Here is a 126,681-nt window from a genome sequence, read left to right on the forward strand (position 1 = left end):
CATGCATATGTGCAGTTAAGCAGGGAACTCGTATTGATCCAAACCATATTGTCCCATTCCTCCACTCGCTGCATTATATCGTTATCTTAGCGAAACTCGGTATTGCAACACTTAGAACAGAAGGTCATAGCACTATTTACGTAAAAAACGTATAAAGTGAATTGTGGAAAATTCTAGTGCAGAAAAGCACTGCACAGGAACAGGCTATTCAGTCCACAATGTCCGTGCCGAACACAATGCCAAAATAAACTCATTTCATTTGCCTGCACATGATCCATATCTCTCCATATCTATATATCAATGTACAAGCCTCATAAATGCCGCTATCGTTTCTGACTCCACTACCACCCCTGGCAGCATGTTCCCAGCATAAACCATCCTCTGTGCTCCAAACATTTCCTTTAAATTTTCCCCCTCTCGCCTTTAAGCTAAGCCCTCTAATATTTGACATTTCCACCCTGGGAATAACTATTGCTGAAGATGGCTTGCAACTTTTAGCGAGGTAAGAATGCAAGTAAAGAGCAGTAACCATGCAACTCGACAATAATAGAACATCCATACCAAAGATTGGCATGCTAAGGTTTGATAAAATAATGTTGTTGGACAATGGAATAAACAGGAATGGCATTTAATATTTTGCCCAACATTGCAGTAGGAATTTACAAGTCTTCCAAATTGCCCTCAATACAAACACAACCGTGCAAAGAAGGGTTACGACCCGAAACTTCGCCCATTCCTTATCTCCAGAAATGTTGCCTGTCCCACCGAGCTACTCCAGCTTTCTGTGTCTATCTTTAGTTTAAACCAGCATCTGCAGTTCCTTCTTACACATTGATTTAACTGACCGGCCATAAAAGTGGTATTGAGAGATGATAGGGATTATGCTTCTGATGGAAACATTAAGGGGGGGGGGGGGGGGGGGGTCAATGGGTATTATAAGATACAAAGTGCTGGAGTAATTCAGCAGGTCTAAAGAAGTCTGAAAAAGGTTCGCAACCCCAAACATCACCTATCCATGTTCTCTAGGGACGCTGCCTGATCTGCTGAGTTACTCCAGCATTTTGTGTCTTTTTTTGTAAACCAGCATGTGCAATTCCTTGTTTCTATATCAATGGATATTATGGTGGTTCCTTGGTCTTTTATTGCTGATTATTGCTGGAATCTTTCCTTGAGACATCCCCTCTTTTTTGAAAGCAAGTTTCAATAGGGTTTACTCAATGGAAAGTAAATAAAGGATCAGATCAGAAACTTTAAATATTTTAACAGAAAACATGTAAATCTAACATTTTTTTAAAAACTGGCAAGTGTTTGCATTTGCACTCATTGAATCTCTTTGTGTTTCCTGTTAAGCGTACAGTTTGTTCTTTTTCTGCAACTTTGCCTGCCTAGTTTTTTCCCTTTCTCCTCTTATCTGTGACTTTCATTTCCCTCCCTCTCCTGTTTGCTTTCATTCAATACATTAACATACAGTGAGGACCCTCCCAAACAAGCAAGTATTGCCCACCCAATGTTATTCACTGTATGCAACTGAAGTTCTGGATTGGGGAATCATTAAAGCAAGCTTACAACAACTTTGCTCAAAGATTTGTGGATATTTTGCAGCAAATTTGACAAATTATCCATTCTACTCACCATTTTTTAAAAGCTGGATAATAACTTCGATCATGTTTATCACAGGCCTCCTTGAGAGTTTTGTGAAAATGAACTGCATCATCTTTATTTAGATACGTAGGTGTCAGGTCTGTCCCACCACCAAACCACCATGTCTTTTGACCTTGCAGACAAGAATTTGCAAACTTAATGGGTAGCCTAACAGCAACATTTACTTCGCACTTCGAGGAACATTCAATTTAAAGAATAGTCATTGTTTCTTTAAATAGCTCTTCATGCCTCACGAGTGAAAACTGAAGAGACTAAATCCTTCTCTACATGCCGTAGCAAGCAGACATTAAAGATTGATCACAAACACCAGGTTAATGTGACATCAACAGTCCTTCTCTGCTGTTATGTGTGTCTTGATAACATAAATTAGATATAACGTGATTAGTAAATTAGGGAACAATTTCTACCATGGCTATTTTAACCAGTATCTAGAAAATTACTCGAAAGCTACTATAGGAATTGACAAACAGAAAAAAAGCTGTAATGAGAAAAAAAGTTTCAGGAAAAAAGATGTTTCCATGTAACCTCCTCCCGATAATCAGATACCATTGTCTCTTAAGAACATTGCTTTCACTGGCCAACTGCTGTGAAATTGACAATCAATTCTTTTGACACCTGCGCAACAAAATTCTATTAAACGATGTAACATTCAGCCTTTAGTATTTTTAACTTTCAGTAACAAAAATAAACTTATAGCTGCTAAAAGTAACCCAAGGTAAAATATTAATAGACACAATATTACTGCACACACTGAGTAATAGAACTATACAGAACAGAAACAGGATCTTCAGCCCAACTTGTCCATGCCAACCAAGGTGCTTAACCGAGCTAGTTACACTTGCTTGCACCTGGCCCGTATCCCGCCAATCCGTACCTATCCATGTACCCGTCTAAGTGCCTTATCTTACCTATCTATGTACCCATTTAAGTGCCTTTATGCTCTAAACCCCTTAAGAAATCGCAATCATTTTGGTGAGGCACAATTTTTTATGCACAAACCATGCTGACTACCCCTTTCCAAATGCAATAAATTAGCAATCTACCATTAAACACATACAATATTTGAAAGTAGTTACCATCTCCTTCTTCAATTTCAAAATATCGATAGTTGAAATGAATGGTTGGAATGTGAGGATTCTTGGGATGGATCACAGAACTCACTCCCATGGCACAAAATGGCAACTTCCCTGCAAACCAAAGCAATACATGCCAAAAGGTGAACAAGCTATATTCACTGTTTATTAAACGTTTACTTTTACACATTTATATCCTGAACCAAACCCAGAACTTTGAAGCTTATAAAGAATACCCTTTGTTACAGATCCTCCTCAAATTAATCCAACCAACAGTACGGGTGTTGATGAGAAAGTGAGATGACATAAAGCTGGCGTGAAAGGGTGGTCGATAGTCAGCATGGACGCAGTGGGCTGAAGGGCTGTATCTCTAATCTAAACTAAAATCAAAATTTGGTAAAAAGGGATCACATGCAGGTCAATGCTACAAACCAAAATTCATGTTGTTGTATTCTACAGATAATACAAGTGAACGTGACCATAAAGTGACACCGAGTCATTAATCCTGCAATGATTTTGGTGCATCTGATAAGCTCATTGCTAAAATTGAAAAATTACATAAAACTACTTTTGACAACAGCAAAATGCAGAAACAGAATAGATCAGGCAGCATCTGTCAAAAATGTAACAAAGTTTTTGTCTTGGGTCAATCATCAGAATTGGATGCAAGAAATGAAACTGCATTAATGTGCAGAGAAAGTGTCCCTTTCCACCCATATCCCCCCCTGGTTTTATATTTCACTCCTCTTCTTCCTTTATCCGACACACTTTTGTCTCATTTTCATCTCCAGCTTTTCTCACTTACCCCCTCCCTCTCCTCACCTGTATCCACCTATCACTTATCAGGCATAGCCCCAACCCCACCTCCCTTTTCCAGCTTTCACCCCCCCCCCCATCCTCCAACACCCCCCTCCCCGTCCTATGCCATCAGTCTGAAGGGTCCCAATCCAAAAAGGCATCTGTCAGGAACCTAGGAGTATATTTGGAAAATTAGGGATGGAAGTAGCAAAGACAAAGACAGCAAAGAAACTGTTGTACTACCCATAGAGCTTTTGAGGTACAATCACAATTTCATACCCCAGGATTCCTCCTTTACCATCTTTTGACTTCAATGTTTTCCCTCTGCTCCTCATCTGTTTTGCCGCTTCTTCGGAAAGATTTCCAAATACCACAGAAACATTGACCCCAGCTTTCTCGAAGACTTTCCCATCTTGAAGCACGCAGCTAATACCACCACCACCTGCAATTATAAACAAGTCCCAAAGTAATACTTCGAAAGAAAATTCATTCAATCTCCATAGTAATGTTACATAAAATACTTGCATTGGGCATTCACTTAAACCAACTTTATTAGGAAATGCATTAGATTCACATTTTTATTTGCTTTAAGTTGTGGATTGTGGAAAGCAACATACAGGTGACTCCTTCTATAATTATGCTTCACCATAATTGAGATTAAGAGCTGATTTTTGCCTTTATTACGAGGGAATTATAATATAAAGGAGAGGAATATGTCAAACGATGTCAAACACCAAACCAGGCTCCGTCTAGAATATAGTGGAGAGTTTTGAGCACTACATTCTTAGAAGGGATACATTATATATTCCAAGAAGCGCAATATTGAAAGGATATGCTATATTGCAAGAAGTGCAATATCAAATTTCCCATAAGAGCTTAAAAATATGAAATTCAGATTTAAGACAAATGGTTATAGGGTTCCTTCATTCTGTTGTGTAGCACCAAAATTATGTTTATCAAAGCAGTAAAGTGCTGGAAATACTCAGCGTCAGGTTGAGCCAGAGGGTAAAAGGAAATGAATGCTGCTCAGCTTGAAGATTTGTTGTCAGCAATGAGTTACTAAACAACAAAACCAGGCTGCAACAGATGGAGTTAATAAATTCACCCACAAAGCTCTGCTGTCCTGCTACATGGACTCGTGAATGATGATGGACAATTAAACAGCTAATGCGAGGAGACTGTTACATGAACATCCTTAGCCTCAGCAGTCATGGGATACCAACACAAACGCTAAACACAGGACGTGCATTTACAGTTATGACCAGTCAGAAGTGTTATCCATCTTGGATTTATTCTGAGATCGTCACCATTTCTGAAGCTAGCCTTCAGCCATAAACACCTGACAAGTACCATTGAAATTTTATAGCTTTTGTGAAATCTCGAAACTTTCTTCCAAACTCCTGTGACAATCAGACTAAATAACTCAATCTAGCCTCCCCATAAAATGAGTCCAGTAAATATTTGTTGCACTCTCCACAGCATGCACATCAGAAAAGGAGACCAAAAATGCACGCAAAATGCCAGAGATCAATGTTGTGTATAGCCGCTGCAAAATATTCCTGTTCCTATACTAGTGCCACCTTGCAACGAAAGCCACATTCGGCAAAATAATAATTCAAGAGTAGTTCAGTTACCCGACTATACTTTGGTATAAAGTAACCTGACGATTGCCTCTTCCACAATCCAAGTTGAATGCAAAAATGAACCAAACTATTCAAAATATCTGTTCTTGATAAAACACTGTGAGGGTACGTCAGCCTCAGGACAAGGTCTGTATGCTTCATCCAGTGTTCTGACAGTATCAATGACACTGGTACCCCTACAACTTCCTCTATTGTACTCGACATACATGGATATCAGCACGTAGACTTGTGTTGGGAAATACCTTCTTCGCGTTGCCATCGGTCTACTATGAATAGACCGGTCTGACTGCCTTCGACCTCAGCCAAGGCTTTGCAAACATCAGCCTGGACTTCCATGATCAACAATTCCATCTTAGTCCTCATGTCATCCTTATTTTCTAGCAGTTTGTTGATATCGGTCACCGGATCCGACATGAAGTGATTGCATTTCTGTAAGATTTCATTCAACGCGTGCTGCTGTTCTCGGTCAGACGGGCTCTTGGAAACCATCAGTGCTCGGTTACGACTGAAGCCAAAGCCGGCAACCGTCACTCCAACCAGTGCGGCGGTGCCCACCAGGAACCCCTTGTGAAAACCGCCGGCCCGTGCTGTCTTGCCCGAGAAACAACGACGGAAAACGGCGTTGCTTCGTGGGGTGGAGACGGAGAGAGCGACGCCGGACTGCGGGGCTCTGAGAGCCTGAGCAGTGGCCGGGTTGCTGGGGCCCAGCACGGAGCGGCGCAGCGCGGTCATAACCAGGAGCCGCGACATGGCTGCAGAGCGGAGCGCGAGCTCCTGTCCCGCCTTCCGATCGGGGATGTCAACCTGGACAATGTGCGCGCGCGGGTTGACCCTGCAGCCCCGCGAGGAGGCGGGGAACGGCCCGATGGACAGCCGCGGCGGTTGGTGGACCGAAGCAAAGATACTAGAGGAACAAGATAGACCACTCGACCCTAAAAACCGTAGTACGTCATGACGCCATTTTAGTAGGCAGAAACTAGCAGAAACATTTAAAAAGAAAAATAACAAAAATCTGTGAATTGATAGATGAGATATATTCTGCATTTTAATGGTATCATCACACATACCGTTCCCCCACAACACTGATTACACTGCGAGAGGCAAAGCGAAAGGCGGGGTTTGCCTACTAAAATGGCGGACGTTCCGCTCCTTTGCGTATAGGCGACTTCAGTATAGGCGATTTCAACGGAGTGGTTCATCTTGATCCTCCAGTATCTTTGGCCACAAGCAACTAATCTGAAGAAGGTTCTGGTTGATTACTGCGCAAACACCTCATAAGTGCTTATCTCCCGCAGGTCGGAGTGAGTAGAGTAGTGATTACATTTTGAAGTGGGCCTTTTTGACCATGTCGAGGAGATCTAGTTGCTCAATCTCCTTTTTAAATGACTTAACATCGGGAGCAGCACGTGTGTTGGGTGGTAACATATTCCATTCCCTTATCGTCCTTGGGTAAAGGGAATATTGGTAGCAAACTTTATTGAAAAAGCACCCGAAACGTCACCCATTCCTTCTCCCCAGAGATGCTGAAGTGCTTTCTGGGAGTTGTAGTCGTACCCAGGGAAGCAGCCGCAAGCAACTGATCGACCGAAGCGCTTTCTGGGATTTGTAGTCTTATGTCTCGCAGCCAGAAGGAGCTTGGCCCAGAAAGTCACTGAAAATAAAATAATACGACATTGGTTGGAAATACGAAACAGAAACATAGAATACTAGAAACCCTCAGCAAGTCTGTGGAAGGAGAAACAGAGTTAATGTTCCAGGTGAAGGTATTTTATCAGAAGGCCTACAGAGTTGAGATGATATGGGTCCTCGCTTTGTGCTGCATTTGGTCGAAGACACGCAGCATTGAATCATGCAATTTAGTCTCTCCTGCCGCTTCAGAATCATGCAATTTAGTCTCTCCTGCCGCTGCGGATGATACGAGGTGATATTCATTTTGCTCTCACTTGGTCTGATGCCTTGAAGCTTCATGGGATCTGGAGTAAATGTTGAGGGCTCCCACGATTAATGTAACCCTTGATGTTCACTTGAGGACCAACTTTATTGTATAGCACCCGGAGGAAATCCACGTGGTCACAGAGAGAACCAACACAGACAGCACCCGAGGTCAGGATCGGACGTGGGTGTGTGGCGCTGGCTGTGAGGATTTGATTATTTTCGAAGGATTTGTTTGGCGAGGACAAACGAAAGCAGTCAGAATTTGCTTTTTGGACTTCTGTCGGAAAGCAGAGACTCTCTTTGTTGAAAGAGTCCTCTAATTGGGGAGGATTTGTTCGTGTTTTCTGAAAGTCGTAGGAGCGGCAGTGGCTGGCGGAAGGCCAAGTTGCACTTGAACTGGTGGGAACTGAGTCTGGAGCGGTGTTTGTGGTCTGTAGCATCGGAAAGCTCCCTCCCACACCAACTTTGCCCGGTCCAGGTGTGCCGGGTAAGTACGGCAACAGTGCATTGGATTTTCGTTGAAGCCGGGAGGGCGACCGAGACCTGGGGAAGAAGCCTCCGGAAGCTCCATTTTCTACGACGGGAGGATTGGCACGGACTTTTCCCTATCTTATCAGGAGGAGACTGCTTTCTGTTGCTTTGCCAGGAAAGCCTTCACGACTTTAAACTGCTGCAAATGCGTGGAGGTGCAGCAATAGCAGAAAGACTGCTTTGACTTATAAAAAACGGAGACGTTTTGTTTTGCTCCACGCCCTAAAGATGGCGGCCCCCAAGAATTATGCAGCTGCCGTACAGTCGGCAGTCTCCGTGACTAAGGGCCATGAGTTGTTGGGGCGTATACACGGGGTGAAAGTGACCTTGCAGGGCAACATTACCTTCAAGGCTGTGCTAACCGCGCTGGGGGAGACTGTTGGCAAGAAGGCCATAATCGCAGGCGCGGTGGTCAGTGGGAAGGCTGTTGTCATCATATCATATCATATCATATCAATACAGCCGGAAACAGGCCTTTTCGGCCCTCCAAGTCCGTGCCGCCCAGTGATCCCCGTACATTAACACTATCCTACACCCACTAGGGACAATTTTTACATTTACCCAGCCAATTAACCTACATACCTGTACGTCTTTGGAGTGTGGGAGGAAACCGAAGATCTCGGAGTAAACCCACGCAGGTCACGGGGAGAACGTACAAACTCCTTACAGTGCAGCACCCGTAGTCAGGATCGAACCTGAGTCTCCGGCGCTGCATTCGCTGTAAAGCAGCAACTCTACCGCTGCGCTACCGTGCCGCCCTAAAGACTGAGCAGTCGGTGGCTACCGCATTGGAAAGGGGGATCACGGTGGCTGAGATTTACATGGCGGTGGACCCATGGGGACGGCCCGTGCTGCCGGTCATGCTGTCCAACGTTCCCCCTTATGTTCCGGACGCGCTCCTGCTCCCACATGTAACTAAGCTGGGGGAGGTGCGGTCTGGGCCCACCAAACTGTTGCATAGGTTGGATGATCCCGAAATGCAGCATGTATTAACGTTCAATCGCCGTGTGTACATACAGCTGGCACAGGGGATTGATATGGAGGGGAGTTTTGAGGTTGAATGGGAAGGATTCTGCTATCGCGTGTTTTGGAACACGGGCCAAGCACGCTGCCATGCATGCAAAGAGGTGGGGCATTTCCGCAGGAATTGTCCCAAGCACCAGGCTGCCAGCTCCACCAAGGTGGCCCAGAAAGGCAGTGCTGGCCCATCTGGGGCTGCTGGTTCTACCACGGTGGCCCGTGATGACTTTGTTCCCTTGCCCCCAACCTCCATTCCCCCACCACCCCCATGTCCCGTACCTGTGGCGGGGGATGCCGGTGCAGGGTGGGGGGTGGATGAGGGGCACTGGGAGAGACAGAAGAGTAAAAAAGCTAAATGGAAGAAGAAGAACGTTCAAGCGGGACGCCAGGCAGAAGGTCACCTTAATGAGGGTCCCCCGGCAGTAGATATTATCGAGCTCGCCTCTGAGCCTGAGGGTCTGAGGGCTGGAGAGGATGAGCAGGTAGATGGCGGGGCGGAGGAACAGGCTTCAGCAATGGAGCTGACTGTACAACCGCACGCTAGTGGTTATAAGAGGAGGAGGCACGGGTCCTCTGACACGGAGAACGGCCCTGAAGGTCAGGGGCGACCTGAAGGGAGGTGTTTCTCCTCTGTTGAGGCAGAGTACCCAGTACACGCTTCCTCTGGGCAGCAGGATGCCTCTGTAGTGCAGGGACCACCTGAGAGTGGTGACACACTACCCGAGGGGGCTGTTCCCCCAGGGATTGCGTCCGCTGGCTTAGAGGGTGACCAGGGGAAGATTGATGGGGGGGCCTTGAGTGTGGGGGTGGGTCCCCAGCCCATGCTCCCCACTGAGGCTACGAGTCCTATTGAGGGATGTGCTGCCCCATCGGCTGAGGGAGCAGGGGAGACTCCGGGAACATCGCCCCCTGAGGGCCAGAGCGAGGTGGTTCCCCTGGTGGTGGGGGACGGGGACTCTCTGGGTGACGGTGCTGGGCCGGGTGCCCTGGGTGCGAAGGAGGACATGGTCGTTTCGGATCGTGTCCTTCGGTCGGACTCCAGACGTACCCTCTCACTGCCCGCCCCGGAGACTTCCTCCGACATCACTGCCCCCAATCCGGTTACAGAGGGCGGTGGGGGTGTGCAGGAGCCTGGCCATTTACCAGGCAGCTTGCCACAGTTAGAGGTACCGGTACCTGCCCCCGTCACTGATCCTGGGGGTGGGATGGTGACGGAGGAGGGACCGGGTGATGTGGCCGACCCGCCCACCTCACAGGGAGGGGTGAGCGAGGCGGCTGGGAGTCAGAACTATCCAGACTCGGGCTCAGACATTGAGTGGGAGGAGGAGGGGGACGTGGAGTCCAGCGACAGTGAGTTGATGGACTGTCCCACCCGCAGCCCCGTGTCTCGGCTTGTTGATATCTGGGAACTCCGGAAGTTTCTGAAGGACAGCAGAGGGAAGAGGAATAAGGCAGATCTGGCTGTCGACCTCTGGTCAGACCTGACGGTACCCTTGCAGTCCATTTATGCCATCCTTCAGGAGGAGGGGAACTTGGCAGGTGTATTGAAAAATGAGCGGCGCCAGCTCCAAGAACTTTTTAAGTCCCTAAAGAAAGGGCAGAGGACTCGGGGAGGCTCCATTCCGTCACGGGGGGCTGGTAAAAGTTCTTGTGCGCTTTCAAAATGAAACTCACTATAGCCAGCCTGAATATTAATGGGGCCAGGGAGTCTCTCCTTAGGTTCACCATCTCTCGGTGCTGAGGGACGGGAGGTACGCGGTGAGCTTCCTGCAGGAAACACACACTGTGGCTAGTGACGAGCCCACCTGGCTCCTGGAGTGGGAAGGGGGGGTCTACATGAGCCATCTCACCTCCATTTCGAGTGGAGTGGCCTTCCTGTTGGCCCCATCTTTCCAGCCGGAGATTGTCAAGGTGCAGGACATTGTACCAGGCCGGTTGTTGTATCTGGCCGTGCGCCTGGATGGCGTGCCATTACATTTTATTAATGTGTACGCCCCCAAGAGCAGTGCTATGCAGACGCGGTTAACACAAGAAGTGACCGCGCTGTTGAATACCATCGATCGGGGGGAGTGTGTTTTCCTGGGGGGTGATTTTAATTGTACCCTTGAGGCGAGAGATCGCTCTGGCATTCAGCGCGATCCGGCAGCGGTCAAGACATTAAGGGAGTTGGTGGATTCTTTTGAGCTAGTAGATGCTTGGAGGAATTTCCATCCCAACTCCGGCGCCTTCTCATACAGGTTTAAGAGGGGTGGTTCCCGTATTGACCGTGTATATGTGTCTAAGGCTTATGTGTCCTGTGTCTCGGCAGCCTCCATGCGGTTGGAGCCGTGCTCGGACCACTGCCTGGTGCGAGTGGACTTTATCCCGACGCGCACACGGGCAGGGTCCGCGTACTGGCACTTTAACAACCGGCTGCTGGAGGAGCGCCGGTTCCGGGACTCATTCAAGCAGTTCTGGGCGGAGTGGAGGGAAAGGCGGGGGCGTTTCCCTTCCCTAAGGCAGTGGTGAGATGTAGGGAAGGCTTACGTCCGTCTGTTTTGCCAGGACTACACGAGGGGGTCGACCAAGGGGCGAGACTCCGAGATCGGACGGCTTGAGAGAGAGTTGCTCGACTCGGAGTCTCGCCTGGGTCAGACGGAGGGGGAATCGTGTGAGTGGGAGGAGTACCAGGAGAAGAAAGGGGCACTGAGGGACTTGCAGCTGAGGAGGTCCCGGGGCGCGTATGTGAGGTCGCGAGTCCAGATGTTGCACGATCTGGACCGCGCCTCCCCCTTTTTCTTCTCCCTGGAAAAGTGCCGAGGTGCCCGCAGGCAGTTTGTCGAGTTGCTTGCGGACGATGGCTCCTCCATCACGGATCCGGAGAGGATCGGTGCCTCAGTTTGGTCGTTCTATGACACTCTGTTCTCCGAGGAAACATCTAGTGGGGAGGCACAAGGGGTGCTGTGGGAGGGCTTACCCGTAGTGTGCAGGAAGGTGGCTGAGCGCCTCGATGATCCCCTAACTCTGGAGGAGTTGACTGGTGCCCTGCACCAGCTCAGTAGGGGCAAGTCTCCGGGGCTGGATGGGCTGACTGTGGAGTTTCTTCGAGCCTTCTGGGGTGTCCTGGGGGGCGACTATGTGAAGGTGTTGGGGGAGAGCCTGGCGACCGGGGAGATGCCCTTCTCGTGGCGCAGGGCAGTCGTCGTCCTGCTGCCCAAGAAGGGCGATCTCCGCCTCTTGAAGAACTGGCGCCCGGTCTCTCTTCTCAGTACGGGTTACAAAGTCTTTGCACGGGCATTGGCCAATCGCCTGGGGCCCATGCTGTCCCATGTGATCCACCCTGACCAGTCCTACACAGTCCCGGGCCGGTCCATCCAGGACAATATCCATCTGGTCCGGGACCTGATCCATCTGTGCCAGAGGGCTGGTCAGTCCGTTGCCTTTCTCTCCCTTGACCAGGAGAAAGCGTTTGACCGGGTGGGACACGACTACCTTCTCGGGACTCTGCGGGCGTTTGGATTCGGACCCCATTTTGTGGCCCGGGTCCGGCTCCTATACGCTGCCGCAGAGTGCCTGGTCAAGGTCAATGGCTCTTTGTTGGCTCCCATTCACTTTGGGAGGGGGGTTCGACAGGGATGCCCCATGTCCGGCCAGCTTTATTCCCTCTGTGTGGAGCCATTCCTGTGCCTCCTACGGAGGCGGCTGGCAGGTTTGGATTTGCCGGGGCCGGGGGTGGAGGTGGTTCTCTCGGCCTACGCCGACGATGTGTTACTAATGTTCACCGACCCGGTTGACCTGCGGAGGATGCGTGAGTGCCAGCGGGTGTTCTCAGCCGCATCCTCCGCCAGGATCAACTGGGGGAAGTGTGCTGGGCTCTTGGTGGGTCAGTGGCAGGTAGACTCCCTGCCGGAGGAGATGGCAGTTTTTGCGTGGAGCACCACGCACCTCCTCTATCTGGGGATCTACCTGAGTCCCACTGAGGGGGCTTGGCAGGCGAATTGGCAGGAGCTGGAGGCGAAGGTGGTCGCCCGTGTGGGGCGCTGGTCAGGCCTCCTTGGTGTGTTATCATATCGGGGTAGGGCTTTGGTCATAAACCAGCTGGTGGCCTCTCTGCTGTGGTACCGGCTGGCCACTCTGGTCCCGTCCTCTCGTTTCATCGCCATGATACAGAGGAGGTTAGTTAACTTCTTCTGGGGTGAGAGGAACCACTGGGTCTCTGCTGGGATTCTGAGTCTCCCGTTGGAGGAGGGCGGTCAGGCGCTGGTCTGCGTCCGCACTCAGGTGGCAGCCCTCCGACTCAGGACCTTGCGGAGGTACGTGTACTCCGAGTGCCCTCCCAGATGGCACTCGCTGGCCACGTACTTTTTCTGCCAGGGGCGCTGCCTCCAGGAGGGATCACGGCTCCCGGTAGCGGGCATGAGTCAGCGCGCTAGGCGGGAGTTGCCTGGTTTTTACCGTGATCTCCTGAGAGCCAGGAATTTGGTCACCTTCAGCCAGGGCGCTGCTCCTCAGGGGGAGGGGGGTGCTGTGGTTGTGAGGGGGGCCGGTCCTCACCCTGTCACGGTGGGTGTCGAGGAGAGGCGTGTGCGTGGAGCGATTCCGACTGGGCTTACCCCCGCTCCGTCGGAATTGCTCATTGGGCCCACGGCCCGGGTCCCTTCCCGAGAGCCGGCCCCACGCAATATGAGCCGCCTTTCCCAGATGCCCAGCGTGCCATTCCGTGACGCGGAGAGGCGCGTTTTGTACAGGCTGCTCCTGCACACTCTCCACTTCCTCGCTCTCGTCTTCCGTCCGGACACGCCCTGGCGGTCCGTGTTACCACCTGACGGCGGGAGCGGTCCCCAGTGGAGGTCTCTCTATAAGGGGGTCCTCCCGCTTTACATCGGGGACCTGGGGTGGAGAGTGTTGCATAAGGCTATAGCCTGTAACAGGTACTTGAGCCGGTTCACGGTCTCGTCTGCCGCCTGTCGCTTCTGCGGTGAGGAGGAGACCGTGTACCATTTGTATACAGAGTGCGTGAGGTTACAGCCCCTGTTCCAGTATCTGAAGGGGCTGCTCCTCAAGTTCTGGCTCCATTTTAGCCCAACGCTTTTAATTTTTGGGCACCCGGTACAGAGGGGGGAGGGTCAGGAGGGAGGAGAGGGTCTCCCTGTCGGTCTGCTCCTGGGCCTGGCCAAGATGGCCATCCGCGGGTCCAGGCAGCGGGCAGTTGACGGCCTCACAGAAGTCGGCTGCCTACCCCTGTTCCGGGCTTACGTCCGTGCCCGCGTGTCCCTGGAGAGGGAACACGCGGTGTCCACGGGGACTCTGGAGGCCTTCCGGGAACGCTGGTCGCCGCGGGGGGTTGAATGTATTGTTGACAGAGATGGCGGGATTTTAATGTGATAATTGTTTAATTTGTAAACTGCCGATACAGGCGGCTTTTGTTTGATCACATTTTGCTTAGTATGTTTGTATGTTTTTCTTTGGAATAAAACTTTTATATATTTTAAAAAAAAAAAAAAAAAAAAAGAGGTCAGGATTGAACCTGGGTCTCTGGAGTTGATGAGGCAGCAGCTCTGCCGATTGTGCCGCCTATTGAGATAAATTCAATTGAAACTTAAGGAATTACAATTTTTGAACATCACACATTAATCTTCTTACGAGATTGGTACATGACTGTTGATATATACAAAAAAGAGGAACAAGACACAAAAAGCTGGAGTAACTCAATCGGTCAGGCAGCATCTCTGGGGGAAAAGGAATAGGTGGCTGAAACGTCTGAGTTACTCCAACTTTTTGTGTCTTGTTTCTCTTTTTTGTATATATCAACGGTCATGTACCAATCTCGTAAGAAGATAAATGTGTGACGTTCAAAAATTGTAATTCCTTGAGTTTCAATTGAATTTATCTCAATAGGCGGCACAATCGGCAGAGCTGTTGCCTCATCAGCTCCAGAGACAAAAAGCTGGAGTAACAACCGGTCAGGCAGCATCTCTGCGGAAAAGGAATAGATGGCTGAAACGTCTGAGTTACTCCAACGTTTTGTGTCTGTCTTCGGTTTAAACCAGCATCTGCAGTTCCTCTCTGCACAAAAAGAGGAACAATATCTATGCAGAATAGTTTTTAAAAAGTCGATGGCGAAGCTGCAATATCGTATTGTACCACAAGTGGGCGTGCGTGGCAGTCCCATGCATTTTTACCTAACATTAGTAATGCAGTAAAAACATATTTATTTGAAATTACTTTATACCATTCAACACCCGGAAAACCACGAATTGCTGTCTCCGCCTTTAGCACAAATTTGAGATTTTAAGTGTTTGGGGTGCAAATTAGGACTACCCTGTTTTGACACCTTTATCTGGAAAGCTAAATTGCACCGAAACTTTTTTTTAAAAAGCAACATCAAGTGCCCAGGGTTTCTGGAGACGGGCACTGTGCACTTAAAACCCCAACTGGGTCAAGAATGCTTGAGTTTCTTGGTAAAACAACAATAGACGTCACAGGTGCGTACGTTTGCTTGCGGACACTGAATTATTTCGAGTAGGGCGGATTCTCACCTTTCTTGGGCTCTATATTTTCAAGTATCTCCCAGTCCTATTTCCTTGTACCGTGAGCTGTAACATATGTTTAAATGCATTCTCCCGTTCTCTTTGCTACGCTTCTGAATGTGAGTACTTAGATTACGTGGTTCGCCAGAGACCGGCAAAGCCGCAGCCTCCATTAATGCAAGGTTGGTGGAAGAAATAGGATTACAATCGGTTCCACCCACAGCTGCTGACGCTCTGGTGTTGTCAACCCATCCACCAAAACAGTCGCAGTAGGGTTTTGTTTTAATCCGAAAATTCTAAAGTCATCCAACCCTTTGGTGGAAGCGGTAACGAGAGTGTGACATGAAGGCGAAACACCTGGAATGGGAAAGATTTTGCTCTCTCTGTTGCGCAATGATTTAATGCTTCTTCGTTAGAGTTGGAAGAAAAAAACCAACCGTGAGCTATCAGGAGCAACAGGATTAGCGGCACACCTCTGAAGGAGGTAGAGGCGAAGGGCAGTGGTGGAGTTACAGGGACTGGAAGCAGTGTTGGAGTTGTACAAGAGTTGGAAGCAGTGGGCGGGAATATTTATTTCCATCTGCCTGTGAAACTGACAAGGAGTAAAACGACATCAATTCACGTCCCTGGAGAACGGGAATCCTGCAGAAATTACGGGGGCGACAAGTGATGGGAAAACCAGTGCCACAGGCAAATATTCCTCAAATTGGGAATGAAAGCAACCCTAACATTTTCTAAATCCAGACTGCACCATAGCGACTTAACTAAATCGAAAGAATCAAATCGTTTTTTGAGCAACATTAGTTCGAGGCAGGGAATGCCTGGATTGCGCAACGCCATGATTATTTTTTAAACAAAATCGAGCGTGACACGTTTTAAAGGACTCGTCCTTGGCAAATTGCAATAAAAATAATAGGGGTTGTGGATAATGTAGACCAATAAGTCAGACTAAGTGTTACCGCTCCGCATTCAGCAAGAAACGGGGAGCAATGTGTGGGAATTGAACATCTGAAAGTTACAATTTCCTCCCAACTGTTCTCAAACTGGGGACCAAACAATTTAGAAGGAAACTAAGAACCACACCCCCAAAAGGCACACGCAAGTAAACTGCGATCAACAGCTATTGTAGCCAACAGCGGAAAGATGCGGGATGAAAACAATTCAAGTTTGTATTTTTTGGATATGTTTTGTCAAAGAACTTTGCAGCAGGTGGGGCGAGAAGCCACGTAGGATATAACGCAGCATAAAATAACACTTGGACGTTCTGATGAAGAGATTGTAATTGCAGTAAAAACTTTCAGGCAGAACTGGACGAAAAGCGAAAATCGGTAGCTCTGACTCGTAATGTGATTTGGACTCGCCCGCTCTCGGGAATCTGTATGTGTACCAGTCGGGTAGTAAGATCCTGCTGTCCTTGTGCCTTAGGGGTAGTGTTCTCCTTCCCGCGTGCGCCCAAGGGTGGGGTTCCATCCCATCCCGCGAGCTAAGGGCGGGGTTCCATCCCACCCCGCGTGTTCCCCGGGGGAGCGTTCTACTTCTTCCCGAGTGCTCCCCGGGGTAGTGTTCTATTCCATCCCGCGTGCTCGTCCGGGGTAGTGTTCTATTCCATCTCGCGTGCTCGTCCGGGGTAGTGTTCTATTCCATCTCGCGTGCTCGTCCGGAGTAGTGTTCTATTCCATCCTGCGTGCTCCCAGTAGTAGTTGCCATCCTTTCCCACGCGTTCCCGAGTGTAGGTCCTATCGCGTGCTCCCAGGGGCGGGGTTCTATACTTTCCCTCGCGCCTACCAGAAGTGGTTTGTGTTCTATCTGCACGCTCAAGGGGCGAGTGAGGCGATTCTTCCACACTTGCACCCCGGGGTGGGTGGTCCTTGTCTGCGCACCCCTCGACTGGGTTGGGTTGCATTATCGCACACGATCCTCGGGCGGGCGCCTTGTCGATTTTGTGCCAATGCCTAATTAAGAGGCGCTGGTTGTGGACTCTGGATCTCCTGGAAGGGAGGTGACTGTGGATAGCATCCTCTCCTTTCCTGGCGTAGCATTCCCGGGACGTGTGCTGGACCTCTGAGACGTTGCTGGTCCTCGGAGACCAACGTCACTTGGAAATGGGCGTGCAAAGACCGATTTGAAACGATGTGAACTTCTCATCGCACTTGCACGATGACCCTGTTCGATGGAAGTCCTGGGAGACAGACACCAACGCTTGCCATCCTGATCTATCTTCTTGTCCTCATCCGGACCAAAGAGATAAACGCATCGGCCATCTTTTCAGGTAAGAGAGAATTTAACAAGTTTGCACAGAAACTGAGGTGTAATTGACAATATATCGAAGCAAATCAAAAACATGTAGCAATTCAGTATCTGTTGTAATACTTATTTCATCTTGGTGCCTTTTAATTTCAAGCTTATTGTTTGTTACTATCCCAGAGGAATGTGATATACAAACACAATGTTCTGTACCCAGACACCATATTTGACACATTTTCTGTACAATTACGCGAATGAGAATTAACTTTCCATTTGATTGCTACTTGTCAAAGATCTTTATTTAAATGATGCTGTCGTTTTGGTTTGCCGCGATCCCGCCTCTCCATGTACACAATCTTAAACCCCTTTTTTGGGTTACTTGCACTTAGGGGGTAGTGTCAACATTGTAAACCTTTGTATGCTGTAAAATGAAACATGCCAGGGTAATGTGGATGATGCATCCATATGACAGTTAATCCTCAACCCATGTGTAAACTCAGGTTTAAAAAAATATTATCTGTTTGAGCTCTTTTATAATTCCCTCTTAATTTTCCCTTCTGCCACATGTAACAAGTGGATCGTTGGCCAATTAGCTCCCAACCTTTCATCTTTCCCACTTAATGATTTAGACAAAGGGATTAAAAGTACCATTAGCAAATTTGCAGATGATACTAAGTTGGGGGGTAGTGTGAATTGTGAGGAAGATGCAATAAGGCTGCAGGGTGACTTGGACAGGTTGTGTGAGTGGGCGGATACATGGCAGATGCAGTTTAATGTAGATAAGTGTGAGGTTATTCACTTTGGAAGTAAGAATAGAAAGGCAGATTATTATCTGAATGGTGTCAAGTTAGGAGGAGGGGGAGTTCAACGAGATCTGGGTGTCCTAGTGCATCAGTCAATGAAAGGCAGCATGCAGGTACAGCAGGCAGTGAAGAAAGCCAATGGAATGTTGGCCTTCGTAACAAGAGGAGTTGAGTATAGGAGCAAAGAGGTCCTTCTACAGTTGTACCGGGCCCTGGTGAGACCGCACCTGGAGTACTGTGTGCAGTTTTGGTCTCCAAATTTGAGGAAGGATATTCTTGCTATGGAGGGCGTGCAGCGTAGGTTCACTAGGTTAATTCCCGGAATGGCGGGACTGTCGTATGTTGAAAGGCTGGAGCGATTGGGCTTGTATACACTGGAATTTAGAAGGATGAGGGGGGATCTTATTGAAACATATAAGATAATTAGGGGATTGGACACATTAGAGGCAGATAACATGTTCCCAGTGTTGGGGGAGTCCAGAACAAGGGGCCACAGTTTGAGAATAAGGGGTAGGCCATTTAGAACGGAGATGAGGAAGAACTTTTTCAGTCAGAGGGTGGTGAAGGTGTGGAATTCTCTGCCTCAGAAGGCAGTGGAGGCCAGTTCGTTGGATGCGTTCAAGAGAGAGCTGGATAGAGCGCTTAAGGATAGCGGAGTGAGGGGGTATGGGGAGAAGGCAGGAACGGGGTACTGATTGAGAGTGATCAGCCATGATCGCATTGAATGGCAGTGCTGGCTCGAAGGGCTGAATGGCCTACTCCTGCACCTATTGTCTATTGTCTATTGTATATTGTTAAGGCACCTGTTTTGTGACCGGGTTACTTCCACATTAATGTAAAGCACTTGTGTTTGAACATCAGTATAAGATAACTGAAGAATGTAACTCCACTGAACACGGAGCGTTTAATACCATACTTTAAATTGATTTCCTGTCCTACTTGAAAATCATATTTGGTGCAGTATAGTGCAGCCATTGTTAAAGTTCTTTGGTGGCTTTCTGCTTTTCAAATGTTTATACTTGCTGTTAAATATTACAAAAAAATAACATGGTGAGGTGGAATGTGCACATTGTGTGGACGGTGATTGGTACAATTGCAGTGTCCACTAAAATGAAGTACTGTAGTATGCAATATTTTCATGGTTTGAATATTTCACAGAGCTGTAGCCATTGAACAACACCTGATAGAAGCAGATATGATTATGTGAGTCATAGAAAAGGTAGACAACATTTCATTTCCATGGTAGGGGATATAAAAAAAACAAAAGGGTATAAAGAAAGGATCTTCAAAGGGGATCTGAGGGAAATAGTTTTACACAGAGTGTGGTTGGCATCTAGAACTCGCTGCCAGAGCAGGTGATGGAATCGGATACAATCACTACATTTATGACACATTTAAAAAGGCACTTGATATAGACAAGGCCTAAAAGGACACAGTCCTAATGCAGGCAAATGTGATTCAGTGTAATGGGCCAAAACGTTTAGCATGGACATGATGGACCGAAGGTCCAGTTTCTGTGCTGTACAACTCTATGACACTGACTCATGGCCTCCTCTTCAGACAGAATATAAACATAGCAGCAAATTTGATGAGCCAAAATGTAGTTTGACTTCAATAAGTGGATTGACAATTAAGGAGCGGCAGATGAAATTGAGTTACCTACAGTTGATGAAAATATTTTTGTGGGCCCAAGAGGACCATGGCATGGATATTTATGTTGAGTTTTGGAGTGAATCGCAGTGGTATCTCTGAAGAGGGTTTATCGAAAATGCATTTATGTTTGAAGTAGATAACTCGAATAAATATTGCTTTTGATTATGTCGTTGTAAAGTCCTCCTCAAAATTCCGATCTCTCCCAGTGTTACAATTTTGCAGCCCGGCAGACCTGATCCAATGTGCATGTCGAAATACATAGCAGCAGGGCTCAAGGAAGAGTACAACTTATTACAAGGGCATTCACATGGTCTAAATCTCACATCAGCTCGCTGCAGTAAAATAGAATTACAGAAGCTGAAAGGTATGTGAGGATACCCTTTAGTCAATTGCTTTTTTCTGCCAGGAAGTCTTTGGCCTCCACTCCTAGCTGAGGACATGGCCTAGACAGGATACACTGTCATGGAACAAAGCTGAACATATAGTCCTCACTCTGTTTTAATCTATGCTGCTATTCCAACATGCTGCATCATGCAATCCTTGTGCCTGTTCTATAACTTCCATCAGTATTCTTTTTACTCATAAAACAGTTAAAAACATCAGATAAACTGAGAGATTTGTCATCAAATTCCGAGAGTTGTGTTGAAAGTTGTTAAAAATTCTAATTGTCAAGTCAAGTCAAGTCAATTTTATTTGTATAGCACATTTAAAAACAACCCACGTTGACCAAAGTGCTGCACATCTGATTAGGAAAAAAAAAAAGAAACATACAGTGGCTGTGCTGGTAATAGCAAAAAACCCGCCGTTGGAGGTTTGTCTAATTAAAATGCATCACTAACACCCATTAGTGTCACTTGTAAGGACTGAAGTAATAAGTTTGCAAATGTTTAAACTTAATATCTTTCACTTTAAGACGAGCTGTGGGTTTCTGTACAAATTCAAGAGTCAAGAGAGTTTTATAATTTAAATGTGCCCTCATGTACATTTTCTGAGTGAAGTAAAAATTCAATTCTGGGCTACAATACAATACAATATATCTTTATTGTCATTGTACAGGGGTACAACGAGATTGGGAATGCACCTTCCATACGATGCAATAAATTAATTAGCTAATCAGTATAAATTTATTCAACCCAGTGAAACAAAATTAGAAACAGTTTTAAAACAGAATAAAGTTCAAGTAGATCTGTGCCGGTTCACTGTGCGATGTGACCATCCGGCTCAGCAGGACCGGTTCATAGCAGCTATGGCCCTGGGGATGAAGCTGTTCCCAAGTCTGGAGGTGCGGGCGTAGAAGGCCTTGTAGCGTCTGCCCGATGGTAGAATTTTGAACAGACTATTGCAGGGGTGTGAGGAGTCTTTGTGAATGCTGGCGGCTTTTCTGAGGCATCGTGTGTTGTAGATGCCCTCCAAGGCTGGTAGCTGTGTTCCGATAGTCTTCTGAGCTCTATGGACTACCCGCTGAAGAGCTCTCCTCTCTGCCTCTGTGCAGCTGAGATATCACACAGGGATGCCATGCATTAGGATGCTCTCTATGGTGCAGCGGTGGAAGGTCGTCAGCAGCTGTTGGGGCAGACCAGACTTTTTCAGTGTTCTCAGGTAGAACAATCATTGCTGCGCCTTCTTGACCAGCACAGCGGTGTTAGTGGACCATGTGAGGTCCTCCGAAATGTGAGTGCCCAGAAACTTGAAGCTGGACACGCTCTCCACACTGTCCCCATTGATAAAGATCGGAGCGTATTCCTCGTTGTGTGATTTACGGAAGTTGATGATCAGCTCCTTGGTCTTGGAGGTGTTTAGGGACAGGTTGTTATCAGAGCACCAGTCCGCCAGGTTCTGCCCCTCCGCTCTGTATTTTGTTTCATCACCGTTGGTGATCAGCCCGATCACCGTTGTGTTGTCTGCAAACTTGACAATGGTGTTGGTGTCGAATGCAGGAACACAGTCGTGTGTGAATAGGGAGTAGAGCATGGGGCTCAAAACACAGCTCTGTGGTGTGCCGGTACTCAGGGTGATAGTGGAGGACAGGTGCAGGCCCATTCTCACTGCCTGCGGTCGCTCCATCAAGAAGTCCAGAATCCAGTCGCATAACGACGAGCTGAGGCCTAGCTGGTGGAGTTTGGTGATGAGCTTGGCTGGGATGACCATGTTGAAGGCAGAGCTGTAGTCAATGAATAGCATTCTCACGTACGTGCCCTGTCCAGGTGAGTCAGGACAGTGTGAAGAGCCAGAGAGATGGCATCCTCTGTGGATCTGTTTGCCCTGTATGCAAATTGATGCGAGTCCAGTGAGGCAGGGATGCTGGATTTGATGTGTGAGAGAACCAGCCTTTCAAAGGTTCAAATTGTTCAAAAAACAATTGTGCTGTTAATTTATTGAGTAAAACTTATTGCTGTGTATCTATCTCATAGCTATCTAATTTATACAGTTATATACAATGAAAGTTCATGATATTATAGCTATTATTTAACATGGTGAATGAAGAGAAGGATTAGCTACTGAATACTGATTACTGGATTTTTAGGCAAAATGCAGATGGATTAAAAAAAGAATGGGGTGGGGGTGAGTTACTGATGTTTTATATTGGTTGAAGAAAAATAATCTTGTTGTGATATCCAAGAATGATGCAAGAAATAAGGAAAAACGATAGGTCTAACCACCAACTGTTTAAGAGAAGGTAGAAAAACAAATAAGCAGGCTATTTTTGTTCAGGAGACAAAAAAAAAGGGCAGTAAGTCTAAACTGCAACTATTCTAACAAAAGCAGTATAAAAATATGAGTTTACAGAAATTGCATTCAAGAGAACGTTTAAAAAAAAAAATCTATACATTGCCAACGAACAAGAGAAGGGACAGTCTTGAACATGGATTCATGAAATAAAGCTGGGAGGTTGGTACTGGTGGCACCAATAACACTACTGGTGGCAGTGGCGAATATAATGTCTTTGTAATGGAAAAGGACTAAAAATAAACCAGTAGTAATAGTTCTAGTTGGAATGAAGCCAATCTTCTGAGATGCAGAAATTATTTGGCAAAAATGGATAGCAAGCAGTTAATGTAGACTTGCGTCAGAGCAGTGGGAGGTGTTAAAGGATGAAACAGAGTTCAGAACATGTACATTCTAACAAATAAAATTCTGTCCCCTCCCAAGATGTCAAGGCAAAAAAATGAAGCCAGTGTCCTGAGAAATCAACTTTGCTGTAAGTCAGAACACAGGAAATGTAATTTTTTTAAAAATGCGTTTCGTTTAGTTTAATTTAGAGATACATCATGAAAACAGGCCCTTCAGCTCCCCAAGTCCACGCTGTCCATTAATCACCTATTCATACTAGTTCTACATTGATCCACTTTCTCATCCAGTCCCAACACCATAGGGGCAATTTACAGAGACTAATTAACCTGCCGGTCTTTGGGATGTGGGAGGAAACCAGAACATCAGGAGGTCGCATGGAGAACGGGTGAACTCCACACTGACAGTACCCGACGTCAGGATCGAACCTGGATCTCTAGCACTGTGAGGCACTAACTATCAGCTGTGCCATTGAGCCACCCTTATAAGGGCAGCATTGTGTGATTGAGAAATATAGTGGCAAGTAAAATCAAGATAAACCTAGATTTTTTAAAATGTAGGTTTCTCAGAAGCAGTGTCAGTAAAGTCCGATCAAAGAAAGTCCGAGGGTCACAAATGAGGTATATAGTAGTTCAGGACTGCTCTCTCGTTGTGGTAAGATTGTTCAGTTGCCTGATAACAGCTAGGATAAAACTGTTCCTAAATCTGGAGGTATGCGTTTTCACACTTCTATACATTTTGCCCGATGGGAGAGGGGAGAAGAGGAAATGGTCAGGGTGCGACTCGTCCTTGATTATGCTGCTGGCCTTGCCATGGCAGCATGAGGTATAAATGGAGTCAGTGGAAGGGAGGTTGGTTTGTGTGATGGTCTGCTTCCACACTGTGATTTTATGACTCTATGAAATATAGACAATAGACAATAGACAATAGGTGCAGGAGTAGGCCATTCAGCCCTTCGAGCCAGCACCGCCATTCAATGCGATCATGGCTGATCACTATCAATCAGTACCCCGTTCCTGCCTTCTCCCCATACCCGCTCACTCCGCTATCCTTAAGAGCTCTATCCAGCTCTCTCTTGAAAGCATCCAACGAACTGGCCTCCACTGCCTTCTGAGGCAGAGAATTCCACACCTTCACCACCCTCTGACTGAAAAAGTTCTTCCTCATCTCCGTTCTAAATGGCCTACCCCTTATTCTCAAACTGTGGCCCCTTGTTCTGGACTCCCCCAACATTGGGAACATGTTATTCCAGTGTATACAAGCCCAATCGCTCCAGCCTTTCAACATACGACAGTCCCGCCATTCCGGGAATTAATCTAGTGAACCTACGCTGCACGCCCTCCATAGCAAGAATATCCTTCCTCAAATTTGGAGACCAAAACTGCACACAGTACTCCAGGTGCGGTCTCACCAGGGCCCAGTACAACTGTAGAAGGACCTCTTTGCTCCTATACTCAACTCCTCTTGTTACGAAGGCCAACATTCCATTGGCTTTCTTCACTGCCTGCTGAACCTGCATGCTTCCTTTCATTGACTGATGCACTAGGACACCCAGATCTCGTTGAACTCCCCCTCCTCCTAACTTGACACCATTCAGATAATAATCTGCCTTTCTATTCTTACTTCCAAAGTGAATAACCTCACACTTATCTACATTAAACTGCATCTGCCATGTATCCGCCCACTCACACAACCTGTCCAGGTCACCCTGCAGCCTTATTGCATCTTCCTCACAATTCACACTACCCCCCAACTTAGTATCATCTGCAAATTTGCTAATGGTACTTTTAATCCCTTCGTCTAAGTCATTAACAGAGGGGAGTGGGGGAGAGGACGGGAGGGGGGAGTGGAGGAGGGGAGGGTGCTGCACCAATGCAGGAGAGGTTTGGGCCCAACGGGTCCACTTGGTCTAGTTACTAATAATTCTTTGGTGTTTGCAATGGCTCTCCTGGCATCTTACGTGATTCTGTGCAATTCCAATGACATCCTACGGTTCTGCAAATTTTCCCTCAAGTTGCATACAAAGGGGTAAACAGTAAGTCATGTTGGAACAAAAATCACCTTCATGTAAAGAGGAAGCACCAAGGCATTATGAAGCATCTGTCAGTTGTTGCTGTAAGGTAGTGGAGGCATGTGGCAGCTATGGTTCTTTCCTCATCCATCAGCCTTTCAGATTCAGTGGCCGCAGCAACAGTTACATGTGCAGTTATAAGGTCACAATAGGAGTAAAATTAGGCCATTCGGCCCACCGTCTACTCCAAAGATACTAGAGGAACAAGATGGACCACTCCGTTGAAATCGCATATACTGAAGTGTGGTATGCAAAGGAGCCATTTTAGTAGGCAAAACCTGCCATTCGCTATGCCTCTCGCAGTGTAATCAGTGTTTTGGGGGAACAGTATGTGTGATGATACCATTAAAATGCAGAATATATCTCATCTATCAATTCACAGATTTTTGTTATTTTTCTTTTTAAATGTTTCTGCAAGTTTCTGCCTACTAAAATGGCGCCATCACGTACTTATGGTTTTTAGGGTTGAGTGGTCTATCTTGTTCCTCTAGTATCTTTGGTCTACTCCGCTATTTAATCATGGCTGAGCTATCTCTCCCCCTTAACCCCATTCTCCTGCATTGTCGCCATAACCTCTGACATCTGGACTAATCAAGAATCTATTTATCTCTGCCTTAAAAATATCCACTGACTTGACCTCTCCAGCCTTTAGTGGGGGAGGTCTTTAGTACTTGGAATTCCACAGATTCACCGCCCTCTGACTAAAGCAATTTTTCCTCATCTCCTTCCTAAATGAATGTCCTTTAATTCTGAGGCTATGACCTCTTGTTCTAGACTCTCCCACTTTTGTTTTGAGAGACAAACCACTCAATTTTGAGAGATAGAGGAACTGTTTGGCGGGACATAAGTCCTTCAGTGTCCTTCATATGTGTCTGGCAAACATCACCTAGCAACCCAAAATACGCTGAGTTAAAAATTTATCAAGTTGAGAGAATTGTTCCAAATTGTGGTAGGTATTTTGGGGTTTTGCAAAGAATTTACATGCCTTGACGATTATTGAACCTATTCAATCTTTATATCATTCCCTAACTTGGTGGTTTTTGTACCATGTTTTGAATAAACAAATCCTTATACATATGAATTATTTAATGCACCTCCAGGAAAACTGGAGTAAATTATAGCAAGTCTAATGAGCTGATAAAATGAGCATTAGTCATGTGAATTCTACAGAATGGAAATATGCCCATTTTGAAAATGTCCCAGCATTGCTGTAACCATGGCTATGGCTGTGTAACGTTTAGCTGTGTAACATTTAAGACCTTCTTTCTGTTTATCTGTTGGTTTTCTTTGCCGTCTTTCAATGGGGATAATTTACTCTGGATGTCACTCCTACTTAAATTGTGAATAATTGTAAGGTGGATTGCCAAGCCATTAATAGGAATACCAACAGGCAATGCAAAAAGAAAAAAAAATAGTATGCATTGCAAGCAGGTTTTGACTTGTCTGTTTATCCTGAAATGATTATTTCTCAAAGCTACATGATATCCCCTATAATGTCAAAATTGTAAACAAGGAATTCATGTAGAAATATTTCACAAAGTTATTAGACATTCAGAATAAATGAAAGATGGTTGAGGTAATGAAAACCTGTGCATTCCTTTTTGTCTCTGCAAAATGTGAAGAAATAGAAGTCAAATAATGGCCAAACCCTAATAAAGGTCCATCACCTCCAAACAGTAAGAGTGAATGGCTTCCAATTAAACCATGTCAATGACCTGCTATCTTCTTGGTAGCAGTATAACAAAGCATTTTCCACATGGTTAAAGTGAGCCGCCAAAGTTTTTGGTTGCATATTAAAACAGAACTCGGCAAAATCGGGTTGAGGATTGAGGGGGATGGTGGTGGTGGATGGAGATTGATGGTGAATGGCACGAGTGTGTATAGTTTACAGAGCAATTAAACTCCTATCTTCCTTTTACTTGTGAGAGATCTGTATCCTTTACTGTCATCTTATTGATAAAATGGCAATAAAGGGCACAATCATCTTTCTTAGCTGCCAGCTCCATTGCCTTCCATACAACATAATGGGAATTACATAGTCTGATATTCTACAGCTTGCAGCCATGTGGAAACCATGCTAACGCAAAGGCAAATGTCCTGGATCGCTACCACAAAACACACTGACAACAATTGGAAGACTAAAACTGATCTGTGTATTGGATTTGAACTGCTACCAGGAGTGAATCAAGAGGTGCAGAGTCTGCATTGAGCGATAGAATCACGTATCACAGAACCAGGCTCTTTGATCCATCACGTCCATGCCAACCTTTTTGCCGATCTACACTTGTCTCATTTGCCTACATTAGGTTCATATACTATGCCTCGCCTATTTACTGCTTGTCTCAATGTCTCTTGAATGTAATGATTGATTGTATTTGATTCCACCTAGTTTAGGTGCAACCCATCCTCCTTGTACAGATTCCACCTGCCTCCATTGCAATTGCAATTGCAACGATCCAAGTACTAAAGACCTCCCCCACAACCTCCTGCCCCCCGCACCAGCTCTTTACCCATGCAATCATCTGTTCTGTCCTCTTATCCCTACCCTTGTATAGCACATGGCATTGAGAATAATCCTGCGACAAAGTTCCAAGATGTCCTGTTCTTCAACCTTTTGCCTCACTCCCTAAATTTACTTTGGGAGGGAACAAACCTTTGTGGCGACTCTTTTGTGTACTTTGTATGCAAAAAAAAGAATTTCACTGTACCTAGGTACAAGTGACAATAGAGTATCATCATCATCATCAAATTCTAGTATTAGCAGCAGTCATATTTGATCAAAGTTGACCATCTTGTTACAAAATTTCTAACTCTATCAAGAGTTTTGTAAAACAGAAATTACAACCGGAAAGAATTAAACCCATTTTATTATGGTGGCACGGTGAATCATATTACTCCTTATCTGTTATTTTATCTTTGACATAATTGTAATTTAATTAATGGCATATATATTTCTGTTATACATATTGAAAATAAATTACTCTCTGGCCAACTTTTTATCCAATTATCTAAGCATTTCCCCCCACAAAATCACATAATCTCAAAGGACAATGTTTATTTATATTTATGGTATTGAATTTGGCTCATTCTATATTAGATCAAGTTCTTGAAAGGTTTCATTAGTGTTCTTCATCAGCACTCCAGTGACTTATGGTTATGTAAAATACATTTATAACACTGTTAGTTGAGGTCAGTGAAAGTCCACTGCATTCAAATTATTTATAGACCTTTGCTATTGTTCTAATTCAGCTGATGATTAACTATTATTTTTGTACTGCACAGCCGAAGAACAAAATGTGCTGTACCTTATTTGGGATTTTAACTTCCTCTACCATGATGCTACTTTTGCAAAGTTTGTTCTAATAAAACTGCATACACAACATGTTAAACCTATGAAATGATTACTCTCTCTTCCTGTCAATCCACAAATCCAATTTATATTTGTTGGCGAGGAGAGGTTAGTTGTTTCAAGGGTTAAGCTGCTTTTCTGATATCTTGGCAAAGTAAAATCTTGATTTTAATTGAGGGCACTCATGCCTTCCACCAGGATTGTTGGACACAGTATTTTGCCACCATTGTGCTTGCTGCAAACATTGTTTAGTTTCCTATTTTTAGAAGGAAATATGTTTGCATGCCTTGAAATCTCCAATAATTAACTAAAGTTTTCAGAGCTTTGAACTTTCACTGATCTGTCAAAGAAAATTCCATAATCATTAGTCGTAGGTACTAAGATATTATGGGCTCCAGTGCTTTTGTTTGGCTGCAGGGATCATGGAAGTTGTAGTTCCCTCGACACCGGAAAATTGGGGCACATGTGGTGCCGATTGAGAGAGGTGTGTCAGGCACCATTTCATAAGACCATTATTTCACACTTTTCCGAAAACATGATTTTCCAGGAGAACTATATGTCCTTGTGATACTGCAGCAGTTCATGTGATCTTTCATCCCTTACTGGAGCTTATTGTTAGAGGCCTCGGGCACACAGGTTCACAGGTTCAGCCAAATATAAAATATATATGTGCAATGTCTCAATATTCCTGCCATTTTGATCCATGTTACTTAACATTCACAGCTGGGTAATGTTAGTCTCATTACCTGTCTGTTTTTGCACCAGTTCTATTTCGACTTGACATTACTGGACACTCACCAGGCTTTGTCCTGGCCCCACCTCTTTCCAGCTTACTCTCCCCTGCTACAATCAGCCTGACGAAGGGTCCCGACCTGAAACGTAACCTATCTCCAGGGATATTGCCTGACTCCAACAATTTGTGTTCTACTGCATTCTGTACCATCCTCTCACACAGTGGTTTATAAAGAAACCATCTTATTTTGGCTCTGTCTCTTTTTTGCTGGCCATGGTTTGTTCCAGTTTCTCTGGAACAAAATGAATTGCCAGAGTTATTCAGGCTGAATTTAGGAACCGTGTTATTTATGCCTATAATTTGTCTCAGCAAAAATGATGAACGATTGGGAAAGATGAGAAAAAAAAATATGTCAATGCTCCTAATTTGAAATTAAAAAAGAACAAAATGCTAGTAATATAAAAATCAAATTGCTCAGGAAATTAATTCATATCCAATTAAAAAGATGTCCATATAGATTGATGCTTCCCCAAATAGTTAAATATGGACCTGATGTTGAGATGCTACTCAGATCATTAAACATTCTTACCTTTTACCTAGTCCTGGTTTCTGAAATTTCAGTCTTGTGACCTTCATTACTGATTTCGACGAAATAAAAGGCACATTAAATCCATGAGGACTCATCGCTTCTGTGATTTTATTATAGTGGTATTATGTATAGAACGATTTGTATCTTGTGGTTTCACGTTATTTTGCCAATTTTCCACAATATAAGCCACAAATATGTAGCAAATTTATATATGGCAAGGATGCATTTCTTTAGATAATATGGGAATTAGTGTCTCTGGTGACCAAGCTGTAACACTGATTTATCCTGCAACAAGCTGAGAACATCATTTTGGTAAAGAAATGTGCAGTAGGAATGGTACTATTGAGTGATCATTGAGATTGATTAATTAGAGGCAGCAGATAATTTAATTATCAATGAAACTGCACAGTAGCGTGGTAGAAAGCAGTTCAATTAATAACCCCTCGGAGCAGCAATTTTCATTTTAAAAGGACTTTTGTGATTAATAAGGTAACTTTGTTCAACGTTGTATCACTTCTTTACCAACCCTCCACCAGCTTTCCCCCAAAACTTGCTAAAAAGAGTGAATGCCATGGTACTCCACCACAATAGATATCTTAGAAATGTTGCTAAAGAAAGGAAATGTTTAATGTTGATCCCATGAGGGAAAATGGGAAGACTAAATGAGGTAACGATTATCAGCAGTAGAAAGAAACAAAAGGTTCTGAAGATTGGAGAAACATGAAAATACAGATATTGGTTGACAAAAAAGGACACAAAGTGCTGGAGTAACTCAGCATGTCAGACAGCATCTCTGGAGAACGTGAATAGGTGACTTTTGGGGTTGGGACCCTTGTTTAGACTGATTGTAGGGAGGAGGGAAAAGAAAGCTGGGCGAGACAAGAGGGAGGTCAAAGCAAGGCAGGTGATAGGTAGACACAGATAAGGTGGGGGAAGGTAGTTGGTAGGCAGATGGTTGAAACAAATGCCAGAGATTAAAACTAAAGGTGTGAGACAAAAGCATTAAAGAGTTGCGAATTGTGAAACCGTGATTGGGATGGTCAAGAGGGTTTTGGTTGTGGTTGATGACCCCAGTTGTCCAAGGACCAAGACTCCTATATGAACCGAATCTGACAACAGCACATAAACTGGTTGAACTTTACAAAGTAGGCTGCCTAAGAGATTTCTGGCCTTGTAGAAAGAGTATTCTGTGCCTGCAATACAGCCAACACTGCATTATCTAATGCAACTAGGATCTCAGTACCAGTTTCCCAGTATGCAGTACTGGAACTTTCCAGGCTGTCACAGGTTATATGAGAGAACACAACTCTCTACTCTTTGTGATCTGAGAAATTCCAATGTATCATTTCATATCGGCAGAGAAGAACTGAGACAGAGATCTTTAAGCATCCAGGATCCCAATCTCGTGGCTCACTCATCCACGTAAATCTCCACATCTAGCCTCGGACCTGGGCAGCAAAGATGCAGTTCACTTTGCAGTGGGGAGCACACAACTGAAAGGATATTTGGAGGTCCCGTGCAATGACCACCTAGTGTTCACATTAGTATGCACGAGAACATTTGGGTACCTATCATCTTAGTACATTCAATAGGGCTGGTTGGAAGAAAATAAGTCATCTCCCTCATTCTCCAATCCCCTCTGATGTGTGTTATACGGCACATTCCATTACTCAAGTTAAATTGAGTACACGGAGACCTGTCTATATAAAATTGATTTTAATTTGCACCCAAGTGCTCAAATCGTAATATATTTTATAATTATAATAAATTTTAGCATTTAGAAATTTCAGCACTTTGAGACATAGTTAAATCATAACTTTCACTAATTAACTTGAAAAGCACAAGCTGAAATCAAAACTTATACATTTAGTACAAAAGAATTGAGAGTTGACCATGAAGTGATTAAAACATTTTTTTAAAATTCATCCATGCAGTCAAGGATATTTGCTGAATAAAATCTATCTGGTCAGGGTTAGAAAAGTCTGTCATGGTCAAATGATGAGGAAGAGATACTGGAAAGAAAATTCCTGTTACAGATTGCTATCCAGTTCATGTGTGGTCTAAAAGATGATAGGACCCAGTTGAAGGTTTTTGGTTCATAAAGTATTATGTTTGGTATGGTGTGCAAGAAGATCATGACTATCTTGGAGATGGTAGCGAAGAATGAAATTCTGTCCTGTGTTAGCAGTAAATGTAGTAATAACCTACAGTGAAAGCATAACTCTCAGAGCTTTAGTCACGGAGAAATGAGAGCATTGTGTGACTGACCACAAGTGCTACAAGTCACTGTTCTAGATATACCGACAGTCATTGCTCATGTGAAAGGCTCTCTGCTGCTTATGTCAGAAGTGGAGCTTGTACTGGAGCCTACCAGGGAGAAGGCAATTCTGGATTTAGTGTTGTGTAATGATCCTGATCTGATAAGGAGACTAGAGGTAAAAGAGCCATTAGGAGGCAGTGATCACAACATGATAAGTTTTACTCTGCAAATGGAAAGGCAGAAGGGAAAATCGGAAGTGTCGGTATTACAGTATAGCAAAGGGGATTACAGAGGCATGGGGCAGGAGCTGGCCAAAATTGACTGGAAGGAGGCCCTAGCAGGGAAGACGGTAGAACAGCAATGGCAGGTATTCCTGGGAATAATGCAGAGGTTGCAGGATCAATTTATCCCAAAGAGGCGGAAAGACTCTAAGGGGAGTAAGAGACACCTGTGGCTGACGAGGGAAGTCAAGGACAGCATAAAAATTAAGGAGAGGAAGTATAACATAGCAAAGAAGAGTGGGAAGACAGAGGATTGGGACTCTTTTAAAGAGCAACAAAAGTTAACTAAAAAGGCAATACGGGGAGAAAAGATGAGGTACGAGGGTAAAATAGCCAATAATATAAAGGAGGATAGCAAAAGTTTTTTTAGGTACGTGAAGAGGAAAAAAATAGTCAAGGCAAATGTGGGTCCCTTGAAGACAGAAGCAGGGGAATTTATTATGGGGAACAAAGAAATGGCAGACGAGTTAAACCGTTATTTTGGATCTGTGTTTACTGAGGAGGATACACACAATCTCCCAAATGTTCTAGGGGCCGGAGAACCTAGGGTGATGGGGGAACTGAAGGAAATCCACATTAGGCAGGAAATGGTTTTGGGTAGACTGATGGGACTGAAGGCTGATAAATCCCCAGGGCCTGATGGTCTGCATCCCAGGGTACTTAAGGAGGTGGCTCGAGAAATAGTGGAAGCATTGGAGATCATTTTTCAATGTTCTATAGATTCAGGATCAGTTCCTGTGGATTGGAGGATAGCAAATGTTATCCCACTTTTTAAGAAAGGAGGGAGAGAGAAAACGGGTAATTATAGACCAGTTAGTCTGACATCAGTGGTGGGGAAGATGCTGGAGTCAATTATAAAAGACGAAATTGCTGAGCATTTGGATAGCAGTAACAGGATCATTCCGAGTCAGCATGGATTTACGAAGGGGAAATCATGCTTGACAAATCTACTGGAATTTTTTGAGGATGTAACTAGGAAAATTGACAGGGGAGAGTCGGTGGATGTGGTGTACCTCGACTTTCAGAAAGCATTCGACAAGGTCCCACATAGGAGATTAGTGGGCAAAATTAGAGCACATGGTATTGGGGGTAGGGGCTGACATGGATAGAAAATTGGTTGACAGACAGAAAGCAAAGAGTGAGGATAAATGGGTCCCTTTCGGAATGGCAGGCAGTGACCAGTGGGGTACCGCAAGGTTCGGTGCTGGGACCCCAGCTATTTACGATATACATTAATGACTTAGATGAAGGGATTAAAAGTACCATTAGCAAATTTGCAGATGATACTAAGTTGGGGGGTAGTGTGAATTGTGAGGAAGATGCAATAAGGCTGCAGGGTGACTTGGACAGGTTGTGTGAGTGGGCGGATACATGGCAGATGCAGTTTAATGTAGATAAGTGTGAGGTTATTCACTTTGGAAGTAAGAATAGAAAGGCAGATTATTATCTGAATGGTGTCAAGTTAGGAAGAGGGGATGTTCAACGAGATCTGGGTGTCCTAGTGCATCAGTCACTGAAAGGAAGCATGCAGGTACAGCAGGCAGTGAAGAAAGCCAATGGAATGTTGGCCTTCGTAACAAGAGGAGTTGAGTATAAGAGCAAAGAGGTCCTTCTACAGTTGTACCGGGCCCTGGTGAGACCGCACCTGGAGTACTGTGTGCAGTTTTGGTCTCCAAATTTGAGGAAGGATATTCTTGCTATTGAGGGCATGCAGTGTAGGTTCACTAGGTTGATTCCCGGAATGGCGGGACTGTCGTATATTGAAAGGCTGGAGCAATTAGGCTTGTATACACTGGAATTTAGAAGGATGAGGGGGGATCTTATTGAAACATATAAGATAATTAGGGGATTGGACACATTAGAGGCAGGAAACATGTTCCCAATGTTGGGGGAGTCCAGAACAAGGGGCCACAGTTTAAGAATAAGGGGTAGGCCATTTAGAACGGAGATAAGGAAGAACTTTTTTAGTCAGAGAGTGGTGAAGGTGTGGAATTCTCTGCCTCAGAAGGCAGTGGAGGCCAGTTCGTTGGATGCTTTCAAGAGAGAGCTGGATAGAGCTCTTAAGGATAGTGGAGTGAGGGGGTATGGGGAGAAGGCAGGAACGGGGTACTGATTGAGAGTGATCAGCCATGATCGCATTGAATGGCGGTGCTGGCTCGAAGGGCTGAATGACCTACTCCTGCACCTATTGTCTATTGTCTAAGTGACAAGTAACATTACCTTGTCAAGCAAAACACAAGACAACAGGAGATTTTCTTTCCTGTATTCATTTTAAGGATCTGGACATCACTGGCAAGGCCAGCATTTATATCCTATCCCTAATTGGTCCTGAGAAAGTGGTTGTGAGATGCTTTCTTCAACCGCTACAGTACTTTTAGTCAAGGTAATCCCACATATGCTGTTGTTTAGGGAATGCTAGGATTTTTCCTTAGTGATGATGATAGACCTGTACCTGTAATATTTTTCCAAGTTAGAATGGTGTGTAATTGGAGGATAATCTGCAGTTCGTGACTTCCCATGTATGTGAACATATTGTCCTCCTTGTTGGTAGATCCAACCGAGGGTTTGGAGGTATTGTTGGAAAAGCCAAGGTGAGGAACTGTAGTGCATTGCCAGAGATGTGATTGTTTTCGGGATTGTATCTCGGGTCGCTCTGCGACGTAACAATTTGGAGCTGGCAACCTTGCTTTGAGACTGACTTTGAACCCCACTGCAGGGCCATGCACATTGAAACCTGCGATCCCTTGCCTGGGATCGACGCTCCAACCGCGGCCTGCGGATTTCACCATCGAGGAGCTCGCAGTCTCGAGTAGAGACTGGTGTCGGGAAGCTCAAGTCGCAGAAGGTTCGACTAGCCCCAACCCAGGGTCCGATTGCCCGTCGCGGGGAGCTGAGATCCCCCGATGCGGGAGCTTGATGGCCCAGATGCGGAGGGCCTGACCACTGGCTACGGGAGCCACGATCATCCCATCAACAGAAGTTTTGAGGCCCCCGACTGCCGGAGAACAAAGAAGGGAAGAGATTTTACTTTTTTTCGCCTTCCATCACAGTGAGGAATGTGGAGGAGTCACTGTGGTGGATGTTTATGTTAAAATGTATTTTGTGTGTTTTGTTGCTTTTTATTGGTATGACTGTATGGCAAATCAAATCCCTTGTATATTGCAAAACATACTTGGCTAATAAAGTATGATTATGATTATAATTACTGCATAAACGGTGTAGTGTGTGAATCTTTAGGGTGGGGTCCAGTTAAGTGGGCTGCTTTCATGCTACTTGAAAGTTGACTGAACTACACTGATCCAAGCAAGGGCAGAGTATTCCATACTCTTGATTTGAGCTTTGTAGATATGCCTTGGACTGTCAGGAAATGAGTCACTCATTGTAGGATACCTACCTATTTATGCCACAATATTTATGCACATGGTCCACTTAAGTTTCCGGTCAATGATAACCCCACACATGTTGATGGTGGGGAGTAGACAAGAAAAATGAAAGTCAAAAATAGGCGACTGGACTTTCTCTATGTAAATACTTTACCAATGTTTCATTGCTAAAAATCCATCTCTCATCTCTTTAAATACATTGTTACAGGAGTATGGATAGGAAAGTTTAGAGGGATGTGGGCCAAATGGAACTCACTCAGGAAGATACCTTGGTAGGCAAGGACAAGTTGGGCCGAAGAGTCTGTTTGAATCTCCATATCTCTGACTTCATGATGGAGATGGTCATTGCCTTCACACAAGACAAACTGCCGTGGATGGAATCTAGAACAAAAATCAAACTGCAGGAGGAACAGAGTGATCATTGCTTGATACTTTATTGATGTGTATGTTATTTGTCATATCAGTCATTTGTCATATAAGAACGAACTGCAGATGCTGATTTCAACCGAAGATAGACACAAAAAGCTGGAGTAATTTAGCGGGACAGGCAGCATCTCTGGAGAGAAGGAATGGGTGACGTTTCGGGTCGAGACCCTTCTTCAAACTGAATGTTGTCTAGGTCTTTCATCCTGTAGGTATGGATAGGCTTGTTTGCTGACGTGTGAATTGAAATGAACTTCTTGCAATCATAAACAAACAAAATGTGTGATGGAAGATAGATAAATGATAAGCTGCTGAAGGTGGTTGGGCCTAGGATACTGCCCTGAGATCTGCAGTGTCCGTGCTGGAACTCCCAACAGCCACATCTATGTCCTCTTGTGGGCGTATGACTCTATCCATTGAAGTGATGGACACCAGTGGACACATTATATATGTATAATGATGAATCTGTTTCTGATATCAATACAGAGTCCATCTTTGTTCCAGAGTCTCAGAATAGAGTGAGTCAAGTCAACAAATAGTAAGGAATGAAATCAATATCACTCAGAGAAATGTAAAATTGTTCTCTGATTCATATCAACCTACTGCTTTCTGCTCACATTTGGCTATAAAGGCTTACCTCTAATAATTTCAACAGAGACAAAGAGTTGGAACTCGGTTGTCAGGTACCTCAGCATAAATTGGTTTTTAATTCATCATCTTGATTACATTTTTGTCACAATTTAGTTCAGATCTATTGCAGAGTGTGAATCACAATTGAATGATTTTGATTCAGCCTTAAAGACTTTTTGATTTGCACTCAACAATATCAATATAACATGACTAAATCTTCCATTTTCTCACCTGTATCTTATTTATGTCACGGTAATTTCACAAAAAGAGCACTAAAGTTGAGGTTGCAGATCAAAGAATGAAATGCAAGAATGAATTGCTTCAAGGTGGCTTTCACACGCCTTCCTCTGAGTGGTATCGTAAAGGCTTTGGAGCCCAAGGCTAGGGATGATTTAAAACATAACAGGAGAAATTAGTGATATTTTCAAAAGGAAAGCAGCTTTAGGGGTGAAACATTAGGTTCGTGCCTGATACCTATTATTTAATTGAACATCAAATCATATAGATTACGATCATGTGCCTTTGCTGAGTTTTGTTTTCTGATGCTAATTTTAGATGTTCTGTAAAGATCAAACATTTGTAAAGTGTCTTGTTGGATGAAAAATCTAAACTGGTATATGAAATCTGACAGTGGCCTTGTGTTGCATGTAAAAATCAAATAGTTCAAGATGTATTTTTATAAGATAATTTAATTTTCCATGGAAAATGAGACCATTTGTATAATAAAGGGCAAAGAATAAATAAACTAGGGATATGGAGGTGTAATTCAATCTTCATTCCATTTGTTTTAGACATAGGCTGACAACTTGCAAATAAACATTTAAATAGTTGTTGCACAGTGGCACAGCTGGTAGAGGTGCTACCTCACAGCCCCAGAGATGCAGGTTTGATCCTGACCTTGGGTGCTGTCTCTGTGGAGTTTGCATGTTCTCCCTGTGACCGCCTGGGTTTCCTCCGGTGCTCCAGTTTTCTCCCACATCCCAATGATGTGTTGGTTTGTAGGTTAATTGGCTTCCATAATTTGCTCCCACTGTGTAATGAGTGGATTTGAAAGTGGGATAACATAGGAATAGTATGAAAGAATGACTGGTGGTCAGTGTGGACTTGGTGGGTTGAAGGGCTTATTTCCATGTTGTGTCTCTAAACTAAATTAAAAGTAGATCTATGAAGAATTTGCTCCAGGAAACTACGAGGAGCACATGCCTTGAGGCCAAGTGTGCCACTAATGTAGTCATGCATTAGGAAAGTAATTTCCATTACACTGTCTGCACTGGCAACTAATGGAAATGGCAATGGTTCTTGGAGAGAAAACCCAAACCATGTGTCAAACTGGACTGAGGTCTGGGACAGGATACATTGGTGGACTCCAATCATTCAAGTTAAAGTGGCTACCATACCTTGGAAAAGGGAAACTGAGAAAAGAGTTGGCTGCTGGGATCTGTGGGGCAGCTGTGATTTATTAAAACTTGTTTTTGTTTACTTTTTTTCCATGTGTGATGAAAGGGTTTTCTCCTGAAAAATGAATTCCATTCTGTGCTCAGACTGTTTCATCCGCTGAGTGATTGCAGCATTTTCTGTTTATGTTTTAGATTTTTAGCAGAGTATTTTGCTTTGGTTTTACTGAATTTTAAGTTACTTACTGCCTATTGCTAACACAAAATTGCATTTATCCATTTACAACTGAACCTGAGCAGAAGCAGTCATTTACTCAGGAAATGTGGAAGACGCATTGGTCTGCAGATGAGTCTGAAACAGCACGGTTTCAAGTCCACCTCTTCTGCATACTCCTGGCAAATGTCCAAGCTATTGAAAACAAGCTGGATGAACTTAAAGCTACACTCAGCTACCTTAGGGACTGCTGTGTGTTCTGTTTTACAGAGATGTGGCTCGCACCTGCTTCACTTCACTGTGGCATGCAACCTGAGGACTTCGCAATTCACTGGCTGAACTGTATGGTTTTCTTGGGCAAGGTATGAGGCAAAGAGGTCTGCTTCCTAATCAATATCTCATGGTGCTGGGATGTGGCAGAACTGATGTATTTCTGCTGCCTGGAGCCGGAATATGTAACGGTGAAAGCTGTCCCTACTATCTGCTGAAAAAAAATCACTTTATCTTCCTGTAAAACATTGTACAGTCCACCCCATGTGGATGTGAAGCTTCCGCTGGATGAACTATACACTGGATGAACTGGATGTATTTCCAATCTCCCATCTGCCTCGTGTGGCCCTTCCACTTTTTTTAACCACCCTTTCTTTAACTGCACTTCCTCTGTAGCTGGTACTTTATATTCTACACTCTGTTTCTATATCTCTTTTGTACTAGCTGATATATATGTAAACGGTATGATTTGCCTGGATAGTGCACAAATCAAAGTTGTTCACTATCTCATTACACATGATGAAATTAAACCCTAACAAAAATACAAAATAGCAAATGGGTTTTTAAACCATACCAGGTTCCTGATTGCTTGTGTAGGTAGCAGCTTATCCAAAATAAGCAGTGGGTGCGCTGCTCACCAAGTTGCACCTCCACCTAAGGACAATGACATATGGATCTTAGACATCAGCGAGAGAACCCAGATGCTACACCTATAATCTAGGTAATAATAGGATGTGTGGCAGTTGAAACCATTCCTTGGAAAAGATAGACAGAATACTATGTACTGAGCAATAGTTTTATCAATACTCCTAATCCTTGCTTCTGAATGAAAATCATGCCGGGCAATTTTATGAAACACTTAAAAATCTCTCTAAGGAATTAAGTCCACCTACCCTATTTTTATTTTACATACCAATAATTCCATTAATTAAAATAAGCATGCTCGGATTTGCAAATCAAAGCTTCAGTCACAGTTGGGTCTCAAACATGTCAGCAACTGCAACTATCTAATCCTAAATGTCAACCAGGAGTTTCACTGTGATATCAGTGCTTTGTAGTAAGTTTCAGCCAACTGTAGACGTGTGTGTTCTCTTGGGATTCAAGAACTCCAAACCGCAAGTGGAATTTTAATTGGAGAGAAAATTGACCATATATTGCTTTAATGTATTTGAGTAATTATATTTGGAATTGTCACGAATAAGCAATGAATACAGAATTTTATTTTCCAAGTTTATGCAATTCTAATTCGGTTCCTAATGTATTCAAGCCCCACTGATGCTTGGCACCAAGCCAATAATTGCTTATTGTGCACCTTCTGGATTTTTTGTGTCAATGTGGTGTAATTGCTCTATTATTATTTATGCTGTTAAAGAGTGGTGCAAGATAGAAGGTTCAGGTAAACTTGTATGGTGTCAAAAAAGACCAAATGACTATTTTGAGTAAGAGGGCAAATGACTATTCAGCATGATGTTATTCATTGGCATGTATGTTCTCTCTACCTCAGGATATGGAACAAAATCTGAAAATGATTCAAATTACTCTGCCTCATAATAATGTAATTATGGGAATTTTACATGTGAATAGCTGAAGTAAACAGAACTTTTATTTTAAAAAGTGATTCAACTTTTTCTTGAAACATTGGGACGGATCTAGTCAAGTCAAGTTTACTGTCATATGCTCAAGTACAATGAGGTACAGGTGCAATGAAAACCTTGTTGGCTGTATATATGACATCTGTGACGGTGAATATGGGTACAGGCACAGGCTCGGATTACACATGAAAACAAATTATATATAAATTACACATTCTAGAAGATAGTGAAAAGAAAAATACCCCATTTTAAACAAATCCATGGTAGTACAAGAGGTAGTCCATATTGTTCCATTGCTGAGGTAGGATTAGGGTTTTCCAGATCGGTTCATGAACCCGATAGCTATATGAAAGTAGCTGTTTCTAAACCTGGTGATGTGAGATTTTGGGCTCCTGTACATCCTGCCCAATGATAGCAGTAAGAAGAGGGCATGGCTTGATGGTATGGATCCTTGATGATGGATGCTACTTTCTTGAGGTAGCCCCTCATGTAGATGCTGTTGGTGTGGGAAGGGCTGTATCCATGATGGTCCACTCTCTGTAGCCTCTTATATTCATGTGCATTGGTTTTGCAGTACCAGCCATAATCGGCCAGTCAGGATACTTTCTACAGTGCATCTGTTGAAATCTGTTGCTGTATTCAATGACATGTCAAATCTCTTCTCAAAGTCTTGGCACTGGCATGCATTCTTTGTGATGTATATCTTTGTGTTGGGGCTAAGATAAGAAACTGAGATGTTAACACACAGGAATTTCAAGCTCCCATCTTTCTCCACTGCTGATCCACCATTGAAAACTGACACATGGTTCCTGAATTTCCCATTTGGAAAGCAACAATTAGTTCCTTAGTTTTGTTGATATTGAGTGAGAGCAATGCATTTTTGTGATGGTACTCACCAGTATGATGAACCAACACTCTTAAAAAGTTAAAAACTAAATTTTAAAATGTTTAGACATTTTACCAACCTGACTTTCAAACGATCTGCCTCAATTTTTTCAACCTCAGATTGTTTATGATGGTATGGTGTTATTGTGTCTTTAAAAAAAAAAAGCACTCCTGTGCATTCTGGACCAGATATTGTTGGATTGTTAGGCATTTAAAATGGTCTCTACAAAGTTCTCTACTACATTTTTAGGATGAGTGTCATGGGTTATGGGGAGAAGGCAGGAGAATGGGGTTGAGAGGGAAGGATACAGTAGATCAGCCATGATTGAATGGTGGAGGAGGTTTGATGGGCTGACTGGCCTTATTGAGTACTATTACGTATGAACCTTTTTCTTTCTGTTTTCTTTCTTTAATCAACCCTTTGATTCCCATTGATGTATAGTCTATTCCTGCTTTCTCCTCTATTTGTTCCCTGCTCTTTCTTTCATTGATCAGGGAGATAAGCCATCAAAATGTTTAGAAGGTCCCTCATGATTTTTGGCATTATTGCGCATTATCAGATCAACATTCTGAAAATATAGCGCAATGTCAATGGCATACATAAAAATTCACTCGATACTTTTCTGTGCTAAGCCAGCTATTGCTGCAAAATCTTTAGGAAGGAACTACAGATGCCGGTTTAAACCGGAGATTGATACAAAAAGCTGGAGTAACTCAGCGGGTCAGACAGCATTTCTGGAGAAGTCTCATTGTATGTTACTCGCTTTCACCTAGGTCATAGCTAACAATGGCCTGTCTCCTTTATCATCGTTACTGTTTTGCATATCTTTTATTAATTTGTTCTATATCTCTCTACATCACCATCTATATCTCTCAGTCTCTACATACTATTTTAAGGATAGACTGCAATATAAGAACATACTAAAAAGCTTAGCCATTTTGTGGTTCAGTCATTTACTCAATAAAGTATGCATCTGCTTTATTGTTTGAGCTAGTGTTTTTCTCCCCAAGTGATGAAATGGGCAATATTTTTTATGTTCTCAAAACTCAGCAAATATTAGCTGGTCTGTCGATAGTGTTCTTTATGTTCGGTTTAAAGACTATTGTTTTTTGGGTAACGGGATCTCCAGTGATTATAATCGATAATTCTTGTAAAAGTAAACAAAAACAGATACATAGAATCATAAAATTTAAACCACAGAAAATTACCAATCAAATCATAGTGCCTGTGCTGGTAGAATTGATAAATCGTTTACACAGTTGGATACACTTCATTCCAATTTAACAATTCGTTTTATTGTTTGAAAGGCAGAAATCATACCAAAACAACTAAGTGATGGTGAGGACAACAGGAGCAGAACATTGAAGTGGACTGCTTTTACGCTATTTTGTCCCTCAATTAAAGCTCGTTCTGCAACACCTCCTCATCGGACTGCCAACTGACTCATTCTATAAATCATCACAAAACTTGACGTGGTGGCAGATTAGCTGCAAAATAATTGAAATGCACACAATGCCTTCCAGTGATCATCTGAGCAATAGCAACTTTTCCAGTTTGGCTAATGATAATTTGTGTTACCTTTTTATTGATTTGTTGAACAATGAAAACAATATTTCACTTAGTATTCTGTTAAAAATCTTTCAAATAATTCAATTTTTTTGGTGTTAATCTAAAACATTTCAATTTTTGTGGCTTTATAACAATGAACTGGGCATTACAGGTTTATTTTTATTGGCCCTACAAATAGAATTTGACATTTTTAAAGGGTTGCATTCATGTCATTAAAGAACTATATATATTTTTTCTCTAGCTAGAAAGTCACTGCTTCAGGGACTCTCAGTGCACAGGGCCAAATATTTCTCTTTCTTTTGTTGCAAATCTTAGATTAAACATTGGTGTCATGCCTTCTGTAGATTTGGAAACAAAAGGATTGTATTCACATTCTGTTCTCATTCATGCCATGACAATTAAGTTTCTACTTCAAAAGAAATGGCGTTAGTGGATATTACATTCCTTCACAATACCGCTGGAGCAGGACCGCAATAAATTTTTGCTAAAGCCCTGAATGCACTCCACTGTTTCATTGCATACATTCAGAAAATAATTGCCCTCCACCCAATTCCTGCACTGCAGGTTATAGAGCATTAATGTAATGGTCACATCACTGGTAGTGTGTCACTATATTTTGTACTCCTAGATGTATGAGGGGTGGCACAATGGTGCAATGGTAGAGTTGCTGCCTTACAGCACCAGAGACCTGGGTTTGATCCTGACAACGGGTGCTGTCTGTATGGAGTTTGTACATTCTCCCTGGACCACGTGGGTTTTCTCTGGGTGTTCCGGTTTCCTTTCTCATTCCAAAGACGTGCAGGTTTGAAGGTTAATTGGCTTCTGTAAATTATTCCCCGTGTGTAAGATGGAACTAGTGTACGGGTGATTGATGGTCGGCGCTGACTCGGTGGACTGAAGGACCTGTTTCCATGTTCTATCTCTAAACTAAACTAAAATATATCTAGTAGATAAATAGGCCCATTTCCACAAAGTTGTTTTCCATGCACAGAAAACAAAAGAAAATAAATGGGAAGAGCTTGTTTTAGTAATTTCAGTAAAAATGGGTCTTCTGTGGATTCTACTAACATAGATATAATTTTGATGTATGGAGATAAGTCTTTGTTTGATGGTCTTTGAATAAAATTTACTCATATTTTATCAGTAGCAAATAAATTTAAAGAAATCTCTGAAGATAGACACAAAAAGCTGGAATAACTCAGCGGGTCAGACAGCATCTCTGGAGAAAAGGAATAGGTGACGTTTCGCGTCGAGACCCTTCTTCAGACTGACAACATGGGAAATTGGTGGAGAAGATGCCACCCCTGTCCATATAAGTTAGAGTGGAGAAATTGGGTGGAGGGCAACTATTTTCTGACATGTGTGCAATGGTACAGTGAGGTGCACTCAGGGCTTCAGCAAAGATTTATTGGGGTCCTGCTCCAGTGTTATTGTGGAGGAATATGAGTTGAGGGGGAAAGATTTAAAGCGGACTTGATGGACAAATCTTTCATACAGAGGGTGATGGAACAAGTTGCCAGAGAAGGTGGTAGAGTTACAAGTAAAACATTGAAAAGACATTTGGACAGGGAAGGACATTTATACATGGATTGGAATGGTTTAGAGGGATATGGGCCAAACACGGCCAAATGTAGATAGTGTAAAACATTAGAGAGTCAACTTGATTGGCATGACCGATTTGGACCGAAGGGCCTGCATCGATGCTGCATATCTCTATGACTCGATTTATGAATGTGTGGCTAGATAATTACTCTTATTACATAGCACCTTTATGGCATGTTTACCCTTGATAAACACAACTAAATCTGGATGTTTACCCTTGATATGTAGCATTACTAATGCCAAGTCCCTTCTCATCAGTTTCCATAGCAATGACTAGAAACACAACTAAATCTGCTACTGTATGTAATGATATCAATGCATGCTTAATATTTGTGTTTACTTTGAGATTTAAAAACAAATGCAACTTTTTAAACTTAATTTCAATGACAACTTGTGAGTTTTGGCACTTTTAGTTATTTTGCACAATCATATCTCAGTTAAATTCCATTACCATGGAGCTCATTGGCTTTTATCAGAGTGCATTATTCATTTTACACAATTCTTAATCTTGAAGCTTTTTTTTGTTCATTGACACCATAAAAACTATTCCCTGCCAGTGCAATTGTCACTGCATTATTTAATAATGCTAAGTGTTTGGGAGTTCTTTTGACTTTTAAAGGGTCTGGAAAAATGGAAGAAAGATTTAAATTCTTAACTCCTGCAATGATATAAACTTACATGTGTATACCAGCTATGTCAGTTCCAGTATTGGTAATCAATTTATAAGTTTGAATTCAATAAAACAACATTACTTCAATAACAATGAGCTGTTGGATTTATATGCAACTAAAATATTGGACCTTGAGGGCGCAGAAGATAATCCCCATGATTCTTCTTGCCAGGCCTTGTCCAGCATCTGCTGCTGGACTGGAGTTGAACTGAAGAGAGGAAAAACAAGTAAAGGAAAAGAATAATGTCTAGTGTTTAGAAATTTCACCAAATAATTATATTGTAGCGACCATAGGGATTGGTCCTGAGAGTCGAACCCTCGGATTGGCCAGCTAGGTCAGGTGGTGGTTTTGGCGCCCAAAACCAGTCAGTGGGAAGAGAACTTCGAAGCGAACAGTTTGATTTAATGGTTGTCTGTAATTTCGTTTGTTATACTTTGTAATCGAATATTGCTGCCGCAATAAACTTCTTTAACAAAGAACAAGCCTCCAGACTCGCCATATTGGTGACCCCGACATGATCTAGCCGATCATCTACCATGGAGGGACAAGACGCCCCTTCTTCGGTTCTAACGCCCGGCGTACCGCAGCTAAACGCGGTCAGCGTTCATCTTCCTCTGTTTTGGGCACATCAACCCCACCTTTGGTTTGCCCATGCAGAAGCTCAGTTCCACCTAAGAAACATCTCGGTGGACGAGACAAAGTATTATCACCTGGACAGCGCCCTACCGCCTGAGACGTCCGCGCGGGTGATGCAGTTCATCACCTCCCCTCCTGCAGACGGCAAGTACGAGGCGCTGAAGGAACTCGTGCTTTGAACCTTCAGATTCAGTAGGCATGATCGAGCTGAGAGGCTTATGCACCTACCGGATCTCGGAGATCGGCTGCCGTCCGCCCTCATGGCTGAAATGTTGGCGCTGGCAAGTGAGCACAAGGATTGCCTCATGTTCGAGCAGGCATTCCGAGAGCAACTTCCAGAAGATGTTAGGCTTATGCTCACGGATTGTTCTTTTAAGGACCCCGTGGCATACGCAGAGAAAGCCGATGCGCTCATGGCGTCCAAATCGAAAAAACATAGTTCGATCAACAGGGTCTCGGCACCATCGGGCAGCCCGTAACGGCACCAAGATGGCGCCGCGACTCCCGCCATTTCTCCAAAACCTCGCCAAAAAGATCCGCACAAGCGCGGCTGGTGTTATTATCATCTGCGATGGGGTGGAGAAGCCCGCAACTGCCGCCACCTTGTACCTTCTCGGGAAATACCAAGGCCGATCGTACATAGAGGCAGTTGCGATTGGCCAGAACCGACGCCTCTACGTCCGACATCGATTCACGGACACAGAATTCTTGGTCGACACGGGAGCCATAGTCAGCATCGTACCGCCGACCGACCTCGAAGCCCGATCGGGTAAGAGAGGGCCTACCCTCATCGCGGTTAACGGTAGCCCCATCCGCACGTATGGTACGCGGGCAATGTCTCTGGCTTTAGGCACCCGCACGTACGAATGGTCGTTTATCGTCGCGGAAGTCGGTCAGGCGATCCTGGGCGCAGATTTCCTCTGGGCCTTTTCGCTAGTTCCCGATGTCCGAGGTAAAGGCCTTCGACCCTCCGCTAGCAGCGAAGAGCCCGCTGCTCCACCGCCGGCCACCCCGCCCAGCCCGACTGTCCAGGCCGTTGTCGCGGCCTCCGACCCGTATGCTGCGGTCCTGGCTGAGTTTCCGGAGCTGCTCGTTCAGCGTTTCGACACCCCTTCTGCAAGGCACGGCATTGTCCATCACATTCCCACCGAGTGGCCCCCCGTTTTCGCTCGGGCCCGGAGGTTGCCGCTGGACAAACTGAGGGTAGCACGTGAAGAATTTCAGAAGATGGAACAAATGGGCATTGTCCGTCGGTCCGACAGCCCGTGGGCCTCTCCGTTGCATATGGTCTCCAAAGTATCTGGGGGGTGGAGACAATGTGGAGATTACCGGCGCCTTAATGCCGTCACCACGGCAGACCGCTACCCCATACCGCACATCCAGGATTTCTCGTCTGGGCTGGAAGGTGCCATGGTATTCTCCAAAATTGATTTGGTGCGGGGCTACCACCAGATTCCTGTGCATCCGGGAGACATACCAAAGACTGCCACGATCACTCCGCTCGGGTTGTTCGAATGGTTGCGTATGCCTTTCGGTTTCAAAAACGCGGCACAGGCTTTCCAGCGGCTTATAATAATAATAATAATAATAATAATGCATTACATTTATATAGCGCTTTTCATATATTCAAAGACGCTTTACAAGGATTTAGAGAACATAGGGAAGTGAATAAATAGATAAATAAGTAAACGAACAGAGAAAGGAGACAGAAGGTGAGGTGACCTTCAGTGGTTGAAGGCAGTACTGAACAGGTGAGACTTCAGTGATGTTTTGAATGTGGTGAGTGTGGAGGAGTCTCTGACGGTTTGGGGTAGTGAGTTCCATAGGGTGGGAGCAGCGATGGAGAAAGCCCTGTCCCCCCAGGATCTGAGTTTGGTCCGGATGTGGGGGGATAGGAGATTGGCAGCAGCAGAGCGGAGGGTGCAGGTGGGAGTGTGCCTGTGGAGGAGGTCGATCAGGTAGGATGGGGCCAGGTTATGGAGGGCTTTGTAGGTCATGAGGAGGATTTTGTACTGGATTCTCTGGGGGATGGGGAGCCAGTGGAGTTTGTAAAGGACGGGGGTGATATGGTCACGGATCGGGGTGTGGATGAGTAGACGGGCAGCGGAGTTTTGAATGTATTGAAGTTTACTGATGATTTTTGAGGGTGCGCCATAGAGGAGGCTGTTGCAGTAGTCCAGACGGGAGGTGATGAAGGCGTGGATGAGGGTTTCTGCAGCTGTGGAGGAGAGGGATGGACGGAGACGGGCAATGTTTTTGAGGTGGAAGAAGGCTGTCTTTGTGATGTGTTTGATGTGTTTGTCGAAGGAGAGGGTTTGATCAAAGATGATTCCAAGATTCCGGATGTGAGGGGAGGTGGATACTGGGAGACCATCAATATTGAGGATGAAGTTTTGGGTGAATTTGGTGAGCGTTTTTGGACCAATGATGATGATTTCAGATTTGTTGCAGTTGAGTTTGAGGAAATTTGATTGAAGCCAAGATTTTATTTCAGTGATGCAGTTTGTCAGTGTAGAGTGTGTGGTGGTGGAGATTGACTTGGTGGAGATGAGGAGCTGGATATCATCGGCGAAGCAGTGGAAGTTGAAACCATGACGGCGGATTAATTGACCAAGGGGGAACAGGTAGAGGATGAAGAGGATGGGGCCAAGGACTGAGCCTTGGGGGACACCTTGGGGGAGGGGAGTGGTGGGGGATTTACAGTTGTTAATGGAGATGAACTGGTGCCTGTCAGAGAGGTAAGATTTGAACCAGGATAGGGCTGTGCCGGTGATGTTAAAGGAGGTTTCAAGTCGGGTGAGGAGAATGGAGTGATTTATGGTGTCAAAGGCGGCGCTGAGGTCAAGTAGGATGAGGATGTTGAGGTTGCCAGCATCGGAGGAGAGGAAAAGGTCGTTTGTGATTTTGAGGAGCGCAGTTTCAGTACAGTGGTTGGAGCGGAATCCGGATTGGAAAGTTTCATACAGGTTATTGGTAGAGAGGTGGTATTTGAGTTGGAAAGCTACAGCACGTTCCAAAACTTTGGACAGAAAGGGTAGGTTGGAGATTGGTCTGAAGTTGTTTGGGGTGTCAGGGTTGAGACCAGGTTTTTTCAGAATGGACCATGTTGGTCGGGATTTGTCTTGTGTTTTCATTTATTTGGATGATATCCTGGTCGCTCGGAGCTGGAACACCTGGTCCATTTGCGGACCGTGTTCAAGCGGCTTCAAGACCATGGGCTCATCATCCACCCCTCCAAGTGTCAATTTGGCCTCCCCTCTATTGATTTCTTAGGACACCGGATCACCTCAGCCGGCGCCACTCCTTTGCCTGACAAAGTGGAGGCTGTTCGTGCCTTCCCGTGACCCACCACAGTAAAGGGGTTGCAGGAGTTTGTGGGCATGGTGAATTTCTATCACAGGTTCGTGCCGGCAGCGGCACGGGTCATGCGTCCGCTCTTCCAGTGTCTCGCAGGCTAACCTGTCGAGTTGGAGTGGTCCGCGACCGCTGAGACGGCCTTTGAGGCAGCTAAAGTGGCTCTGGCAGACGCCACCATGCTCGTCCACCCAAGCGCCTCCGCCCCCACGGCCCTGACGGTCGATGCGTCGGACGTGGAGGTGGGAGGGGTTTTGGAACAGCACGTAGATGGCAGTTGGCAGCCCTTGGCGTTTTTCAGCCGACAGCTTAATCCGGCTGAGCTGAAGTATAGCGCCTTTGACCGAGAGCTTCTGTCTCTCTATTTAGCTGTCCGCCACTTTAGGTATTTTCTAGAAGGCCGCCCATTTGTGGCCTTTACGGACCACAAACCGTTGACTTTTGCTTTTTCGAAAGTGTCCGACCCATGGTCGGCCCGCCAGCAGCGGCACCTGACTGCCATCTGAGAGTTTACTACCGATGTTCGCCACGTCGCGGGTAAGCTTAATGCCGTTGCTGATGCCCTGTCGCGGACAGCCATTTCCCCAATTTCAGGGTGGAATGCGAGGTGGATTTCCAGGAGCTTGCGGAGGCACAGCGCCTGGCAGACACTGCCTCAGCATACCAGTCCACCACTTCAGGGTTGAAGTTCGCCCAAGTGGCTTGCGGGCCTGCGGGTACAAAAGTCTGGTGTGATGTTTCCCTTCCCCGCCCTAGGCCGGTGGTGCCGGCCGCCCTTCAGCGCCGGGTGTTTGATGCCATTCATGGGCTGGCGCACCTGTCCATTCGCTCCACCTCTGCCTTAGTAGCCGCTAGGTTTGTGTGGCATGGCCTGTGGAAGCAAGTAGCCGCTTGGGCCCGTTTCTGTGTTCCCTGCCAGACCGCTAAAGTTCACCGGCATGTCCAACCTCCGGTGCAGGAGTTTGCGGTCCCTGTGGTCCGTTTGATTTAGTTGGGCCCTTACCTTCCTCCAGGGGCTACGCTCACCTACTCACGGTGGTTGACCGATTTACCCGTTGGCCGGAGGCTTTCCCGTTGTCCGACACCTCCGCCGCCTTTTGTGCCCGTGCCCGGGCCCTGGCCCTCCATTGGGTGGCCCGTTTTGGTGTTCCGTCTGTTATTACCACCGACCGGGGGTCCCAGTTCACCTCTACCCTTTGGGCTACGCTAGCGGAGCTGTACGGTTCCCGGTTGCAGCAGACCATGGCGTACTACCCACAGGCTAATGGGCTCGTGGAAAGGTTTCACCGGCAACTTAAGGTGGCCCTCAGTGCACGGCTGGACGGCCCTGACTGGGTAGACCATCTCCCCTGGGTCCTTTTGGGCATCCGTACTGCTCCTAAGCAGGACCTCGGAACTTCGTCCGCAGAACTGGTATATTGCTCGCCACTCAGAGTGCCCGGGGATTTCCTTCCGGAGTCCTCTGGTCAGCAGCCCTCGGTTCCGTCGGTTTTAGCGTCCCTCCGGGCGCGAGTGGGTTCCCTGGCTCCGGTTCCTACTTCACGTCACGGGTGTCCCATGATGCATGAACCGCCTGCCTTGAAGGACTGTGAATTTGTGTTTCTGCGTAGAGATGCCCATCGTTCCCCGTTACAGAGGGTCTATGAAGGACCGTTCCGAGTGTTGTGTAAAGGGACGGTCACCTTCACCTTAGATGTTGGGGGCAGAAGTGAGCTCGTCTCCGTGTCCAGGCTCAAACCTGCACACTTGGATCAGGACCGCCCTGTCCTGGTCGGTCAGCCGCCTCGGCGGGGCCGTCCTCCTGCAATTCCACCTGATCCGGGACCCCCTGCTCCTGTGGTTCCTGCAGCCCCTCTCCTTACTCGTTCTGGTCGCGAAATCCGGCTCCTTGCTAGATTCCGTACCTCGGGTTCTGGGGGGGGGGGTCATGTAGCGACCATAAGGATTGGTCCTGAGAGTCGAACCCTCAGATTGGCCAGCTAGGTCAGGTGGTGGTTTTGCCACCCAAAACCAGTCAGTGGGAAGAGAACTTCGAAGCGAACAGTTTGATTTAATGGTTGTCTGTAATTTCGTTTGTTATACTTTGTAATCGAATATTGCTGCCGCAATAAACTTCATTAACAAAGAACAAGCCTCCAGACTCGCCATAATATACTTGAAGAAATTAGGTGCCAGAATTATTTTCTGGCCTCCAGAGGTTGACTAGCAACCATCAACAAATATCATGTTGATAATTCATAACTGTCTTCAAAGGTATGCTAATTGATCTCAGAGTGATGTGCCAGGGACCATTCTGGTCATGGGCCAGTAGCTTGCAAATTCAATAGTCCCAAACTAATGGGCATTGCAGTAGGATTAGGGAAGTGACAATCCAGAGTGTAGGAGAATACACCAGTACGGCTGTAGTCCTTCTGTCATGGTTTGGAACCAAGGCTGGGGTTCAAAAGGTGACGGAGAAACACCAGGACATAAAGTCATATAAAATAGTACCAGGACGTTTGGCCTACATCTATGCTGATAATCAAGCCCATCAAAACTAATCCAACTTGCCTGCATTAATTTAATATCACTCTATGCTTTGCTGAGTTGAATAAAAATCTAGATGCTAAATGCTGTTACAGTTCCTGCCTCAATCATCAACTCTGGCAGCTCATTCCAGATACCAACAACTCTATGTATGTAAGATTTACCCCTCAGATGCCCTTTACATTTTCTCCCCCTCACCTTAAACCTACATCCTCTAGTTTTAGACACTCCCACAGTGGGGAAACAGACACTGTCCAATTACCCTGTCTATGCTCTCATAATTTTACATACCTTTATCATATTACCTCGGTCTCCTTCATTCTGGAGGGAAAAGACCTTGCCTATTCAAACTCTCCTAACACTCAAGGTCTCCAAGCCAGGTCTGGATGAATGGTAGTTAGTAAGAGTCTGGAGAGGCCATGTTGTGATGGACAGTGAAGAGGTGAGGTTCTTGTCTTTGGGATATTGAGATCAGTGGGTAGGGAAGTTGAGTGATGAGGGTTATATCATGATTGGGAGATGGGGCCGTGGGTAAGATTAAAAAAAGGGAGCAGATAATGGATAAAACCAATGAACGCCTTCGTGAGCTGGCTATTAAAGTCTGATTGGGTCAAGAGTGCCCAACAATAGACATGCCTTGACTCACGTGAACATTAAGTCATTATTTTTTAAAGTAAAATCCAGTCTTTCTTTGCTGCACTGTAAAGCTGTTGAGATATATGATAATTGCTGTATATCATAATCCATAATAACATGAAATCTTATTTACTTTGCATTCCTTAATATAATTCTAATTTAATAATAAGTAGGAGTTGGTGCCAAAAACATATTTGTAAAACAACCACATTTGAAATATACACTTTTTAAACAGAACAAGGGCTTAGTATATTGAAACAAGTACAAATACAATTCTGATCCAGACATGTCTTTACAATATTGTATACCATAGCACAAAGAAGACTGTTAGAAGAAGAAGTCAAGACTCCTGTAGTAGAGATATATCGTCAGTAACTTGAAACTTGGTAAAAATGTGGTGTGTTAGTGTGCTACATATTTTAAGTGCCATTTAACCAATATCAGGTAAGATCTTCAAAGCACTAGCTGTTCTGAAATCATATTTCTCTGGTCTTTTTTTAATCTCTTTGGTCGAAAGCTCAAAAGTCGGTGACCATCAGTGAACTTGTTACCATAGAGAAATCTCTGCGATGGAGAAAGATATGCAGCCAAGCAAAGAGATGCGGGAGACAGCAGTTTCCATCACAACCGACAGAGGATCATGAAATATACAATAGGTTCCAGGTGATCTTTCAACAAAGGGCCAGTCACGGTGCACTCCCGAGCCCCACATCACAGCACTGAGCAGTTGCACAACTCGCTCCAAGCACTCAACATCGCCACTCACAAGCAGCCTCTCCACATTGAATGATCCACATCGAGCAATTAATTGCTAGATTCACACAGGGTTTCCTTCACAGCTCAGGTAGGGCAGTGGTTCATGACAGCTTCCTACGCACCAGCCTCAGCAGATATCTTTTAAAATTTCTGATTTGGGGAAGGTCAGTGTTCAGATGGAGAGCCGGCAGTCCACAACAAGTCAATGGTCTGAAGGGCAGTGTAAAATGGGGTGCCAGTGTACTGAGAAATCTGCCACCTGACTGATCAAGTTGGGGGAAAGGGGAGCAAATTAAAGTTTAAAGTCTTATCATCTTTATTTCATTATTTCAATTGTATGATTTTATGCTGTGAATTGATTATTTACATTTAGGATTCTGGTATTGCAACAAGGAAGTTTCAGGGTAGTTTCCAGAGTGATTGTGAGCCAGGAAAATAAATGGTGCAAGGGTATCCTTGTTGAGTGTTGTTGAATGGGAGGCCCTGGGTACCAGCACAGATTTTCCAGAAAGTGGCCACACGGATAGATAGAGTGATGGAGAAAGCATATTGCATGCTTGCTTTCATCAGCTGAGCCACTAAGTACAAGAGTAGGGACGTCCAGTGACAGTTGTGCAAAATGTTTCTGAGACTGTACTTGGAGTATGGTGTGCAGTTGTGTTTGTCACACCACAGGAATGATGTGATTAAGCTCTAGAGAATACAGGAAATATTCACAAGGATACGGATATGAAAGGTTTAGAGGGATAAGGATAGGAAAGATTGAGAGGGACATAGGGCAAATGCAGGCAGGTGGACCAGTGTAGATGGGGCATATTGGTCAGCATGGGCAGGTTGGGCCAAAGGATCTGTTTCCATGCTCTGACTTTATTACATTGCCTGGTTTGGAGGACTTCAGTTGTAAGGAGAAATTTGATAAATTGGAGCCATTTGTCTTGGCGTAAAGGAGGCTGAGAGATCTTCTTGCGTTTGAGGCAGCAGAAGTTATGTAACGCCCACCAGGCGTTGTAGCATGTTCAATGTGCTGTTGTCGACGGCCGTGATGTCTACCCCTCCACCAGGGGGTTGGAGGACAGCGCAGTCGAAAATGACTTACAAAAGTGGCAATCCCGTGGGTGTCGCTCTTGGTGTAGGTGGCCACGGTATAACCAGGGATCTTCAGAAGGGAGCTGTCACTTTAGTGAGTCTCTTGGAGCAGGATTGCAGTGACTTTGTGGGTCTGTAGCAGATGTTCAATGATGGTGGTCTTCGCCTTGGTGAAGCCTTCTGCATTCAGCTGCAGCAATAGACAATAGGTGCAGGAGTAGGCCATCCGGTCCGACATCCGTAGGTGCCCACCCTAAGAAGGTTGCATTTGGGCTGCAAGCTGTTGTTGTTATTTCTGATTCTGCTTCTGCTTCTGTTGTCGTTCACCTGACTGAGGTCAGTCGACAGGGCTCACCACGGGGAGGTCGACAACATGAGTCCCAGGCTGAGAGATGACATGGAGAGGGGCTTAGATAGGGTTGTTGTCTAGAATCTGGAATGAGCTGCCAGATGAGGCCGTAGTGGCAAGAATAAGAGGCGTTTGTACAAGTACGAATGAACAGGTATAATGTCGACAGATCACCTGGAACATATTGAATGAGTGATATAGAATTAATGCTGGCAGGATGGGTTGTATAGATGAGCATGATAGTCAGCATAGATGAACTGGGCTGAAAGGGATGTTTCTATACTATTCATTTCTATAATTCTAAAAAATTAAAAACTTTTTGTAATTATACACCAATTTCTTTTATGCTTTTCTCCATGAGAAAGGAAATGTGTAATATGCACGATATATTGAATATCTGTCTGTACAGATTTCCTGTCTGTGCTATTTGACGCCCCTTTGTCACACTTTCCAGTGCCAGTGTTTTTATTATAAATCCTTACATCTCCATTAATATATAAAACTAAATAAGTCCTGTCACTGAATCACCTTGTGGGACTGCTTGGAGTAGCATTTATGAACATTGTTAGAGAGTGGTTTTGAAAATGTTTAAAGAATTGTCAATCCTTTCATGTTTTGTTGAAGTGAGTTCTGCTCTTAACTTAGGCTAAGTTTTCTCTCTCATATATTTGCCTTTTTCCAGCTTGGTTCTAAATTTTTTAATATAAAATCTAGTTCCACTGATTCCATTGCTAGGATTCTCAGCACTTTGAAAACAAATTGACTACATTTCAACATATGTTTTTATACCTTTTTATTTTTCTTAAAATATTTGCTTTTGAAACAGGATTTGACTATCCCTGTTGCCTCAGGCATTCCCTGGCATGCTGTGTGTACACTCGTGCTACAGCCACGTCAATGATATTTTAGCTCTCTTCTATTTTTCCTACCCGTTGGCTATGCTTGAAGGTCACCTTGGCAGATATATGTACTCTCTTCTCTTGCACTTTTACTTATCGATGGGGCTGTTGGCATGTTGCCAGATGCTGTGGAACCAATCTGACCAAATAACATACTCTCGACCACAAGTTGCTAGGCACACTCAATGTTACTCCTTTTTTGGTCCCAGATCCTGGTGTACTGCTTGCTGCCTGTTCTTGATCTTCCAGCTTTTGATTCTGTAAGTTTAATGGAGAAATGGCAACACAATACAATTGTAGGGTCATTTATGTAGCCACTTGGGTATCAGAGGATGGCAGTTAGGCAGTTATATTATCCAAACAACAAATGAATTCAATATTATTGGTGATGGGAAATTGTGATGATAAATTAAATGTAATATATTTACAATTCTGAAGTAATTAACAATAAATTTGCTTCAAACCAGACAAGGTGATCTGAGAAAGACTATGGAAACCATGCATTAGAATTTAAATGTAGCAGAAGTAAGGCATTCAGTCTTTTCAGCTTGCTCTTCCATTTGATCATCGAAATTCAATACAGTGTTCCAGCTATCTTCCCGTATCTCTTGATCCATCTGGTCTGCAGAAAAATAAGTAAGGAATACTTGTGGCACTAATAAAGTGGTTTCGGATTGACTACTTGTGGAATACTGTGAAATAAAAATAGAAAATGCTGGAAGAACTCTCTACAACAAACAGCATCAATGGAGAAAGAATCGGAATCCATGGCCTTTTGTGTAGGAAGGAACTGCAGATGCTGGTTTACACCAAAGTTAAACACAAAATACTGGAGTAACTCAGCGGGACAGGCAGCATCTCTGGAGAGAACGAATGGGTGACATTTCAGGTGGAGACCCTTAGTCTGAAAAGCTTTTTCACTCAGAGTTGTGAAACTGTGGAACTCTCTGCCCCAGAAGGCAGTGGAGGCCAATTCCCTGGATGCTTTCAAGAGAGAGTTAGATAGAGCTTTTAATGATAGCAGATTTAAGGAATATGGGGAGAAGGCAGGAACGGGGTATTGATTGTGGATGATCAGCCATGATCACGGTGAATGGCGTTGCTGGCTCGAAGGGCCGTTTGGCCTACTCCTGCACCTATTGTCTATTGTCTACTGTCTATTGAACTGACTGCGGGAAGATGACAAGCCGGTGGAGGGAGTGTGATGCTCTGGGCAATGTTCTGCTGGGAAACCCTGGGTCCGGCCATTCATGTGGACGTCAATTTGACACGTGTCACCTACCTAAACATCGTTGCAGACCAGGTACACCCCTTCATGGCAATGGTATTCCCTGATGGCAGTGGCCTCTTTCATCAGGATAATGCACACTGCACACATTGTTAGGGAATGGTTTGAAGAACATGGTGAAGTGTTCACAGTGTTGCTCTGGCCTCCAAATTCTCCAGATCTCAATCCGTTTGAGCATCTGTGGGATGTATTGGATCGACAAGTCCGATCCACGGTGGCTCTACCTCACAACTTACAGGACGTGAAGGATCTGCTGCTAATGTTTTGATGCCAGATACCACTGGACACCTTCAGGGATCTTGTAGAGTCCATGCCTCGGTGGGTTGGCGCTGTTTTTGGTGGCACACTGAGGACCAACAGCATATTGGGCGGCACGGTAGCACAGCGGTAGAGTTGCTGCTTTACAGCGAATGCAGCGCCGGAGACTCAGGTTCGATCCTGACTACGGGTGCTGCACTGTAAGGAGTTTGTACGTTCTCCCCGTGACCTGCGTGGGTTTACTCCGAGATCTTCGGTTTCCTCCCACACTCCAAAGACGTACAGGTATGTAGGTTAATTGGCTGGGTAAATGTAAAAATTGTCCCTAGTGGGTGTAGGATAATGTTAATGTACGGGGATCACTGGGCGGCACGGACTTGGAGGGCCGAAAAGGCCTGTTTCCGGCTGTATGTATATGATATGATATGATGATATTAGGCAGGTGGTCATAATGTTTTGACTGATCGGTGTACATGCCAATCCTTTTTTTTTAATGAAATGTATGTCCTATGAGGAATGAGAGAGTAGAATAAGGCTATATTCTTTTGAATTTAGAGGACTGAGTTGTGATGGGACAAAATAGGACGAAGTCTACAACTAGAGACCAATCTCAAGGTAATATGTCAGCAGTTGGAATATGAATATTTTAAATATGAAAAAAAGAAATACCATGTCCTCTCTATGCTTGATACGTGAACGTTGAAATGTTCTACTCCAGAGGGAGAAGGATGTTTAGTCATTAAGTGTATTCAATATTGAAACTGCTAGATTTTTGGACATTTAGGAAATCAAAGAATAAATGAAAGTTGGACAAGAAAATAAAATTTAAACATCACTATTGAATGGCAAAGTATGCTTGAGGAGAATGGAGACTGCTGTTGTGTTTATATTTTCTTAAATTACAGTTGAAGCAAGACATGTTGGCTTGGCCAAAAACCAAGTCCTTTCTTATTCTTATTTGAATATACTGCAAACTGGAATCAAATTTCTACCGATTCAAAAATTATATTAAATGCATGTTCAGCAACAAGTTCATGACTGGTTGCAACAATTGGACCCTTGAATCTATAATATATGTAATTCTGTTTGATTTATTTTATTTCAATCCGGAAATAGTTTTCTCCCGATTCAGTGTTCAAAACCTGGCATTCTCGGATTAAGACTATGCAATATTTCAGATTTTGGCAGTATTTCAGTAATATATACATTTAAAAATATATATAGTTGGTGTACTTAACAAATATTCTTACTGTTAACCATTTCCAAAGTCAGGTTAGGCCCTTCAGATTGGCAAAGTCAGAGATCCTACAGCTTTTTGAACTTGAAGAAATGTTCAGATTTCAAAGAGCAGGACCTTTGGCTTCAGGCCTGTGTCTGTAATTCAATCAGCACACTACTTAATGTCAATGTAATAAAGTTTAGTTTTACTTAAAGAATACGATTTGTTTATGGATTTTCTCAGCTCAAATTTACAATACGTACACTCTGGAAAAATTCAAGTGTTAAATTACATTTTTTCCTAGCTTTGTGATTATAGGTAGCTGACGTATTTAACTATGTACAGCAGAATGCTATATTAATGACACGAAAGGAAGTCTTTGCCACAATTCCAGTCATTTGGTCACAATGTCTTGCTTGCAAGTTCATTATTGCAATGCAACTAGCTATATTATAGAGAAGGTAGATATATTCAAAGCTGGAAGTGTCAACTTTTTTGCACTTTGTAAATAAACACTACTATTCCTGGCTTTTGACCATGGCTCAGTAAATCTTGTGAAAGTAACTGAAGTTGTGTTTAAGAATAGGGTCCTCAGAACTCATCCAATTGCTGCCATTTTGAGAGCTATCAGCTCGTGTAAGTTGATGCAAGGCTGATAATTATCCAAAACCTTTTCCCCTGGAGCAAACACAGCATGAATGACCGAAAATGTCACCTATCCATACTCTCCAGAGATACTGCCTGATCTGCTGAGTTACTCCAACATTTTGAGTCCTTTTTTTGTAAAGCAACATCTGCTGTTCCTTGGGTCTACCATCAATCATCAAATCTTTGAACTGCTCAAATAATGGTTTTGCTGCCTCAATATATCTGATGGATTTTTGTGATTAAACCCATAAAGAGCTGCCCACATATGCACAATCTGCAGTAATTTGTTGTACTATTGTGACACAAATATAGAGCTACAGAGCAAGCAGACTTTTTACCATCCTGAAATAAGGACAAAAGTAGAACAAAAGGCAAAAGTATAAAACACATTGTATTCATTTTCAAACAAGCTATTGCATGAGAGAGGAGAAACCATCTTACAGGACGGTTAATATGGGCTGACAAACTGTAAACCATGCCATGGACAAATTGTTTCAAATAGGTTGATGAAATAAAATATTTTCAACAAGGAAGTTTCTCATCACCTATCTTAGATATTCAATGAGATTACCTGTGCTGAACTGCCAAAGGCCCAAAGTCTCTATTGATCAGAAACTCAACTGGGCTAGTCGCAGCTACAGAGCAAGTTTGGTATTTTGTAGCAAGTGACTCAACTCTCAACCCAGTAAACCTTTTCTCCTGTCTACAAGTCATAAGCCAGAGGTGGAATACCCTGCACTTGCATGCATGAATGCAGCTCCATTAATATTATTAAAGCTTGATGCCATCCAGTGCAGGGCGGCTTACTTGATTGGCATCTCATCCACCCACCACTAGACATTCAATCCCTTCGTCACCAGTGCAGCATGACTGCATTGTGCACTATCAACAAAATATAGTGCAGTTATTTGCCTGTGCTACTCTGTTAGCATCTCTCTTATCCTTGACCTCCACTGCCATGAAGGATATGAGTAATAGTTACATGGGAATCCCAGCATCTGCAATTTCTCTTTTAAGTTGCACACCATGCTGACTTTAGAAACGTATCGCCATTCTTTCATTGTTGGTAGCTTTATTTATAGAATTTTCCCCTCCTATAATATTATGGGAAAAGCTTCACAAGAATGAGAGAAGCAGCTTGAGGGGAGTTTAGTATGGGCAATAAATGCTGGCACTGCCAATGATAAAAACAAACATAATCTAAAACTATTCTTAAAAATATGTTGTCAAACTATATTTTCTCCCCAGTGTTTTGCTCGTGTTCTTTGGCTCTGTTCGTGTGCTGTTTGTCCAGTGGCTCATCCTTGGAAGAGAGGGGGTAGCCCAACTGCTGAAAGAAATATCAGTTGTCAAGATTTTACTGATCTGTTTATATCAAAATCGTTGGCTAAATATTGCATTTCATTCTTCAGTATTACTCTGCTGTTACTCGTCACAGCAAAACATTTTAGCAACAGAAATTTGATTTTGTTTTTATGGTGAGTAAACTGAGGTGCTGATTTTATCTTAAAAATGATGGTGCAGTAGCAATCGTTCTTCTTATCAACCATCTTAAATGTGTCCCCCTTATTTTAATCAACGTGCATTTTTGGATTTCTCTTTCCTTAACTTTCTTTGATCATGATCTATTGTGATATAATTTATGCTTCAATAGATATGTACTCTATGTAACAGACAGATCAGAACTATTTGTTTGAACCTGTGCAATACACATGATTGTCATCAGCTACAGCTAGCTTAACTTTGTGGAACTACAAATGTTTGGTTTTCATTGTTACAGTTTTATCAGCATTATATTTTTGCATGGAGATAAATAAACATGAAAGAGAAACACAGTAGCAATGGAATTTCTTTTTTGAAAGCAGGCCGTAGTGGAAAAAAGCAGGAGACTGTTATCTGAAATGAAATACCAAACGTTCCTGATGCATGATGAGAATATTCTAAATTGAGCTAGTAAATATTTGTTAACCAACATATAACGTTTTAATGTGCAGGAAGGAACTGCAGGTGCTGATTTAAGATAGACACAAAAAGCTGGAATAACTCAATAGGTCAGGCAGCATCTCTGGAGAAAAGGAATAGGTGACATTTCGGGTTGAAACCCTTCTTCAGACTGAGAGTTGAGGGAAAGGGAAATTTGAGATACAGTAAGTACATAGGACAAATGAATAAAAGATATGCAAAAAGCAATGATGATCATGGAAAGGTGGAGTCCACAATGGTCCATTGCTGGCTGTGGGGTCGGTGATAATAAGTTATACAGACAATGAAACACAACGGGACAACAATGAAAATAGTACGATGACCAGGGTGGGGGAAAAACCAAGAAAGGGTTACTTGATGTTACAGAAATTAATATTCATACCACTGGGTTGTAAGATGCCCAAGTTTTAATCCTGTAGAGAAATTTCAAAACTATCATCATCAGTTACATTTTGAGCTTCACATAGGGATTCTTCTGGAAGTTAATGATTACATCTGTTAAGAAACAGATTCATAAAATAATGATTGCTATCTACTACATTTGAATTTAGCCTTTTGCATCTTCCAAATGTATGATTGATTGGCATTTCAGTATAATAAATGACGTACAGGTATGTCCAAAGACGTACAGGTATGTAGGTTAATTGGCTGGGTAAATGTAAAAATTGTCCCTAGTGGGTGTAGGATAGTGTTAATGTACGGGGATCGCTGGGCGGCACGGACTTGGAGGGCCGAAAAGGCCTGTTTCCGGCTGTAGATATATGATATGATATGATATGATAACATGGATAGATGACGTTTTGGGTCAGGACCCTCCTTTCTCCTTGAAATGCTGCCTGACTGCTGAGTTACTTGGGCCTTGTGCCTATCTTTGGTATAAACCATTATCTGTAGTTATTTTTTCAATTAAATCATATAATCTGTCCTGTTCTCGTGGGAAAGGTGAAGATTGGGTAATAATAGGATATTTTTTCATTTCTAAAGGATTAGATAAAGGTGTTGCAATTTATCCAGAACACTAAAATATAATGGTACAACATATACAATACAAAACAATACAATACAATACAATACAATACAATATATCTTTATTGTCATTGTACCCAGGGGTACAACGAGATTGGGAATGCGCCTCCCATACGATGCAATAATTTAAGTAATTAACAGCAACCCAACGAAACGAAACAATTGTAACAGTTTTTAGACAGGGTAAAGTGCAAGTTGATCTATGCGTTGTGGCCATCCGGCTCAGCAGGACCGGTTCATAGCAGCTATGGCCCTGGGGATGAAGCTGTTCCTGAGTCTGGAGGTGCGGGCGTAGAAGGCCTTGTATCGTCTGCCCGATGGAAGGAGTTCGAACAGACTGTTGCAGGAGTGTGAAGAGTCTTTGTGGATGCTGGTGGCTTTTCTGAGGCATCGTGTGTTGTAGCTGCCCTCCAAGTCTGGTAGCTGTGTTCCGATGGCCCTCTGAGCTCTATGGACTACCCGCTGTAGAGCTTTCCTTTCTGCCTCCATGCAGCTGAGGTACCACACAGGGATGCCATGCGTTAGGATGCTCTCAATGGTGCAGCGGTAGAAGGTCGTCAGCAGCTGTTGGGGTAGACCAGACTTTTTCAGTGTTCTTAAGTAGAACAGTCTTTGTTGTGCCTTCTTGACCAGCGCAGCAGTGTTATTGGACCATGTTAGGTCCTCTGAAATGTGAGTGCCCAGAAACTTGAAGCTGGACACTCTCTCCACACTGTCCCCGTTGATAGAGATCGGGGCATATTCCCCGTTATGTGACCTACGGAAGTTGATGATCAGCTCCTTGGTCTTGGTGGTATTTAGGGACAGGTTGTTATCCGAGCACCAGACCGCCAGGTTCTGCACCTCCGCTCTATAGTTTGTTTCATCCCCGTTGGTGATAAGCCCGATCACCGTTGTGTCGTCTGCAAACTTGACAATGGTGTTGGTGTCGAATGCAGGAACACATTCGTGTGTGAAGAGGGAGTAGAGCATGGGGCTCAGAACACAGCCCTGTGGTGTGCCGGTACTCAGGGTGATAGTGGAGGACAGGTGCGGGCCCATTCTCACTGCCTGCGGTCGTTCCAGCAGGAAGTCCAGGATCCAGTCACATAATGACGAGCTGAGGCCTAGCTGGTGGAGTTTGGTGATGAGCTTGGTGGGGATGACCGTGTTGAAGGCGGAGCTATAGTCTATGAATAGCATCCTCACGTACGTGCCCTGTCTCTCTAGGTGAGTCAGGACAGTGTGAAGAGCCAGAGAGATGGCGTCCTCTGTGGATCTATTTGCCCTGTATGCAAATTGATGTGGGTCCAGTGAGTCAGGGATGCTGGATTTGATGTGTGAGAGGACCAGCCTCTCAAAGCACTTCATGACTATCGGCGTTAGGGCAACCGGGCGGTAGTCGTTCAGGTTGGAGATCTTTGCTTTTTTCGGCACCGGAACTATGATAGCCGACTTCAGGCACTTGGGGACCGTAGCTAGAGATAATGACAGGTTAAAGATCCTGGTGAATACCTCAGCCAGCTGTTCAGCACAGTCCTTCAGTACCCTTCCTTGAACTCCATCCGGTCCTGCAGCCTTGCGTGGGTTGACCCTTTGCAGAGCGTGTTGTACCTCCTGTGTGTTCAGTTGCAGGACCTGTCCCACCGCCTCGGCTGGGGTTCTTTCACTCAAGGTGGTTTTGCCAGTTTCAAAGCGGGCAAAGAAGGTGTTAAGCTCGTTGGTCAGTGCCATATCGCTGTGGGGGCAGGCAGGGCTGCTCTTGTAGCCAGTGATGTCCCTGACACCCTGCCACATGCTTCTGGTGTCCGTGGTGTTGAAGTGGTCTTCCACCCGTTGCCTGTGGGTGTCTTTGGCCCTTTTAATACCTTTGTTCAGGTTTGACCTGGCAACATATGTGTGAAGCGGGTTAATCCAAACTATTCTGTGAAACTTTAGTGTGTGGGTGGTGGAGGAATGGGAATATAAGATAATCAAGATAATTATCCAATTTACCTGTCTGAGGAAACAATCCAAATTTCTCTTGTTTCTTAACCGAAGTACCTTAAGTCTATCATTATTCGAGTAAGTTTCTTCAGAGATCTATGTTTGTGCATGTTACGTCTATGGTACGTTTTAAAATGACACCTTTTAATTAGTATTGCCTCACCATATCTTTCCAAAGCTTTATTAGTTTTGTAATCATTACCAGCAATTCTTGGTATTACTGGTTTGATTTGCCAAGAGTACAAGAGAGGTCTTGCTCCAATTATACAGGTCCCTGGTGAAACAGCATTTGGAATATTGTGTACAGATTCGGTCGCCCAACCAAGTTAGAACATACTTTCAATGAAGAGATTTCAACTAAGAATCATCAAATTGATTCCTGAAATTGTGAATTTAGAATGTGAGGAAGGATTAAGCACATTAAGTGTGTACTTCCAACTATTTAGAAGAATGAGATGTGATTTCATTGAAATGTACCTCAAGTTATTATAGGGCTTGACAGAGTAAATGTCGAGTTGATATTTACCCTGACTGTGGGCAAGAACCAGGAGTCACAGTCTAAAAGTAAGGAACAGGCTTTCAGAATTTTAGTCCAAATTCTCTGCACAAGGCGCTTCAGTTGTCGAGTTTATTCAAAGCAAAATTTAACAACATTTTAAATATTAAGCAAATCAAGGGATATAGGTTTGGTGCAAGAGTTGCCATTGAAGGACTGAGAAGGTGAGATGATGAATTGTCTTTTCTAGTTTGTGTTTCTAATGTTCTTACTGATGCCATTGATTATAGTGAGCAAGCTTTCTGCTATATTGAAACAAACACTTGTAGCTACATAAAAAATTGGTTGAGTTACTATTTATTCTAAGGCCTTGACACCAATTAAAGACTTTTTTTGTTTTATGGTGATTCCCAAGATGTCAAGGTAATCAAAGAATATCTAGTTCTTAGCTCCGGGACTAAATATAAGATTTGATTTTGTGGCAATAAAGTTAGCAGATGGAGAACAATGAAATGAGGGGGAAAAAGTACTGTAGATGAGTACCCCAGTATCTGTCTGCCTTACTGTCCTATGATATCCAAATTATTGTTGACCAGATTTTAGTAAATCAATACTACACAATGTGATACTGCCCAACATTTGGATAGGTACGTGTTTAGGAATGGTTTAGAGGGATATGGACCAAACACAGGCAGGTGGGACTATTGTAGATGGAGCACATTGGCGACTTGGGCATGTTAGGCTGAAGGGCCTGTTTCTGTGCTCCATGACTTTATGACTATGTACACAAACAAAATGAAAACCAATTGCCTTCCTATTATATGCATTGATGATTGTGTTCCAGCAAAGACAATTGGGGTCTACCGTAACCATAAAATGGAGATTCAGTCACTGCTAAATTCTAGATATGAGGCTTTCAAGAAGGCCAACTATGATGTCCACCAGGCTGTCAGTGAGGCCAAGAGAGAATTCCAGAACAAGTTAGAAGCTCAAATCAATCAAGTAGACAAGTGTGGCATGGCCTGAACACCATCATAGGCCGCAAGCCAATATCGGGGGAGTTCTCGGACAATAACACAACTTTATCAGATGAGTACAATGCAAACAAAGTTCCATCAAGTTTGGTTCCCCCACCCACTCCTCATTCCTCAAAGGCTCTGTCCCATACATCTCAGTGGCATAAGTCAGATCTACTGTCATGAAGGTAAACTCTCAGCAAGTGGCCAGCCCATTCCCTGGATGCGTTCTGACATTATGTGCAGATCAACTGGCCAAAGTCTTCTCTTATATCTTCAACTTCTCACTTTAACATTCTACTGTCTCCATTTGCTTCAAGGAAAGCGGGGGGGGGGGGGGGGGGGCAGTGTTTGAGGGGTGAACACAACCATGTTCAACTGAGCTTCTGTAGAGATGGTTGACAGCTTCAAGTTCTTTGGTATTCATATCACCAGCAACCTTCAGGAAGTGAGAGGATGTCCATGACGATTCTTGCGAGCTTCTACAGATGCTTTTCGAATATATTTTATGAGGATGTATCTCAGCCTAATATGTCAACTGCTCTACTCTTGGTTTTTACTGAACCTCCAGGGAGTGGTGAACAGTGCCCATTTATCACTTCCTTCCTTTCAGCCCATCTTCACAGTTGTTTGCATCGGGAAGGCTGGAAGTGTTGTTAAGGATGCCTGCCACCATGGCCATTCCCTTTTCCATCTTCTACCATCTTCTACCTTTGGGGGAATATACAGGAGCCCGAAAATCCAGGCAACTGAACCATTCTACCAACAACTAGAGGGTGGTCCAGAGCTACTATCTACCTCATCAGAAACCCTCTGACAATCTTTAATCAGACTTTACTGGACTTTATCTTGCAGTAATCGTTATTCCCTTTATTACGTGCCTGTACACTGTGGATGGCTTGAATATGATCATGTATTTCTGCTGACTGGTTAGCATGCAACAAATTAAACTATACTCAACTAACCTACTAAAGTCCTTACTTAAGAACAGCTTCCTCCCCACTGCTATCAAATTCCTGAACCAATCACCCTCTTCACACTGCCTTCCTAGAGGTGCTCTTTCTGTTATGTTTACCTCTTTTGGTTATTCTGTTATTGGACTTTAGTAATTTTTTTTAATACCTAAATCGGATTGCACTCCCATCGATACACCATTCTGCTGCTTTTGTCATTGTATTTATTGTATCTATCATAACTGTTTGTACACTATTTACTCTATGAGCTTCACGTGAAGAAGGAATTTCATTGCATCCTGGTCTACATGACAATTAACTAATCTGAATCTGGTCTACCAATGATATTGCAACAGTTGTGTTGCACTAAACTTAGATTTCCAATTCTTACTAAAATATGTTTTTAAGTATTCCAACAATGTTCTTTTTTTTCTCCCATAGATTACTTATCTAAAGTTTTACGTAGCCATACGGAGCAAGCGTGTGATGGCAGTCACCTAAACCTACATTGTCCACGAGATACAACATTAAGTATACAGTCAGCATTTTATGGACGTAAGGTGTCAAGTTCCCTTTTGTGTCCAAGCTTAAATCCTGGAAACACTGTAGAAGAAAATCTAAATTGCACAGCACCAACCACTTTACAGGTAGGACATGAAATGATTAGATATGTATTACTGATTTTATAATGTTACAAAAAAATATCAGTAAGAAGCACAAATATATTTGCAGAATTTTATGTTAAAAAATATATTTTTAGGTAATACACTTTGAATCAAGTTGTTTCTATTGCGAATAGATATCCATTTGAATCAGTGAGCTTTTTGCAGTGGTTTCTACTGTTTGGCCATGGACTACCCAATCCAAGATTCAAGGTTAGAAATTCTCCATGAAAAGCACACCTTGAAGCAATATTGGAGGACTGTACAAGACCTCGGTCATAAGCTCAGCGGAATAATATTCCAGCACAGATGGTGTGCCATGTATGATTTATGTTAGAATCATGAACCCAGGTGCTATTTGTGTGATCGCATATAAAATGCATATATGAGGGCCAGACCCTCACGACAAGCTAACGTTTTTTAATCTATAACCTCCTTTGGTGGTGTGAAGTTTTAATGCTTCTTCAACTAGAGGGGCTGGTTTGGAATCAGATTTCAAGATTCAAGAGATTCAAGATTCAAGATATCTTTATTTGTCATCCAAAAAACAAGTTTTTTGGATGAAATTTAGTCACCCACAGTCCAATAATATAAAAGCAATAAAACAAGCAAATTACACAACCCCACCCAACGCACAAAAAAAGAAACATCCATCACAGTGAGTCTCCTCCAGTCCCCTCCTCACTGTGATGGAAGGCCAGAATGTCTTTTCCCTTCCCCTGCCGTCTTCTCTCGCGGTCAGGCTGGTGTCGTTGCCACGTTCCAGGCCACGCCGGACGGTGGAAGGTCCGCAGCGGGCCGACCCAAGGCCCGCGATCCGGTGCGGTCGAACACGCTGTCGCTGCCGCTGTTGCTGCACGTCGGGGCGGTCGTGGCTCCCGACACTGAAGCCCCCGCCGAGCAGAGAAAAATCCCGCGGCCTATTTCAGGCCGCGCCGGACGGTGAAAGGTCCGCGGTGGGCCGACCCACGCCCCGCGATCCGGGGCGGGCGAACACGCTGCCGCTGCCAGAGCTCCCGATGTCGGCATCCACGCGGCCCGAGCCTATGGCGAGTCGCAGCCGCTCCCACAGCCTCCGAGGACGGCCGGCTCCGCTGATGGTGAGTCCAGTCCGCGGGCTCTGCGAACCGGAGCCCTGGAGGCCGCCAGCTCCAGGAGTTGGCTCGATGGTAGGCCGCAGCAGGAACGGAGACCCGACCCAGAAAACAAAGGTAGGGTCTCCGTTCGGAAGGGACACATTTACAATTTTACAGTTCCCCCCCTCCCCCCCACATACACACATAGTACACAACCACAAAAACACGACATCACAACTACAATTAAGTTTTTTTAAAAAACAAAAAACACAGAGACAAACAGACCGCAGGTAAGCCGCAGCTGCTAGGGCAGCGCCGCCATTTTGGGTGCCCTCAAGTGGAAAATGAGTGCAAGCGCCATGTGCCTCTATTACCTGTTGTACTATAGTGGTAATGGAGGTGAGTACTCGGACCAGTTTGCACTGGTCCAGAAAACCTAGATACACTATAAATGTGTCGACCAATTGAGATTACTTTGGAACGATGGGGAAGTCAAATGTGGACACTATTTGGATTTGATCTATTTACATTCATGGAGGAAAAATGGAGATATAAGATGAAGAGAAAGAGAGGCTAGCAGATCAAGATCGAACCACAGAGTCATACAGCACTGAAAGAGGCGCTTCGGCCCAACCTGCCCACGCCGACCAAGATGCCCCATCTACTCTTGTACCACCTGCCTGCGTTTGGCTGATATCCCTCCAAATTTTTCCTGTTGATGTACCTGTCCCAATGTATTTTAAATCCTTGCCCTGTGCAGCAATAATTTTACAATTGAGATTAAAAATAAAAATAAAACTACTTAAAAAAAAGAATGGATGATATATGTAAACCATTAGGAATCTAAATGGCCCGAAGCATCATGAGATTATCATGGACCAATGATGGGGTTACAGGGACATTTATGTATCTGATCTTGCTGAATGAAGTGGATTGCCAGCTGCACAGCAAGTCTAATTCTGTATCTAATTATCAAAAGGCTGCTCATAATTAAAGTGATGTTTAATCATCTTGATCATTGTTGCCAAAATAGAACCACGAGTATATTACATAACTCTTTCTTGATTATGCTATGATTTTGAGTCTATATCTTTTTGTTCATTATAAATTTTAACATAGTACTTAATGCTCTTTTATTGTGAAAACACGTTAGATCATATATTCAATCTAAAAATAATGCAAGGGTCTGTACTTGCAGATAATACCTTTTATTCCTGAAACATGTCTTCTTACATTCATTGTTGTCAGAAAATACTGGATGAATGCCAGGACCAACAATCTTGCCAACTCCTAGTCAATAGAAAAGTTTTTGGACTTGACCCTTGTCCAGGCACCAGCAAATACCTCCTTGTCTCCTACAAATGCAAGCCCAGTAAGTAATACTTTCCACAGTTAATGAGCACACATTCTCTCATTAGGTCTTTCAATACATGTTTGAGAGTGTGAAGTGTATATTGTGCAAATTTGAGAAACTATGTTTAACATGTGATAGTAATTAATTTTAAAGCTTATATTATTTATAGTTAATTTGTCATCATCTGTTTATTTTGACTTTGAACAATTCCCTAATTCAAATTTTAAAATGATTAGACAATAGACAATAGGTGCAGGAGTAGGCCATTCGGCCCTTCGAGCCAGCATCACCATTCAATATGATCATGGCTGATCATTCTCAATCAGTACCCCGTTCCCGCCTTCTCCCCATGCCCCCTGACTCCGCTATCCTTAAGAGCTCTCTCTAGCTCTCTCATGAATGCATTCAGAGAATTGGCCTCCACTGCCTTCCACAGATTAACAACTCTCTGACTGAAAAAGTTTTTCCTCATCTCCGTTCTAAATGGCCTACCCCTTATTATTAAACTGTGGCCCCTGGTTTTGGACTCCCCCAACATTGGGAACATTAGTACCTATCAAAATCCCGCTGCATTTTTGACAACCAGCTTTGCTATCTACAATACCACCCACTTTAGTATGAGCACTATGTGTTTAACGGAACGATGTTTCTATTTTAATTTGTTCTTTTAAATTGTTTTTTTATTTTGTTTTGAATGTGGCATAGTGGTGCAGCTGGTTGAGCTGTTGCCTCACAGCACCAGAGATCCAGGTTTGATCAGTATCCGCAACAACTGCGGAAAGGATGATTATGCCTGAATAATCTCCTTACTTATTTTAAAGAAATAATATCTCCCATATGACAATCCAAGGGTGGAAAAATTGACCATTAATAATTAATTAAATATTTTTATTTAGAATGATTCACAAGGGTTCCACACACACATGAAACAAGTGACAAACTTCTGATGTGATTTGTGTGTAAACAGAGCGTAGAGTTTAATGTTTTAAACAAAATTGTGTATGTTGTAGTCATCCCAGAAGTGCAGCAGTGATGTAATATATTGCTTTTTCTTGCAGAAGAGTACAAACACAAACTAGCCTGTGAGGGCAAAGAACTTAAAATACGTTGTAAAAATTCTGCATTGATTAATATCTACTCAGCAATGTATGGCAGAATGTCAAATGGAAATAAAGCTTGCCCTTCAAATCTCACGCTGCCTGGAATTGGTAAGTTGTATGTGTTTATTAAAGAGAAGTAACTGCATGGTTCTTAATAGGTGTACACTGTGAAACATTGGCAAACTTAAAGAATGCTGTTTAAAGTATAAAGCCTTGAAATTCTTATTTTAGTTTAAGGCGATGAGCTAAATCAAAATTAATCATGTATTTCAATTAATATCCCAATTGTAAACTGAATAAATTGCCTTCATGGAGAAATCGATGGAAGATCTTGGTTTATTCAAAGTGGACGATGTTCTTAAGAAATTCTGGCAATTGATCCAGTCAGGATTGGTGTCTCTACTTTATACCTCCTGAGGAAAATTAAAAGAAAAGGAAATGTAATATTGAGACATCATTTGGTGGCAGCAGCTGAGGTTGCATTAATCACCTTTCATTTTTGCATTTTCTTGCTCAATACCAAGAAGACACGAAGGGTTTCATGCCATTTTCAGGCATAGGCTGCAAATGTTTTATAAGTACACATGTTCCTCGACTTACGATGCTTCGGCTTTTGATTTTTCGACTTTACGATGGTGTAAATTTTGAATTTTGATCTTTTCCCTAAGGAGGTATAAAGTAGAGACACCAATCCTGACTGGATCAATTGCCAAAATCAGGATCAATGACTACAATTAATTTGACATTGATAATTTAAACTTCATTTCAAATCTTGGATTCCCCACCGGCCATGAAAATGTAAGTGTTCTGAAAACACTGGTTGAAGGATCCATGGATTTAAATCAAATTATTTTGAGACAGTTCTCAAATAATTTGTCAAGACAATGAGACAAACAAGAGCAGACTAGCAGCCCTTCTGGTCAATTCTCAGGTGCACAACCAACAATCTTTACAGATAGCCATCAAAACCTAAATTTTCTTCAGGTGATATGCTGCCTTTAGCTGAATTGAGGAATAGGGTAAAAACTATGGGTCAGAATTATATACCTGAAGCACCTTTGACTGCACATCAAGCTTGAAAATGGTTTAACAGTGACAGATTGCAGTATACATTAGATTGCTGTGCTGTCTATGCCTTATAATAATTTCAACACAGCCAGCAGTGACCACCCCATTTGTACTGATTGCCCTGGGAGGAAGTCAATATCATGAATGCCCACAGCAGTTTGTCAAGCTGACACTATTTAATGCGAGAGGATAGACACAAAATGCTGGGGTAATTCAGCAGGTCAGGCAGCATGACTCCACTGAGTTACTGCAACATTTTGTGTCTGTCGGGTATAAACCAGCATCTGCATGTTCCTTCCTACACTACTTAATGCTCGACTGCATCTTTTATAGGATGGTCTATTTTTGTTTGGAGCAAGTGCTGGCAGATGTTCAAAGAGTGAATCTGACACTCCTTGTTTCACCACCCACCATGATTCACCCACTCTATTAACTGGGATACATACCTAACATTCAACTGCTTGCACACACTTAGCTCTGCTGTAAGCCTCGCACTGAGATCTTGCAGCTAATTATTTAACCATTACAGAAGGGAATTTTATGGCACTCCCTGACAGGAAAAGTGGCACACAGGCAGGAACTGGATTATATTTGATAATGTTTCTATGAATCACTGTGGGGTGTGTAGCTTTCTTTTCTGTCTTGCATTCTCAGTTGCAGACATCATGGCTGTTGATTACAGTGTAGAAGGGTTTTTCCAGATTTGTCACAGCAGTCTAACAAGCTAACATCCAAAGGTTGACTAGGGTCCATTTTGAGTCAGGACCCTTCTTCAGACTGATTGTGGGGAGGGCAGAAAAGAAAGCAGGAAGAGAGGAGAGTAAGGACAAAGCATAGCCGGTAATAGGTGAACTTGGAAGAGGGTATTTTTTGATAGGCAGATTGTTGAACAAAGGCCAAGGAGATGAAAAAACAGGAGTGAGTCCAAAAGGATAAAGAGTTGTGAATTGTGGTCCCCAGAGATGCTGCTTGACCTGCTGATTTACTCCGGCTTTTTTGTCTTTCTTTGCTAAATCAGCATCTGAAGTACCTTGTTATAACAGTTTACTAGGATCGCTGAGGCACAGCCTTGCAGAATTGGTAATGGTTCCTGTGGGCATGAATGTGCTCCCTCTCTTTGGAAGACAGCACTCTTCATCCACCCGTTCCCATGCTGCAAACTGTCAAATACCCACCAGCTATCAATCGCCTTGAGGAGGTGCAGTCCATAGCCAGATCTTCTCAGCTTCAAGCACTGGAAGTTCCTTTCCATCATCATCTGCTGTCTCCAATGGTGAAAATCTGCAACCGTTCACCAGCTGTGCTGCAGTTGCAAATGTATAAGATCATGAGAGAAATAGCTAGGATAAATGCACATTTGAGCCTTTTACCCAAAGTAGGGGAATCAAGAACCAGAGGACATAGATTTAAGGTGAGGGGGGAAAGATTTAAAATATATATCTTTTAAGATTAATAAAATTTAATAGGAACCTGAGGAACAACTTCTTTACACAAAGTGGGGTAGTTATATGGAACAAGCTGCCAGAGGAGGTAATTAAGGCAGGTACTATTACAACATTTAAAAAACACTTGGACGTATGTGGATAGGATAGATTTAGAAAGATATGGGCCAAACGCAGGTGGGTGGGACTAGTGTAGATGGGGCATGTTGGTCGGTGTGGGCAAAATGGGCCGAACGACCAGTTTCCACGCTGTATGACTATATGATTCTCTGAAGTGTGGCGCATTCCAGAAAAAAATGGCATTCACTTCAAGCACACAGTTTGGCTCAGCTAATAAAGCAGCCACCTCAGCTCCAGCATCTGTGGTTCAATACTAAACTCCGTATGAAGTTTGCTTGTGTTCCCTGTGATCACATGGGTTTCTCCTGGATTGTCTGGCTTTTCCTGCAGCCCAGAAATGAGCTGGTAGATTAAATGACCGCTCTGAATTTTGCCCAAACGTGTAGGTGAGTGGTAGAATCATGGCAGGGGAGGGACGAAGGGGGCAGATGGAAGGAAGGTAGAGGAGTTCATAGAAATGAAGAGAGAATGCATCCCAGTGAAAATTAGTGAGAAATGTATTGGAATTATTCTTTCAGTCGACAGAAACTTGATGGTGTGGCGGCGCCCGGGGGCTAGGCCACTCCCTTGGTCATTCCACTCGGCACTCAGTGGACGGGAGGGATTAGGTCACTTCCTGGGTCAGTCCCCTTGGGTCAGGTGGTCTGGGACTATAAAGGGTTTGGGTGTGTCGACTCACGAGTTCTTGAGTGCGGTGTTTGGTGCCTTAGGTAATAAAGTACATTAACTACTCACCTGGCGTCTGGCCTGATTACCGCGGTGACCGCACCCACTACACTGGTGACCCCGACTTTCCCTCGCAAGTCGCGATGGACCAGAACCCGCTACTACCCGACTCTTCCAGTCAGCCGCCTCTGGACCCTGCCGCCCGCGCCGCTATCCACTCCGTGTCGGTGTGGCTGCCTCCATTGTGGACCGAGGACCCCGACTTCTGGTTTGACCAGGCCGAGGCACAGTTCGCCCTGCGGGGCATAACTGCCGAGGCACAGTTCGCCCTGCGGGGCATAACTGCCGACGCCACTAAGTACTTTCACGTGGTCAGCGCCCTCGACCCGGCCACCGCGCGCCTGGTCCGACCCTTCCTCCGCGACCCCCCCGGCGACCGATAAGTACGTGGCCCTTAAAGCCTTCCTCCGTCAGCAGTTCGGCCTCTGCGAGGCCGAGCGGGCAACCCGGATCCTCCGAATGCCGGGCCTGGGTGACCGCCGCCCGTCGGTACTACTGGCCGACATGCTGGCACTGCTGGGCGACTACGAGCCCGGTTTCCTCTTTAAACATGTTTTCCTGATGCTGCTGCCGTCCGACCTCCGCCAGCAGCTCCTCCACAACCCGTTCCCCAACATGCAGGCGTTGGGCAGGCGCGCCGATGAGCTCATGATGGCCCGTCACCTGGCCCTCGACGCGTTGGAAGTCCATCCGACGGCCGACGACTACCCGCAGGTAGGAGCCTCGATCGCCCGCATTACTACCGCTCCCCGACAGCCTTCCCGACGGTATCCGGCTTCAGCAGCTCACCCAGCCGGCGGCGCGTCTTTTTCGCACGGCCCGCCTGCAGTTCCTTATGAGGGACCGTTCAAAGTGCTGCAGCGGGGCTCTGCCACCTTCGTGTTGGACATGGGGGGTCGTCCTGAGACGGTCTCTCTTTCGCGGCTGAAGCCGGCGCATGTGGACATTAGCCAGCCGGTTCTACTGGCGCAGCCTCGTCCTCGGGGTCGTCCCCCGTCCCGGCCCTTACCCCCGGAGTTCCCGCGGGTGCCTTCCCCTGGCGGGGTGGTTCCGGTTCCTGCGCCCGCCGTGGCGCGCACACGGGCTGGCCGTTTCGTCCGTCCCCCTGTCCGTTTCGTGCCTTCGGTTCTTGGGGGGGGGGGGTCCTGTGGCGGCGCCCGGGGGCTAGGCCACTCCCTTGGTCATTCCACTCAGCACTCAATGGACGGGAGGGATTAGGTCACTTCCTGGGTCAGTCCCCTTGGGTCAGGTGGTCTGGGACTATAAAGGGTTTGGGTGTGTCGACTCACGAGTTCTTGAGTGCGGTGTTTGGTGCCTTAGGTAATAAAATACATTAACTACTCACCTGGCGTCTGGCCTGATTACCGCGGTGACCGCACCCACTACAATGGGCTCAATTGGCTTAATTGAATAATTAATGAAGTAAGGAAATAGGGAAACTTCGTCATCAGTCTGTGTGTTTATGTACAACATCAGGATACTGACACAGTGAACCTATATGCAATTTAAACAGAATTGAAAATACTGGAATTCCTCAGTAAGTCAGGCAACATTTGTGGGGAGCATTAATGTTTCAGGTCAGTGGCCTTTCGGAACTGGGAAAAAGAGAAAACTAATTTTAAGTTGCAGAGAATGAGGAAAAAAGTGATGAGAACTGAAAAGAGCTTTAGTGGCTGGGTGGAGGTCAGAAGGAATTGACAAAAGTGGTGATGGGACCTGACGGTGAAGTTTTGTGAATGACAAGATGTATGACCAGAAGAGGTGTAAAGAGAAAAAGAATAAAATAAACACAATTATCAAAGCCACAGATATTTAACTGTGTCCCCAGAATCTGCACAACCACTTTCTCAAAAGCAAAAGCTGACTCCGATGCCTTTTATTGACATACTAGACAAAGTGGACCCGTTGGGTCCAAACCTGCATTGGTGCAGCACCCTGTCCACCCCCCCCCTCCCTTCTCTCCTCAACCCCCCTCCATCCTCCCCTACCCCTTTTAAAATTTAAAATGTGAATAACTTAAAAAAATATAAGACCGATTTCAATAAAAGTACTTGCATTATCACTAAAGTGACAATGGTGAGTAAGATGGGCCTAAAATTGTCACGCTATCGTGTATCGGTTTGGCTGAAGTTCAATCACAAACAAGATAACAAACGAGAGTTTTAAGATATAGATGGCATCCAGGATTGCAACATCAGCAATGGAAAAACAATGTATTCATGTAGACAAATGCTATTTTCTGTGATTGAGTTACATTCCCACATACTGGCTGGTGACAGAAAGGATAATGGCTATTTGTTAGTTGTGGCCAATCTCCAAAATACCGAATTATAAAAAATGTAAAATATTCAACGTTGAATTGACGTTTGCTCTGATTTTGTTGGAGTTGAAGGATCACTTAATGTGCCTTGCAGATATTTTCCCCTTCCTGTCAGCTCAAAACATTTTGCCATGTAAGTTTCTGTTTGTGCAAATCAATATCGGGGCAGACCAGACTTTGATGAACAATGATACCAGTAGTGTACCTCCTTATGGATTACAAAAGAAACAAGAATGGTGAGGAGGGAAATGGGGTAATCAAATCAAATAAATAAAAATAAATAAAGGGACATAGAGAGATGTTTCAAACTTTAGATGGGGGCATATTTCATCAGTGTTCATTGCTATTACCCACCAAATTATATTACAATAATGAAAATAGTTGCCCGATGTATTTTCATCATTTGAATTGTTGCACCCTGGATTTGTGAGCCTGCCACCAAATTCACAAAATCAATTCCTTAGCACAAGGCCAACAGGAATAAGGAATGTCCATTTGTAGCAGGTTCCACCACAATCAATTTTGTGCACAGGAAGGGAGGGGGCAAGTATTTGAGGGACAGCACTCCGCACTAATCATCTCCAAAACTGCAAAATGAGATAATGGGTGCCAACGGTATTTTATACAAAGGAGCTATTATTGATTATTTCTTCTTAACCCTGGACCAGTGAGACCACTGCTTGCATTGACAAAGCTAACTCAGGATTGTCCAGCAGTTGAATCAACCCCTGTCCCTGTGTGATTCCCTTCTGTGCACTAAACTAACTGAAAGAACCACCAAGGGATTACTTGAGTTTAAAATAGTTAAAGCCTTCTTTAAAAGAAAGCTCTTTGTTGCTGAGTTTATGTTGTCCTTTTCTTTCCAAAAATACAAAGAAAACATTTTATAAAATCTTTCACTGACATTTTGAAAAGATCCTGCTGTTTCTTTGTAAAAGGAAGGAAGTTGAAACTATATCCTGCTGTCTTTGCTCTCCATATACAATTGGCTGTCACTCGTCCCCCTATACAGCTCAGATTTTTCTCTGGAAAGTCAGTTCTTGGAATTGCTTGCTGGTAAGCATGAAACTAATGTCTTTGTAACTGACAGGAAATCATTTGTTTACTCTAAATGTTACTGGCACTATTTCAAACCCTAAGAAGATCGTTGCACATAATTATTTTAAAATAGGCACATTAGAAAATGTTCTTCTCTTAAATACAAGTTTTTAAAAATGTGAACATGCCAATTTATTAAACATAATTTCCATGCATTACAGGACTTTAGACTGGTCAATCACTTAAAAAAAAAAACTGGATAAGGAATGTAAACTTTGTCATCTAACCTTCCCACAGTAATTTTCCAGTATTTATTTATTTATGAAAAATACTGACTACAGAACTATGGTTACGTAAAGAATTTAATTGTCCTTGTTATCATTAGATTCCTTGCAAGTTGTGTCATATTCCAGTAGCCATTAAATCAACAGCAGTGATAAAATGAACTCCTGAAGTCATTATAAATATTTAAAGGAATTGCTGAGCATAATTTTATTTTTTGAATGTGTTGTTTGTGAGGAGACTGCAATTGTTCAGTAAGGTGGGCAAGTATTTTCAGAAACAGGAGAGGGAGGAAACTGGGAACTACTAACCTGTTAGCCTAACATTAGTAGTAAGGAAAATGTTGGAATCTAGAATAATGCACATTCTTCCTGTAAATGTGTGGGTTTACTCTGGGTGTCCAATTTCCTCCCATGGGGAGATGGGGGCCGGACAAAGCCAGCCAAGTGATAGGTGGTTACAGGTGAGAGGGTTTTTGTTTGATGATACATCAAGCAAACAGGCTCTTTGGCCCAATTCATTCATACCAACCATGTTGCCTACCTGAGCTAGTCTCATTTCCCTGCATTTGGCTCTTATCCCTCTAACCCATTCTTGTCCATGTGCCAAATGTTCTTTAAACATTGTAATTCTGCAGGCCTTTGCACTTCCACTGGCAAATTGTTCCACATACACACCACCCTCTTTGTGAGGTAGTCTTTCAATTCCCATATTTAATCTTTTCTCTTTAAATCTTTCCCCTCTCACCTTAAATCTATGGCCACTTGCATTCTATGCCATGATTCATGAAGGCAAGTGTGCCAAATGCCTTCTTCACTACTATATGTGTTGCCACTTTCAGGGAACTATGTACATACCCTTCGATCTCTCCAATCCACAACACCCTCAAGGGCCCCTGCCATTTACTATGCAAGTCCTGTCCTGGGAAAGCTGCTTGAGACCATACTTTGGCCTCGTTTTATCAGCATCATTATAATGCAACTTTTAAGTTGTGGAGAATAAAATAACAGAGGAAAATAAATGAGAAATTGTAAAGTATACACCGCACCACAAGAATAAATGGATCCCTTTCAGAATGGCAGGCAGTGACTAGTGGGGTACCGCAAAGCTCGGTGTTGGGACCGCAGCTATTTACAATATACATCAATGACTTGGATGAAGGGATTAAAAGTACCATTAGCAAATTTGCCGATGATACAAAGCTAGGTGGCAGTGTGAACTGTGAGGAAGATGCTATGAGGTTGCAGGGTGACTTGGACAGGTTGTGTGAGTGGGCAGATGCATGGCAGATGCGGTTTAATGTAGATAAGTGAGAAATTATCCACTTTGGTGGTAAGAATAGGAAGGCAGATTATTATCTGAATGGTGTCAAGTTAGGAAAAGGGGACGTACAACGTGATCTTGGTGTCTTAGTGCATCAGTCACTGAAAGGAAGCATGCAGGTACAGCAGGCAGTGAAGAAAGCCAATGGAATGTTGGCCTTCATAACAAGAGGAGTTGAGTATAGGAGCAAAGAGGTCCTTCTGCAGTTGTACAGGGCCCTAGTGAGACCGCACCTGGAGTACTGTGTGCAGTTTTGGTCTCCAAATTTGAGGAAGGATATTCTTGCTATTGAGGGCGTGCAGCGTTGGTTTACTAGGTTAATTCCCGGAATGGCGGGACTGTCATATGTTGAAAGACTGGAGCGACTAGGTTTGTATACACTGGAATTTAGAAGGATAAGAGGGGATCTTATCGAAACATATAAGATTATTAAGGGATTGGACACGTTAGAGGCAGGAAACATGTTCCCAATGTTGGGGGAGTCCAGAACCAGGGGCCACAGTTTAAGAATAAGGGGTAGGCCATTTAGAACAGAGATGAGGAAAAACCTTTTTAGTCAGAGAGTTGTGAATCTGTGGAATTCTCTGCCTCAGAGGGCAGTGGAGGCCAATTCTCTGAATACATTCAAGAGAGAGCTAGATAGAGCTCTTAAGGATAGCGGAGTCAGGGGGTATGGGGAGAAAGCAGGAACGGGGCACTGATTGAGAATGATCAGCCATGATCACATTGAATGGCGGTGCTGGCTCAAAGGGCCGAATGGCCTACTCCTGCACATATTGTCTATTGTCTATCAGCCAAAACATTATGACCACTGACCGGCGAAGTGAATAACATTGATTATCTTGTTACAATGGCACCTGTCAAGGGGTGGGATATAGTAGGCAGCAAGTGAACAGCTAGTTCTTGAAGTTGATGTGTTGGATGCAGGAGAAATGGGCAGGAGTAAAGACCTCCTGCGACTTTGACAAGGGCCAAATTGTTATGGCCAGACGACTGGGTCAGAGCATCTCTGTAACGGCAAGGCTTGTGGGGTGCTCCCAGTCAGCATTGTTGAGTACCTACCGACAGTGGTCCAAGGAGGGACAAACCACAAACCGGCGACAGGCTGTTGGGCGACCAAGGATCATTGATGCACAAGGGCAATGAAGGCTATCCTGTCTGGTCCAAACCAACAGAAGGTCTACTGTGGCACAAGTCACAGAAAATTTTAATGGTGGTCACGGGAGGAAAGTATCACAATACACAGTGCATCGCATAATGTTTTGGCTCATCAGGTCATAATGGCTGATCGGTATATAACGTATCATGAATTGATCTCACTCTATATTTATCTTAGATAGTTTCACCTATCCAATATTAAAACTAATTGTCGTAGCTCAGCCCATAGGGAATTCAATGTCATAGAGTCATAGAGTGATACAGTGTGGAAACAGACCTTTCGGCCCAACTCGCCCACACCAGCCAACAATGTCCCAGCTACACTAGTCCCACTTGCCTGCGCTTGGTTCATATTCCTCCAAACCTGTCCTATCCATGTACCTATCTGTTTCTTAAACGATGGGATAGTCCCAGCCTCAACTACCTCCTCCTGCAGCTTGATCCATACACCCACCACCCTTTGTTTTATTTTTCAGTTTTCGCATCTCTTAAAGCTAGAAAAGTTACAAAGACGTGTAAACTAAATGGAAAACAAAATGAAACCAAAGGCAATGAATTGTACCCAAATTAGCTATGTCCATAATTGTCCACAGTCGAATGTTTATTTTTTTAAAACACATTAAGGTGTCAATTGGCATTTAATGCATTGAAAATAATCAAGCATATACAACAATTGTGTACAGGCAACCCCTGCTTTATGGCCTTTCGGATGACAGAAATTTGCCCTTTCAGAATTCACAAGTCACTACCTAAAAAATTGATTTGCAAAATAAAATTCGCACATACCTAATTCATATGAGACAGTAAATAAATGTAAAAAATAAATAAATTCAGGTTTCTCGACACATGCGCAAATGACGTGGCTTCACATTATGGAAAATCATCATGATGAACTTCTCCAGGAACACAGGCTCTCACCTCGCCCACCATAATGTGGGGATTGCCTGTGCATCCACAGTCATACACATGCTCTAAACAAGCAATTAAATTAGCTTAATGGTGTTTAGTCTAGCTTGAAATCAGGGCACTGCTAATTTTGTTGATCACCTTAATAATACATGCATTATCTTGGCTGGTTGATCAATTAGTTTATCTCTATGATTAATGCATATTGTAAAATCCATAGTATTAATGGACTAATTAAGCAGTAGGGCACAAAGTGCTGGAGTAACTCAGAAGGTCAGGCAGCATCTCTGGCGAACATGGATAGGTGACATTTTGGGTCGAGACCCATCATCAGAAATCTGAAGAAGGGCCTCCACACCAAACATCTTCTATCCATGTTCTCCAGAGCCTGACCTTCTGAGTTACTCGAGTATGTTGTGTCCTTTTGTGTATTAACTAGCTGCATATACTAATCAAGCAGTGCATGGAAAATAATAATTGGAGTCTTCTAATAATGCCTGACCATCTGAGTATTTCCAGCACATTTTTATTAATAATTTATATGACCATCTCAGCATCAATCTAGTTATGTGCTTTTTCTCTCTTTCAGATATTTTTTCACAGTTTCTGGGTCTTTTTAAATACAAATCTTTGCACGCTTGACTGTGAAAAAAGTAATCTTTGACTTTCAGTTCCCATACTGAAGATGTTGCATATAAACTAGTGTTGCTGGTTTTTAATTGCGGTTTTAGATATATTTCTCCTTGAACATTTCCTTCCCTCCGCACAGGGACAGAAGAAAACAAAGAGAAATTATAGATAGGTCACACCACACCCCATCTTAAATGGGTTGCTGGGCCATTTCAGGGAACGATTACGAACCATCTCTATTATTGTGGGTCTTGAGTTACACATAGACTTATGTACTTGAGTTACATATTTCCTTCAATAAAATATATTAGTGAACCAGATTACCTTTTATAATAATTTGAGTGTTTCATGGTCATCATTACTAAGGTCATGTTAAGAATTCATTTATAGATTATTTAATTAACTGAAGTTAAATTTCCCATCTCCTTTTTTTCTCTGAGTCATAAGTTCAGGCTACCAATACACTACTTGCATACCATCAGCATGTAATCTCAAATGAGGCATTCCTAATTCCAAATTAGGTTGGTCACTTCTGCTACCGAAGCACCCAAAGTTGAGGGTGTCCTGTTCTATGTCTCTCCATAAACAACCCGTGCCACTGGAGTGTTTGTGGAGAATTGAAGGCCTGCATATCTTGGTAGATTTAGATTTGTAGCGGAGTTCTCTTTCAAAAGGAAATATGATTTTGTTTTAATTTTGAAGATACAGGCCCTTCAACCCATCGAGTCCACACTGTCCAGCTATCACCCTTGCACTAGCACTATCCTACATACTAGGGACAATTTACAGAAGCCAATTAACCTACACATCTTTGGAATATGGGAGGAATCCGGACCACCCAGAAAAACCCCACCCGGTCGGTGATGGAGAACGTGCAAACTTCGTACAGGCATCACCCGTAGTTAGGATCGAACCCGGAAGGCAAAAACTCTAACACTGCGCCATTGTGCCACCCACCTTTTAGGCCATTGCCTTTTTTTTGCCAAGATATCAGGTTTAATTTAAAAGACATATTTCTTCAATAAGAACCATTTCTGGCTTTAATAGTCGCATCTGTTTTTTTAGCTAGTTCATATGTCTGACAAGAGGGTGGTTCCCAACAATGTTTGAATCCCTAATCACATGCTACTTGTATCTGTGGTGTTAGTTATAGAAGGTTACTCCACGTCCAACTGGACATCCAGGAAAATCCTGCATAAGGCTGCAATTGGTGTAACTCAAAAATACCAGAGGAACAAGATGGACCACTCCATTCAAATTGCCAATACTGAAGTGTAGTACGCAAAGGGGTGGAACGGCCGCCATTTTAGTAGGCAAAACCCGCCGTTTGCTACGCCTCTCACAGTGTAATCAGTGTTTTGGGGGAACAGTATGTGTGATGATACCATTAAAATGCAGAATATATCTCATCTATCAATTCACAGATTTTTGTTATTTTTCTTTTAAAATATTTCTGCAAGTTTCTGCCTACTAAAATGGTACCATGACATACTACGGTGTTTAGGGTCGAGTGGTCTATCTTGCTCCTCTAGTATCTTTGATGTAACTTGAGTCCTAGCCAATGTTATATATGTTCTAGTACATTCGCATCTATGCTAGGATGTGAGTGCACTAAAAGGAATACAGGTACTCAACCATGAGGTATTTCTGCAAGTACAATTAGGGAAGTATTTAAGGTGAATCATTGTAAGTCACTGTTGGACATCTCCCCAGATCAAAAATAACATTGTAACTCACCCTAGGGCATCCAACCAGATCAAGAATGAGAATGAATGGTAATCATTGTAATTCGCATACTTTTCTGCAATTGGTAGTGGTGCAACTGGTTTGCCATATGGATAAACTTTTAAGTGATTCCTCTCTGATTTAAATCAAGGTTTTATTTTCAATTGTAATAAAACATCTGTTTTGCAACTACAAATTATGTTGAATTCTATAAACATACAGTAGAGTCTGATTTAATCTATTGAGTTCATTTGAATAGTCTTAAATTGTTTGAGAATATTTGCAATATTTTATTTAATAGTTAAGTATTTTTAATTTTTTTAATGATTTTAATTATTTTTGCTTTTGAATTACTCCAGTTGTCTTGAACAGGTTTTATATCTCAGAAGCTTTTAAGGACTTTGACTGTCTTTTGAGCTGCAGGTTGTAGCTTCAGCTAATGATGAAGTATTACCATGCCTGCTGTCCTGCATTCTTCATGCAATCCCATTGTGTCACAGCAGTCTACTTGCAAGACTACACTAAGAGGGAGAGACAAGAGACTGCAGATGCTGGAATCTAGATCCAAGAAACAAACTGCTGGAGGAACTCTGGGTCAAGCAGTATCTGTGGAGTCAAAGGGATGCAGCATCATGACCCGAAAAGTCAACCATACCTTTGCCTCCAAAGCTGCAGCTTGAACTGTTAAATTCCTCCAGCAGATAATATTCACACCACAAGGGATCTGTATTCCGTTGCCACAGGAAAAACCTCACCATATTTGTAAAATTGTCATTCAGTCATCAGTGGCAAGCAATTTGCCAATTGTTTCAGGTTTTGAGCTTAAGTATTCACACTGGATAACATTTTAGTGTAAACAGTGAGATAGGCACACATCTCATTCAGGATTCCATGACAGTTCCAGACAGGTCAATATGGTCGGCAAATTCTTCTAAACAATTCAGGAATAACTATGTTTCCTTGCAATTTTAGTTTTGGCCAAAATCGTAATCTGGATGTGTGTTTAATAACTCCAGGAGATGAATTAAAGGTTGTTGCAACAGCTCGTCACTTTTTGTACGTAATTTTGCTGAAGCATCACAGTGAATGTCAAAATGATAATGTGCTAACCTTGGGTTTGATTCAGAGCCAAATCTGATAGATTTTTCATGAATTCCTGTGGAAATGGAAGCATGTAATGAACAAAGTAATGGAAAATCTGATATGTCCTGAGGGGAAATAAGATCTCTAATTTGGTTGCTTCTGTTTCTGGATCATGGGTTTCAGAATAATTTAATCTGGAGTATAGATTCAGTCTAGCGCAGAGGTGTGAGACTATCGTAATTATAGAGATGCCAAGAGAAATACCAGAACTCTCGTTCTTTCGCTTGCTCTCTTTTGCTCTATTTCTCATTCTCAGATGCATTATAATCAAAGTGGCATTTGGATTGGATGCCATGCTGATTTTATATTGTAAAAATCCCTAAAGCCGTTAATACAATTTTATCGACCTAGTTATAGAATGATACAGCGTGGAAACAGGCCCTTCGGCCCAACTTGCCCACACCGGCTAACATGTCCTAGCTACACTAGTCCCACCTGCCTGCGTTTGGCCCATATCCAAACTTGTCCTGTCCATGTAGACACAAAATGCTGGAGTAACTCAGCGGGATGGGCAGCATCTCTGGAGAGAAGGAATGGGTGACGTTTCGGGTCAAGATCCTGTCCATGTACTTGCCTAACTGTTTCTTAAATGTTGGGATAGTCCCAGCCTTGTTAACAAATACAGCAGGGGGATAATTAATTATTTTTCCTGAAAATATCTTTTCTTTATCATAACTCGAAACCTAAAACGTTTCTACAAAGACTGGAAAAGCCTTTTGTTCTACTGTAGAATCCAACCCTACTTGTAAGGAATTGTTAATATATGTTTATCAAAGCTTTACTGGTATCCAAATGATAATCAATTTTATAATTTTACCAAAGTCAGTTCAAAAATAGTTTGTTTCATGTAGGCTATAGTTATCCTATGACTGATTTGAAGCCGAAGTATTATGAGGCTGAAAGTAAAAGCAAACTGCAGATGCTGGAAATCTGAAATAAAAACATGTCGGAATTACTCAGTAAGTAAGGCAGCATCTATGCAAAGTGAAACAGTTAATTTTTCAGGTCCAGAATTCTTTAACAGTTATGATCTGCTGAGTACTTCATTTGGAGACAGTCTTGAAATAGTCTGTCTCATCTTGCCATGCTGAGCTAAAAATGTCAGGTACTGCTCTGGTTATACTTTGGAGTAGGTGTCGATTTGAAAGAAGCTCCTTGAATTTGATGAAGTCTGCAATATGATTATTGAGCAGAACATCAGTGTAGTAAAATCTACTGAGGAAGTGGTCCAATTATATTTGCGATTTGGTGAGCTATTCGAGGGGCACAACACCCCATTATTTCGTTAGTTGACGAATAGTACATGGTTCACAAAAGGAGAGGAAACATTTGTTTCGAAAGGAGAACAAATCTTGGATGTTATGAATTTTGAGAGAGAGAGTGAAGATTGTCACAAATTAGATTTTTTGTTGTTATAATCCATGGCAATGGTTGCTGTTTGACAGAGGTTCAACAAGGCAAGTAATCTCAATCAAATGTTTTAAGAGTGAATTCATCCCTGCTTTTACAGATTTGTTTGCATTCTCCATATTCTTTTTTAATGTGACAAAGGTGAAGTAATTGTTGGATTTTAAAACTGAATTCAAAAAATATTGTGAACAAAACCTTTTGTTTTTTTTAAAAAGGACCCTATTGATAGCACATTGTTGTTTCCAGAGACCATCTGTGGTGAGACTATAGGGTGGCTTGTCTGTGGTTTCACATTCAGACTTGTCAAATGGCTCAGAGAACCCCCAAAGTGTCTATCCTCAAAGTTAGTCAAGTACGGGCTGTAACTAATCAAGGGAATTAATCGACAATTTTAAAGATGGAAAGTAATTTTCTGACACTCTGAAGATGTAGCCAGAAAAGTGACTGGTTTGGATTTGCATCCACTCAAGCCCTCCTTCCCACCCAAGCAACCTGTTACCACCGGTTGGTGCATTAGCAGGACCGCTGACACTGCCATCTCCAGTGACAATTGTGGAGGCACAATAATAATAATAATAATAAGCATTTATTTTATATAGCGCTTTACCAGGTGCTCAAAGCGCTTTACAAAAACAGTCATAACATAAAAACAAACAGGCAAACTATCCTGACGGAGAAGCGGCGAACAAACAGCGCCAGCGTCCTCTCACATCAGGGTCCGGCAGTAGACAACAAAAAGCACAGGACACACAGATACAATTTGAACACAAACAGCCATCATAGTGATTGCTCCAGGCACACCCTCACTGTGATGGAAGGCAAAGAAAAGTCATTATCTCCTCCTCATTCTTCTCCCGTGGCGCCACGAGGCGATCGAGGCTCCCAACTTTTGAAGCCCCCACCGGGCGATGGAAAGTCCCAGGGCCGAGCCGAGCAGGCCGATGAAGGTCCTGAGCCCCCACCGGGCGATGGAAAGTGCCGCGGCCAGGCCACGCAGGGCGATGAAGGGCCTGCGGGCGGGTCGATCGTACCTCGCGCTCCGGGGCGGTCGAAACTGCTACGGCTGGAGCTCCCGAAAGCCGGTCGCCAGCCAGGGACCTGCGAACTCCCGATGTTGCGGTCTGCAGGGCCCATGGCCGAAGCCTCCGAGATGGTAAGTCCAGGCCCTGTGACTGGAGTCTTCAAGGTTGATCCCAGCTGGAGGCCGCCGACTCCACGGTGTTAGGCCGTAGCGCGAATGGAGACACGACACGGTAAAGGTCGCATCTCCGTTGAGGAGGAGATTAGAAAAAAGGTTTCCCCCACCCCCCCACCACCCCCCACATAAACAGAGTTAAAAATAGAACAAAACGTACATTAAACGATGACAATAGACAATAAGAGTTAACTTATACCACTCTGTGTTGTTGATTAATGCATTTGTTCATTTATATCTTGTTTTCCTGTGTTACAGAATGTTTGTCACACACTGCCTTGCAAGTTGTAACAACAAGCTGTTATGGTAAACAAAACTGCAAAATTATTGTCAGTAGCCACTATTTTGGAGACCCTTGTTTACCTGGAATGCAGAAGTATCTCAGTGTCGTCTATATATGTGGTAAGAATAAATAGTTTCAGCGTTAAAATATTTATTTTCAGGGAGAAGTGATTCAGGCTTCACAAGAGCTTTCATTATTTATTTTGTAGCATGGTAGGGTTCTGATAAGAATGATCAGAATTGGAAATTCATTGTAATTCAGTCTGCGTGCATATAAATCGGTTTGAAGGCCTTGATGCACACATCTTTATAAGCTACTTTTATTGACTAATAGTAGTAGCTTCTGAGGCTTGAACTATGACAATTGTATATTGGTAGATATTGCAAGGATCTGTGCTTGGTCCTCTGTTGTCTGTCATATATGATTAATAATTTGGATAAAGGTGTAACTGCCATGATCAATAAGTTTGCAGATGACACCAAAATTGATCAACTGGGAAAGTGGGCAAAAAAATGGCCGATGGAACTTAACTCAAGAAAAGTGCAAAGTGATGTAGTTTGGGAAGTTAAATCAGGACAGGGCAAACGCAGTGAATGGTCGCACCCTGGGGAACATTATTGAATAGAGAGACCGGGAGATGAGAGTATATAATTCTCTTAAAATGACAATGCAGATAGATGGGATGGTGAAGAAGACATATGGCACATTTGCCTTCCTTAGCTGAGGCACTGAGTACAAGAGTAGGGATGTCATGTTACAATTGTACAAAATATTAGGTAAGCCACACTTGGAGTACTGTGATTAGAGTACTGTGTGTAGTTTGCTTGCCACACTGCAGGAAACATAGAAACATATAAAATAGGTGCAGGAGTAGGCCATTCGAGCCAGCACCGCCTTTCAATATGATCATGGCTGATCATCTAAAATCAGTACCCTGTTCCTGCTTTATTCCCTATATCCCTTGATTCCTTTAGCCCAAAGAGCTAAATCTAACTCTCTCTTGAAAACATCCAGTGAATTGGCCTCCACTGCCTTCTGTGGCAAAGAATTCCACAGATTCACAACTCTCTGGGTGAAAAAATGTTTGCTCATCTCAGTCCTAAATGGCCTACCGCTTATTGCTAAACTGTGACCCTCTGGTTCTGGACATCGGGAACATTTTTCCTGCATCTAATCTGTTCAATCATTTATGAATTTTATATGTTTCTATAAGATCCCCTCTCATCCTTCTAAATTCCAGTGAATACAAGCTGAGTTGACCCATTCTTTCATCACATGTCAGTCCCGCCATCCCGGGAATTAACCTGGTGAACCTACACTGCATTCCCTCAATAGCAATGATGTCATTCCTCAAATTAGGAGACCAAAATTACACACAATACTCTAGGTGCGGTCTCACCAGGATCCTGTACAACTGCAGTAGGACCTCCTTGCTCCTCAACTCAAATCCTCTCGCAATGAAGGCCAACATGCCATTCGCTTTCTTCATTGCCTGCTGTACCTGCATGCTTACTTTCAGTGACTGATGCATACCCAGGTCTCGTTGCACCTCCCCTTTTCCTAATCTGACACCGTTCCGATAATAATCTACTTTCCTGTTCTTGCCACCCAAGTGGATAACTTCACATTTATCCACATTATACTGCATCTGCCATACATCTGCCTACTCGCCTAACCTATCCAAGTCACCCAGCAGCCTCATAGCATCCTCATCACAGCTCACACTGCCACCCAGCTTTGTGTCATCCACAAACTTAGAGATGTCACATTTAATTCCCTCGTCTAAATCGTTAATATATATTGTAAATAACCGTGGTCTCAGCACCGAGCCTTGTGGCACCCCACTAGTCACTGCCTGCCATTCTGAAAAGGACCCATTACTTCCTACTCTTTGCTTCCTGTCTGCCAACCAGTTCTCTATCCATGTAAATACCCTACCCCTAATACCATGTGCTCTAATTTTGCACACTAATCTCTTGTTTGGGACCTTGTCAAAGTCTTTTTGAAAGTCCAGATACACCACATCCACTGGCTCTCCCTTATTCATTTTACTTATTTCATCCTCAAAAAATTCCGGAAGATTAGTGAAGCGTGATTTCCCCTCATAAATCTATGCTGACTTTGACCGACCCCGTCACTGCTTTCCAAATGCGCTGCTATAACATCTTTAACAATCGACTCAAGCATCTTCCCCACTACCGATGTAAGGCTAACTGGTCTATAATTCCCCGTTTTCTCTCTCCCTCCTTTCTTAAAAAGTGGGGTTACTTTGGCACCCCTCCAGTCCACAGGAACTGATCCCGAGTCGAGAGACTCTATTACATGGTGACCAGAACGGAACACAATATTCTAAAGAAGAAAAGTCTCGACCAGAAATGTCACCCATTCCTTATCTCCAGAGATGCTGCGTAACCTGCTGAGTTACTCCAACTATTTGTGTCTATCTTCGGTTTAAACCAGCATCTGCAGTTCCTTCCTACACAATACTCTAAATGTGGTCTCACCAACGTCTTATACAGCTGCAACATCTGTAATATAAATAGGTAATATATAATATAAAAGAAAAAGATCTGTAAACATGATGATAAGCAAAAAAAGTTCAGTATATATACTGAAAATATATACCTTTATATGTACTGAACTTCTTTTTGTTTATTATATTGTTTACAGAGTACTACGTTTGCATATGTATTCCTATTATATTATATAATATATATAATTATATATTATCCCCTTATGTCATTATGAATGAATACATCATAGATGATATTACACACACACATATATATGTGTATATATATAGAATAAATATATTATATTATATATAAATATATTATATTATCTTGTATATACACGCACACACGTATATTTGTCCCGCCTCACCTCTGAGTCTGGCAGATGTGATTAAGCTAGAGATGGTGAAGAAAAGATTCACAAGGACTTTGACTGGATTCGAGGTCTTGAGTCAAAATGATTGGCTGGATCTGTTTTACCTGGAGCAAAGGAAGCTGAGAAGTGATATGATACAGGTATATAAAATAATGAGAGGTATAATAAGGTACCTCGGCAGAGTCTGATTCCCATGGTAGGTATGTATAGTGTCTTACACTAGAGGGCTTAGGTTTGAGGAGAGAGACAGGGAATTTAGAGAGGGACTGAGGGACATTTTTTTCCAAAGGAAGTGGTGGAAGCAGGAACATTAACAATATTTCAGAGGCATCTGGATAGGTACCTGAATGAGAATAGAGGAATATGTAATTAATGTAGGCAAGTGGGATTAGTATTGATAGGCATGATTATTGGCAGTGACGTACTGGCCTGAAGAGCCCATTTGTGTGCTAAAATCTATGTTTCCCTACTTCATCCCTCCACCCATTATCAATAAAACAACAATCAATTAAACATCACTCACTTTTTTTCACCCATCTCAGTGTTTTATATGGTCATTTATCACACTGAAATGTAGCTCAAATATTTGTCTTGCAAATTCCTAATCTTGCAGATCACTTCATGTTGTGTTGCCTATGCGATGGCTGATAAAGTTTAATACTTTTGATGCAGGACCTCACAAGTTATTGAGTCACAGAAGAATTCAGTGAGCTGGAACTTGCTGGCAAATGCCAGCATTTCCACACTGGACTGCTGTCTGCCCTTGATATAAACGTCACTAGATTGGGGATATTAGATGAACATGCTAGCTGAGCTTCACTGATGATTGTGTGATCAGGCATGTTACCCAACTGTACCAAATCAATATAAAGGAATAAAACTGTACTGCAGCAAATCAGGACATAAGCATAAAAATCAAGAATTGATCTGGTCATTGGCTTTGGATGTGAAAAACACACCTGAGGATGATCCAAAATGAGGGATCTGATTGAACCTGGCTCTCTGGTAGCAACTCTCTGTGAGACAGCAACTCTACCACTGTGCCAACCTATTGTAATGTTGCATTTAGAAACATAATGAAGTTCCTTACTTGTTATGCTCAACGATTCAGCTGTTCATTGCATAGGAAAATTTACTTTATACCTCTGAAAATTTCAAGTTGTTAATTCCATCAAATTGTTACCGATTTGAAATAATGCCTTGACTTGATGAAATGTTTTTCACCCTGTCTCCCCTTAATGAAATTAGAATTTATGGGCAGTTTTCACAAATTCTTGGTACAAGTTAGGTCAATTAGAAGTTTAAAATACCATGAGGTTCATAAGTGGTCCATTTACAGGATTCACCAGTAATGCAGATGTGAATAAACAATGATGTCAAATTTCCAAAAACCGGCTGTTAAAGTCAATAGTTACAGTGTAATAAAACCCATGCTACCATGTATTGTAAGAATACCATAGAAACGAGGAATTTCAGATGCTGTTGTACAAAAAAGGACACAAAGTGCTGGAATATCTCAGCAAGTCAGGCAGCATCTCTGGCGAGCATCTCTGGGATAGGTGATGCTTTGGGCGGGACAGACATTATGGGGGGGGGGAGGTTTGGGGGTAGAAAGCTGGGAGAGAGAAGAGGCAGGACAACGCCTGGCAGGTAATAGGTAGACACAGCCAAAGGAATTTTTGATAGGCAGATGATTGGAACAAAGACCAAAGATTAAATCCAAAAGGTGTGAAACAAATGGATTGAAGAGTTACGACTTGTGAAGCCAGTGGAAGGATTGCGGATGGAGGGGGAGAGGAGAAATAGGTGTGAATCCAGGTGGGGTACAGGAGAGGGGGGAGGAGAAAGGGTGTGGTGGGGGGGGAGGCAGTTGTAGGGTTACATAAATTGGAAAATTCAATGTTCATACCGTCCAGTTGTAAGCTGCCCAGGCAGAATACGAGGTCCTGTTCCTCCAGTTTGCATGTGGCCTCACTTTGGCAATGGAAGAGGCCCATGACGGAAAGGTCAGTATGAGAATGGGAACAAGAATTTATAAACTACATTAAGATAAATGGATGCAACTGCTATTTTGAAATTTATTTGGTTTATTTTGTACATCTTTTTCAGTTTCCAAATTGTTGCTACAGGAAGCTGATCCTGGTTTCTCTGCTCTTGCACCTTCGTGGATTTACAATGAGAATGGTAGGTTTATAACCAATTACCTATTCTGTAAAAGTTCAATTATTGATAACATGATATCTTGGAATATTTACTGGCATTCGCACGGAATTATTTTAATGTAACTATTCAATAAACAATACAACAGAAACTAATTAATTACATAGAAACATAGAAAATAGGTGCAGGAGGAGGCCATTTGGCCCTTCGAGCCAGCACCGCCATTCATAGTGATCATGGCTGATCATCCACAATCAGTAACCTGTGCCTGCCTTCTCCCCATATCCCTTGATTCCACTAGCCCCTGGAGCTCTATCTAACTCTCTTTTAAATTCATCCAGTAAATACTTTAGAGGAGATGCTCTAATATTCCTTTAGACTGGGAGTTGCTCATCAGTTAATAGCCAGATATATCTGTGCAACATATAAACATATTGTTGAGTTTAGGAGTTGAGTATAGGAGCAAAGAGGTCCTTCTGCAGTTGTACAGGGCCCTAGTGAGACTGCACCTGGAGTACTGTGCAGTTTTGGTCTCAAAATTTGAGGAAGGATATTCTTGCTATTGAGGGCGTGCAGCGTAGGTTTACTAGGCTAATTCCCGGAACTGTCATATGTTGAAAGACTGGAGCAACTAGGCTTGTATACACTGGAATTTGGAAGGATGAGAGGGGATCTTATCGAAACGTATGATTATTAAGGGGTTGGGCACGTTAGAGGCAGGAAACATGTTCCCAATGTTGGGGGAGTCCAGAACAAGGGGCCACAGTTTAAGAATAAGGGGTAGGCCGTTTAGAACTGAGATGAGGAAAAACATTTTCAGTCAGAGAGTTGTGAATCTGTGGAATTCTCTGCCTCAGAAGGCAGTGGAGGCCAATTCTCTGAATGCATTCAAGAGAGAGCTAGGTAGAGCTCTTAAGGATAGCGGAGTCAGGGGGTATGTGGAGAAGGCAGGAACGGGGTACTGATTGAGAATGATCAGCCATGATCCTATTGAAGGGCCGAATGGCCTCCTCCTGCACCTGTTGTCTATCGTCTATTGTATGTCTTGTGCTAGCAAAATTAGAAGCGCAAAACTGGAGGGCACTTGATTGCCATCAATGATGCTGAAAGTTGCCTATAGTAAGGTCTATCATGTTGCAGAGGTCTGTTACTGAATGCCTGTTGAATCTATAAATCAACGTACTTTTGACATTCTTGGTCCTGACATGTACGTGTAATTCCTATTAGTAGATGTAATCTGAACACTCTGCCATCCCAGCTTTGGTCACCGATGCCATATAATAGATTCAGTACGAGGGCAGCATTACAAACTGGTCCACGTTTCATTAAATGGAATGGCAAGGAAGTGAAAACACAATAACCTCAAGAGATCACCTTTTGTTATAACAACCAAATTAACCTCTCATTGGCATGAATTTTCTGAACAGGAAATGTTAGAATTTGCATGCCACATCCCAAAGTCACCAGAGGTGTGGATTTTACTTCATAATCTTTGCACACTATGTGGAAAATTATGGAAGTCTAGCTTCATTTTCTGATGCCATATCATATCATATCATATCATATATATACAGCCGGAAACAGGCCTTTTCGGCCCTCCAAGTCCGTGCCGCCCAGTGATCCCCGTACATTAACACTATCCTACACCCACTAGGGACAATTTTTACATTTACCCAGCCAATTAACCTACATACCTGTACGTCTTTGGAGTGTGGGAGGAAACCGAAGATCTCGGAGAAAACCCACGCAGGTCACGGGGAGAACGTACAAACTCCTTACAGTGCAGCACCCGTAGTCAGGATCGAACCTGAGTCTCCGGCGCTGCATTCGCTGTAAAGCAGCAACTCTACCGCTGCGCTACCGTGCCGCCCATATAATGAGTGTGTCCTTTGCAGTATCAATAAACATCAAACATTCTGTGATTTTTGTCAGAGGGTTTGCCAACATCCAGCCAAGTGATATCACTGAAGTAAAAATCAGTCAAATGGCAATTTACCTCAGTGCCGTTAGTTGGATCTTTCTTTGAAAAAAGTTTGTTGAAATACTGAGTAAACTTTAAAATTATTTCATAGCATGCACATCACTTTGAGGTACAAGCTGTTCCTTTTCTCATTACAATTCATTCTCTTTACCTTTGTACATCCATAGCCAACAAGTCTTTGGGCCCTCAAGAATCCAGACTTTCAACAAAAGAAGGAAAAATTGTAATCGGCACCCTGATTATATTTGCTTATATTAAAAGTAAGCGTTCATTTTTCTAGTGCATTTTAATTGATATAGAACTAATACTGTATTTTGCAGTAATCCCAAGTTGGTGATCTTTGAAGAAATACTTCAATTGAACAAAGTCACAGAAGATGCTGAACATCTCCAATATTTTCAGTTTTATTTTATAAAAAATAGGAATTGATTGTGTGCAAAATTGTACACGATGGTTTAAAAAAGCTTGGAGCTCAATAAATATAAAATAACCATGGGTAGTAGTTTGAATACTGAATTCAAATATCATTCTAAAAAAGAAATCAAATATTTAGTCATAAAGCTATACAGCAAAGAACAGGCCCTTCAGCCCAACTCGCCCATGCCGACCAAGATGTCCCACCTAAGCTAGTCACATTTGCCCGTGTTTGGCTCGTATCCCTCTAAGCCTTTCTTAACCATGCACCTGTATATGGTACATGGATCGAGCTGCCTAGGGAAGTAGTTGAGGCAGATACAATAACTATATTTTGTCTATTAAATATAGTTCTTGTATCTGCCTCAACTACTTCTCATGGCAGCTCGTTCCTCTCTGAAAAAGTTGCCTCTCGGGTTCTTTTTGAATCTGTCATTTCTCACCTTAAACCTATACTCTCTAATTCTTGATTCACTTATCTAGATTAAAGACTCAGTGTATTCACCCTCTCACCCTCTTTATTCCCCATGATTTTATACATCTACTAGATCAAGTGGACTCATTGGGCCCAAACCTCTCCTGCATTGGTGCAGCACCCTCTCGTCCCCCCTCACCCCTCCCGCACTCCTCCCCTCCCCCTTCCCTATTCCATCCCCCTCAACCCCCCCTTATCCTCCCTCCCTCCTCCCCTCATCCCCTTCCCCTCCCCCCATTCCATCCCTCTCAACCCCCCTTATCCTCCCTCCCCCCCCCTCCCTACCTACGAGATAGATTTAAACTTTAAAATGTGAATAACTTTAAAAATATAACACCGATTTCAATGAAACGTCTTCCATTAGCACCAAAGGGACGACGGTGAGTAAGGTGGGCCTAAAATTGTCGTGTTACCGTTTTGGCTGTAGTTCAGGAACAAACAAACAAAGAAACGAGAGTTTTAGTATATAGATATAATTCCCTATGTTCCAAGGAATAACGTATACTCTCTCCTTGTAGCTTAGGCTTTTAAATCCTCATATCTTAGAAAGTCCAGCACCTCTGACTGTTACATGGATTATCCTCAAGATATCTCCATTAACCTTTCCAAATTCCCTGGTCGTCATGTCTTTTCTGCGGTAACAACAGAAGAGAAATACTCATTAAGGACCTTGCCCATCCCAGCTACCTATACATGTCCCGTGTTGTCTTATTCTTGTCGAGAGCATCAATTTCTCTCATCATCCAGCGTTCCTTACTACTTTGCCCTTCACTCTAACAGGAACATGCATACCTTGAACTCTCACTGTTAAACTTTTAAATAGTTGGCTGAAAATAATGATAGTCTTCACCATGTATTATATTTAATTCATTATCAAACATTTCATAGATAAAAGTATGAATGAGTATTATATATTGGCTGAGCAAAAAACACAATGCCATATTCTTAAGTGTGTTATAATATTACTTTTCCCATATAACAAAATATTGCTTGTGAAAGCAATAACAAATGAAAAAAAAACCTGCACATTATCCAGATTATAAACTATATGGTAATCTAATAATGTGCAAATGTATGTCTTATTGAATTGTACACATATGGTTGGGGCATATATTGTCCAAACAATAATATATACGGTCATAAGGAATAGGAGTAGAATTAGGCCATTCGGCACATCAAAACTACTCTGCTGCCATTCAATCATGGCTGATCTATCTCTCCCTACTAACCCCATTCTCCCCATAACCTCTGAAGCCCATACTATTAAGAATCTCTCTCTGTCTCAAAAATACTCACCGACTTGGCCTCCACAGCCTTCTGTGGCAAAGAATTCCACAATGTCGCTGAAAAATAGCTGTTCAAATACAGGTTTAACCTGAAAGGAGCTCAACAAGTTCAAAGAATTCAAGATACCATGTTGCAAATGGTCATAAGTGATAGGAGCAGAATTAGGCCATTCGGCCCATCAAGTATACTCTGCCATTCAATCATGGCTGATCTATCTCTCCCACCTAACCCCATTCCCCTGCCTTCTTCCCATAACTCAAAGTGATGCAATTTGCTGCTTAATTTAAAGTGCTTCACCATGCATTCTACACAAGTAGTATTATGTACTCCTCCTCTTCTCCATCATTTATCAATAATTTGTGTCAAATAATAGCACTTTTTTTTGTGTTGTTGCAGATAACCCAGAAATGGTTGGTTTGTTGTTTGTATCCAGTGTCTGCATTGGATTAATATTCACACTGTGTGCAATAATAATTCAAGTATTCTGCAGAATAGACCTGCATAAAATTTATCACAAGAAAATTGACTCACCGGAAACTTACCACAGGAATATGGACTGTTGTCAGGACAATAGTGATGTTGAAGGCAACAGCAACGGTGATGAGTATGAAAGTACCGATGAAGATGATGATGAAGAAGTGAGTTCCTCAGACTTTACTTTTGAAGGATTAACAAAATTTTATGGAACCACAGGATCCAGCAGTGCAGAAGCAGCAGAAATAGCTGAGAGGATAGAACGACGAGACAGGATAATACAAGAAATCTGGATGAATGGAGGCTTAGATGTACCTGTCGTGAGGAACCTCAATCTGTATTACTGATAACTAAGGAACTCAAAATCATCAGAATGAATGTATTGGCAATTTGCAATGGGTGGACCTATTTCAACACAGCCTTTGTTATAATGACAAAGTTATTTTAATTTTATTTCTATAGATCCATTTTAGCTACACGTTCCTTCTATGAAGGAAACCGATTGATCTAAAATGCATTGTGAATTCAAAAATGTATATTTTTAGCAGGGTGAAATCTTTTGGCCAGATCTCAGCTTCAGGGAACTATGAACAATTTATGAACTCATCTATTTTGTGGTAAATTTAAAATTTCCAGATCACTGTACACTGGATCAGGCCATTGATCAGAAATATTCTGAAACTGAAATGTATTCCATGGTGACCATGTTAGATTCCTTAGGCTTGTGTTTATACATTTTACTAAGTCTGAATGAAAGGAACATTAAATTAAAGGACCAGTGAATGGTTCCAATGTATCACAAATGTGATCTTCCAGATAAAAATATTGTTGTCATTAAAAAATTACTATTGACCATTTTGAATATATCTTTTACATGTAAAGGCAATAGAGTAAGTATTTATTCCACTAGTCTACTCCTGTAGAAAAGTACCACTTGTCACTTACTGATTTGACAATAGTGTCTGCTGACATTTAAATATTAGTTTTGCATCATTACTATACTGTTTTATGCAGCAGTGATGCTAAAAGTGGTTTTAAAAAGAGTTTTACTTACAGTGGACACTGAAAAGTTGGACCTCAATGAACACAAGAAAATAGGAACAGGGGTAGGCCATTAGGTCTTTCAAGCCAGCCCCATAATTTCATGTGTAGGAAGGAACTGCAGATGTTGGTTTAAACCTAAGATAGACACAAAATGCTGGAGTAACTCAGCGGGATAGGCAGCATCTCTGGATAGATAGAATTCCTTCTATCTAGAGATGCTGCCTGTCCCGCTGAGTTACTCCAGAATTTTGTGTCTATTCATAATTTAATGTTATCATGGCTGATCTATGGTGGTCTCATTTGCTCTCCTGTGTATTCTATCCATACCATTGAATTCCTTGATCTATCAAATATTTATCCACCACCAATTTGATTACATCTAATGATCCAGCTTCCATCGCCAATTGGGGCAGATAACTCCTGAGATCCATCATTATCTGCGATTTTAAAAAAATTCTATGTACCACAGTTTTAAATGTCTAACCCCTTCAAATAATATACCTGCCTCCCTCCCCCCCCCCCCCCCCCCCCCCCACCCCTTTCCTACAATGTTCTGACCACAGGTGGATCAGAGGTCTTCCAGTGGCTGCTAATGCTTGAAATTCTAACCTCGGTATTCTAAATAAAAAGGATTCCAGACAGCAGAATTAGCCTCTCCTTTGTAATTCCCTGATATTACACTGGGAAATTGCCACTCAGATCGTGTACCAGTTTGAACCGTGTCAGAAGTAAGATGTGTTTCAATTATTTGGATTCATTGTAATTTTTAAAGTATATTTTACATTTTCCCCCCCACATTTAATCCTTTTTAAATAACTTTTAAATGTTCCCGAATGTCATCATTGAAATCAGTATCAGCTATGACAGAGGGCAAAACTCTATCTTCACCCTTCCATCAGTCCTGCTTTACCAGTAGTGTTGCAGGAACATACTGGTTCCCACGAATTGATCACTTTTTAGGCCAGGTCACTGTTCTCTATAACCTCTTGCACCTCACCCACCAGTCACTGTGTCACCACACCACTTCTTGCTCTCCCCCCACTGAGCTCCATCATCTCCCCACCTGGTTCCACCGTTCACATGCCACCCCCTATCTCTCCCTCTCACCTCTATATACTGGCTATCTTCCCTCTATACTCTCAGCCCTGATGCAGGGTCTCAACCCCAAACGGCAACCATCCTTTTGCCTCCACAGATGCTGCCTGACCTGTTGAGTTCCTCAAACAGTTTGCTTTTTGGTCCTGATTATAGCATCTCCAGTCTCTTGTGTTTCTCACCATTTTGTTTCTGAGCTGCTGTCCATTTCCAGTATTTTCTGCTTTTAATTTATAATTTTAACATCGTTATTTTGATTTAATTTATTTGAAGCTGCTGACAAGGAGTGTTAACAATTGTCCTACATTACACAGAAGATCAATAAGCATTGAATTTTCAACATTATACACCAATTTTTGTTGGAAGAAAAGGCTATCTGTGGAGTGATTTCATGTGATCAATATGGTTAGTGGCACAATGTTGATTCAGGAAGATCAGCTAGGGTTGATTATTTCTGGAGAAATCATGGAGATACAAATTTAAGGAACAAAAACATTGGAAGAAAGTGGCTCAAGCAGCATTTGTGGTGGCAAAAGATGTACTTCTACATTTTGGGTCGAGTCACCGTGTCAAACTTTGTACAGCTTTTGTCTCCACAGATGCAGCTTGACATGCAGAGTTTTTCCAGCATTATTTTGTTTTGTTCCAGATTCCAGCATGCTCAGTCTCTTTTGTCTTCAGTTTTTAAAAAAATCATCCTCTGTCACTTATGCTAAAACATAAGTGCACAAAACTCAATTTCATTCCATTGAAGTCAAGGTAACCAAATTTCAGATGGAGTTTACTTACATCCACTGTTGCTTCCTTGGTTCAGATCATGTTACAAGATAAATCCATCCAACATGATTTAGCCAGATAAGCTCTTGAATTTATTTATCAGTTCACTGAATATTGTGGTGTAAGAATAGTTATTCTCGCCGAAGCATAGGATCAGACACAATTGCAGTGCTTTTTATTGTTCAACAACCTATTAACTATCATTGTTTAAGTCTCTGCATGATAAATAGTCCATTGGCTGAAGTATTGAACTCTTCAAAAGTGGTGGTCTTGTTCAAGACTTTAAACAAGTATTCTTGCAATTGAAGGAATATATTTTTGCTGTCAAATGATGAGAATTTAGTTTCAAAGATATGGTCAAACTGTGCCCCTTTTTGAAATACTTCATTGTTGAGGTAGGAATGTGTCACCTGAAACGTCTGAATTGAATTTCTGCCTCAACTACATCAGAACCAACTCTCTTCTTGTAGAATCATGAAATATGTTGAGTGCCAAGAAAGTGATGAAATTGTCAAGGGAGCCACAAGAGACCCTCAGCAACATAATGCTTCTACTATGATGTGAAAGAGGATTCTGCGAAGAAATCTCATCAAAAGGAATCCAGAACAAACCATGCACAGTACTGCAGTGAGAACCAGCCAGCAATTGTGAGCATAGTACTTCAGTTGCAGGATTTGATTTACTATCAAACATAGTTTCAGCCAAAATCCTGGCACCACTCATCACAAAAGTTCCAAAAACTCAGTGAGGTAGGTATGAATACATTTTGTGTTGCCTGGATAGAAAAAAAATATCAAGGTCAACGTAATTTACAATGCTTGATTATTCATTAACCCTCAACTACTCTAAAGGCCAGAGTTTTGTTGTATTCTGAAGATTAGGAGCTGAGGCAATGGTCTCTTGGTCAATACAGATTTTTCCCTTCGGCTGCAACAGCAAGGACAATTCACTTCACAAGTAACTTTTGTCTACAATTAAAACTGATAATCTGTATATGATGTACATTTATTTGTTTCAATTCTTTGACTGGAGTAATTCAAATTAACAAAAATTCTAAAAATACAACTTTACAGTTGAACAGTAGAACAGTAGCAGTCAAGATGTCTTGTTTTAATTCCATCAATTCTTCTATCAGTTCAAAGAGCAATGGGATATTCAACCTTTTGGACTGAGAAGTTAGAAATTGTGAGGTCTAAAAAACAAAACGCAGGAGAGTGGAGACAGGGATGGATGGACCCGAGTTAAAAGTGAGTGACAATAGACAATAGGAGAGGAGTAGGCCATTCGGCCCTTTGCGCCAGCACCGCCATTCACTGTGATCATGGCTGATCATCCACAATCAGTACCCCGTTCCTGCCTTCTTCCCATATCCCTTGACTCCGCTATCTTTAAGAGCTCTATCTAACTCTCTCTTGAAAGCATCCAGAGAATTGACCTCCGCTGCCTTCTGAGGCAGAGAATTCCACTGATTCACAACTCTCTGGGTTTTTCCTCATCTCTGTTCTAAATGGCCTACCCCTTATTCTTAAACTGTGGCCCCTGGTTCTGGACTCCCCCAACATCGGGAACATATTTCCTGCCTCTAGCACATCCAATCCCTTAATAATCTTATATGTTTCAATAAGATCCCCTCTGATCCTTCTAAAGTCCAGTGTATACAAGCCCAGTCGCTCCATTCTTTCAACATATGACAGTCCCGCCATCCTGAGAATTAACCTCGTGAACCTACGCTGCACTCACCTCAATAGCAAGAATGTCCTTCCTCAAATTTGGAGACCAAAACTGCACACAATACTCCAGGTGTGGTCTCACTCGGGCCCTGTACAACTGCAGAAGGACTTTATTGCTCCTATACTCAACTCCTCGTGTTATGAAAGCCAACATTGCCATTAGCTTTCTTCACTGCCTGCTGTACCTGCATGTTTGCTTTCAGTGACTGATGAACGAGGACACCCAGATCACGTTGTACTTCCCCTTTCCCTAACTTGACACCATTAAGATAATAATCTGCCTTCCTGCTCTTGCCACCAAAGTGGATAACCTCACATTTATCCACATTAAACTGCATCTGCCAGGCATCTGCCCACACACCCAACAGTCTAAGTCACCCTGCATCCTCATAGCATCTTCCTCACAGTTCACACTGCCACCCAGCTTTGTGACATCTGCAAATTTACTAATGTTACTTTAATCCCTTCATCTAAGTCATTAATGTATATTGTAAATAGCTGCAGTCCCAGCACCGAGCCTTGCGGTACCCCACTGGTCACAGCCTGCCATTGTGAAAGGGACCTGTTAATCCCTACTCTTAGTTTCTTGTCTGCCAGCCAATTTTCTATCCATGTCAGTACCCTACCCCCAATACCATGTGCTCTAATTTTCCCCACTAATCTCCGATGTGGGATCTTATCAAAGGCTTTCTGAAAGTCCAGGTACACTACATCCACTGGCTCTCCCTTGTCCGTTCTCCTAGTTACATCCTCAAAAAATTCCAGAAGATTTGTCAAGCATGATTTCCCCTTCCTAAATCCGTGCTGACTCGAACCGATCCTGTAACTGCTATCCAAATGTGCTGCTATTTCATCTTTTATAATTGTCTCTCCAGCATCTTCCCAACCACCGATGTCAGGCTAACTGGTCTATAATTCCGTTTTCTCTCTCCCTCCTTTCTTAAAAAGTGGGATAACATTAGCTACCTTCCAATCCACAGGGACTGATCCTGAATCTATAGAACATTGGAAAATGATCACCAATACGTGCACGGTTTCTAGAGCCACCTCCTTAAGTACCCTGGGATGCAGACCATCTGGCCCTGGGGATTTATCAGCCTTCAGTCCCATCAGTCAACCCAACACCATTTCCTGCCTAACGTGAATTTCCTTCAGTTCCTCCGTCACCCTCGGTCCTCTGGCCTCTAGTACATCTGGGAGATTGTTCGTATCTTCCTTAGTGAAGACAGATCAAAGTACCTGTTCAACTTGTCTGCCATTCCCTTGCTCCCCATAATAAATCCACCTGTTTCTGTGTTAAGTGTTAAGAATAAGAATTAATTTAGTGACTATTTCGGTTGATGTCTACTGTCAGTTTAGCCATATTTGTATCTAGACTCCATGGGTTAAAATGTGAGGTACAACTAGAATTGAAATTCTTGAGAAATAAATTTATCTGACACAGAAAGCAAAGAGTGGGGATAAATGGGTCCCTTTCAGAATGGCAGGCAGTGACTAGTGGGGTACCGCAAGGCTCGGTGTTGGGACCGCAGCTATTTACAATATACATCAATGACTTGGATGAAGGGATTAAAAGTACCATTAGCAAATTTGCCGATGATACAAAGCTAGGTGGCAGTGTGAACTGTGAGGAAGATGCTATGAGGTTGCAGGGTGACTTGGACAGGTTGTGTGAGTGGGCGGATGCATGGCAGATGCAGTTTAATGTGGATAAGTGTGAGGTTATCCACTTTGGTGGTAAGAATAGGAAGGCAGATTATTATCTGAATGGTGTCAAGTTAGGAAAAGGGGACGTACAACGTGATCTGGGTGTCTTAGTGCATCAGTCACTGAAAGGAAGCATGCAGGTACAGCAGGCAGTGAAGAAAGCCAATGGAATGTTGGCATTCATAACGAGAGGAGTTGAGTATAGGAGCAAAGAGGTCCTTCTGCAGTTGGGCAGGGCCCTAGTGAGACCGCACCTGGAGTACTATGTGCAGTTTTGGTCTCCAAATTTGAGGAAGGATATTCTTGCTATTGAGGGCGTGCAGCGTAGGTTTACTAGGTTAATTCCCGGAATGGCGGGACTATCATATGTTGAAAGACTAGAGCGACTAGGTTTGTATACACTGCAATTTAGAAGGATGAGAGGGGATCTTATCGAAATGTATAAGATTATTAAGGGGTTGGACATGTTAGAGGCAGGAAACATGTTCCCAATGTTGGGGGAGTCCAGAACCAGGGGCCACAGTTTAAGAATAAGGGGTAGGCCATTTAGAACAGAGATGAGGAAAAACTTTTTTAGTCAGAGAGTTGTGAATCTGTGGAATTCTCTGCCTCAGAGGGCAGTGGAGGCCAATTCTCTGAATACATTCAAGAGAGAGCTAGATAGAGCTCTTAAGGATAGTGGAGTCAGGGGGTATGGGGAGAAAGCAGGAACGGGGTACTGATTGAGAATGATCAGCCATGATCACATTGAATGGCGGTGCTGGCTCGAAGGGCCAAATGGCCCACTCCTGCACCTATTGTCTATTGAAGTGACAAACTGATTGCAGTTGTCAAGATATTAAGTAGAAAGTGTTTAAACCGGTTGGGGAATCAAAGCCTTGAGGGCAGAGTCTTAGAATTTAAGACTGCTCTTTCAGGAGTTAAGACATAGTTTTGCACACAGGATGGGAGAGATTTGGAATTGCATTGTGCAGATGCCAACTTTTCCTCTACCAGCCATTAGTTTTATATGGGGGATTGCTGGATTTTTTTGAAAAACAGACCTATTGGTGCTTAAGGGGAAAGAAGGAGTACTGAGTTGAGTCAGAAATGATCTTCTTGTATGTGGGAGAAGCCTGTTGAAATAAATGAGTATTCCTGAGCATAAAAAAATAATCTTGGATGTGCAGGTTTAACACAAACATATTTCTATTATTATCATGAATTTAACAACTTCTTTGAAAACAGACTTGCCTTGGATTTGGTAGCAATCTTAAGTTTAACTGAGGCAAATAAGGTTTAATGGAGTTTTATATAGTAAATTATCAATCGTTTTTACTGGCCACATTGCTGCAAGTGATCAGCATTATTTTTTATACATTTAAATATTCACTTCCTTTTTAAAGAAATTATTCTTTTATTGGGAGTTGATAGTGATGACTGTTCATTTTTGATTCAACTGTTTCTTGAGAAAATTGTCTTGTTTTGCAATAGTCCAATTGCTGGGAAACATACACCTAACTTGTCTTCAACTCATTGATGTAAATCACCTTTGGGGAATTATTACATGGATAGGTAAAGAAGGGTCTCGACCCGAAACATCTCCCATTCATTCTCTCCAGAGATGCTGCCTGTCCCACTGAGTTACCCCAGCATTTTGTGTATACCTTTAGGTAAATCATTAGCTCTTCCAGAACAATCAAAGATGTTAGCACATTCTCTGTTCAAAGTGTGACAGAAGGTCTGTTTGGAATGCAAGTACACTGAATTTCAACCCTGTATATGAATTTCAATGGGGCCTAAACTAAGCCTTTACACTATTTAATACAGGTCACTGGCCTAAAATGGAATATGACGGGCCCCAAACTCATCAGGCACCAAACACATTGAGTGTCTAATAAACTGAGTGAAATTGGTGGAAGAAATTCAATGCAATGTCAGAGCTGAATTTAGACCCTTCCCTCAAGAATGCGAATGCTGGTTAATTTTGCCTTCATTAAGGGAATTATTGGGAACAAGTGTCCTCTCCAGACAGCTGAACCCTCATGAATCCAGTAATCCAGGCAAACTATCTAACCACTTTTAGATAAGCTCATTGAAATTGGTGCCTCGCTGGACATTTTTTAATTAAAGGACGGGACCCACAAGCTTTAAATTCAGGTTCAGAGATCCCTGCCAAGAGTACTTATGCATTTGCTTCTAGCAGTTTTTAACCTACCACATTTGCAGTACAAAACTGTCCACAGTACAAGAAGGATTATAAATCACGTCTTCATAACCCTTTTGGAAATTTATTTTTCAGAAGATTAAATAGTTCTATGTGCATAGTTCAGTGGAAATAAATATAATTTATTGGTAAGGAGACTCGCCTTTGGAAGTAGAGCAAGGTCTATGTAAAATTTCCTGCTTTGCAATAGAATTGGCATCCAGTGTTCCAGTGCTGAGTCAAGTGAACTCCAGTTTGACAAAGGGAGGAAATGTATCACTTCCCATTGATGATGTTGATGTAATATGTTCCACTCTAAAAGCCCCGTTCCGTCTGAGACGTTAAGTTCTTGGCTGACTTGTAGGTGAGAAGAGAGCATGGATAAAATAACTGTTTAACTGTAAGTAATCGTGGATGACGTGTAAAGTATTCAACCAGAGCATAGATCATTTCCTTGCATCTTAAGTCTGTATCAATATAAATCAGTCATAGGAAATGGATGAAGTTTCCGATAAATATGCTTATTACATTTTGGCTGCTTGTAAGGGTGTGAATCTTTAAGGTAGCATTTTACAGTTTATTGTGGAGGAAGGAAATTGCAAAAGTTCCATCAGATAAGAAAGCCAAGACTGATATTGTAGATACAATTCATGTTGCAAAATTTTTTTGAAACAATTATTTTCCAAAAGTTCAATCCACTCCTTAACATTGTGGTCAGCAAGATAAAATGTTCTGAAATTCAGACTTTAATAGTTTAACCACAAACTGCTGCAACTATTTCAATGATGTAATGTGAAAGTTTGCTATGTGGCAGTGTGCAAAATCTCACTTTTAAAACAACCTTAGAAGTATCAGATAACACTGGCAAATCAAAGTAAAGGACAAAAATTCAGATTAAGGAACAGTCTTTTAGGACCGAGATGAGAAAACATTTCTTCACAGAGAGTGGTGAGTCTGTGGAATTCTCTGCCACAGAAGGTAGTTGAGGCCAGTTCATTGGCTATATTTAAGAGGGAGTTAGATGTGGCCCTTGTGGCTAAAGGGATCAGGGGGTATGGAGAGAAGGCAGGTACAGGTTACTGAGCTGAATGATCAGCCATGATCATATTGAATGGCGGTGCAGGCTCGAAGGGCCGAATGGCCTACGCCTGCACCTATTTTCTATGTTTCTATGTTTCTATGTCTCGCCCCCTCTCGACCCAAAACGTCACCATTCCTTCTCTCCTGAGATGCTGCCTGACCCGCTGAGTTACTCCAGCATTTTGCGTCTACCTTCGATTTAAAAACAGCATCTGCAGTTTTTTTTCCTACACATAGATTACAGGATCCATAATAATCTATTTAAATGAATGAAAGGGTATGATTGAGTAAATAAATTGATGGCAATTGATAATTCAATTTATATAAACTTAATTATGAGGTTTGGAAGAGAATATAGGAAAAACAAAACTGTGAGCTTGTGAAAAGGATGTATAAATGTTATAAGAAATTTCACTGGATATTTTTCCTGAAAACAAAAAGATGGGCTTGTGTTTCAGTCTCTATTTAAAAAACTATGAACACCATAATATCTAAAATAGTGGGAAATTATTTGCTGAACCAACATATAGCTACACAAATGAGGTCTTTGGGAGAGATTAGAATACAAAGTGCTGGAGTAACTCAGCGGGTCGGGCAGCACCTCTGGAGGAGATGGATAGGGGATGTTCCAAGTCGGGATCCGTCTTCAAGCTTGTTAGGGGAGAGAAAGCTGGGAAAGAGGTGGGGTAGGTTAAAGCCTGGCAAGTGATAGGTGGATACAGGTGGTTGGGGGGGGGGGGGGGGTTGATTAACAGGTTGGTGGACAAAGGCTAGAGATAGAAGGGAGACAATTTGAATCACAACTAGAATCTGGGACTTAAATACTTTTCAGTCACTGTGGAGTTTAGGAATGCAAAAGGAATCCAAATGTAATCAATATTTGTACCATCACAAGCTCTTGCAGTTGCACTAAATAGCTATGGACATGCAAATATGCTTACTTTGAATGAAGACTGTTTCAAAAGAATGTAAAAGAAGATTAGTTTAGCTTGGCATCATGTTCGGCACAGACATTGTGGTCCAAAGAGTCTGATAAAGGAGATGAAACTGTAGGTGACAGCACACAACACTTAAATGGATCAGAATTAAACAGGCCTCTGGCAAAATGTCAGTGGTCAAATTATTATCAAATGCTTTGTGCTGTGATGTGCGATTAAGTGCCTCACATGGGCTGGCGTGGAAGTGAAGGCTGGATTAATGAGAAGCATTGGTATGGCAGCTGGGCATGAGCCTTGTTTTGGTGAAGAGTGAACGCTGCATTCTGTGGCAGTGACAGAGGTCAGTTGCTGCACCACATGACGGGCCTTTCAGAAGCTAAAGCCAAGGAGAATTTCCGGAAGTACAACCTTCTTAACTACTTTATAGCACATTTCAACAAAAGAATTCTACAGGAGGTGAGGGGATGGGGATTGGGGATAGAAGAGAACCTAGAGCCAGTCACTTCACAAATGCAATTATTTCTATGTGATTGATCTCTTGTGCATTGACCAGAAATTGAATGACCCCTTGATCCTTTTAGGTTTACATTAAACATAAAGCTTTGTATGCGATTTGCCCAAGTTTTGAATAAATCTGGTATTTATTTGAGCACAGTTAAAATGGGGTTTTTTCTCTGTTCAGTCAACTTTGTACCTTTATATTGCCTGTCTCTGTTTTTTAAATGAAGTTGTTTGAAATGCCACCCCAGCTTTGTAGTGAGTCTACTTTTTTTTGCTGATAGAATCTGCACAAAACTTGTCAATTTAACTAGCTTATTCTATTTGCATTTATATTCTCTCACCAGGAAGCCAAACTCTGGATAAGCTTAGATCACCTTTCATCTGGCAATAATTCAAGAGCCTTACTGCAGAGTACCACTGTCATTTAATTTAATTATTTTAAATCTTTTCATCCTTATTCCATCACATCACATTCATTTCTCAGTCCAAAGGGCAGTCATTGAATCTGTTTCCAAGCCTCTGCCAGCATTCCTCTGAAACTAAATGCTGACAAGTGCAGTATCGGTTAAATCATTGCACAGGGGGTTTCTTTCTCCTTTTTTTGTGTGTGGAAAAAAATGCCTCGCCTACATGGTGCCTTGCTGTACAGAACAGCTAAAGTCTAGAACTTGCCACAACAGTTTGCTGTGAATCCAGAGGCGACACTGATGTGGTATGTCAAATGACTACCGCATGCCAAATTGCTCTTGTGTTTCATATTGGCACCCAGGAACATATCTGTATTTTGTGCATTTCCGAATAGCTTTTATGACACATGGTCATGCGAACAGTTGCCCAATTCTGCCACAAGATGGAGCTTAATAAACCAGACACAGTTAGTCTCTAAAGACAGACACAAAAAGCTGGAGTAACTCAGTGGGGCAGGCAGCATCTCTGGAGAGAAGAAATGGGTGATGTTTCAGATCGAGACCCTTCTTCAGATTGGTCCAGCTTTTTGTGTCTATCTTTGGTTTAAACCAGCATCTGCAGTTCCTTCCTTCGCAGTTATTCTCCAAACACTACGTCCTCCAAAAGGAATTGTTTGTCTTTAATTTCTCTAAAAGCTAAGTGGTTTTGGTGGGAGAGAGTGGTTTTGGGTGGGGGTGAGTGGGGGGGGGGGGGGGGGGTGAAGTTAAAACAACAGTTCAATGCCCTAATGGCAATCTAAAGAAGTAACTTCCAATCCCAGCCTTGTTAATTATTTAATTTCATTGAGTTTCAGCAAACAATCTTGGTTCTCACCTAAGTTTACAGTGGTGCTTTACTTTGCAGCATCTTTATTGAAAAAATATTATGATTGCACATCCAGGGTACCCTGGCATATTCATTACTTTTCAGACGTGACTGAAGTTCCTCTGAACCATGTTGTCAACTTCAGCATCTACTCCTAAGGCCATTGAATTTTAGTTGATTGTTGCCATATGACATTTTCAACAATGAATCAGCCAGAGGCTGTGGCATCGCAGGTTTAGGTAGTTTGCTGTGAAATGGTATCAGAGGCAGGCTCAAGGACGAGGAGTTATTCAAATTGTTCCATCATGAGGCAATTGACGGCTCTCTGTCCTTAATTCGTTCACCTTCATTCTCAGCACTCAATGGTGTGGGCCGAGTGTGTTTGGGCCATTGATAACCTTAATGTTGGTGAAGAAACCAGTCATGCCATGATTATCATCGGTGAATTGCTGGATGTTGGCCTTCAGGTGCATGTAGATCTGTTTCTCTTGAGGCATGGTGGAGCTTCCGATCCAGGAAAACGTTGCATGCACAGTTAGTTGGCTTGCTCCTGGATCTTCTGCATGTTCTCAACAAATCAATCCTGGTGGAGAAACCAAGAGTCTCTTCATATCACCAATGAAAAGGCTCCAATGAAATGGTGGGGCTTCCCCACCAGATGCAATTATAATGGACTTCAATGCAGTTGCTGGTGACATGCTGTGGTTTCTGTTCACTGTAAGTCAACAGATTGTCTATAAGGTGATGTCTTAGAAGCACTGCATTTGTTCAGTCCTTAAAACATGATATACCCATTTTATTTTTGCACCAATGTTTCTGTTGCTGCTGTTGAGACTAGGCAGATAAAGGACAGTCCAGCGGTCATCTGCACCTGTGTTGGTGATATCCCCGTTTATCTTCTGCTTGAACAGTGACATAATCCAACAAGTGACAGTGGTTGTATGGAGGTTCAGACTGAAGACGGGTCTCAACTTGATATGTCGCCAATCCATGTCCTTCAAAGATGTTGCCTAACCTGCCGAGTTACTCCACTACTTTGTGTCCTTTTGTGTGTCAACCAGCATCTGCAGCTCTTTGTTTCTACATTTTGACTGCTCCAACATGATATGCCAACTTTTGTACTCCATACCCTTCCCAATGAAGGCAAGCGTGACAAACGCCTTTGTCACCATCATGTCCACTTGACTCGCCATGAAGATTGCATTCCTCTACCGATTTGTCCTTTCAGGAAAAGGTAAACCTCCATCTGCCATTTGCTTCTCACTCAGGACTGTGATACGATGGCAAAAGGGTCAATCACAGGGAGTCATTGCCAGAGTCCTCCAGGGTCACTTTCTCCCAGTGACATTCTGAGTAGCCGCCCCCAGAATCTCATTGTAGATTCCATCCATGTGCAGCCATGATTGTGTGAGTTGCAACTTGCAGCAACTCCAAGAGAAGTTGGAGAGCAGCACCAACCACTCTGCATCAGCTCCTTGATCTTCTAGTATTGAATTTAATTAAGTTGCTTCCATGGCTTACAATTACCAATGGGGAAAATGCTGCAGTGAATGTCACAGAGCCATCAAGTGCCAGGCATTGAGTCCACCTTTGCAAATCATTTCCTTGAAACGTAGCCAACTGTCTGTGGATTTGTTTGACATTCCTGCTAGCGATAAAAGCCCAATTTCAATTCTCCATATATATTTTACAATCAGAATTGTAAAACTGCCAAAACTTTCTGCTTTGCCAGAAGCAGTAACATTTATCCCTTGTCAGCATTGTTACTTAACAGTTTAAAATTTGGTTTTGATAATTTAATAACCGCAAAGACTTAAATATACCCAGTGCCTTGTGCATTCTTTCAGCCACTTCTTGGAGCTTTTTAAATTTTGATTTATGAGAACTAAGGTTAAAGATTCTCTTGAGATGCTGCACTTTGTGCATAATGAGCCATTAAAAGCATTAAAAGTATTTGAAGCAAACCAATAAATTAAGTTGAGACACAAGGAAAGGAGCCTCGGGAGAATACTAAACATCTGGTGGAGAGACAAAGTAAGCAAAGTGGGCCTGTGAAAAAGAACAAGCCAGGATCCCATTGACTTACAAATCCAAAGGAGAAAATGGAGTTGGAGTGGACACACCCTCAGGAAACCTGCCACAAACATCACCCAGCATGCCCTGAAATGGAACTCCCAAGGAAAAAGGAAAAGAGGTCGACCTAGGAACACCTGGAGAAGCGGTGTCCAGGCAGAAATGTCTGGGAGTGGACTCGACTGGGGAGATCTTGAAAGAACCGCCAACAACCGGGTGAGGTGGAGGACATTTGTCAATGGCCTATGCTCGCTAGAGGAGCAAAGGACTTAAGAAGAAGTAGACAAAGAAATTCAGATGCTGTAATCTTGAGTAAAACAAAGTAGTGAAATAACTCAGTAGGTCAGACAGTATCTTTGAAACGAATGGACAGGTGGCGTTTCGGTCAGGAATTTTCTTCAGATGTTTCCTGTCTATTCCCTCCTAAGATGCTGCCTGACTCGTTGAGTTTCTCCAGTACTTTGCGTTTTACTGTAAATCAAGTTGTTTCGGGGCTTCCATTACTTCAATGCACTAAATTTACAATTGCGTTGATTTGAAAAGTTAGCTCATCACAGTGATAGGCCACTGATATTTTTGGTGACTGTCTCTGTCATGCAACATCAATGTAACCAGAGTTTAGCACATCCCAAATAATAATGTATACACAATGTACAAGAGTCCCAACGCAAAACGTTGCCTATCCATGTTCTCCAGAGCTGCTGCGTGACTCGCTGGGTTACTCCAGCATTGTGTCTTTTTTTTGTAATAGATTCTGCAGCTCCTTGTTTCTAGCTCATATGGAGTGGCTGGTGCTGCTCCCCAATCTTCTCTTGGAAAAATTACTTCTGGGTAATTTCATCCTCTGAAATAGTGGCCCAGATTTTGCTGTTCTAATCACAGTGAAACTATCACTGTGTAATATTACATCATGACATTGACAATGGCAAAACATATCGAGTCAATTCTGAAGAGCATGGCCAGTCTGAACAATGAGCCACATGAGATGCAAGAGATAAAGTATAAAAGAGGGCATACTAAAGGAAAACCCGTGAAGTTTTGGGTAAGTCGGGCTAGGGCCTGGTAACAATTGCTTCAGTAGTAGGAGCAGTCTTATATTTGGTTTGGGGGATTACTGATGCCTTGGCAGGGGGTGTGATGTGTTGGGAGAAGGTTAGAGGACTGGATTAAAAAAAATATTCAAATATAAAAAAGTTTCCAATCAAGGTGTTAAGCAGCAGCTAGTCTAGGTTTGCAGTGCAAGGTGATAGGAATTGGTGCAATTGGGACATGGGTCCTATTACAATCAAGGGAAACCATTGATTTGGCCAATAATCCAGGTATTTATGTTTACAGAAAAATATGTTACAGTTTATTTTGCACAAGGCGTGAGAATTGCAAAAGCTTAATTAGTACCTGGCAAACTATCAATTGTTTCCTAAAACCTTTTTTTAATGCATGGATTTTAATTCTCCTAGATAATAGTTCAAAATCTGACCATTTTTAATGTTATATAGCAGCTCGATATTTCAAATAATCTTCATTTTGTGTGTTGTAAATTGATGAATCCTCTTCTAGTAATTTCAATGCCGTCATTTTCTGACTTGTGTTTTTTCTCTCTAAACCAGCATCCTTGTGCCTTCACTTTCTGACGTACTCATATCAGAAAAAGATGAGTTTGTCTCACAGAGATTACCTTGTGAACCATGAGCTCGGTGGTCGGCTAAATGGTATCAATGTGACACTGGAAATTCTAGGCCACTAATGAATGTTTCTTCTGAAGTTCTTTTCGATAACTAACCATGAAAGCTTTGTGAAGATTCATTACATGTAAGGTATCAAATTTTCAAGTGTCAAAGATTCATGATTTTATCTTTTGATAAAACCAAAACTTCAAGAGCATCTTCCAAACTCCTGATGCTATATTTAAAGGCCAATTCCATCTTTGAACATTGCATATTATAATGCCCCTCATTATTTAAAAACCTCTCATATATTCTTTCCTTTAAGCATCCCAGAGTTTTGCTGATCTTTCCCTGATATGTGCTTGTAGAGTTCCACTACCTTACTGGTGCTTGTTTATTGTCATTCTTTCTATTAACCAAACTGCTATTAATTCTATTAATCTATCACCCTATTAACCAAACTGCCCACCTCTGTTGCTAAACTGAGACACTGTCAAGGCAAAGGTTAAAAAACAGGAGTTCAAACTTGAAGAATACAAGATGATGCCAGAACCATGGCAACTGTTGTGTACTGCCTCGGTATAATCTACTATTACACTTCTGCATTTAAGGATCTTATAGATCTTATTGATCTTATACAAACATATAAAATTCTTAAGAGACTGGACAGGCAAGATGCAGGAAAAATGTTTCCCATGTTGGGGGAGTCCACAATCAGGGGTCACAATTTAAGAAAAAGTGGTAGGCCACTTAGGACTGAGATGAGGAAAAACCTTTTCACCCAGAGAGTTGCGAATCTGTGGAATTCGCTGCCACAGAAGGCAGTGGAGGCCAATTCACTGGATGTTTTCAAGAGAGAGTTAGATTTAGCTCTTGGGTCTAACGGAATCAAGGGGAAAAAGCAGGAAAGGGGTACGGTTTTTGGATGATCAGCCATGATCATATTGCTGGCTCGAAGGGCTGAATGGCCTACTCCTGCACCTTTTTTTTCTATGTTTCTATGTTAAGTATGATTGTGCACATTTTTTACTGAATTGTACATAAAAAGGTAATTTCACTGTACCTTGGTACATGTGACAATAAAGTACCATTGTACCAACGGTAGTCATCTCTAAATTTCTCCCAGTGCCAAGTTCAAGTGAAGGTAGGAAGAGGAAAATCTGACACATGAATGTATGGCTGTGGAGTTCAGGGAAGAATTCAGATTTTTAGACCTTTGGGATCTCTTCTGGGTAGAGGTGATCTGTACACGAGGGACAGGACTGGAGGGTGACCAATATCCTGGCAGACAGGTTTGAGGTTGCCACTCAGGATTGTTCAAACTAGATTGGCAGAGGCACGAGATCCAGTACAATAGTGAGGCTGGAAATTGGCAGAGAAGTTGAAGACAACTAATTCAGTAGACAAGGATTGGCAGGAGCACCAGAGGGAGTGAGAAAAAATGATTGGATTCAATTGCATTTATTTCAATGCGAGAGTTCTGACGGGTAAGGTGGATGATCAAGGGACATGGATAGGTACGTGAGACTGGAACGTTGTAGCCATTACAGAAACCTGGATAAGGGAGAGACAGGACTGGCAGTTTAGTGTTCAGGGTACAGGTGCAACAGGCATGATGCTGGTGTGGATAAAAAGGGAGGGGGAGAGGGCTGCTTGATTGATTAAGGAGAACATCATGGCAGTAGTCCAAGATGACATTACCAAAGAATTATCCAGTGAGGCTAAATGACTGGAGCTCAGAAACAAATGGGATATGATCACCCTATTGATATTGCACTGCAGGCCCTCAAATAGTCAACGGGTATTAATGGAACAAATATGCTGGACGTTTACAGGCAGCTGCAAGATTAATAGGGTTGTCGCATTAGGGGATTTTAACTTTCCCAATATTGACTGCGATTGAGGGTAAAAAGGGGATGAGATGGCTCTGGCAGATATGATTAAGGAGCATGCAAAGAAACATAATAAGTATATTATGGGAAAAAAGATCTCTAGAGAATATGGTCCCTCAGAAACCAAAATGGTCATCTATGTGTGGATCCGCAGGAGATGGAAAGATTCTCAATAAATATTTCTCTTCTGTTTTACCACAGAGTAAGACATGAAGACTAGGGAACTTTGGAAAGTTAATAGCAATGTCTTAAGAACAGTCTATATTACAGTTGAGGATGTCCTGATGTCCTACGGCGTATGAAAGTAGATAAATCTCCTGGGCCTGATCAGATAGTTCCAGGGACACTGTGTGCAGCTAGAGAACAAACTTGCATGATGAGGTTCCACATGGTAGGCTTCTCTGGAAGGTTGGATCGCATGGGCTCCAAGGAGGGCTCGGAAATTGGACACAAAATTATCTTGAAGGTAGGAGGGCTGTTTTTCAGGCTGGAGGTCTGTGATCAGTTTTGTGCATCAGGGATTGGTCCTGGGCACATTGCTATTTATCATCTTTATCAATGATTTGGGTGAGAATTTATAAGGCATGATTAGTAAGCATGCAGGTGATAGTAAAATAGGAGGTATAGTACATAGTCGAGATGGTTATCAAGAATTACAGGGCATGTGGGTCGAGGGCTGGCTAATGGAATTTAATTCAGTTAGTGAGGAGTTGCATTTGGGAAGTCAATCCAGGGCAGGACATTAACTGAACGGTAATGCCTTGGGGAGTGTTGTAAATAGAGGGATCTAGGAATATACAGATATACTTCCCTCAAAGTGGTATTGCAGATAGATAGGGTGGTAAAAGTGTTTTTTGGCATGTTGGTCTTCGTCTGTCAGGGAAATGAGTACAGAAGTTGGGACATTACGTTACAGTTGTACAAGATGATGGTAAGGCTGCACTTGGAGTATTATGTAGGAAGAAACTCCAGATGCTGTTTTACACTGAAGATGGACACAAAATGCTGGAGTAACTCAGCGGGAGAGAGAGCATTTATGAATAGAGGGAATGGGTGATGTCTTGGGTTGAGACCCTTCTTCAGTATTATGTACAGTTTTGGTTAACTTGCTATAGGAAGTAGATGTCATTAAACTGGAAATGGTGCTGAGAAATTTTACAAGGATGTTGCCAGAACTTGAGGGCCTGAGCTATAGAGAGAGGTTGGCCAGTCAAATACTCTATTCCTCAGAGTGCAGGAGCCTGAGGGGAGATCTTAAAGGTGTACAAAATCATGAGGGAAATAAATAGGGTGAACGCACAGTCTTTTCCCCAGGGAAGGGCAATCTAGAACTAGAGGGCATGTGAGAGGGGAAAGATTTAATAAGAACCCAGGGGCCTACATTTTCACACTGAGTGTAGTGTGTACATGGAATGAGCTGCCAGAGGAAGTAATTGAGGCAGATACAATGACAACATTTAAAAGTCATTTGGACAGGTACATGCCCAGGAAAGGTTAGAGGGATATGAGAGAATGCGAGCTAAAGGGACTAGCTTGCACGGGGCATCTTGGTTGGCATGGACGGGTTGGATCAAATGGCCTGTTTCTGTAGTATATGACTCTGGCTGTTTCAATGAAGTACAATAGAATCACTACTTGGCATGCTCTGAATTCATTCGCAAGAAAGTGATATGATAAATGAGCTGCAGCTTTGGGATTAATCTAAGCACGGGGTTACCTTTCCTGTACTTTGTGCCGGATAGGTGCAATTGATAGTGTCCACAACACTGCAACATTTAGCATCCGCAATTTTGAGAATTGCCATCTGTGGGATCACTGCCAAGTTCATTAAATTGATCAACAATGGCAAACAGGACCTTTCACAACTAACGTTATGGAGAACTACACAGCAATTTGGAGTGTCTGCCAAAAAAAACTAGATTGACCCTGTGCTTAAAGGCTGAGCGAGTTGTATTTACTTTCATAGGGCAGGCTCAGTGTTGTATGCATTATAGATTTGAATGCAGATCGGATTGCAGCAAAATAAAAAACAGCTCTCCAATGCTTTTACAGAGACACGGGTCTCAGAAAAAGCAATTAGGTCCATGGTGGCCACTGGATCAGTAATGCAAGATAGGATAACTATTTTCTGTTGCTGCTTGATTTATCTGGCTTCTTGCCAATATCATGCAGAATAAATCTAATGGATAAGTTCATTGTGAAACTCTCGGACGCAGTGACTATTTTGAACGCTTCCAAATGTAATTCATAAAGTAGCACGAGGCTTCTTGAAAACAACTTTGATAGATCTGAAGGAAAAAAAACTGCAGATGCTGATTTAAATCGAAGGTAGACACAAAATGCTGGAGTAACTCAGCGGGTCAGGCAGCATCTCTGGAGAGAAGGAATGGGCGACGTTTCGGGTCGAAACCCTTCTTCAGACTGATGTCAGGGGAGGGGGCGAGACAAAGATAGGATGTAGTCGGAGACCAGGAAGACTAGTGGGAGAACTGGGAAGGAGGAGGGGATAGAGAGGGACTTCTCTAACTTTAGATAGACCCTGCTTTCCTTCTCTATCCCCCCTTCCCAGTTCTCCCACTAGTCTTCCTGTCTCCTACTACATCCTATCTTTGTCCCGCCCCCCTCCCCTGACATCAGTCTGAAGAAGGGTCTTGACCCGAAACGTCACCCGTTCCTTCTCTCCAGAGATGCTGCCTGACCCGCTGAGTTACTCCAGCATTTTGTGTTTACCTTCGATGGGTCTGATGTGAGTTCCAAAATGCATCCGAAACATTCTGCGACAAAAGCTTGTGAACATACTTCTTAAAACAAATTGCATCCACCAGGAAAAACTGGATTGATTCTCAAAGATGAATAGAAAATTTAAATTGAGGGTTTTTGAGGAAATGACATCATTGATCCTATCTCCATTTCCATGCGAACTGCAGGAGGGAATGAATGAAGGGAAGAGGAACCGAGAGGGAAGGGCCCAAAAGAAAGGTGTGATTCTGTTAAAGGGAGAGTGACTGAAGGAGGAAAGGGGATCAGGGTGAGTATGTGGCCATGCATGTGTTTGTGTCCATGTAAGTGTGATTTAACTTTGCAGCAGCATCTGGTCTCCAATTGTCTTGCACCTCCTTGATATTGGATCAAGATCTCTCACTTCTTTATATCTGTGTAGCAACTGGTGAGCAGCAACTACTTCACATTAAGAGAATCTTCCACTCCTTGTAACTAGTGTGAAAGTAAGTCGTCCTCAAACTCGAAAAACTACCTGAGAAGAAGACAACCCATTGTTGTCTTTTAAGAAGGCTTCAACTTGAGCTCCAAAGAAGAGGTGGGAAAAGGAGGTGCAGTGAATTGCAGCTGCTGGTTTACAAAAAAAGTAACTCGGCAGCTCAGGCAACATCTCTGCAGAACATGGAGAGGTGACATTTCAGGTTTGGTAACGGTGGGTTTCAGGGTGGAATTGCACAAGGGGTGGCACGGTGGCACAGCGCCAGAGTTTGCTGCTTTACAGCACGATGTTCGATCCTGACTACGGGCGCTGTCTGTACAGTGTTTGTATGTTCTCCCCGTAATGCACTTGTAATGTTTAGTTCTCAGAAACACCAAGGCCAAATTGTCCATCTCCAGAGTTACTGAAGCACCATTGAATCAGAGCACAAGAGGGAGCACACATTTATTTGGGATTGTACAAAATGATTTGCAAAGCAGAGAAGTGAGTATGGCTCGTTGGGGAGTAGAATCTCGTATCTGAGCTGCTGCAATAAATCTCAAAAGGATGGAAGAATGAATGAGAACACTGCCAATGTGATCACAAACTATAATGGATGAATTACTGAAGTGTATAAATATGACCTCTCATGCTCATTTTCACTTGCATCAGGCATTTGTAGGCTTGGTGTCTTCTGTTCTCCTTTGTACGTTTGATTGGAAGGACACCAGGTTCACTGAGAACAGATGCGTGCAGTTAAGATCTTGCAGATCTTTTGTGTTTCGTTAATTTGCCACTAAAACAAATACAGCCTTTGATTCCTATGGGATCCTCTTCTAACATAATACAAGCTGAAAAACGAGTAACCTCATTTCATCCAAATAATACTGCTATTGTATCCTTTTACTCAAGCGGGTCATTAATTTTGCTTTAATGCTTTAATTTTTTTAATGTTTATTCAAACTTTGAAATGAAGTGTGCCACAATTATGCGATAAAATGCTACATATTCTTATATTCTACCTACAGTTTAATTTGAAATTTGCTGTATATGTTGTAAAATGTCATTACACAGCAAAGCAGCGAACATTATAAAGTCCTCCTCTTTGCTTCTTGCATTAATTACATTCCTGCTGCCCCCTCGGGTTACCAAGGAGACAATGCTTTTGATGGTCTGGAATTTGTTTCTTGCTAAACTGATATCCCAGATCCAGACGTGGAAAAGAAAACCTCTGAATCTTGAGGCTAATCACTGAGACAAACTCTGAAAGGGTGTACATTGCTTTGACCACCTGAAAACAGATACAGAATAGAATTGCAATGAGCCACATTGTCATTAAACTATCATTAATTTCATGAACTATTTAAAAATCTTGGAAACTCTCAGCTCTGTTTTGCATCAACAAATTTCAACAATGATAAATTGAGTTCTTCGCCTTAATTAGATTCAGAAAGATTTGTATTTGAATCTATCTGCTTCTCTGTGAGCATAAAACCTCAGTAGAAAGAAAATGCAACAAAGCCAATGGTACTTGGCAGGAATGCAGGAGAAGAACCCAGTGCACAAGTGAAAGGTGAGAGGGGCAAAGTTTCCCTACAGTGTCCACATGTTCACTGACCAGAGAGACATTCATCCATTTTCTGTTTCCAACTCACCAGAGGTCCTCTGCCTGTGCCCATTGGTCCTCCACAGTGACTGTACCAGCCTTGACCTAGCTTAGAAACATAGAAAGTTGGTGCAGGAGTAGGCCAATCGGCCCTTCGAGCCATCACCGCCATTCAATATGATCATGGCTGATCATCCAGAATCAGTACCCTGTTCCTCCTTTTTCCCCATCTCCTTTGATTCCATTGGCCCTAAGAGCAATATCTAACTCTCTCTTGAATACATCCAGTGAACTGGCCTCCACTGCCTTCTGTGGCAGAGAATTCCACAGATTCACAACTCTCCGGCTGAAAACGATTTTCCTCATCTCAGTCCTAAATGGCCTACTGCTTATTTTTAAACTGTGACCCCTGGTTCTGGACCCCCCACATGGGGACCATTTTTCCTGCATCTAGTTTGTCCAATCCCTTAAGAATTTTATATGTATCTATAAGATCCCCTCCCATCTTTCTATATTCCAGTGAATATAAGCCCAGTGGAACCATTCTTTCTCCAGAATGAGCACTTCTATGCATCGTTCTCTATTCTTAATTGGAACACTGAAGACTTTCATTTACTGCTGGATCGGAGCTTTTGCCTTCTGTAGCCCTGTTGGTTTGGGTCAGCCAGGAAGCACAGTCTTCCTGGTTGAAGTACTTGTAGTCCACTTGTCCCAGCCAGTAAAGCTGCTAGCATGCAGTACAGTCAGCATGGACTGCAGTCCAGTTCTCAAGGATCTTCTTTATGGTTATTTATTTGGTCTGGAATGTTATGATGAAACCATAATGGAATGAACCTTAATCATAATGGAATAGGAAAACAAATTTTGCTCATGTTTAGTAGTGGGTCAAAGGATTGCGGGTTAATCGTGCATCATCCCAGCATGCCTTCGCCTTTAAAGTGGGGTTGTCAATGCATATAAAAGGACACTTGAGCTGTGTGAGCTTGTGTTTGAATGTGAGCATCCTAGGCGTGGTAGTAAGCTGTGCGTGAGGGTGTTTTGTGTCAAAGAGTAAATAAGAGTTGGGGAGTGAGAGAAATTTTGAGAAAAGAAGAGCAAATACAAAGATGGACAAAAGGTAGAAGAAATGAAGGAGTCTGCTTTCTATGTTTTGCATACCCTCTGCTACTTGCCCTGCAGGCTTGCCTTTAACTTTGTGAACTCTTCTGTCATCTTCAATAACATTTGTTTCATTCCAGAACACACTCAAACTTCTCATTAATCATTCCTGGATACCCACGTCACTGACGTCCAGCTTTTACATGAGTCGTGATAAACTAGAGAAAGGAACTATAAGAAAATAACTGCAGATGCTGGTTCAAATCGAAGGTATTTATTCACAAAATGCTGGAGTAACTCAGCAGGTCAGGCAGCATCTCAGGAGAGAGGAATGGGTGACGTTTCAGGTCGAGACCCTTCTTCAGACTGATGTCAGGGGGGCGGGACAAAGGAAGGATATAGGTGGAGACAGGAAGATAGAGGGAGATCTGGGAAGGAGGAGGGGAAGAGAGGGACTCTGTAGAAAGGAACTATATTTGTTAATGTCTGCGCCACAAATTTTAGGAGGGGCAGTGGAAAGAGAGGACATTTCCAATATAATTTGGTTACCTTCATTACTTCTGCTCTTGAGGTGGAATGCTCTGCGGGTCTTTATCTATCCTCGCATGGCAAGTTGCCACTCTGAACTGGGCAAAACAAAATTCTGGAGTACAAGCGATGAGGCTGTGTGCAGCTAACGATTATTAACTAGATTAATTAGATTGGAATGAAATGCTCCAGTGAAGCAAAAATAATAATAGAACTTTGCAGCAATTATTTTAATCTGGTGTTTTGTAATGTACAAAATTATATCTGACATGTCAGGTAATTGGCCCAGGGTTTGTGGTCAGTGTAATGAAAAAACCTGTCAACCTTTGGTTCCATTACACCGTGAAATTTGCAGCAATTTCTTGAGTAAACACATATGCAGTGCCAGATTCACATAGTAGCAAAAGTAGCATTTGCGGTTTGAATGTGTTGGCGGGGCTGCGCGGACCAATGGGCAGCTGGCGCGCCACCGCCCAACCGCCAACCCCGAGACACAGACCCTCACCCCCCCCCCCCCCCCCCACACACACCCAGAGGGACAGAGACAGGCAGCGGCACAGAGGTGTGAGACCGGGGTAGACTGTGGGGTGGGGGGAGCACCTGGGGTTGCCAACTGTCCCATATTAGCCGGGACATCACGTATTTTAGGCAAAATTTGTTTGTCCCGTACAGGACCGACCTTGTCCCGTATCAGGCCCGCGGGCCACTGTTGACCCCGACACTGTAGGCCCGGACAGTGTAGGCTGACGGAGCTCATTAACGTTAACGGAGTTTGGGGAGCGGGGCCGAGTGTGTTCGGGGAGCGGAGATGAGTGTGTTGGGGGAGCAAGGCCGAGTGTGTTCACCGAATGGAGGTTGCAACCCAACTCCCGGCCTGGGCGGTGGTCAATGGTGGAGCGGGAGCTCGTGGCCGATGGCTGGGTGAGGTCATGTGGGGCACGGGCGGTGACATCACCTTGTCCCGTATATAAGGCCCCTTTATAACATATGCTATGGGCCCCGCACTAGCTTAATCTGGCCCTGCACATATGCAAGTACATTCTGAACTCCAAAATGTGCAGTCATTCCTCGGTGTAATCAGTGAATTGACGAGACATTTGGTTACTTGCAAACTTCCTACTCTATAAACTGGGAAAATTGCTGATTGTTGAAGTTTAAGTTGGTTTTTAACTGGGTGCTCGACCATAATTGCTGTTTAAACATATTTCTGCTTCTAAAATGTCTGGATTATAATTCTCCTGATGTATATTTCAGAATGTCATGACCTTTAAAATGTTAATATATTATTTTAAATGTTTACTAATTACTTTAACTGCCTTCTACCCCCAATCTAAATTTCATTCAGATTTAAAAAATATATATATTGATTGATAATACTTGTCAATTTGTTTTGTGAGGATTTTTCGGTTTGATATGCTACTGAGATAGCATGATTTCATTTTCACTGCTGGATGTTTAAAAGCAACTGCTTTCAGAAATGGTGGATATCCATGGTGCAGAGTTCACTTTACCTTTTTATGAGGGAAATTTGAATTAATGTTAGCAGTAACTACACACGTAGACCATGGAACAGTACAGCACAAGAACAGGATCCTTGGCCCTGATATCTGTGCCGAACATGATGCCAAGCCCATCACCTAGCTACCAGCATATAATCCCTATGCCTCCATTCCTTGCATATCCATATCCAAAAGTATTTTAAATGCCCCCACAATGATCTGCTTCAACCATCATTGTGATCCATGCACTCGCCACCCTCTGCATTAAAAAAAACCTGCCCCGCACACCACCTTTAAACATTGCCCCTCTCACCTTAAAGCTCTGCCCTCGAGTATTTGACAGCCTAGCCTATCTTTGCCTCTCATAACTTTATACACTTCTATCAGGTCTCCCCGCAATCTGTGCCATCCTAGAGAAAGCAATCTAAGTCTGTTTAACCTCCCCCTGTAGTTAACACCCACTAATTTGGGTAGCAATCCATGCACTTCACCACCAAATGATAAAGTTGACTATCAAGTAAAGCAACTAGTCGGCTGATGGTACAACCACTGAATAATTTAACTTTAACAGGATTTTTAACACATGTGCAGTGCATGAGCACAAAGGACCTCCGCACCAGCAATCTGCATCACCCATCGCCCACATCCACCAAAGATTTTGATTTAATTAATGCCTCACGTTCTCTGGCTGCATTCAAAGCTAACTTGAGTGACTTACAAAATGCCTATGTTAATGTAAGACATTGCGCTGCAATGACGAGATATTGACAATACTGCATATTAGGGTTAGTTTTTGAGCGATATGGATAAAAAATGGACATATGGAACTAGCTCAGCCATCAAACCTGGTCGGCATGGATGAGTTGGGTCAAAGGGAAAATATAGTACTTTCCAAAGATACTGATTTCCACTGCATTCACGAGGCGTTACAGATTTGTTCATCTTGCCATTGAGTACTGTGTAGCTGCAATATAATTTCTGAATTTTCCAGAAATTCAAGCCATTAAATGTTTTTTTATTTACATCTATTAATTCATATTCAATGTGTAGGAAGAAACTGCAGATGCTGGTTTACACTGAAGATAGACTCAAAATGCTGGAGTAACTCAGCGGGACAGGCAGCATTTCTGGAGAGAAGGGATGGGTGACGTTTCTGGTCTGAAGAAGGGTCTCGACTCAAAGTCACCCATTCTTTCTTTCCAGAGATGCTGCCTGTCCCGTTGAGTTACTCCAGCATTTTGTGTCTATCTTCAATCAAATTTAATATCATATTTTTTATATTGCCCGAGGATTTCAGACTTTTCTTCCTTTTCATTTTGGTACTTGGATGAACTTCATACTCATGGTCCATTTAAAATGATTGGTGTTTGTGGAAAGTATAAAAACTTTGGAAAGGTTATTTGATGGCATACATTACTGAGTTAAGTGGGTGAACACAATGAAGTAGGTATAACCAGTGACCCCATTCCCATTTGGGATGGTGTGACTTGGCGGTGATGAACTGGAGGGCACTTGTTTTCTTTGTGCTTTAGATGATGGTAACTGGGTTTAGGAGGAAGGTGCTGTTAAAGACCTTGATGAACTGCAAATTGCAATCTTCAAGTTGTTACACAGTGTATAGCCTTGTGCCAATGGTGGAGGTTTAAAGAGATTTATATTAGAAACATAGAAAAATAGGCGCAGGAGTAGGCTATTCATCCCTTCGAGCCAGCACCGCCATTCAATCTGATCATGGTTGATCATCTAAAATCAGTACACCGTTCCTGCTTTTTCCCCATATCCCTTGATTCCTTTAGCCCTGAGAGCTAAATCTAACTTCCTCTTGAAAGCATCCAGTGAATTGGCCTCCACTGCCTTCTGTGGCAGAGAATTCCACAGATTCGCAACTCTCTGGGTGAAAAGGTTTTCCCTCACCTCCTAAATGGCCTACCCCGCAGTCTTAAACTGTGACCCCTGGTTCTGGACTCCCCCAACATCGGGAACATTTTTCCTGCATCTAACCTGTTCAATCCTTTAAGATTTTTTAATGTTTCTATAAGATTTCCTCTCATCCTTCTAAATTCCAGTGAATACAAGCCCAGTCGATCTATTCTTTCATCATATGTCAGTCCTGCCATCCCGGGAATTAACTGGGTGAACCTACGCTGCACTCTCTCAATTACAATAATGTCCTTCCTCAAATTAGGATACCAAAATTGCACATAATACTCCAGGTGCGGTCTCACCAGGGCACTGTACAACTGCAGTAGGACCTCTTTGCTCCTGTACTCAAATTATCTCGCAATGAAGGCCAACATGCCATTAGCTTTCTTCACTGCCTGCTGTACCTGCATGCTTATTTGTGTAACATCTTTGGTGTCACTTTTAGGAAATCCAATTACAGCTAATGAAGTACTTTGAATTATTTCATCCAATTTTCAATCTATGCCAATACTGTGCCAACTTCAATTTTTTCTTCCTTTCAATGACAAGTGTTTGCATATTACTGTAAAAGTTGAATAGAGTCCTAACTTTATTGGACATTGCTGTTTGAAGATGAGGCTCTTGAAGATGGAATAATGCATTGAGAATCTCCCCCTGAAAGCACAGATGGCAAAAGCAGGTCTCATGAAACACCAATGCGTGGGTCATTTCAAGTAATAAATCAAAAGTGCTGAAGAACATTTTCTTTGTGTGGATCAGTGGAAATCTGCTGTCATCTGAAGATAGACACAAGACACTGGAGTAACTCAGTTGGTCAGACAGCATCCTAACGCTGCCTAACCCACTGAGTTACTCCAGCATTTTGTGTATATCCTTGGTATAAACCAGCATCTGCAGTTCCTTTTTATGCCAGCTGAAGTCCAGAACTGAGCAGAAATAGATACATTTTAGGACATTTGCATTTGCATTGTATTTGCATTGTATTTGCATTGCATTGGAAATTTGCATTGTATTTGCATAGCACCATTAATATAAGAAATTATCCAATTTTTAACAATAGCTTAAATTCCTCTCACCACCATCCTGCCCCTGCAACAGTTAGGGCTTTATGTTATAGTTAATCAGTATATCTGCTTGGTGTGCTGTTTTGCTGCTCAGCATTTATTTATCTATGCCTGTAAAAGTATCTTTCTTCAGGTGGAATAATCTAATTTTCCAGCAGAATGAAGAAGCAGTTTTAATAAAATGGCACAGGGTACACTTACGCAATTTCAATCCAGTTGAAAACACAAACTCCAGGGGGTCTCAGATGATCTGTGGAGGGAACTGGACATATGATGTTTCTGGCAAAGACCCTCTTCAGACTTTGAAGAAGATCTCCTCTACCAAAACAAGATTCCAGCATTTGCTCTCTCTTGTGTCTTCAATCCAGATTTAATCTGTTTTGAATTTGGAAAGAGAAACCGACAAATACTCTGTATTCAGTGGGCACACTACAATATGGAATCTAAAACAAAATTGTACAACAGTTTTTAAGAGTGAAAAGCTAATCATATATGTTAATTTTATTTATCCAGCTGCTCCAAAAAAAACCCTTCTAAGTTACCAGAACTAAATTATATCAGGCATGTATTAATTTAACTCCATAACAAAGGTGGAATCTCAAATTATCAAAATATGGGGTTTGACAAAAGAATGAAATTTTAGATTTGCAAATCCATATTGTTCTCAATGTACACTTCATTTGAAACAGTCTAGGCATCAAACTAGTGCCAGTAAAATTACTGACACTTCATGAGAGAGTGATCCCTATTCTAAACTAAATAAGTTACCATATTTGGGTAGAATCAGAGTGCCATGTTACTTAATCCTTTTCCTCATTGTATGCACACCCACACAGATCCTAAACGCAAAAATCGTCAAATTCCTTCAAAGTAAGATTAGGCAATCCACATTACAAATATGCAGGATAAAACTTGTAAGTAAATGAGAATGATATTTGTAACTTTCAAAAATTAAATACCACTGGTTCCAAGGAGCCCAATTCAACAATTTTACAGTGGAAACCCATTTGGTATTTTTTTTTAATTGCTTGGCAAAGAGACAAAAAGGCATAACATGAAGGTTAATATCAGTTAAGTCATACCAGCCAACACCTGCAGAGAATTTGAGCTGAAATAACCAGCCAAAAAAAAAAAATCTTTTGTTAAAATTCCAATGAATACTTTATGCAACCTGTGAGAATTGGTTACAGTATACCTACAATAATCAATGAAGATAA

The 126,681-nt window shown here is 42.8% G+C and overlaps 2 protein-coding genes across 4 annotated transcripts in view; one reads left to right on the top strand and one right to left on the bottom strand.

Moving 5' to 3' along the window:
* Positions 1 to 6,083, bottom strand: part of cpox (coproporphyrinogen oxidase) — a 13,410-nt gene extending 7,327 nt beyond the window's left edge. The window contains exons 1-4 of the mRNA XM_078409612.1: positions 5,419 to 6,083; positions 3,832 to 3,975; positions 2,739 to 2,849; positions 1,633 to 1,774 (exon numbers count right to left, since the gene is read on the bottom strand). Coding sequence (XP_078265738.1) covers positions 1,633 to 1,774; positions 2,739 to 2,849; positions 3,832 to 3,975; positions 5,419 to 5,926 — 905 coding nt within the window. The 5' untranslated portion in view covers positions 5,927 to 6,083. The remainder of the gene's footprint in view (positions 1 to 1,632; positions 1,775 to 2,738; positions 2,850 to 3,831; positions 3,976 to 5,418) is intronic.
* Positions 6,084 to 15,259: 9,176 nt separating this feature from the next.
* Positions 15,260 to 97,401, top strand: eva1c (eva-1 homolog C (C. elegans)). 3 transcript variants are annotated; one of them, XM_078408759.1, is made up of 8 exons: positions 15,260 to 17,440; positions 66,393 to 66,598; positions 68,938 to 69,061; positions 70,102 to 70,251; positions 86,888 to 87,031; positions 91,911 to 91,985; positions 94,110 to 94,202; positions 96,515 to 97,401. In XM_078408759.1, exons 1-8 carry the CDS (start codon positions 17,329 to 17,331, stop codon positions 96,937 to 96,939), a joined length of 1,329 nt encoding a protein of 442 aa, XP_078264885.1. In that variant the 5' UTR covers positions 15,260 to 17,328; the 3' UTR covers positions 96,940 to 97,401. The 3 variants fall into 3 exon arrangements, with proteins under 3 accessions (XP_078264885.1, XP_078264886.1, XP_078264887.1); XM_078408760.1 differs by lacking the exon at positions 94,110 to 94,202; XM_078408761.1 differs by lacking the exon at positions 86,888 to 87,031.
* The last annotated feature ends 29,280 nt before the right edge of the window (positions 97,402 to 126,681 follow it).

This window comes from Rhinoraja longicauda, chromosome 12, assembly GCF_053455715.1.
Source record: "Rhinoraja longicauda isolate Sanriku21f chromosome 12, sRhiLon1.1, whole genome shotgun sequence".
Classification (NCBI taxonomy): Eukaryota; Metazoa; Chordata; class Chondrichthyes; order Rajiformes; family Arhynchobatidae; genus Rhinoraja; species Rhinoraja longicauda.

Coding starts and splice junctions, on each gene's coding strand:
- eva1c (XM_078408759.1), top strand. CDS start 17,329: ATGACCCTGTTCGATGGAAGTCCTGGGAGACAGACACCAACGCTTGCC. Junction 87,032..91,910: donor CAGTGTCGTCTATATATGTG/GTAAGAATAAAT, acceptor CATCTTTTTCAG/TTTCCAAATTGTTGCTACAG. Junction 91,986..94,109: donor GTGGATTTACAATGAGAATG/GTAGGTTTATAA, acceptor GTACATCCATAG/CCAACAAGTCTTTGGGCCCT.